The 144179-nt window shown below is 43.4% G+C and overlaps 2 protein-coding genes across 3 annotated transcripts; one reads left to right on the top strand and one right to left on the bottom strand.

Annotated features, from left to right (window-relative positions):
• Positions 1–14440: 14440 nt before the first annotated feature.
• EXD2 (exonuclease 3'-5' domain containing 2) lies at positions 14441–26336 on the bottom strand. Its single transcript, XM_059819580.1, has 9 exons — positions 26312–26336; positions 24413–24820; positions 23227–23483; positions 21939–22065; positions 20835–21160; positions 18395–18501; positions 18045–18180; positions 16936–17292; positions 14441–15769 (listed from the first exon to the last, which is right to left on the bottom strand). Exons 2-9 carry the CDS (start codon positions 24749–24751, stop codon positions 15553–15555), a joined length of 1866 nt encoding a protein of 621 aa, XP_059675563.1. The 5' UTR covers positions 24752–24820; positions 26312–26336; the 3' UTR covers positions 14441–15552.
• Positions 26337–37209: 10873 nt separating this feature from the next.
• Positions 37210–114319, top strand: DCAF5 (DDB1 and CUL4 associated factor 5). Of its 2 annotated transcripts, XM_059819492.1 has the most exons (10): positions 37210–37423; positions 48228–48371; positions 52597–52633; positions 55091–55230; positions 59615–59744; positions 78819–79032; positions 94340–94406; positions 105598–105725; positions 112266–113565; positions 113620–114319. In XM_059819492.1, exons 1-10 carry the CDS (start codon positions 37210–37212, stop codon positions 114072–114074), a joined length of 2829 nt encoding a protein of 942 aa, XP_059675475.1. In that variant the 3' UTR covers positions 114075–114319. The 2 variants fall into 2 exon arrangements, with proteins under 2 accessions (XP_059675475.1, XP_059675474.1); XM_059819491.1 differs by having other exon boundaries at positions 112266–114319.
• Positions 114320–144179: the final 29860 nt, after the last annotated feature.

The raw sequence follows: 144179 nt of genomic DNA, 5'->3' as shown, positions 1-144179 counted from the left end.
ATTTCACTATTTAAAAAATGACCCCTCATTTTCTCCCGTAATTGTCTCCAGTACCTGAATGCAAGGCTTGGCAACGAAGAGCTGTCACTGCGGGAGCACAGCAGCCAGAAAAAGGAGTGAGAAATAGGAGAAACTGCTTAAGGCACCGTGAATAGAAGTGGTACTCTTTCATTTTGTGTTGGGTTTGCGTGGCAAGGTTTTGGTAGTGGGGGGCTACAGGGGTGGCTTCTGTGAGAAGCTGCTAGAAGCTTCCCCTGTGTTTGACAGAGCCAATGCCAGCCGGATCCAGGACGGACCCACCGCTGGCCAAGGCCGAGCCCATCAGCGACAGCGGTAGCACCTCTGGGATAACAGATTTAAGAAGGGGAAAAACAATTGCGCAACGGCAGCTGGAGAAGAAAGGAGTGAGAATGAGAGAGAGAAGCAACCCTGCAGACACCAAGGTCAGGGAAGAAGGAGGGGGAGGAGGTGCTCCAGGCGCCGGAGCAGAGATTCCCCGGCAGCCCCTGGTGCAGACCATGGTGAGGCAGGCTGTGCTCATGCAGCACATGGAGGTCCACGGAGGAGCAGATATCCACCTGCAGCCCGTGGAGGACCCCACGCTGGAGCAGGTGGATGCCCGAAGGAGGCTGTGACCCCACGGGAAGCCCACGCTGGAGCAGGCTCCCGGCAGGACCTGTGGAGCCGTGGAGAGAGGAGCCCAGGCTGGAGCAGGTTTGCTGGCAGGACTTGTGACCCCGCGGGGGACCCAGGCTGGAGCAGTCTGCTCCTGAAGGACTGCACCCCTGGAAAGGACCCAGGCTGGAGCAGTTCCTGAAGGACTGCATCCGTGGGAAGGACCCACGTTGGAGAAGTTCATGTAGAACCATCTCCCGTGGGAGGGACCCCACACTGGCGCAGGGGAAGAGTGTGAGGAGGAAGGAGCGGCAGAAACAACGTGTGATGAACTGACCGCAACCCCCATTCCCCGTCCCCCTGTGCCGCTCGGGGGGAGGAGGTAGAGAAAATCGGGAGTGAAGTCAAGCCTGGGAAGAAGGGAAGGGTGGGGGGAAGGTGTTTTTAAGATTTGGGTTTATTTCTCATTATCCTACTCTGATTTTGATTGGTAATAAACTAAACTAATTTCCCCAAGTTGAGTCTGTTTTGGCGGTGATGGTGAGGGATCTCCCTGTCCTTATCTCAACCCACGAGCCTTTCATTATATTTTCTCTCCCCTGTCCAGCTGAGGAAGGGGCGTGATAGACCGGCTTTGGTGGGCACCTGGTGTCCAGCCAGGGTCAACCCACCACAGTCCTTTTTGGCACCCAACATGGCACCACCTCAGCTAGGCCCAACGCACGTTTGAATGCTTGCATGTCTGCAGAGACGCTCAGTACATCACTGCAGCGTTTTCAGATGCAGAGATACATCCTGCATACATATACGTGTGTGCACATGTGTTTCACACGCTCAGATTAGTTTCAAGTCTAACTCGACTTTGCAGCAGGCATTACTTTCTCTGGTGCTGGCTGAAGACAAGGAAAATACCTCCCACAGGAGCTAAGAGCCATCACAAGCCTGACCATTTCTGTTTGAAGGTCACAGCAAGACCAAAGAAATGTACCATCTCTAGCAAATATGTAGCTACTTATGCATGTAATCCCTCCACAAACATGTCCACTGCAAGGCACCTTTCTCCGCAGAGAGAGGATGAAAGAGCCTACGCGCAGCAATTACAATCATATTGCTTAATAGTATACTGAAGAACGCTTACAGATTATTTTAGCACAGTAAAAATTTATATAGGCAAAAAAACCCATATTAACAGGCCCAAGTTTTAAAGCCCCACATACAGCTGGGTGCAGTCTCAGCCTGCAGACAGTTACGCTACCGTACATCAGCACAATACCGCCCTTTCACGCCCCATAGCCTGGCTCTGCCTTGCTCCAAGCAGCCCTCTCAGCCAGGCAGGGTCCATCCAAGCTCCAGCACAGGGCACACTCAGGCCCCACCACTGCAGCACCTCAAACACGCGCCGGGCTCTCGCACAAAACGTTCCTGCCCCAGCTGGGCAGTAGCAGCCCCTGTACCCACGTCCCCAGGGATGGGAGGCAGCTCTTCCCTACCTGGCCCCCCCAGGGGCAGCCGAGGGCAGCAGGCACAGAGCAAGGGGGGAAGGAGGCACCAGGTTCCCTTTATCATCAGGTGCAGGGAGGAGTTTGCCAGGAGGACAGCTGTGTCTCGTAGGGCCATTTGGTCCCTGCCAAGCTCTGAAGTAGGGGTTTGCTTTGACAGGTTTCCAGCCCTCAGGGACTTCTGCAATCCCCAAAGATAATCCAGGATAAAATAGCTTTCAAATAGGTTTTATCTATTTTATTTTATTTTATTTTATTTTATTTTATTTTATTTTATTTTATTTTATTTTATTTTATTTTATCTCTTCTGTTCTCCAAACATCACATCCTCCCTCACCTCTGCAGGCTGTCATACAAGCAGCCTCATTGTATTGGGATTTGCTCTGTCCCATGATGAGTGGCTGCTCCAACCTCAGTGGTGGTGGCTGTGCCCTCCGAGCTCCAGCGCGCTCGAGGCCACTCTAGCCACCCCCCTGAAAGTCAGCTTTGAAGCCTAACTTAAAAATTCAGTTCCCATGTATAGGCTTTACAGCATCTCCCAGGCCATTTCCTTCTGTTCCAGTGTTTGCAGCGAGACCAAGATCCAGATTTAAGATGGCTTGTTGTTCCAGAGCAAAGATCCAATGTCATTAGACTCTGGTCTGAGCAGGGGTGCCAAGAGCCACATTTCATACCTCTCAGCTGGGGCAGACCGCACTGCAGCTAATTATTTTCGAGGAATGGCCTGAGATTAAGCCCTTCTAGTATTTGCAAGGAAAAACCTGCTTCTCATTCTTGGAGCATATAAATAACAATGTTTGTTGAAAAGGAAAAATGGGATGAGATGGAGAAAAAATGAAACATGGACATTTCCAGTGGATGGGAAAGGAGGTTTGCTCTGTTTCTCAGAAGCTACCCTTGCAAATTGTCATTTCTGAGGTGCTTTACAACAAACGCATCTGTAAATCAGAAAGCCAGCTGCTCTCCCCTCCTTCGCCAGCTATTCTTTTTCTTGCTAATACACTAAAGCTTGGCCTGCCGGGTATAAATTTATCAGGGCATTGTGGGGGTTTGGATTTGGGACTGAAGAGGGCATGGTTTCACTCAGTACAGAGGCAGGGGTCAGATGTGAGGGTAGAACTAAGATTTCAAAAGGTCAAAGCTTTCCTCCATGTGAGGGGTGTGGGGAAGTGGTCAAACCTGAGGCGTCAGCACCCGTGAGTCCCTCTGGTTTGGGAGCATACCTGCACCTTTCCCGTGGACATTAACTTGGTGGAAAGGAGAAGCTTAGTCAGCTGTACCCTGGGTTACATGTTTCATCTATAGGCAGACCTATCCCCATAGTTTAGTCCAGTCATCACATCCCTTGCAAAAGTTTGTTGTGAACCCTCCCAGGCCTGGCTCTTTACATATCCAAAGGGATGGAAAATGTTGCACAATGATGAATCAGAGAAGGACTGTGCATTGCTGCAATACAACACGCAAGAGCCAGCTTGAAATATCGGGCTTCGTCCCTGGCCAACCTCAGCCTCCTCAGTCTCTCTTTTCGCTGAGATCAGCCCTCAAATAGGCAAACGTTCCCTTCAAAAATATATAAATAAATAAAAAGGGTTTATTTGAAAGGATGTTGCCAGCCATGTACAGCTGCAGGCTACCTCAGGAACACAGGCAGGCCCTCGACAGCGGCCCAGGGGGCTTTGTCTCCATCACCGGGTGCTCTCCCCTCCGGCGGGGAAAGCCCAGGTCCCCAGGGTGGAGCAGGGTGAGCCTGTAGCACGGGGCAGAGGATCGCTGTGAAGGACAGGGGCAGCAGTTCTCAGCCTGGGCCAGGGTCTCTTCTCAGCAGCTCCCAGCCAGATCCTTTGCCAGGAGCGTTCCTAAACGTTTTTTGTCTGTTCCAATGGTGCTTCAGAAGATGGACCCTGCATGGTGCACCAGGAATTGCCCTGGCTTTAGCTGCCTGTCTCTGAGGCCACATCACTGCAAAGAGCCCACCAAGTAGAAAACCAGAGCTGGAGGGACAGCACGGGCAGGCTGGTGACGGCTGCCGGTCCCCCCTTACGCACGGCCAGCGACCTGCTCCAGCGTGGCTGTGTCAGCTTCTGTGCGGCTGACTTTGCTCCTCCAGACCTGGGCTGCATGCCATTTCCCCCACAGCGGCTTAAAGGATAATTTAAGTGAGTTCAAGCCTCTTGCTTGGAGCTAGGTCTTAAATTGATCTGAAAGCACCAAACGAAACCAGCTTCAGGTCTGCCCCGTGACTGAAATGAGTACAGATCTGAGTGGCCGTGATCTCACCACTGCCCTTGCAGCCTTAGCATTCACCTGACCCCGGAGGTGGCCTTTGCCAATCTGTGACCAGCTCACACAGCGATGAAGCACAAAATTACATGGGACAAATCCATCCTGTGCATTCCCCTGCAGAACAGAGGTGAGATGCTGCCAGAAGCACATGGGTTTTCTTCAGCAGGTTGTATGTGCACCAGACATGGGAGAGCAGCAAGGAAGGAGTGCAACACAACAAGGGAAGACGGACCGAGTTCCAAACAGACGGAGAAGGATGGAGGTTTGCAGAACAAGATGGAGGATGACAACCACACTTAGGAAAGGAAAAACCACAATCCTTAATGGGCAAGGAGAAGCAAACGCTCCACTTCTTCCCATCTCCCCCCTCCTGTATTCTCCTCCTTCAGGTTCTTCATAGCGCCTGAATCAAAAAAAAAGAGCTAAGAATATGCAATGTGAGAGTGCAATGAACAGCAAAGAAAGAGAAGTCTTTTCTGCTCGCTAGCAGAAAACTAGCCCTGTCATTAAATAACACAGGTTGACAGCCTTCTGTGATGCGAGGAAGTAGGAAATGAAAGGTCTGAGCCAGTAAAGCTGAGAATGACAAATGGGAATCACAATGAAAAATGTCCAATGGATCTGGAAATTAAAGTCCAACCTCCCGGAGTCTCAGAAGGAGCCGCAATGAGAGACCGCTTGCCAGAGGAGCGATTTTGGGGAATACCAGGAATTCCTCGCCCAGGTGTCCCATGCATTGCAAGGAAAAGCCAGGAGGCTGTTCCTCTCATGGGCACACTCAGCACTGCTCTGGATGCCTTGGTACAATCCTGCTGGAAAAAGAAAAGAGCACAATTGCTGGAGCGATTGAGATTAGGAGTACGGTAAGGAAGAAGAGGGAGAACAGAAGGTGGATTGCTCATACCGCAGATGAGGCAGGACAAAACTGAGGGTTGGTGAATCTGAGGTACTGTGGGAGAGGAATAAGGATGAGGGAAGATCTGGCTATTATCTGTGGTGCCATTAGCACCATATCCATCTAAAAATGAAGTTGTCTTAAATCATCTGCAGCAGAAATTATTTGTGATGGCATCAGACCATTAGGTCATTGCCCATTCATCATGAACTGGGGCTCACTCAAATTTCCGTGCATAGTAGGCCACCAGCCACTACAGTATAAATAACAAAACTTGCAGTTCGTTTTTGGCTCAGACACATTTCTTTCACTAATAAAACACTGGAACCAGTGACTTGGCACTGCTTTCCATAGACTGAACTGAGGCAGACTCTGCACATTCATCCAGGTGCCCATTTTTTGCCCCTAGACTGAGCAGAAGTCAATAAATGTGCTACAAGCCAGCGCACTGAGATTTAGAAGGGTTTGCAGGTACTTCTGATTTTGTGCCTCCGCTGATTTTGTCATTTCTTGACCTCAGCCCATGTGTCATACTTTGCTGTGGATTTATTGAACTCAGGAGTTCACAGCTTTAACAGTGAGATTCAGAAGATAGTTTATGGATGCCAGGGAGGTCAGACATGAAGAAGTGGGACAGACAGACACACCTTAAGGAAAGCACTTTCCTCCCCTCTCTGAAGACTGATCAGCTGCAGCTCTGAAAATCCTGTTCAGCAGCTTGGTCTCCTTAAAACACCCCAGTCTCACTCTATTTTTGTGTTGGTTTTTTTTTCCCCAAAAAACTATTTTGCTGCATTTGGGAACCATTTTTTCCATCACTGTGACATCGTTTCCAGCTATGCTGTGCCTGAGTTGTAACACCCTACCACCGCCCCACCTGCTGAATAGGAGCTCAGCTACTGGGGCACCATCAGCCCTTTCTAGGGATTTGAGATTTTAGAAATTACAAGAACAGACTTCCCCACAGGAGCTGTCTGAAGGAGCGGTGAGGCATTTCCTTCGTTTGTCTTGTGTGTTTTGGGTCTCCTTGATGTGAAATTAACAGGGAGCAGGAGGAAAAGGCGAAATCGTGAGGTCCGTAATGGGTGAAGTGAGAAGTGGAGGAGCTCCGTTCCCGAGGACTGCCGAGGCAGGCTGGCCTCCAGTGCCGTGGCAGCCTGCCTCCTCGGTTCAGCAGCACTCCAGTGCCCAGGTCCTCAGCAGGGTCCTTTGTACAAGCCTGCTGGGTCGCAGCCGGAGTCCAGGCTGCCAGCAGCGCATACACGCACCTACCCAGGAGCCTGAGACAAGGACACGCAGATTTAATGCCTTTTATTCTCGGAAAAAACGTAATTTACTCACTACATGTTTTCACTGCTAAAAGCAAGAGGAGCTTGTTGATACACAAACAATACTGCTATAATATACTGACAGCATTAAACCAGTGCAGCTCCCTCAGGATGGACACAGCTGCCGGATTCGAGATGTTTATAGCACTGCATGGCCAGGGGAATGTGCTATAACCACATACCAGCCCTTCACACCCCCCTTGACAGCATCAGATCAAATTTCCGTTCGACAAACAAAAAGACGATCCAAAAATCCACCCCCAATCAAAATAATAATTAACACCATGTAAGCGAGGTCTAAATTTCTGGCTATCACGACAGAGACAGATGCATCCAAAGGGTCCTCTTCAGACAGTCTGTAGTAGCTTCGAAAAGAGGTCGCTTGGTGCATCTCAGTGGGCATTAATAGGCCTAGCTAGTAAGGACCATTGACGTTTAAGTACTTCACTGCTGAAGACACAGCCATGGTGTTCCTCAAGCCTGAACAGATGATACCTGCTCATCTGTCTCCTTGCCACTATTGTCCATCTCCCCAGCTGGCTCGTCATCAAGTTACCTTACAAGGGTTTTGTTTGCACAGTGCACAGTTGTTGGGCAGGCACAGTTTCAGCAGAGGCAATAAGGACCACAAAAGCAACTTGAATTCCTTCTTTGTCCCCTCCGTGTCGAATCTGCAGAGCAGCAAGGCTAGCGCACGTGTAGAGGGAGTTTCTACTCCTCTGCCACACATTGTAATTGGGAAGTCAGGTTAAATGTCTCTGACACTGTTCCCCAACGTCTTTTTTATCACTATCACCGCAATCCACTGACAAATATAGGAAGGAGGGTAGGGAAGCCATTTTTGCCTTATCAAACCAGCACACCTAGAGCATTGAAGTCTTCGGGGTTAAAATGTGCAAAATAGCTTGTGTAGCTTACCACCAAACCTGCCCGAACACCAGCACTTCATTCCACAGATGCCCTTACTACATTTACCGTTACTCCCTGCATCTCCCATCCTTAAAAGAAACGAAGAGCCAGCTAGAGAATAGAGTACTTCAAAGATCAATCCGTCTGAAGACTTTCAGGTTCTTCCTTGTAAAACGCCCTGTTAAGTAACCGACAGTCCCTCTGCACAGGAGCCCTTCCGCCAAGCAAACTGAAGCAGTGTTGTATCAATCGGGGTTTTTCTAACCCCTCTTCAAACCCCAAATGCAGTTTGCGAATCCGTGCTGGTAGAAACACGTACAGCCACTTTAGCTAACATTTTTCAGACAGCTGACTCATTGAGAGACTACTCAGTGCCTGGTATTTACAGAGGGGAAGGTGAAACGAAATCCTGCTGACCATACAGCCCATCCCCAGCAAGGCAGTCACTGCCACATGTCTTGGTGATAGGAGACTTGCTAGAAAAATTCTGCCTAGCTTTCCTCAAACTACCACAAGAATCATCATCAGTTTTCACCCTGAAAATATGAAGTGTGAAAAACAAGCTATCTAGGGAGAGCCAAGCTCTCACTACTGACCACTAAAGTCAGAGAAATTATCTTGAACTAACTAGACTTTGGCTTCAGTCCAGCAGAGCAACTCCTACATCCCCATCCTTGCCCTCATGGATCATTTAGGGTATTTTTTTTGCAGTGTGCCTAACACACAGCACCCCATGGCTTTTGGAATCCCCTTCAAGTTGATTGCATTTTCCAGGTTTCCCCTTTCATCTTTGTTTGGGATAGAAGTATAGCCCTGTAAGGACAGAAGTGAAAAAATCCTGCTGGTTTTACTGGCATGTATTTCCCATCTTGATTCCAGCACAATTTGTTTCTTTGTACAGCAGTTCCATTTAACTTCCCAGGAAAAAAACAAAAACAAACACCAAAAATTTCTCCCAACAAACTCACAGGGATTTATAGAAAAATAAGGCTGGTGAGGTTACTGACCCATCATCTCCCCTAAGTGAAGTTCTGAGATTTTAAAAAATGAGTGCTTATTTAGCAAGAGAAAGTTTGTTTAGGTCTGGAGGTCTGCTTTTGTATTTCTTCTCAAGGGAGCAAGGATTTTTGGAAAGCTACTAAACTACTGCATTTTTCAAAAAAACCAAACACCAAAAACTCATTTGGCTCACATACCCTTTTTTGAAGCATTTAACTGGAAGAGCAAGCATGATGCTAATACACAGCGCGAGGAGCAAAGGGGAGGGAACACGTGCCAAGGTCACCTCCTCAGCAGTAGCAACGTCAAGCTTCACAGCAGTAATATAAAACCTCCCTCCGATACAAGATACCACTCACAGCTACTTTTTAAGAGCTATAAAAATCCAGAGCAGGCACACATTAATTAAAACAGTTAAGAGAGAAGTGCTGCGTGTCAGTCTTGGCAGCGGGTGACTGAAGGGCACATAGCGCATTCGGGAGCAGAATGCCCATGGACAGAGTTAGCTAAAATATTTCAGTTTTTATCACCTCCAGGTTTGTCAGTGGGCAGCACAGATGGTTTGCAGCTGGGGAGCCAGTCAGCGTGCTTGTAAGGAAGCTATGTGACCTGTGTCATGAAGCAATGCGTACCATAAGGCAGCTTTTCTTCATGACTAGCCCAGATCTTCATTGACAATTAAGTCCATAACCTTCTGTCCCAGCTAGACTAGAAAGCAGACCATGAAAATCCCCCTCCTCTTCACCACAATATTTTTCTTATTTATCTCCTTGTCCCTCAGTTCTTTGTTTCCCCTGAGCTAGAACAAACCCAGTTCTTCTGGGCTTTGCTCCTAAGCCACATTTCCATCCACACTGGTGTCCCCTGCAGAGCACAGGACTCACCTTCCAGCATGGCAGATCCCGAGCAGAAGGGACAGTGAGGAGGACAAGGACCCATCCGGGCTTCCCTCAGCTCCTTTCCCTCCATGGTCAGGGCAAGGCAGGCTGAGACGGTTGAGGTTATTACCCAAGTGCAAACCTGCTAGCTACGGCAATTTCTCTTCCTTGTCCCCTACTGCAGCCCGTCGTGAGAAATCAGCTTTTGCTATGAAACCATTGACTAGCCACAGCTGGTGGTGAAACACCTCCAACTGAAGGATGCTGGCTAGCAGGAAGTCTTTCTGGTTTTAACCGGTGATTATTCCAACTGATTGAAATAAAGATAATCCACTTCTTTAGCTCTTGCATCTATCTATCTGTACTTACTCCACCTCCCGGCTTCTTTGTCCAAAGTTGCAGCAGGGCTTCCACACTGCCTCCAATATTTCACTACACACTGGAAACCTTGAAAGCAGTGGAACAGAACTGTGGGCATGGAGCTAATGGGGCCAGAAGCCAGCGGTATCAAGAGTCCTAATGCCCATTTACAGGGCAGAGAAAAAAAAAAAAAGATACTTGGGTATTCTTGAGCATCTAATACTCAGCACTGTCTAATGTTTGTCACCTATGACTATCGTGCACAGAACATACACTTGAAGGCAGTTTTCTCCCCCTTAACCAATTTGTCAAGACACTGTCAGTCTAGTCTGGTACTTTCCAGGGCTCTGTAAGGATTTCTTAAGTTCTAATTTTACAGCTTGGACCAACTCTTTTTCTAGTGTGGGGAAAATACCTGTAAAATAGAGCTGGTCTTTCGGACATCAGCACAGTTCTTTGAGATATGCAGCTGAACATCTAGTATCACTACCCATATATCACAGGAGAAGCAGATGGGGAAAGAAGAGGATGTAATGCTTGTAAAACACGTGGAAAGCATTATCAGAATAGTAAAAATCTGACATAAAACTATACACACATACTTACAGCTCAGATGTGGGCTCTCCATAGCCCTTGCTAAACAAATAGGGATAACGATATTTTATTCACAGTGCATTGAAAGGAGGTCCCATTCTCATTTTCACAACTTGCCACCAGCAGTCAGTCTCTCTGCTTTTATTTATGGCTAGAAGTCCTGGACAGACTCAGGGCACAGTGGAAAAAGGGAAAAGCAATTGGCAGACCTCAGCTGATGCAAAGTACTGTTTGGGATTTTTCAAAGGACAATCAACTAGAAAGGGCTTGCTGGTAATCAATGTGAAACAGATACATGTCAGATCCCCACAGAGCACACTACCATGTGAAACAGCTTCTTAGAGCAGCAGTTTTTTGTGGAGGGAGTTTGGACAGGCAGTTTTTCTCTTAAGCCTGCATTTCTGACAGCTGCCTAGTACCTTCTTCTCAGACTTGTCACATTTGTGCTGGGATATATAAATGTCTTCTCTCATTTGCTCATTAACCACTGCACAATCTTCCCATTTTTTAAGCAAAGAAAGATAGAAGCCATATTTTATATCATCTGTAGCTGAAGCTGGAGTTTTTCCTGTGCAAGGAAATGGTTTCTTGTTTTCTGAAGATGACATCTCTATTTTACAGTAAAAGCCTCCATCCTCTTGTTTTCAGTTCTCTTTACTCTCCCATCTTGAAAACTGAACTTATCCAATAGCTTGCAAAGAATAATAATAAAAGAAAGATGGTTTTGCTCTGTTTCCTGGCGACCAACACTACTGAGACCCCAGGTAGTATCACGCTGGCTAATTCAAGACAGAAACAAGCACCATGATAGTTGAGTGGGAAGAGAAGATGCAGCACTAACCTTGGCGCAGAAAATCCTTACCACAGCTGTCTGCTGTTGATGGTGGAATTCACAGTGATAGAGGAGTCTGTTTTGAATATGGGAAATTATGTTCCACGCATGTTTATTTGGCTTTTTGGGTTTTTTTTTTCCCTTACTAAGCTTAACCATGTTGGCTCTCTTGCATTACCCTAGCTGTAAAAGCATTTAACAAAATTCCCTTGATGCAGGGGCTAATACAAGAGGGCACACTGTGGCTCCCTTAATAACTCACAGAGAAAGCTGAATACATCTTCTTTGCACTTACCTCGAACTGCCTCTCCCTTTCTCCAGAACAATGTACCCCTGAGGGTGGGGAAAAGCCCTTATGCCAATAACACAGCACTACACAGAAATGAGAGAAAGGACTTTAAAATGGCCCTTATTCCCAAAGAACATCAAGGGGACGACAGTTTGTGTCAGGCTGTCGGAATGAAGAAGGCAGTCGGAATGAAGAAGGCAGTATAGGTCTGGGCGACTGTGGAGGCCTGAAGGAAGGAGAAGATCAAGGAGCAGCTATGGGAACTGACCTACTGGTTCAGACTGGAGGTGCCTCTAAATCAGTACAGAACACTGTACACTGGCAAGGGCTCCTGGTGACTCCTTACTACAGAAGCTCCCTCTGCACATGCAAAAGGCCCAGTTCCTCAAAGGCATTTAGGCACAGGGCCAGGGCAATGAGGTGCTTCTCAAGGCTAACCATGTTGCCTTCACTAAAAAAAAAAAAAAACCACCACCAAAACCATGTAGTGCAGAGTTCAGATACTCCCTAGGGAGCCAGAGCAATAGAAATGCAACAGGAAGATAGTTTCCTATCCCTGCCATTAGTGAGTACCAGAGAAAAATGCAAGAAGCCCATGGGGATATGTTGTCTTCAGTCCTGCCAGTCATGGATGTGACATTTGGGACCTTTAAAGACTGTCAAAGGAGGGAAACCAACGCACTCCAAATGCCAAGTCTGTCAGCAGCATAATTAACATGTCATGTATGGTCTGCTCAGAAATGCTGCTCTTACTGCACCTCCAACTGCCAGACTATCAAAAATGCTGCTCAGCTAGTAATTCCTGCACCTTGCAATAATGTCTAAGTTAATGCAAAGCCAAGAAAAAGGCAAACTGTAGTGTTTGGGAAGACAGAAATCAGTTTGTAGCCTATGGGGAAGGCAAGCTAACCTACTACAGGGGCTGTCGGTACTCCCGCTCCAGAGGAGTGTCTCTGGAAACATGTGCCCAGTCGTATTCTTAGAAAAGCACATCCATTTCACATGGGCAAAACACCTGAAACAAAAAGGATGGAGGCGCGTTCTGCAGGGAATTCATAAACCAAGACAGGTTTGGGGACCTCAGCAGCTGGAGTGTGCTCCCCGCTAACCTGCAAGAACCAGTTTGAGGCAGGTAGCATCAAGTGCCAGGTAAAAGAGAAAATTTCTCTCCCCCATCTCTGGCAGTGTACTTTGGGCAAACTTACAAATGTAAAGTGACAAGTGATGAAAAGAAAAATCCCGTGTTGTGAAAGCCAGCCCACACAGAGAGGCATGGCAATTCTCTCCCTCTGCAGACAAAATGGATGTGCATGGTTTAGTGCAAGGGGGTCCTAGTACAGGTAAAGTACTCGGAGCAACCTAGACGAGTGCTTAGGTTGAGCAAAATCTAAGTTTTTTATTTTAAAAAAGGTAGATCTGTAGCCATCATGACTGACCAATACGACCAGGCCAACTACAGCACCTGAATCCACTGAGAGCCTCAGAACAACAATTCAAGTATACCTGAGCAAACTTGCTATTGCATTGCTTAGAAGTACAGTATTGCTGCCAGCCCGGGCTTTTCCACAGCTGATCTCTGACAGACAGATCAGGGAAGGCACTGGAAAGGAAAACTCAGAGGGTAAGGTCCAGGTGTTACTGTAAGGAATGATGAACTCACAAGGACAGGGTGAGACACAGGGAAAGAAGAGAAAAAGCAGGCATGCGAAAAAGGAAAAAAGAGCTTCAGTAGCGCTAAGTCCGGTAAAAGAGCAAATTTTTACTGAGTGTAACAATTAGCGATGAAGACATACAGGAAAGTTTTATCTATAGACTGGCAGAAAATTTAAAATTATAATCATATAAAAATAATCTATTTCTGCACAATAAATATACCGCTTCCCCACCTCTTTCAGGTTGACTTAAAATGATGCAAGTTAAGGATATCTTACAAACAACAAAAAATCTTAGCCAAGAAAATATTTATGAAGGAAGTTTTCCTTGCAAATTTCTATTTCTGAACAAGTGATTTGGAAAAAAAACCCCACAAAACTCTTCAATGATACCACTGACTCCTTAAATTTAGAGGACCTGTAGTCCAATTCTTGTCTCAACATCATTTTCTTGTCTCAACAAACAGAAAAGACAGCAGTCCTATGGTCAGCACATCAGTTCCATTAAACAAGGACAGCTTTATCAGTTCCTGCATCAGAACAAAGGGAGAAAAAACAAAGCAGAATGAAGAAGCGAGATGGGCACCTTGTACTCCTGATTGTTGAAAAGGAGTTTCTGAGCCATGCAAAGAGCCCTTGCCACCCTGATCAGATGGCACTAAAGACAGGAGATGGCACCATCTGAACACATGCTCAAAATGCTTTGGAGAGAAATAGTTATGTCCAAGCTGCTGCTGTAGACAGGAGGTTCTTGCTGAGATTACAATCAGCTGTGTGAATGAGCACAGAGACAGAACCCATTTGCCTAGATCAGGTTTTGTTAAGACCTGTCAGTGGTACAGGAAAGGAATAAAATTGCCCTTATAATGAAAATGGTCTCATTTGCAGCTCTGTGATAAGTAGTATTTATCACGGATCTTTGATTCCTTGTGCTCAGGCTGCTACTGCAGCTCCTCTGGGATGGCATTAACGTACCACTTCTCCGTGGCTCCTACTTATCTCAAACAGGCTCTGCTACAAACAGGTTTTTCACCCCTGGTCTGTGAAATTTCTTGAACTATCTGATAGGGTAAGGTTTCAGTCACGATCACAGCAGGTCCAGGATTCTGACCAAATGTTATAATAAAATATGGGTCAACTGCGCTATATGCAGTAGTGTGAAGTATGATAAGGGTTTTACTGAAACTTCTTTACAGAGACCTATAAAAGTTCAGCATAGCTTCATCATTCAGGAGAAGCACACTCATCTCATGCAATCAAAATCATGAAATGTGATTCCACAGAAAGCAGTATGTATTTTTAAAAAGTTATATTTAACCAAGGTCTAGCACCAGGCAAAAAACATGAATATTTAAGAAAGTCGGACAGCAGCACGTTTTAAAAACCAACAGTAATAATTAACACACTAGCTTATATTTTCAAAGCATTTTACAAAAACATTAATTAATTAAGCCTCACAACACCTTTGTGAGATAGGTAAGTATTATTAGTCCCATTTTAGAGACAGAGAAACAGGCATGGACAGAGTATGACCTGCTCACCACCACACACATCAAATCCAGGAACAGAACACCAGATTTTCCAGTTTTCTGCCACATGTGGTCTGACCTCTTAAAATATGCTGGTCTTAAAAGAGATGAGAGGAAACAAATTTTATTTAAAGACACCTGACCCCATTTCAGTCTGATATGAAAAGGTACCCACCATGAGCTATTCATGATAAACAAGTGGAAGTAGGATATAACATTTTTTGTAGACTGTGTGTTGCTTGAAGCTGTTTAAGAAAAGACTTGACATGGGTGCTTCCATACTGCCAGAGTCAAAGAGTGTCGCTTCTCATCAGGCACCTGCCACAAGGAAACTCATTGAGGCCTATATGCAATGCTGATACAGCTCAGAATCTGCAAAAAAAAGGTAAGGTTTCTTTGCCACTTCTAAACAAGGAATCTCTCTCTGGCAAGGAGTCTTCTCTGGGAAGAACTCATATGAGTACAACTGCACTGAAAGCAAAGACTTTTATCGGGAGACTCTCAAGGTGCAGCTAAGGGTTCAGATCTATCTGTTGGAAAACCTGGAAATGTTCATATATTGTGCTGTGTGTTAAGAGAGATGGTCTGGAGGCATCAGCTATCCTAGGGGGTAGAAAAGAACCTCTCCATAGTCACTTTGAGAAGACAAGTTCCCTTAGCATATCAGTCTTGCACTGAACTAGTGCAAAGACTAGGATTAAAAATTCCAAACCACCTGAAAATTCAAGTCAACGGCTCTAACTCTACAAAATGCCAAGTCTGGCAGATCCACTGCTGCCTGTTTGCAAACCCAGGCCCAGATGTTAGTGGAGACGTAGAAATAAAAACCGTCATTCCACCTTCAGTTACATATGTCCATTAGACACTATCTAAAGTCCAGGAAGTTAGTCTCACGACAGCTCGATCTGAAGATCCTCCCCATACTTTCGGATCAGCTTCATGTGGTTATGGTCCACTGACCATTGCTCTGGGAGGTGCTTGGGCTGCATGCTGTCCAAGAAATGCTGCCGCCAGCGTCTCTCCAACTGCATAAGGGAGCGCAGGCCTCCTTTAGCAAAACACTGCACCACCTTCAATCCATGTGGCATGTAGCTCTCATTGCAGATCCTGCCAGGACACAAGCAGAGTTTATTTTCACACAAGCCCACTGTCAGACTCCAGACCAGTCTACAATGAACAGCAAGACACTGAAGATACTTTCGCCTGTGGAGTTTAATTACAGACACATGCTAAGCTAACCAGGAGGGAGAGTTTTAAGCTTTGCTTCAATGCCAGACTGCTTTCTGGAACACAGTTACACTCGGAAGTTGGTTTCTTTGAACTGAGAAAGTGTTCTTCTTTTATAGCAATACTAAACAAAGCTCTCAAGGTCCATTACAAGCTCCTCAGGAGACAGACTGCAAATTTCTCAAGGCAAGAACCATATGACACTCCAGAGCCCTGATCCTGCCACTGAATTCTCTGCCTCGATAGGTTCTAACATTGGCACATTACAAACAACAGTGAGCATAACAAGGAGAAAATGCTGACTTCATGCAGAGACCAGATACTAGTTAAGAAAAGATATTTGGGGAGGCTTTGAGAAAGAGGAAGAGAGGAGACTTCTGACATGATTGTCTTTCAGTCTCCCTCCCTGATCTGTCCTTCAAAAGAAGTGTAAGATAGTGGAGGGGAAGATGGAGAGCAAGAACAGAAGGAGATCGATAGAAGAGAAAGGGAAAGAGGGGAAGAAACAAGAGCTGCAGTTCACAGACCACTGCTGGGTTGAGGGGAGAAGGGGGTAAACAAAAACAAGAACACAGTAAGAAATGCAGAGTGTGCTTGTCTTCTTAGAGCCTTAGGCCACAGCACAGACAGTTATCTTCTTCCTGTCCTCTCTCTAGTTAAATGTATCAAAGTACTATAAATCCAGGCTCTGCAGGCTTACACAAATGATAAAGTTACGCTTTTAGAGACTCGTTTTTCCTGTGTAGATCAACTCATAGCAGTCTCAAACTCAGACACTCCTTAATTCAACACCATTATTTTAAGGACGATACATCAACATCCCAAGGAGACTAGCAATAGGTTTTGTCTTATTTTCATTAAAAAGCTTTGGGGGGGGAGGGGGAAGTCAGCATGTGTGAGCCTCAGCTCTGCAAATCCTGCTGAATTTTCTTTTATTTTGCTGCAGTAATAGTTACCCAAGGCTCTGTGTGCAGACGACTTTTTGTTGAAGTTATGTGTCAACATAAATTACTAAAATGTTACATCTATCGATGGGCTTGTTATACCTGGTTTCCAGACCAGCTGCTTCCTGGAGCATCTCTGGCGTGACTGCCTCTGTGTTAAAGAAGTCCTTGATGCTTTGCAGAAGTTCTGCCCTTCGGGGGTCAGGCAGGCTGTCTGCATTCAGCAGGGCTCGGGCCCCCGACCGCACTTGCCTGCGCAGAGGGTCCTCCAGCAGACGCACGCCTTCCTCAGAGCCGATGGGGGCACCAAACTCCTCCGCCAGCTGCTGCTTGAGATGGTTGTCATAGTAATTGGAAATGGCATGGCAGGACGTGCAGAGTAGGAGCACATCATGGGAGTTGTGGTCCTTCATCTGGATGGGGAAGTGTCTTCGGTATTCGTGAGGAACAATGTTCTTCCTAGGGAAAACAAACCAGCCAGCTCATTACATTTGCCTGGAGCTGCTACTCCCCAGTTCCTCCTCTTCCTGGCCCACAAAGGGTCAGCTAATACTAAAAGTCCAGGAAAACAAAGATCACCAGCGTCAGGACCCTCAGTGCAGCAATAAGTTCTGCAACTTCTTTTTAATTGTACTTCTGTCCACAGGTTTTCTGCATTTCTTTTTTCTTTCCCTTGCTGTTTTGTTTTTTTTTTTAAAGTGATTCATACCGTTAAAAAAAAAAAAACCAACAAAAGCAATGCGCTATGAGAAGCATACCTCTCAGCTAAACAGCAGCAGTTGCAAAGACAAAAATATCACCCTTTGTGATCTCATGGGCTTCAGGCTCCCCTAAACCTTTCAAAAATATAGGGATTAAGTAGTGGAAGGAACAGTACAGCTATTTTCAGAAGGGGATGCCATCAAAACAGTGTGTGTTGGCATACTACTGCCCCCTGTCATTCAAAGAGCAGCACATAGAAATTCCATACACTTTGTTCTCTCCAAGGAACGATACCTCCTGCCTCTGGAAGAAGAGGGAAGGTTGGCCTGTCCAGTGTCAAACTTACCCAGACACATACGACTACAGAGCGTTCAAAGAGTGATAGCCCATCCAGGATATGAACAAGCATGATGTTTCTGTCCACTAACCAAGCTTCTGGATGCCAAACTAGATGCAGACTTCAATCCTGTTTTAAAAGATGCATTTTTCTCCTATCCCACTGAACTCACCGGATATAGGACTCTCGCTTGCCACATACAACACAGAGGTTTTCTTTGACTGTCAAATAATAATCAACTTGGGACTCAGGACGTCCTGAAGGCTCAAACCGCAGCTTCACAACAAATGGGTCTGTGCTAACTAGCTCTGAAAGGGTAAAGGCAAATAGGGAATATTCAAGACAAATTTCTATTTGAAAGCTAAAATAACAATGCTAAAACATAGGAGTCATCCTAGTGAATCCCCAACAGTATATCCAATAAGAAAGGACAAAAAAAATTCACGCCCAGTTATCTAACAAACAAGACCAAAAACCCCAAGTGTTGTATTTCAAATCCAACAGGAAAATTGGTATGCTCACCTCCAATCCCCTTGTCCAGATACCACTGAGCCTTCTTGCGATCACAAGTGCACAGGGGCTGCCCATCTGGTGCATGCAGGAAGCAGTTGTCATACAGTGGAGATTTTCTATGAAACAAGGGCAGCATTACAGCAACTATAACAGCATGCCAAAAAAACAGAGCTCTCTATAGCCGTGCGTTCCACACTGCAATTCATGCAGCTCCCTCCAAATCACAGGAGTGTCCCTAAACACACACCTAAGGCTGCTGAGCACTGCACAGGCTGCTGTTAAGGGAAGCAGAACATCTAAAAACCTACCTGGCGTTTACCAACTGACTGTAAGGTATCTTTTGCTCTCCTGCTGCCAATATAATTGTAACTCTGAATCCCAGTTTTCAAGAGATGCCATCAATGATAACAGCATTTTCAAAGAAAAAAAATTACATTAGGAAACAAAAATTGAAGTCAAGAAGGACTATGAGCTAAGAGTAAGCTAAAAGAGAGCATCAACTTACAGGCAAGGCAATTTCAAAGATCAACTGCCTAAGCCCATATTTTAATGTTTTATTAAGATGACTTTTCTAAAACTTAGTGTGAACAGCAATTACTTCATTCATCCAAGAGAAATTTTATAAAAAAGCTCTTGGAACACTGGGAACCAAAACACATGAGTCCATGGGAACAATGAAGCTGAGCTGAGGCCCTCTGAAACACAGGCACCTAACCTCAGCCAGTGGCGAAAAGTCCTGCTTGAGCCATCTCTGGTGATTTGTAGCAACGTGTGGAAGGGCTCTGTTTTGCAGAAAATGTTTCCTTACTCTGCCAACCTCCTTCAAAAAAACTGAAACGCAGAGCAGGTTGGGGTGGGGGAGCACCTGGGAGGAACTGGCCAGGGTTACAGACAAGTCACAATACTCTGTGGAAAAGTTTCCTTTCTTTCCAGCAAGATCATAAAAATAAGTACTCAGCAGAGCTCTACCATGTTGATTCACAGGCTATGTAATCTGACAAAAGGCTTTCTTCTCAGGTTCATGCGGGGAAAAACCCAACAAAACAATAATGATACAGGAGGTCTCCTTCCACTGAGCATCAGCAGTTCAGCTCAATCACCATGATAATTTGAGTACTTCCCAGCTCTAAATGAATACACATTAAAACTAAACAGGCTTAAAGAAAGGAAAAGTGGAAAAGGACTTTTGAAATCACATCTAGCCTAATTACAGACCAGAGCCGGACTGCTGGAGATACTGTAAAAAACAGTGAGTCTACAAGTCTCTCATGAAGTCAAGCATGGTTAAAAACAATAAACAAACAAACATACAAAAATGGGGAGATCTCAATTTAGCTTGGAATGCAATTTTGTTTAAATTTTAATCCTCCCATGATGTGCAGCCCTTCTCTTTTGTATGACACAAGCTCCAACTGAAAAAAAAAAATCTGAAGGGACTTGCTGTGTACAACACAATACCATTAATGACTGCTAATTAAATCAATATTATTGACTGCATTAAAATGTTTTCATTGCCAAGCCAATAAACTTGAAAGGGAAAAAACAAAATACTAAAATGACTGGTTTTCTTTCCAAATGGTAATTACAGACAATTTTAGTTCCTATATCCATGTGATTAATTCTATAAGATTGTATCCAAACAAAACTAAACATACTAGCTCTCTGCATCTTCCACTGCATTGAGCTTAAAGAGACTTCTCCAACTTGTTTTAATTTAGAAATGACTGAACTTTCATTAGCAAAAGGCTGTAAGAATTTAAGATTTGTTCCACAAAAACTGCCAGCGGGACAGGGCTGCTGAATCCAGCAACAGCTGCCCCTGCAAGGCCAAAGTAGTACCGTTCCCTCCTCTCTCTCCCTGGCCAACACAGAAGTGCAGTGCTCTGATGCTGCCACAGACTCTTCCTTCCTGTGCCCTCTGGCACCTCACCTAACCTCTCTAACCCCTCCTAACCTTAGCTTTCAGCTCTGCTCAGTACCCTGACATCCCTGTGGCCACAGTGACCAGGGGCAGCACAGTACAAACAGGACTCCACGAGGCAGACCCTGCTCACAGGACAAGCTCTATGCCGTTGCCACCTTTTCCCTGGAGGAGACAGGGCACAGCTGTTTGGGTAGTAAGTGCCACCCAGACAGCCAACTGCCTCCTGCTGGGACCCTGCTCTCCAGCTAATGCCTCCACAGGAGAAGGAAGGGCAAAAGCTGAAGACAACCCCTCAACATGCTCATGACCAGGTTGAGATAGTATAGATCCAAGTGCTGCCCCCACTTTCAATACCACTAGAGGGAAACAGGGAAAACAGGAACAGGATCTGGCTCTCATGACTGTTAGGTCTTGTGTTTCCCTTCCTAGCTCATATTAACCACTTTGTTTAATAAGTAGAGCATGAGGCATCATTCAAAGTTTGCCATCGGTGGCGCAAGGCGTAAAATGTGCTCATAGACTTACCTTGCAGAATATCCCACACCCAAAGGCTTTCGCTTCTGCCTCCGAGGATCTCTGACTTGCTGACTGCCAGAAGGCTGACCATTCACTGAAGATTTCCGATTCTTTGTTTTCTGAGGGGAGCGTCCCTCTCCACTCTTCTCCTCTCCTGTGCTGCCACTCCTTCTTCCTCTGAATGGGATATCCACCAAGCCCCGGCATTTACACAGTGCTTTTTCCCAAGCAGTGACAGAGTTTTCACCTTCAGACATAGCAGGGAGGCTGGCAAATCCCAGCAAATGGAAGAACAGGGCCACTGAGACCTGGGCATCCCTAGCAGCATAGAGAACCTGCAGAAAAACATAGATGTCAAGATACTGGCAAACAGCAAACACTCCCAAACAGTATTAGTCTGTAACACTTCGTACAGTAAAGCCAGAAGCTGGATTTATTTCCTTTTGAAGTTCCTGCAAAGTTCTGGCATTTGAGTGACACTTTCGTAACACCACCACACCCCACATTTTTATGATCAGTCAGACTTGAAATACTCATGGGTGCCCCCAGGAACCCCAAGGGACTGAAAAAAATTCAGGTCAGCCAGGCCTCAATAAAAAAAAAAAGCTCCCTTTTGACACACTGTCTACCAATATTCAGTGCGGTTATTTATCCTGTCACTCCCTCTACCGGTCACTGATTTTGTAGACATCTGCAGCATGACTGTAAAGAAAGTGAGCAATCAGGGAAATCATAATGGTCTACAAATGGTGAACAAGGTTTCCGGGGTCTCTCTCTTATATTGCACTGACTGCTATGGTTTCGAGGAAAGAAAATAATTAAAAGGTGAGGTTTTGGGTGCAGAAACGCTTCTTCAAGGGATCTTGCCTTATAGACCTTTCAGGATTAAAGGAAAACAAGGGTCAAGAATCCAGGGAGAGTAACAGAAAATTATCTTCATGGAAAAGGAGCAAAACGCAGGCACAGAATCTGAAGTTAACTTCAGACCACAGTCACACACAAGGTTTTGAGGCAAAACTCGAAGAAAGCTCAGATGTCCCTATTGTAATATCTCTTCTCTACTAAGAAGGTTGCTTTTCCTCCCAAAACACTAAGTTGAAGTGGAAGACACACCTGATCTTGTGTCAGTTCTTCCGCCTCCCAGTTGCTGCAACGCACATGAGGAGACTTGTCAAGCGGGCAGTTCAGGACTTTTTCAGCTAAAGACTTAAGGCTAAGGCAGTTGTGAAGTAGATCCTTCCTTCAGTTTAACAAAGAAAGCGAAACAAACATATTAAAAACGAAACTATACACCCATCCAAATTTGGATGGCCTCACACACCCTGAGCCCGCCAGAATACAATGCACATGATGCATGACTCCCACTCAAACAGCACACAGCTGCCTGTCAGCTTTACAGACCCTCTTCCTCCCCTCCGCTAAGATGTCCTTTTGAGATTTAGTAATTACCTAGTGCTTGCAATATGCAAAACAGGCAAGGCTGGGAGTTGGTAACATTTAAGGCTGAAATGCTTGGCTCTGAACTACCCATTTCTCAACTAAAAAGGTCTATCATAGAGTGATGGACCGCCTGCCGCAGGGCCTCACGAGGAGCATGAGAGCCAGGAATGACTCAGAGGAATCCTGGCCTCTAGAGACAATTAGTCCATCCTCATCGATAAAAAGGCACCATCAGGTCAGCAAATCCATGCCCCATATCACTAACAACACACCCAGGCATACAAATACTGTACGTGAAGAGTATTCCCAAGTAAAACATTTTATTTTAGGAAGAATGAAGGATGAGAAAATGGCATCATAATTGTAACCTTTTAATGGAAGCATTGTTATTAGAAGAGAAAATTAGAGATGGTGTATTTTAGTCATTTTTCAAGAAATCCTGTAATTCAACAGTCCCACTTACGTGCCCCTGGCACATTTACCCCATACTTCTAGACAATGTATTCAAACATCTGTTGACATGGTGATCATTCTCACTACATTACATCACTGTGCCAGGGCTTCTTGCAAGCTGAAGCATGATACCCAGAAAAGTCCATATGGGTATTGCATGAGAAGACTAACAGACACAATTAGCATATGAAATCTTCATGAAGATTAAAAACGAAAACTATATTAAAAACGATATTAAAAACGAAACTATACACCCATCCAAATTTGGATGGCCTCACACACCCTGAGCCCGCCAGAAATCTTCATGAAGATTTCATTTCCATTAAGACCCCAGAACAGAAGCATGACATGTTCTTGGGCTGCAGCTGTCAATGCCCATGCTCTAAAACCACCCTGAGAACTCCAGACCTACCTGCCTGGTCTCATTCAGCATATGCAAATTACTTTTAAAATATTTCCAACTCAAACGATGCCTCGAACAGAGCTGCCTCTGTCTTCAGACACTCACCGCTGTCTCATGGCTAAATACCGGAGATCCACGCTCCCTTTGACTGGAAGACCATAATCATGAAGTAACTTGCAAGCATCTTCCCAGCATCCTACCCCAACTTTCAACACAGCGCTATCTGCCATGATGTCCAAGAGAGTCTTTGGGATAGTCTGTCCACTGGCAACAAGCCTGGGCAACCGAACAAGAATGCAGAGGCCACTGGAAGAAGCCATCTGCAGGAGGGATACAGGATTTGCTTTTCCCTCCACAGATACCTGAAATAAAGACAAAAATCAGAGTCTGGGTTACAGTATTATTGGCAATACTGGAGCTGGAACAAATTGCAAAAGAGGCCACTGTAGACAGAAAATACCTATCAGTTTATACAGTCAAGCATCGTTACATGTCTCTAAAATTCTACTGCAAATTATGTGATCTGTTTCACAGTATTATACCACCCCCAAGCTACTCCTTGCCACACTCCTACAAGAGAAACTTTCCCCCTTTCACCCTTCCCCCTCATAGCTGAGCTGGTAGAAAAAAATCAGACACATTTCTCAATCCACATCTGCACAAAGCCACCCGCTACATAAATGTCTATGGCAAACACATTGTTTAACTGTGGCTTATACTAATGACTGTGGGGTGAATAAATTTCCAGTCAAAATAATGGTAAAGCCAGGCTTTATAAATGACTCAAAGCCTGTTTTGAGAGTTCATACAGGCAAATGTACAAGCAGAAGAGCAACTCTGCTTTCTGGTATTCCCAATGAGTTACACCTACACATCATATCAGTATTATCCTCTTTTTGGATTTACTATTCTTAAGAAATTGTTTCTTAAGTATGTAGCTGGATTTAAAATAGTGTAAACCCAAGCTACTTCTAGAAAATCACCTTTAAAGAGATATTATAGAAAACACATAATGCTATATTTAGCCATACAATTATCACTGTGTTTAGTATAGTCGATTTATCACAGGAGTTCAGTAAACAAATACAACCAGTGAATTAAAAACTTACAGTCAGCACAATTAAACATGAGAACAATCAAAATTAGCAGCTATTTCACTGCTGTCATGACAGATAATCACACAGACAGTTTCAATAGCGTTGTATCAATTTAAGCAAAGGAATCACTCCACCCTCAATGATTTCCCGTTGCAATCTGCAATCTAAAGGAGAGGTGCTTCTTGATCACTCACCCACTCACAATCAATTCCAAGCACTGGCCACTTCTCCAGCTCCTTCTTCAGCAAAGGTTCAACACGATCCCACTCCTCCTGCTCTGAAACTATCACTATGTCTGCACCAAGGGTCCTCTCTACCCAGGAAAAGGTGGGAGATCTGAAGAAGGAAAGCACCTCCTTATCCTCTGCCTTAATCAGATCCTCATCTCCCAAGTTTATAACTGCTTCCTCTTGCCGACTACTACAGCATGCTTTTCCTTTCCGACGCTGGGTTGCTTTCCACAAAACCAGGCCCCCCACTGCCACACCCAGCAGGGTCGCCAAAGTAATCGTCACTGCTGTTTGCTTGGGCATTTTTTTAATCCCCCTTTTCCCCCTTTCGCTTCACCCACTCAAAACAGCATTGTAGGATTTTATCATGGCCTGCAAAGAAAAATGAGAGAGGTGGAAATTAAAGACAACTTAATAAAATGTGTTTAGAGGTATTAAACACACCCACTGGTATCATAACAAGATTCTAGCCACAACTTGTGATCCTGACAGAAAAAGGACCAGGTCCCACTTTGACAGACTGGGGGTCAGGGGACAGACTGCTGCAGTGGTGGATTGGGCAGTAACAGGAGACTGAATGCTGCGGTTGATCAGACCACCGAAAACCTTAAAGGGAATGCACTGATTCATACTGGTGCAACTGGATGCTTCTGCAAACTCTGATATTCCAAAAATAAACTAGTCAGGGCTATTATCAACACCTTTCAGCTCAGTTTGGAATCAGATCAACCTAAATAAGGACACGATGAAATTACTGCAGAATAAGCATGTCCATTCATGCATCAGTAGAAAATAGGCATTGTCCATTACATTCAAATCCATAATGAGGTCAAATGGCTCTTCAGGCATTTTTCAATGCTCTGAAGAAGCAGCATCTATTTATAACATAGCTTTCCCTCTATCATACAAAAGCTTAGCTCCCCTCCTGTAAACTGAAATCAATCCTGCCCCTGCATCCCCACCTCCCCAACCCACCACGTTATTTTTAGAAGTCTGCCCTTACGCGCTTTTGGGCACAAGCAGAAGCTGTGGTGTCGGTGCTACCTACAGCCCTGCGCAACCCCTAACCGCCTTCAGAGGATGGGCACGGGCACCCGCCCGAACGCTGGTGAAGTGACAGGTCATTCACCCTCACTCTTAAACTGACCAAGAAGACCGAAAGCCACGAGGGCCACCTGCACGTGCGGCCTCTCCCCCCGCCCGACAGCCGCCACCTCTTTGGGAACCGGGGGATGCAGGCGCGGACCGCGGCCCCGCGATCCCAGGCAGCCCGCTTGTGCGGATGCCGCCATCCCGCCCCGGCAGGAGAAGCCGCGACGAGACAAACCGCCTCCCGCTCAGCCCCAGCGCGCTGCGCGGGGATGCCCGCGGGCTGAGGCGGCCCAGGCCGCCCGCCATGGGGAGACCCGCGGCGGGCAGCGGCCCCGGGGGCAGCCGTGCGCCTCGGGCCGAGGGGGCCGCGCGGGGGCAGGCCGGGGAGCCGGGCCGCAGCCCCCCCCCGGAGAGAGCAGAGAGCGCGCCTCTGCGCCGCCCGCAGGCCCGGCGGGACGGGGGCAGGTAGGGGCGGGGCGGGGCGCAGCGCCCCGTGGCACCCGGGCGAAGGCGCTGCCCGTTTTAGGCTTGGTCGGGGCTCTACCGGGAAGAGGCCTGGGTGCCGCCCGCGTGGGGAGCGGGCAGGCGGCAGGCGCCGAGGGCTCGGCCCAAGAGGCCGCGGGCCCACCGGCCTACGCAGCCGGGGCACCTGCCGGCGCGGCCCGCCCCCGGAATGCGCGCGGCAACCTCTCCCCTTCCCTCCCGGCCACTGCCGCGCCGCCGCCCGGCCCACAGACGCCCCGCCGGGGCGCCCACCTACCCGCCCGCTACCTGCGTCTCCGCGGAACGGTTGTCTCCGGCTGCAGGAACCCCCCGCGGAGTAGTCGCTGCGCTCACGGGGAGGCTTAGAGTGGCGGACGCTTCCTCTTTCCCGGCGGTGCGAGCGAGCAGTGGGCGCCGCCATGTTGTACGGCAGCTGCTGGCCGGGCGGCTGAAGCGGGGCGCGCGGCGGCTTTCAGTACGGTACCGGCCGGGCCGGCCCGCAGCAGCGGGACGCCTCCGGGCTGCCGTGCCCGGATCCTCCGCGGAAGCCGTGTGCTGCCATCTCGGGCCCCCTGTCGTACCCGCGAAGCGCCTGTGTGGTTGTCCCGCCGCTGCCGGGGCGGCAGCCGGGGGCTCGGGCACTGCGCTGGGGGCGGCGGCCCGAAGAGGGGCGCGGTGCTCGCAGCTCCGCGCGGGAGTTGGCGGGGTTAGGGCGGCCGCGGCTGCGTCCCCGAACAGGCGCTGGCAGCCCCGCGAGGGGGATACCACCTGGAGAAAGAATACTGTGGTATCAGATACTAATCAGAATACTGAACGGCGAGCTGCTTTCAGAAGACTTCCGAAGTCTGCCGGTTGCAGTCGGGCAGGCTTGACGAGCGAGCCGTAGCTGGGCGGCGGCAGCCACCCGCGCCCCGAAGCCGAGGGGCAAGATGAAGTCCGGCGGCTGGCAGCCGACCTGCCCGCCTGCTCGGGCGGGAGCGGGACCCGGGCGGGGCAGCCGCAGCCCTCGGCGCCGGGGAAGCGAAGCGGGAGCCGGGGAGCAGAGGCCGCAGCGAGAACGGAAGGTGAAGAACAAAGGCAGGCCGGAAAATAAAAGGCAAATCGTAGCCGTCTCCGAAGCGGCAAACGGGAGGAAAACAAAAAGGGACCGATCGAGTGGAAAGGAGTAAGAGTTTAACAGAGGAATAATTATGGCAAAGCTCATGTGTGGGGAACAAGTATGAACATCAGAAGGGTGACATCACAACACGCGGGCAGTGACTGTACAGCCAGCTGCCGTGTGCAGGGTTACCATCATCAAGTCTCGAGGCCAAGACTGTCAAAAACCATACACGTTTGCAGCCCAAATTCCATTGCAACTGAAAGGGATCTGAGCACCCAGTTTCTTCCAATTCCTTTGCATTTCACAATATTTCCCAATTTTTGTGCTGTTAGAATCCCAGCTAGTTGCATCTGTTTGAAGGAGGCCCTGAAACCACCAGAAATACCACTTTAAATCGCTCTGACAATTTGACAGTCAGCATCAAATTTCATTTTAACTTTGCCACTTGTAATGTTATGATCAGGGTATGTGGCTCTCCCCAGCAGAGACTTTGCATTTAGCAGACGGAGTGTCTGAGGAGTGTAACAAAGCAGCTAATGGCTGTCACGGGGGAAAAATCTCTATAGAAGCAGTATTTTTTCTGTCTAAGTGAATTCTCGCTTTTTTTTCCTCCCCTTTCTTTTTTAACTCAGGAACGAGGTAGGGACCAATTGATAGCAAACAAGGAGCACGGTTGATTTCCAGAAGAACGCTTCTCTCAGCAAAGGCAGCCCTCTCCCTATCAGAAATAAGATGACCAGGCCATTAAAACTTAGGCGGCTGCTTGTTCTAAGGACCTGGTCTAAGCCAGGATGGTGTGATCACGTCAGGTCTCACTGGTGGTGGGGTCACATCAGGAAAGTTTGTTTTCCATTGACTTGTGTCTGTATTTTGAACATACAAATGCTTTATACCTGAGAGTTACAGCTTCTGTATCGTAAGTCTTTCTGCAAAGACCCTCAATCTCGCTCTACAGTGAAGACATTTTTATCCATTTTTACATTTATCAACTGGGGGTTACAAAGCATTGCAATCTCCCACACTGCAGTAACTCTCATGTCTTGTCTCTGGTTCATTCTCCTCTACAGGGAAGGGCTGCATCTCCCTTACAGTCACAACCCCGGCCACAGCTTCTCCGTCCATCCCCTACAATCCGATGCAGCAGAGACAGTTGCCCAGTTGAAATGACGGTCACGGAGCAAGAGCCAGCGCTCCTCTGAAGCTCGTCACATGACTCATGATCAGGAGAAATCACACGCATGCTCAGGAGAAAAAGCTGGAGGGGTCTGGCTATAACCAAGTTCCCACAGTCAGATGGACATGTTTTCCCTCCTCTCCTCCTTTCACACCCCCCAATGTATAATACTTTGTTTTACAAGGTCTTGGTAGTCTAGCGTAAACCTGGAGTGCCACTTGGAAGGATAGTCCCACGTTTCCTGTTCAACCTGACTGACTGCTCGCTCCCTGCTCCAGCACCAGCATTTCTGTAATGACAGTGTCAGAGAATCAGGGAACTGATCCCAGCTGTAAACTAGTTCAAGGAAAAAAGTTAACATCTGGGGACACAACAGACTTATTTCAAGGCCCAAGTGACTGGAAGGAGACCCAAGAAGCCAATGTGGCAGGGCTCCAGCATCACAGAATGGTTTGAGTGGGAAGGGACCTTAAAGATCATCTAGTTTGAACGCCCCTGCCACGGGCAGGGACACCTTCCACTAGACCAGGTTGCTCAAAGCCCTGTCCATCCTGGCCTTGAACACATCCAGGGTTGGGGCATCCACAACTTCTCTGGGCAACCTGTTCCAGTGTCTCACCACCCTCATGGTGAAGAATTTCTCCCTAATATCTAATCTAAATCTACCCTCTTTCAGCTTAAAGCCATTACTCCTTGTCCTATCACTACGTGCCCTGGTAAAAAGTGCCTCTCCAGCTTTCTTTTAGGCCCCCTTCAGGCACTGGCAGGCTGCTATAAGGTGTCCCCGGAGCCTTCTCATCTCCAGGCTGAACAACCCCAACTCTCTCAGCCTGTCCTCATAGGAGAGGTGCTCCAGCCCTCTGATCATCTTCGTGGCCCTCCTCCGGACTCACTCCAACAGGTCCATGTCCTTCTTATGTTGGGGGCCCCAGAGCTGAACGCAGTACTGCAGGTGGGGTCTCATGAGAGCAGAGTAGAAGGGGAGAATCACCTCCCTCAACCTGTTGGTCACACTTTTTTTGATGCAGCCCAGGATATGGTTGGCTTTCTGGGCTGCAAGTGCGTACTGCTGACTTGCATTGAGCTTCTCGTCAACCAACACCCCCAAGTCCTCCTCAGGGCTGCTCTCAATCCATTCTCTGCCCAGCCTGTATTTGTGCTTGGGATTGCCCCGACCCACATGCAGGACCTTGCACTTGGCCTTGTTGAACTTCATGAGGTTTGCACAGGCCCACCTCTCAAACCTGTCAAGGTCCTTCTGGATGGCATCCCTTCCCTCCAGTGTGTCGACCGCACCACACAGCTTGGTGTTGTCGGCAAACTTGCTGCCCTGTTATGGCATAGGCAAGGCATTTGTAAGAGAACTCTATCAGAGCTCCAGATGAGCTCAAAATAGCAACCAAATCTGAAAAAATCTGCAAAGTTTGTTCGTAGCTGGACCCATTCGTAATAAACTGGCATTCGCCCAGAAATCTGAAATAAGCCAGTTTTTCCTTTTACAAGTTGTTTATTTTAGTTTCTAAGGTAATAGGAGTTTGAGAGAAAAACAATAAAATACCTCAGCATTTATTACACAGTGGAAGTCTCACAGAGAAGATGCTATATAATGGAACCCCCAAGTCTGGCTTTTCTACATACAATAACAGGATTATATCCTTGTCTGCATTTAGAGCCTTTATTTTGCATGGCATCACTGACATAAACAGAGTCCTGTAAGCCACAAGTCTCTTTAACAGCTTGTCTTACTACCTACATAGTCATTTATTCAATTATAAAGGTTAAATTAAAAATAAATGAAAGCAACTGATGCATGAGTGCACTCTGGCAAAAAAACAAGTTCCCAAAGCCTGATGGGGACATTGCTGAAGATGAGAAGGTAACCGAGTGAGCAAACACCAACTGCTGGCTTAGCCTTACTTATGAAAAATCTGTTGCAGCAGGTACCTGGAAGCCTTTACATGGTAAACAGCAAGATTTACTTTTCTTTCCGTCTCTGTAGCCTGATCTGAGATGTCTGCAGAGGTCTCTGTCAAAAGACTCATTTTTAGCCTGATTTCCTAAGGAAAGAAGGCTTATGCAACTACACTGTCTGGTGGTGTTTCTGCCTGCAGGTCCCCTTTCCCCCCACCCCTTTCCTTGCCAAAAAAGCATGTTTAAGCCATTGCCCAATTCCATCTAATTTGTACAAAGGTAACTTCTGTGAAATGCAAAGCCAAATCAATGAAACAGACCCTAATAAAGCTGTCACTGATAAAGTGGCAAGCGTGTGCAGACACTGCTTAATATACGTATGAGAATCCACACAGCAGTGCCACATCAGGACAAGTCCATAGGAAACCAGGCTTCACTTGTTCTGCTGATGACACAAAAAAATTATTTTTATAATCACATTAGCTCATCCTTTAACAGGGAGAAGACTAGGGTAAATGGCTCAGTGTTCAAAGGAAAATCAATGATCATGGAATATCAGGGAAGAGGCTCCAGTCAAGACTTAAATTGCTGTTAGCAGACAATGAGCAGAGAGCTGTGTGTAGTCCCCACTAGCTCATTAGTAACACTCTATTTGGCATCCCATCCCAAGCTACAGAAGAAAGCCAAACTCACATTTCAACTCCTAATGTGATTTATCTTCCTCATATCGATGCTACATATTCAAACAAGTCATTTTGAGCACAGTTTGTTTTAACAGGGCTGATACCAGGGAGGCAGTAGGACCGCTTCTTTCATAGAAAAGACCTGCTGGCCACACTATTTCTGATACAGGCCAGGATGCCATTGGCCTTCTTGGCCACCTGGGCACACTGCTGGCTCATCTTCAGCCGGCTGTCGATCAACACCTCCAGGTCCTTTTCCACCAGGCAGCTTTCCAGCCACTAGTTCCCAGGCCTGTAGCGTTGCATGGGGTTGTTGTGAAGCAAGTGCAGGACCCAGCACTTGGCCTTGTTGAACCTCATACAACAGGCCTGGGCCCATCGATCCAGCCTGTCCAGATCCCTCTGAGGAGCCTTCCTACCCTCTAGTAGATCAACACTCCGCCCAACTTGGTGTTGTCTGCAAACTTGCTGAGGGTGCACTTGATCCCCTCAACCAGATCACTGATAAAGATATTAAATAGAACTGGCCCCAGTACTGAGCCCTGGGGAACATCGCTTGTGACGGGCCACCAACTGGATTTAACTCCATTTAATTCACCACGACCCTTTGGGCCCGGCCATCCAGCCAGTTTTTTACCCAGTGAAGAGTGTGCCTGTCCAAGCCATGAGCAGCCAGTTTCTCCAGGAGAATGCTGTGGGAAATGGTGTTAAAGGCTTTACTAAAGTCTAGGTAGTCTGCCCAGAATTACCCCGATTCTACTGCCTCACTTCTGCAAAAAGTGGTACCAGTTTGATTCAAGGAATTAAGTGAGCAGAAAGCTAGCACATCAAAAAAGAGACTTTTCTTCTGGTTTAACGTCTTGAACTAGCTCACCATAGAGCCAGATCTCAGTGAAACTACATCCTAAGCCAAAAGATGAATCAGCAGTAACTCACTGCAGGGATCTGCCAGAGTTTGCAGGTTTTGCAAAGAATCTGAAAAAACTGCTCTCAGAGGTGTGAGCTGCCAGATTGATCCCATGAGGATGAGTTGTATTAACATTCATCATCATCAACATATTTCTTCATTAACTGCCAACTCTTTCATTGCTTATGTAGGTATAGAAAGGAATTTCACAATTCTGTTTCTTGAAGAGCTGCTTAATTTACCCCAGTGGTTCAGTTCCAGAAGGCACACTAAGTTGGCCTCACAGCTCATGGCTGCTGAGAAGGTGACATCCCCCATCTCCCAAAACTCCACTTCCAGCTGGGCACTTCTGACTAGCCTGCGCTGATTTTGGCACCTTTGGGACACTTCCATGAGCCAAATGAACTCAGTAAAACCGCAGACAAGTACGTCCAATGAGTAGCACCATCAGCACCAAGAAAGGGACAGAACACAGCCATGAAAAAGAAAGCCACCTTTCAGTGGCCACTAGTCATTAGATTGGCTCAGCTGCATGTTAAAGCTACATCTTCAGCTGAACAATGCTTGTTCTTCCCCCCTTTCTGGGCTGTGAAATTAGTAAGCAAAAGGAGAAAAGCCCAGAAGCCATCTACTTTCCACTAGAGGGAATAAATTCCACAAGCAATATTATTTTTGAAAAATGATATGGCTAAAATATGACATAGTCGTCTTGGTTTACCCACCTTTTGTTTCTATTTCCCCTCAAAAATAAAAAAAATGGTATAAATAAACAAATGAATAAAAGCCTTGACTCAGCCCCACTTTCCTCTCTAATAACTGCGCTCTCTATTTCACTTCCAGACTCACTCCATAGACATCTAACTATCTGTGTCCGAACTTCTCTGATTCCACTCTGGATTAACCAAAGCCATTCAAAGGTTCAAAGCTCAAAAAAAATGTATTTAAACCCCATCCTCTCTGACCTGACACAATCAACCATGCTTCACTTAAAATCTTTCCTTTTACCTGTTTAAGCCTTCCTTCCAAGTGTTCTTTGACAGACTCTCACAGAGCTGTATCATTGGTCTTTCCTTTTGTTATCTCAGCTGAAATACAAATACAACTAACATCTCCCTGCAGATGGTTTACAGATCTGCTCCTTTCCCCAGAGCTATCTCCCTCTATTCAAACTCAAATCATAGCCTTTTCCTCTCTTCTAGGGATGACTAGCAGGAAGTTAAAGCTCAGTAGAGCTAGAACATGGCTCTTTTTCTTCCCTGAAAGGCCTCATATTATCTTCTTTGTACGTATCTGTGGATAACATCACTAGTCTACCTACCACTCAAGTTTGTATGTCAACTGTCAGCTCTGACTGAAACCTCTTCGTAGATCTGACCAGCCAGGATACATGTAAATTTTAGACTTTTATATGGCATCTCTAAGACAAAGTCCTTTGATTCATCCATGCAACTAAGACCCTTGTTTATATCTCTTGCTTCCATACCTAGACTGCCCCAATACCTCTCCCTCCAGCATTAACCAACGTAGCTCATAACATAACAGCCATTAACTGCTCTAAATGCCATGATCTGACAATACAGTCAAGCTGACTGTAGGCCTCCTATTAATGATCAAATACGCTGCAGCCTTCAAATGAAAACCACTAATGCAATTTAACTCATTCTGTCAATTCAAATTTGTTCAGAAAAAATGTTGAAGGGATAATTTTGTACCAGCAGACATTAAAACCAGATCAGGTATTGTCAGTCCTTCCAGAGGCAGAACAAAAACTCTGTAGCATGGGCAGAAGCTAATATGAGAGCGATGTGACACCATGGCCTGATCCAGATCAATTTAGTACTGCTGGGAAACTGGGCTGTGCACAGCCCTAGAATTAGCAACTCTGAAACCACAACCCAAGATTGTTTACGTAGATCACTACTCTGACCACATCACTTCTCTGTTTGAAGCACTCTGCTAGTTCCCTCTTCTGTATTGCATCAAACATTATTTACTCATCTTCATTTCCAAAAGCATCTACAGAAAGTCACTGCCCTGTTCATTATCTCCCATTTCTTTTCCAGTCAACTTCTCCTCTCTATTGCCCACTTGTAGAAATTCCAATCAAAACATATTTTTGTGCTTTATTTCATGCTGCTTTTGAGGCATGGAGGAGACTCTAAACATCCTACAGAATTAAGCTGCTCAAGCAGTGCGTACAAACAGACCCTGACTTACTTACTCTGCCCATTGAGTCTGGCCAGGCTCAATCCACTGTGGTCTGTAACATTCAAACAGTCTCAGTACAGCACCCTGCATGCTAAGCTAACATGTACAACAGAACAGTAACTTGATGAAGTTCAAACTGTTTGGCTCAGTACTGTCCATACCTCAATTCTATTCCGAGCTGTGGAAGGTTCTTATTAAAGTAGAAAAAGATACTTCATTGATGTTACTTCAGCATGACTCAGGCCAATAGTGGATGGGAAGAGATTACAGCACTCTGGCATTATTAACATAGCAACATGTTATTTTTTTCAAAGGCAAATGTTACCTGTATAGGTCATGATAATTTCCTTACGTGTTATATATTTTCAAAATTAATTCAAACAAAGGAATCAGTGAGTGAAAAGAATGCTTACCAACTTTTTTTTTTTTAACCTATCTGGTCACGTCAGAGAATATTGCATTTAGCAGAAAAGGTTGTCAGTCTTCTATTATTTTTCTTTCAAATTCTGACAACATATTATCTTCTTTCTGACTCGTTACAAATGTGATTTAAAAAACCCTCAGTTAAATCTTTCTTGCAAATCCTGGCACTGGGTTTTTAGGAAATAATTTTATTTCTATTTGTCCATGTAAGTACACAGCTTTCTTACAGACTGGGTCCAGAACATGGAGAAAAAGCACCAAAGATCTTATTGTGTTGCATTTCAAATGGAAGGCTCCTACACCTATTTATTTCAATACAGAAACCAAACATATCTGACCTGAACAATACTTCAGGGAAGAGGCAAAAATGAACCATGTAACAAAAGTGACAGCCGCAGTGTTCAAGGCCAGGTTGGATGAAGCTTTGAGCAACCTGAGGTATCCCTGCCCATGGCAGGGGTGTTGGAACTAGGTGATCTTTAAGGTCCCTTCCAAACGAAACCGTTTTATGATTCTATGATTCCGTAACGTATTTCTGGAAGGCTCTCAGACCATATGGTGATGTGAGCTGTATGAAAATTATAGAGAAGAGAATGGAATACAAACCGATGGAGTCAGTTTAGAGTCTATAGGCAGAAAAACATACTGCCACTTACCTATGTTGGGAATTCAGAAGCAAGTAACAGTTTGAGACGTAATTGTAGTGGTGCAGAATTTCATGGCTGCAAGCAAAAGAGCTATAAAATATGATTTATACCAGTGCAATTCACCTGTGTCTGAAGCTAAGGCAATAAACACAAATCATGATGGACAGGGTCTTTGCCTCTCTATACTGAGGCTTGCTAGACATGTTACATGGCAATAGCTGGCCATCAACAACCGTAACTAGTAAAAAATCTTCATATAGCTCAGATGCAGAAGAGATTAAGTGTTCTTGGTTTTCACTACAATATTAATATTGTTAATTATCATTCTAACAGAAAACAGTTAACAGACTGTGTCTCAATATTCCTCTCAAATTATTATTATACCTTCAATTAAGTTCTGATATTTTTACCTACTGAAAACAGATATGGAAAAAAGTTACATACAAAGCTGAAATGTAAGCAGTGTTCTTACTTTTTTTTTTATATTTTCTTACATTCTTTTTATTCTGATTAGAAGCAAAAAGTTTGTTATTTTCTTTTGTTGTATGTTAAAAGTAAGGCAATAGTGTTGCCAACTAAGCATGGTTTATAGGATTTCATGTTCTTTCTATAATCTTAGCCAAGAAGAATCCCAAAGCACTTAACTGACTTTCTATAATGAAACAATTTCAATTTCTAATGAAAAGCTGTCACTGGAACATGGCAGCAGTCTAACGGCACCCAGTAATGTTGCCACACCACAGTGGCAAAAATCAAGAAAATCAGGAAGGATTTTTTTTGTTTGCTTGTTTTAAAGTTTGGAGACTCCTAATTCCCATCAGCTGCCGTTCCACACAGAGAAGGCCAGGACTGTCAGGCTAATTCCTCACCTTCTGAAAACTGCATCTTCTGCAGGTACTGGTGCAGTTCACCTGCGCCCGTGGGTAAATACAGACCTTGGAGCTTCAAGCCGCAGGTCTGGGACCACTCACCTTGTGCACAGGGACTACGTGGTCAGGCACTACGAGGTGGGACTGGGGGCTACACGCTGCGCCTCACAGCCGTTATTCTTCACGTGACACTCCTGTGTCTTACACGGCGTCAGGCATCACACGTGAAGGGCAGAGTCCTGTGAAAGACAGAAGGTATTTTTTGCCGCAAACACACAGGTTAGGGTGTGGTAAAATGGTGAAAGACAACACAGATCAGTTCCACCTGTTCAGCTGGCTGCCTTTTGGCGTTTTGTTGATACTGAAGGGCAAGAGAGGAAAATTAATCTGTTATGTCCGATAGCCATCATCTTCATCTGCAGTCCAACAGGCTGCAGAGAGGTCTACTCACTTGAGAAGGGGCAAGCCTCCTATTTTCAGTGTTGCTTGGGTAGGAGCAGGAGAGAGCAAGCAGTAAAACCTCAGAGTGCCCCATAAAAACTGTCTTCAAAAAAAAAAAATCAACAAAATTCTAAAGACATCGTCTTTGGAAATCGCACCAAAATCACTCAGCATTTACGGAGGACGAGCCCCACCGCAAACGGTACGCACTTGGGGAGGTTTTTTTGCTCGCGCCCCTCCCCTGAGTTGTCCGCAGGACCCCGCGGGGCACCCCTCGCACCCCACGGCGGGCCGGCCCTGGCTCCGGAGAGGTCCCCTCCTGGTCACCTCAGTCGGGGACGACGCCCGCTCGCGGCAGCACCTGCCCGCCCGCCCGCCCGCCGCCCCCTCCGGGCCGGCCGCGGGGCCGCTGGCGGCGGCAAGCCCCTCAGGCGGGCCGGGCCGCCCCTCCGCCAGCGCAACGCGGCCGCGAGCGGCAGCGGCGGGAAACGTCCTCCTGCAGGTCCTCGGAGTTGCGAATGTATCTGTCCCCCCCCCCCCGCGCCGTTACAGGAGCGAGTTAAAAAGCGACGGCGGCGCGACGTTAGAGCCGGGCCGGCAGCGGCGGGGAGGCGCGGGCTGCAGCTGAGGATCAGCTGCTGAGGGGAGCGGGGAGGAGCCAGCGGGATCAGGAAGCGGCGGAGTGTCTAACACCTCTCTGCCATGGCTGGCTAAAGAAAAATCATCATAACCATAACAAGGGGGGAAGCGGGGGAGGGGAGGCGGCGGCGGGGGAAGGGGCGGCGGGGGAAGGAGCGGCGGGGAGCGGCGCAGGCGGCAGCATGAAGAGGAGAGGCGGCCGGGGGGGCAGCATGCGGTCGGTGGTGGGGTTCCTGTCCCAGCGGGGCTTGGAGGGGGACCCCCTGCTCACCCAGGACTTCCAGCGGAGACGCCTGCGGGGCTGCAGGAACCTCTACAAGAAGGACCTCCTGGGCCACTTCGGCTGTGTCAATGCCATTGAATTCTCCAACAATGGAGGCCAGTGGCTGGTCTCAGGTAAAACGAACGCTCCCCGTCCCTCGCCCCCTCCCGCCACCCCCTCCCCAGAAAGCATCTTCCTCCTCCTCCTCCTCCTCGGCCGCCTCCCCCGCGGCCCGGGGGGAGGGGAGCCGCGGCGGCGCTCAGAGTCGTTTCTCAAACCCACCGGTGCCCGGGAATAATGTTTCCCAAGTAGAGATCTAAAATGGTTGACAGGTTTTAAATTCTACTATTATTGGGGGGGGGGAGGGGGAGCCCTGGACAAAGTTTTTACGTGAGTGTTTCCAGGGCGCGGGGGGTGGAAGCTGGGGGTGCCCCTTTATTTGCTGGCTCGCGTGTTTTGCCCCTTAAAAGGGGATTTTATTATTTTGGGGGGACGACGACCCAGGGGAAACAATCCCGCGGCGTGCATTGTGGGCGCCGGGTGACATTTGTCAGCGCCGTGCCCCGGGCCGGCGCCCCAGGGGACGGGCGGGGGTCAGCGGTGGCAGCCGGGGGGCGGGCGGCGGGGTGGCTGCGGTCCCGCTCGGTGTCGGGCGGGGAACCGGATCGGTGTAATTTAGGGACCGGTCACTTTGGGACCACCCCCCCCCCCCCCCCCATCTTCTTTTGGGGGAGGGGAGTAGGGTTTTGTTTTGTTCTTTCTTCCTCCCCTTGCAGGGCGCGTTGGGGAGAGGGGAGTATTTTCGTGGTGGTGTTTTTTGGGTTCGAGCCCCCGCGCGCCCCCCCCCCCCCCCCCCGTTGCCTGCCCGGGGCTGAGGGAGCCATGGGGGTGGGGGGATGCTGTCAGGTAGGAGGGAGGCGAGGGCTTGACATCAGCTGCGACACCGAGGACGGGGAAAGGCTCTGCACCCCCTTCCCCCCGTCGGGAGGGGCTGCGGGGCTCGGCGGCCGGCGGCTCGCCTACCCCCACCCCAGCAGCGCTTGGCGCAGGTGCCTCTTCCTCCTTCCCCGCCTCCGGGCTCCGAGGGGCGGCGGGGGAAGGAGGCAACTTCAGGCCGGGGCCTGGCCGGGCGCTACAGGCCGCGCTCTCCTCGGGCGGCTCTTAGTGACAGGCCGGGCAATCGAGGGCCTATCCCGCCCGCGGCGGGGCACGGCGCGGCGCCCCGAGGGCTCGGGCCTTGAGGGGTCGCGGCGCTCCAAGCCCGCCGAGCCGGGGGACCCCGAGCCTCGCTGCGAGGGGGCAGAGCCCTTCGGGGCGGCGGGGAGGGGGCTGCCAGCCCAGCAGGGGCTGCCGCGCCGCCCCGGGGACGGCCAGGCCGCTGAGCGCCGTGTCCGTTGCAGGCCGCGGGGGGGGGGGGCGTCGTGTCCCGGCCGCCCCACGCCCTCGGGGGAAGCGGGCTGGAGGGAACGGCCCCCCCTTCCCCTGACCCCCCGTGGGCTGGGGTTGCCGGCAGCTCCCTCCCCCGGGGCCGGGCTGCAGCGGGGAGGGCCGGTTCCCTGTCGTGTGGGGCAACGGCGCTCGGGGGGATTGCAGAGCTCCTTGGCTTAAGGCCGTGGCAGCTTTGTTGAGTGGTCTCTCCGCTTGCAGGAGGGTAATGACCTGGTTACCAGCCAAGAGGTGGATGAGGGGCGAGAGGGTCTCGATTTTGCCTGGCCACCCTCTGGTGGGCTGTAAGTAGCGACAGGGGCTACTGAGGAAGGTGATGCGGGCATGGCTGAGTGGGCTGCTTATTGCCTTGCCGTGGTGTCTGGGCAGATGCAGGCTCCATCACACAAAGTTACCAGTAATAACTCCAGAAATAACATGGGGATTCAATAAAAAAGTTCAGTTACCTTTGAGCAGGGGTGGAATAAAAACATTTTAGAGTGTTTTTCCATAAGAGTGGAAGCTGATACACTGAGACCTTCCTAAATTTAACCTCCTTACCTGAAGAAACTTAAAAGCGTAAGTCCAATGATTTCTGGAATAAGTGTCCATGAAGGATCTTAGTGTTACTTTCAGGGATTCTTTTATCTATATACACATGCAACTTGTGAGATAGGCATCCATGTGTCTTGTAAATATACATACATATATGTTTATACATGCACATATATATGTGTGTGTGTGTTGGAAGGGAATGCTGATTCATCTGTTCTAAAGTTCCTAGATGTGCTAGAGTTGGCATGCTAGTTTGTACTGGTCCTTCTCCAGTAGTTAAGTAGAGCTATGTATTTCTACTTATAAAGTGCTACAGAAAGCTCAAGCACATCTGTTGTTGCTTTCCCCCCCCCCCCCCATAATAAGTGATGGAAACACCATGAATATTTTCTGTTCTTTTTGCTCAAGAAAGCCTCAGGAGACACTTAAGGTCTTGTCCTATCATCGACATACTTACCTATGTTGACATCCATTCTTTAGGCAGAAGCATAAAAAGTTGAGGTCTGGAAGGGACTCTTAAGAATTAGTTTTGTCCAAACTGCCTGAGTCAAGGTAGGTGCAGTGAGAGAATGGAGGCAGATTTCCCATCAAGTGGACATCTGAAGAAGCACAAATAAAAGGAACACTTTCAAACTATGTCCAGTTTTCAATTTCCTAACATCTCATAAAGCTACAGAATGTTTAAAGGGGGTAAGCTTTTCCTCTGTATGTAGGAGATAAATGGTAATAGAGTTCTACCCTCCTAAATCTCATGAAATGACTAGGAAGCAAGTAAAAAAAGGCAGGGATGGGAAGAGGATGCTTAAGTTACATGTGTTAGCAGTGCACAAATTTGGGATAATTAAGAACAGACTACCTTAAGTCTGACCTTGTATTGATGCCCTGAGAAAATGAAGAGCTCTAATTACTTAATTATTATTTAATTATTTAATAAATTTAATAAAAATTTAATTATTAACTTTTAACAAAGTTTTATGTTATCTGTGACCATAAGATCTAGAATGGTTTATGTGACATAGCAACAGCAGGCAGGTGCTTTGTTCTTCAGTCAAGAATAAGAAATTAAAAGGTGAAAGATTTATGGATACTCTGTTAAATTTCATGCCATTATAAGCCCAGACTTCATTAAAATTACACTTAAAATACCCCTTTTTTTAAGGTCATACTTAATCTTAAAACTCTGAGAGATAGCAAAAGCAGGAGAAAACAGTAAGAAGGAGAGCTCAGATGAAAGATAAAGGAAGGGTATAAACTGCCTCTAATCTGAAGTTTTCTAGAAGAGTTGCTTCAGAAGACTTCCAAATGCAGATAAAGCCTTAGAATAGATGGCATGTGGGTCTCTCCTTCCTCAAAATAGTAAGTGTGCTGAGGTAAGGATGAGATGTTAGATGCTTCCATCTGCGCTTATAGCAGCCAAGAGAGTTAACGGGGATATTGGAGTGTGTGAAAAGGGAAAGCGCAAGCAGTCTTTTCAGTTGTTCAGTTTTAAGTAATATGTATATTCTTGACCTAGACAAGTCTGCTTCAGCTAATGGACTTGTTAACAACTTAGACCTTGTTAGAGCTGTTTTAAGTACAGCTATACTGATGCCATTTAAATGCTAGCCTGCATTCAAATTAGTGCTGTTCTCATCAGTATTGGCTGGAATGCTTTTTTTGGGTATGTGTCCCACATATTTTTTTTTATGTATCTCCCAGAAGCAAGTCTGTAAGGCTAACGATTACTGTTTCAGTAAACGTTTCAAACTGCTTAAACAGGGTTTACATTACAGTTCCAGATAGTTTTCCTGTTAGGATTTTGGACAGAACTTCAGTGTAGACAAGCCTCAGCAGGCCTTTTGAAAGCATGTTTGAAACTTTTTGGTATCTTAACTTCTTTAAATCTTGTATTGGAGATTACGCATTTAATAGTAATTAATTTTGTTCCTAACCATGTTTTCAAAGTTGAGGTCAACAAGTTGGGTTGGGGGCCAGTTTGTAGGCTTTTGCTGTGCCTGTGTGGAACTCAACAGCGTCACTTTAGAGAGGGGGAGAAAGACAGGGAGAGACACTAATGTTTTGGCAGGAGTGCTAGAAGAAGGGACAGGCATAAGGACCAGAATTAAAGGAAATTGAGAGAAATGAAAGGAGGAGGTGGATACCCAGGAGAAGATGCAATGTGACAAGTAGAAAAGACCTATCTGTAGAATGACACAAGGGAAGAGGAAAGCTTAACATAGAAGAAATATACGTATAAGTGGGCTGAAATTAGTTAAAACTAGCTGTTGGATGGAGTTGAAAGATTTCATTGGACAAAATGTGTCTTTGCAACATTTTATATACTAGATGGTGGTATTTTTCTGTTAACAGTTTGAGAAACACATGACTGTCCATGCACGGAAATTAAGTTCACCATGCAATGATATGCAACTGACTTCTTCCCTCAGATATGCCAAGCATCTCCTTCTGCAATTTAACTTCTTAAAAATCATCTCTACTTAGCCTGTGTGATAGGCTTGCTTTCTCCCATCCTCAAGTTTGGTGGATATGTTTTCCTATTTGTTTATCTGACTGTCATTTTGCATGCCTGCTATCTCTTAAAAACATGAGTATCTTTATCAGAACCTCCCACTTTTTTTTCCCCTACTTTAAACTGCACTTTCAAGATAACTTCTGGGAAGTACTGTAATCTGAGGCTTACTTAATCCATGCATATGTTCTTTTTCTCTGAGCTTCTTTTTCCCTCACCAGATAATGCAAAAATTAATAGCTCATCGTAAATTTGTAGGGATGCAAGAAAGTACTGGAAATTCATCTGTCATTTGGTTGCTGTGTAAATCTGAAGGAGCACGAGCCTAAACCAGGGGGATGAGGTGACTTTAGCAAAGGTAGTGGAATATTACTTCTGAATTAAGGGGATTGTATATCAAGTATGTTTTAAAGAGGGGTAGTCTTGATCTTAGTCTCTTTGTATCAAGCAGAATTCTGCACGAGGAGGGATCTTAGGTCCAGTTACTACGTGATGTTTTCATTAACGTCTGAGAAATTACAAAATTTAAAGGTGATACCTGGAAAGGCAGCAATAATTTCAGAGGGCAGGAGTTGAATTTAAAGTTAAATAAGCGACGTTACCTAGAAAAAAATGTTAGGTGGTTTGATAGGGACAAATGCAGACTACAGCACGTGAATAAAAATGGTTGACTCTACAAATACACTATGGAGACTAGACCATAGTCATGTAGAATAGGATCCAAATGTGATAGTAGATCACAGCATAAATATCATCAGACGTGATAAAGCATGTGAAGTAATCCTGCTTTATTTGGTGCTGTTGGGGCCTTGGAGCGCTGTGCTTAATTTTGGGCACTCTACTTTGATAAAGATGTGGCCGAACTAGAGAAAGTTCAGAAGAGGGCAAGAAGAATGATCAGAGGTCTAGAAAAATGAGAGACTGAAAGAAAGGGGTCCACTTAGTCTACAGAAAGAAAAGCTGAATAGAGATGCAAGTCTTAAGCTGCATAAAAGTGTTTTTGATTATTATTTCGTAAAGTTGTAAACTCTTCTTTGTCCACTGGGAATAGAAAATCTTAGTCTCTTTGTATCAAGCGGAATTAAGAAATGGTCTTAAATTCTAGGAAGAAAGATTTTAGGATGCTGTTTGATCTTGCACTTCTTCGTTTACTTATTTCTCCTCTCTGTTGTTTGTAACGTGTCACTTTCATCGCTTAAAGTCATAAGCTGGTATGATGGAAGCATCTGAACAGGGAGGCAGAGATTTTTTTGTCTGATAGTTGATTTTTCTGACAGGTCAACTTCTTTAACCTACTCGCCCTCTGGCTGCATCACCACTGAATTCAATGGGAGGGAAAATAGCAGGAGCACATGGCAAGGGGGAGTGGGATTATATGTAACGTCAAACTGCACCTTCGGGCTAGATATTAGGATAATCTGCCTAATGGCAAGGATAATGAAGCACTGAAATAGGCAGCCTAAGGAGGGTGTGATATCTACTTCAGTGGTGGTTTTTTAAGAACAAACTAGACACACATCTACTGGGAATAATTCTGGCGCAGTCTGGCCTTTTGCCCATGGCCGGGGTCAACTAAGTGATCAACTTCTTGAAATACCATCCGATCCCATTTTCTGTGATTCGTGCAACTTCTTGAGTAGATACAAGCAATAAGATTAATCTTTTATGTTATGATCTAGAAGTGTTACCCACTTGCCATGTAGGTTCTTCAGTGACTGGACCTGGTATATAGTAGACAAAGAGGAGTAGCGGTCTTGAGCTTTGTCCACAATCAGCAAGGTTAATGCACTTTAAAACTGCAGTTTTTAAGTCCTAACTGGTGTGATTTTGAAGCCCTTCTGTTAGCACACAAGAGCTCAAGTGTGTTTCATGAGCTATGCAGATACTGTTTAGACTAGATTTGCTTTTGGCAAGGTTATGTTCTGGCCCCCTTTGAACCATTTTAGGACTAATAAGAACAGTCCTGGACTACAGGTAGACCACTGTTACTGTGAGGCAGACTCCTCTTCCAATTTAATTGTGTATAAATTTAGTGATTACCTATCTAGAAGGTAATCAGATCAGGGAACTTTTTTTGGGAAGAACTAGTCTAAAAGCAGAGCAAAACTACAATGCTTTGGGTTAGGAACAGTGGAGGTAGTGTTTGTGCTGAAATACATGCCATGCCAAGTCATTTGGGACCTGTTCAGTTACCTAGAATAGGCATATTCTACCTATAGTGTTTGTCTGTGCTACTTTTCTTTAAAAAAAAAAAAAAATTAAACCCCAAAAACGAACACCAAGCCAAAACAAAAGGAAGAATTTTTTGGAGGGAGCCCTTCTTTCCACACCCCACACCCCCCAAGTCTTGGGGTGTGCAGCATGCACAAACCATTCTGAAGCAGGCAAACTGTGAAGAAGACAAGGCACTTTTAATTCTTCTGGGAGGTCCACTTTGGGTCAACAGGAACTAGAAGGTTGTCAAGGGTAAACATAAAGGGTTTGTCTACTTAAGAATCTATTTCAGGATAACTATCCCAAGTTTTGAAATGCAAGCTTTCTTTTTTAGGTATGTTCTGTTACGTATCTTCTGGGTGGAATTCCTTAGTCCCGCGTGTGTCTCTCATCAACATTAGTCAGAAGGCCCAAAGCATTAACAAAGTATTCCAGTGACTTGAGGCAGGAGAAGAAACGTGTGTTTATATATTTTTCATTCATGTGTGCTTGTAAAAAAAAAAAAAAATTGGACTACTGCTCTTCTCTACATCAAGAGTAATATGGGAAGGTGATAAAATTTCCAGCCTCTCTGACCACAAATACTTCTTTGGTCTGGCTTCTCTTCCTATCTGACTTTGATTTTGAACGTAGAAGCAGGTTTGACCCGTAATGAACGCTGAAGTACCTGACTAATTACGTCTTTTAAAATGTGGTTCCTTTCTGAAAAGTAACTGTAGAATGGCATTGTATGGTTCTTAGCTGGGTCACACGAACTTTTACTTTTGAAATTGTCAGTCAGGCAGCCCTAAACAGAATCAGCAAAATAAGATGGAACTGAAGCTATTTCCACTTTGTGGATGTCAAACTTATTACTTCTTGCACCATGAACTTAAAAATTACAAATTTCAGACTTTATGTGGGTCTTCAATTTCTAGAAAATCCGCATGTGGAGCCTTGGTGGCTAAGGTATTTTCATATGAGGCCGTATATCTAGGTTTCCCAGTTGTGTAGTAAACCTGTTGCTGTTGGTATATGCTCTGCGTCATGTCAAGAACATACCCTTGCCATACACAATTATTCTCTTGGGGAGCATTGTGGAGTTATTGCAAGTTTGTGCAGTGGGTCCAGTGCTTTTTAAAAAGTGTTGAGTGGCTTCTGCTTCACATGTTGTAGAATTGGTGTATGCGCACAATAAATCCACCAGAAATTGAAAGCATCTTAATTAACCTGTGTTCACTGGTCAACTGTACAGAACGAATGCTATAGGCCTGGAGTTTACTAGAATTCTCAGACTTCTAACTTATGTTGCATAATGTGCATACACTTTGTATGTTTGATGAATCATGGTTCCTTTCTACAGACTGTAAAAGCTCTATATATTTACATTTTCTTTGCTGTCTCCCTCTATACCTGTCCATACATGTGTGCCTCCCTCCTTTCTTCTCTCTTATTCTCACTCCTAAGAGTCAGGTTTTGGTAGTGGAGATTGCATTTGCTGTTTTGCACCTCTGCTGGTTTCAGTCACATAAGACTTGCCTTTTCTTGGGTATATTTGCCGTTGACTTAACACTTCTTGCTCTGTTGTATGAGGATGTGGAAACTGGTAGAATGTCTTTCTGCCACAAATCCTTTTCTGTGACTGGTGGAACTGGCCTTAAGTCAGAAGTATTTCTGAAATAGCTGAGTTGGCGTTGGAAGGGCACACACTTCCAACCCAGTTAACCTTATCATTTTATTAAATTTTTCTCTCTCAGTGGGGTATGGGAGGAATAAACGTGAGGCATGAAAAAGGGGGTGTAGAAGTTCTCAAAGACAAGTATGCGCAAGACAATACATAGATGGAGAAAGGGCAGAATTGCATGAGTGTGGGGAGCATTTAAAAGCTCCTCAACTGTGGAATACGTGCCACCACAAAGGCAAACATAGTTCTCAGACTGCTGTGGTGTTGGATACTATTTTCAATAGTGGGGCCCTTTGTACCAAAGTCTCATGGAGATCTAGGTGTCTGGGAAGAGAGACACATTTGGATTTAGTAGGAAGAGTTGTTTCTAAGCTGGAGGCAGAGGAAACAGGCACTTTAGGCACTTTTTTATAGGAACTTTAAAAAAAAAAAGAAGGTAGTGGCAACTTTTAACACTGTCAAAGATTTTTCTGCAAAGGTTGCAGGTTGTCCCTTACCATACTCTGTGTGTGCTGGAAACCACAGTAGTGTTTGTTATCTTTGGATATCTTTATTATTTTTGCTCGTATCTGGACTAGGTGGCTAGCTGAAGTGAATAGGAGTTTGCTGTTAAAGTGAGGCACCTAGACGGCTGTGCTATCAGGTAGAAGGATGTATAGACTTACTGCAGTGGTTTTGCAAATCAGTTTGCTGTGGTAACAATTAACAACAATACATTATTATGTTTTGCCCTGAAATGTCTTTTACAGAAGTCTTGAAAGACAATAAACGTAGTCTGATAGAAGCAATGTTGGTGTTCACCAGCCTTAAATGTTGCTTGAATTGTTTGCCAGGTAGTGATAACATAAAGACCTGGCTGTTGGCAGCTTTGGAAAGTAACCACTTCAAGTGTGACAATCACTTCTTGATTTAAGCGTGACTAATGTGGTCATACGTTTCAGCAGTCATGTATTTCTATGCCTCCTTATTACTAGCTCATCTGCAATCACTAGGCTGCAAATACAACTTTCTCTCCTATTTCTAGACAGAAAGGAATCTAAGCTCCCATCAGTTCAGTTGACCATAAATTACTGTGAGTTTTTCTGGACCCATCACATTTGACTCTTATTCCCAGTAGTTATCAAATGCATCACAAGTCTTTTTATCATGTATTACTTGTTTGCTCTCTAAAGTACAAAATCAGGAGGAGGAATACACAATAAATTTCATGGAGCATGGGTAAGCATAACATGCAGCTGTACTGTCTATCAAAGTGATTGTCATAAAATCTGTTAGGGGACTTAAAGGCTGAGAGACTGTTAACTTAAAGGATGTTTGACATAACTCAGTTCCACGGGAAAACTTCTTAATAGCATCATATGATGTGAAAAGTTTTAAGAAATCTGATTAACAGTAGCCATGAATTCTATTTATGCATTTACCTCTTCTTGAAGTAAACTGCAGACCAGTTAATTGCAGTTTCCTTTTGTCTCTGTTTCATGCCTTTTTCCTTTTGGTTAGCAGATCAGAAGGTGCTGAGTTTATGCTTTTGATTGTGCAAAGGGTTTTGATTGTGTAAAATGTTTTAACTGAAATCAGCATGTTTCTAGTGGCAGTTTTGACGCCATTCTCTTTCATTTGTTACTACAGATACCAAGAATATTTTGAGTCTGACTTGAAGAAGCTTTATTCAGATTTTTACAGGCATCCAAAATTGATGTTGAGAGTGCTGTCCAATACAATAGTATCTTGAATTTTTCTCTCTTACTAATAAACAATAGTTTAATGCAATTAAAGCATAAACAGTGTCTAATATTTGTTTTACATCTGACTGTTTACCAGACAGAGAAGGAGGCACTTAAATATATTTGTACATAGATCTTCGAACTGAGAACTGCACCTAGGCAAGCAATTAGAATTACAACAAGCTGTAAAGCAAGGGAGAGTCAGTTATTCTCTTTGTCAGGAGTTCACCTCAGAAATGTCTGTGTTAACCTTTACAGATGTAGAAGCATGACATAACTGTGCATGCTGAAGACTTCTGAATGCTTCAGTAAAGTCTTATGGCCACATGTCAGTCCTGTAGCCAACCTATGCTATGAAAGCTTTGCAAAGACTGCTAGAGGAGATACAGTTGTCAGTGAAAGAGGGGGAAAAAGTTCCTTCTTCATGAATAACATAAGCGATGCTGGCAACAAGGAGTTAGTATAGAAGCATTTTGCCAACATACATATGTTAATTTGGCATGTAATTCATCTACAGCTTGCTACAGAATTTTACATACCAGTAAAATTCTGAGTCTTCAGGTTGCTATAGGTTGTCACTATGGGTTGGCAGAATGGCAGCTGTTTAATCCAAACTTTTCCTGCCAAACTTTTCCTCTGTTTTCATTAATGTTAATTGAATACCTGACTGCATGGCATCTTAATGTAAATGCGTGTCTATGTATCCAAACCCTTGCGAGGTATACAATTTTTTATACTAATTAGGGTTTCAGCAAAGCCTTTTATGAATAACTGCAGAGTTTAATAACTTGTCTGTCATCAATTTACATGTGGCTCTGGCAATAACACATTTCCTTTCTTTCTTGTAGGAGGCGATGACCGCCGGGTCTTACTTTGGCATATGGAAGAAGCCATCCACTCAAGAGTCAAACCAGTTCAGCTGAAAGGGGAGCATCACTCGAATATCTTCTGCCTAGCTTTCAACAGTGGCAATACGAAAGTGTTCTCTGGAGGTGAGGAAGGAAGAGTACCCTGATTTCACAAGAGTTTGCATTGTGAATGCCTTAGAGTAGAAGTCATGTGCAAGATCCTGCCCCACGTGAAAGGTCTTTTCCATAGTCCGCTAAGGATCTGAAAGGTGTCCTTAATCATCAGCTGAAGGTTCTTTGGGAACAGGGAATTCTTCAGCTAGCACAACACTTTCAATTCTGTCATGCTGCTTCTTTTCCCAAACCTTGGTATAAGTGCATCGTGTCTCGAGCTGTCATCAGAATCCTAGGTCCAGTCTGCCCCTGCTTGTGCTACAGACTGTGGAACATGGTCTTTGTTACTCCCTCTTAGCTGTACTGAGAGCAGACCCTGCATCCTCTCTGGCATTCAACCCTGATGCTTGAAAATTTCTGCTGCTACTAGCTGATTTTAATGCACCCTTACATGGCTAATGAGGGGCTATTGCCATCTATTGGTGGATCACTTTTTCTCAGACGTCATTTCAGTCCTCCCTCGATAAGTGTCTGCCTTTTAGAACTGTTGGCACATTGGGCTCTAATTGGCCTTCATATTCTTCATATTTTTTAATAGAAATCCACTTTTTAACATAAAGTTTAATTCAGTCTTAAAACTAATATAAGGGAAGTGAACATGTACTTGTTCTGGGGTAATAATCCCTGGAATTTAGGGTCATTTCACCACTTAATTTTTTAAAGTGTTGAGGTAGGGAGGAAAATTGAATTGAGAAGAAAAAGGCACAAGACTGTCAAAATGCAGTGTCATTTTCCGCTGTACTTCATTTCCTCTATCTGCCATGATAATCGAATGGGCAGGAATTTGTATCTTCCATCAGTATGTCCATTAACGTACAGCTAGACTTATTTTAGGATATTACAAGACCACTTGGTCAGAGCCCTTCATTACCTTTTTGAACCAAGATTTGTGAACTGCAAATCAATGCTATAAATTTTATTCTAAGCGCGTGTGAATGGTGGAAGCTTCCCATCCTTCAATGCTGTGTTAAATCTATAACAACCCTTAGAAAAAAAGGCATGACAATGTTTAAGATGGTGTCAAGTTTTAAGGATGAAATGATTCAGATAGACTTCTCAGGTGGAGAAACCCCCCAAAATGTCAAATAGTGATGCCTGTTTTCTGATTTTGGGGACTGCTGTTTGTTTTATGAGAAGGACAGCAGTCCACACTGTCTTCAAATGAATGTATCTGCATGAGTGATTCCAATGAAATTTTGGGCTGGAGTCTGTTTTATTTTAGTTTGAATTCAGGCAAATGGAACCTTACATGAATATTCAAGGAATGAACTGTGCCAGATCTTGCTGGAGCAGCTGTAATGGTATTTTCTCATTTCCAGCTCAACCCTCTGTCCATTGGGCGCTGCTATCAGAGGCTACTGTTTTCAGGAAGGACAGCAGAGTGATTTGACTGTACCTTGCCACTGCAGTTAACACCTGCAGTTAAAGATTTGCATCATTGATTATGGTGGATTTTTGCTAAGATGCCAGGTTAGATGAGCTGTGACAGCTGATGCACAGAGAAACTGGCCGTTCTCATCTCTTTTTCCTCCTCCAGTTTGCATAAACACACTGTGCCTCTGCCAGAAATTTTTTCCATTGGAGGAGTCAGGAACTCTTTCAGCTGCTCCACCAAGATTCACAGAGCTCATCTGCAAGGGCTGTGAGTCTGACTCTTGGATCCCTTGTAAAGAGTCATTTTGCTGCATGGCCTAGATGTACCATCTGTTTTATCTCTGTCGGTAAAATGGGGCTAACTATATTTATTCGTTCAACAGTGTTCTGGGAGATTCCTAAAAGGTCTGAAAGAATTGTGGGGCCTAAGATCTATTGGTCATCATTCCCCCCAATACTGAAGTTTTATGCAAATCATGGAAGTCAGAATACTTTAAAAAAACCCCTAAAAATTAGAGTATGGAAACTAGCACAAGGTGCACAGAACTCAATTCATTCTGTAAATAAAGCTGCCAATGACTAATGACTTAGGATCTGATGACCTTTCCCTAAAGCAGCTCTTGATAGCAGAGGAGAAAGGATTTTCCACTTCAGTACAACTTGAACTGCATCCAAGGAATTTCAAAGGTCTTTGCTTTGAAGGAGCACATGTGTAATGTGCACCACATGTAGCCATTAGAAAAATGGAAGGCAGGAACTGAGTGGGCAGTGTTTTCCATGTAATCTCTGGAGAAAAAACTGTCTCAAGATACCAAAGAAGTTCCCATCCCTGAAGAATACTGTTGCCTCTGTCCACACACACTGAGAGTACAGGAGCGTTTGAAATGGAAGATCCCCTCTTAGTAAACTGCATGGACTTTTTCTTGCGTTTGATGTTAGGTATATGAAAAGCTGAAATAAACCTACAGGGAACTGAATTTATTTCTATAGAGGTCTGATGTGACAGGTAGGGGGTTTAGGCCACCTTAACTGTGCTCATCTGTATGTGCTCTGCAGTATTTCATCCTCACAGGTATAATTGAAGGGAATGGCAGATGCTTCTTGTCTTTCTGATCCTTGTAACTGCAGTTACCAAAACAAGAGAGACTATAAATGGGAGAGTTGCATATACAATTACAACCCAGTTATCCTCAATGAACTTTCCTGTGTTAAAAGTAAAACGCTGTAAGTGGGAACCCTACTGGGCTGAACAGAAGCGATGTTTTCTGCAGGGAAGGATCCTTACCAGAAGCAACCAAGCAGTTTGTGGTTAGATTTTTGTCACCACCTTCTCCCCCCCCCCCCCCCCCCCCCCCCAAAACAGAGAGAGGCAGTGGTTATTCTAAACACCCCCTCCTTTCATTCTTTGTTTCCCATTTTGGAGCTTGTGATGGAAGGGAAGGTTGATCCCATGATGACTGGAGGCCTGAAGCCAGGCATCTAGAATGATTCTTGTGTTCATACTGCATGAAGAGTGAGGAGCAGGAGTGTCTGCTGGGGAAACTTTGTCACTGGAGGAACTAGGCTACATTTTTCACTGGTGTGAAATACATAAGCACTAGAGTAGTTTTACTAGGTATAAACTGTGCCTGTAACATATAATGGGCAGTTTCCATTGCAATTAATGATCAAAGGACACTTACATGTAAGTGACTTGTTTATTGTACCATGGAAAAGATGAGCTACTGCAGTAATCTAAGGCTGGCACGATTTAACTAGGAGCCTGTGCAAAGAGCAAGTGGATGTAGAAAAATCTCATACCTCATTAGTCAAAGAGAAACTTTCTCATATTTCTTCTGTTCGGACAGAATACAAATTGAAATGTGTATGGGATAAATGAAAACTGACTTAAGAATCATAACATGAAATCTTGTTATTTATGAACCTCTGGCTTTGGTGTACATTGGGAAAGCTTCACAACTTGATATCACAGCTACAAAGACATACTGAGCATAAAAATATGACTTTGTGGGCTTTCTGGTTTTTTTCTTCTGAATTAAATATAAATATGTGTCTCCTTAAATATTTCTAAAGAGGAGGTGCCACATTAGGTAAATTAATATTCAGTGCAGAGACTAAAAAAATATTCTGTTGCTATAGCTTGAAAAACACTGCATGAGCCAGTGGAATTACTTTGTAGCTGTGACCCTCTTAGTCTGCATGCATGTGGTTAGTTTCCATTGTATTCAATGGCTGTGATCAAAGAAAAGTGACATGATTGTCTGGTTACTTGGTTTGGTTTTTGTTAATACAAAAGAAATTACACTGGCTGTCACGTTCGTGCCTTCTCAATGGTTGCAAAACCCTGAACGCTGACAGTGTGAACTGGTGGCATTTGAGCTGGAAGCCCAGTGCATTTTGCTTATGGCATCTCTTTTCACCTTCCATAATCTTTTTATGGAGCATCCTCTAAGCAGGAAGAAAGGTGTATTCACATGAGAGTTAAAGGTATTCTGCTGCTTCTTATAATATTCTTCTCTTTACTGCAAATGTCCCAAAACTCAAGCTCAAACTGAACAATGATCAGTTAAGTGGAATTATTTGTTGAGCAGTAGCAGATGGAGTGGATTGGTGCATTTGATCGTGACTGGAAATGTCACATGGAACCTTTCACATAACTGAGCAGAGGGCTGACCACTGGACAACTGAACTGGTCTTCTCTCTGCTTTTGTTTTGTTTTCGAAATAGAAAATTTAAAAAAAAAATGTTTTTTACTTTTTTCACTATAATGCTTTTTAACCACTGGAACGTGATGTTAAGTGTTTATATTTTGTCTTTATAGGCAATGATGAGCAAGTTATACTCCATGATGTTGAAAGGTAAATACAGAGTTTGTGTTTCCACTACTTCAAGAGCTCCCTTAATGTCAAGTCATTGGAGGCACTTTTTGTTTTAAATTAATGGTCTGGGAGAAGAGCACAGTGTTTTAATCCCGAAACATGCTTTTTATTTATCTACATTCATATCTGGAATGAAGTATTCCCCATCATCCCATTTTTTTTCAGCACTTGGGTTCTGCATCGTTTTGACCTTGGGAAAGAGAATGGATATTAAATACATATGCTCTCCTGCAGGCAGCATAGTAGGTTCTGAGTAGATTCAGAGCCAGATTGTTCTGGCATGTATACAAGTATTGTGGCACATACAGGCTTTCTGTTTTGTTTTTCAAAACACTCACCTGACTCGTATTTAAGATAGCTACTGCTTGGCTTACCTGACCACCTTTTAAAACTTTGGCTGCAGCTGCCTGATTCTCCACACTAATGTGAAGCATATTTATTTTGATACTTTTTGCTAAAATGGCAAAGCAGTTGGGAATTAGGCTTTGTTGTGCTTCATCAAGATTAGGCTGTTAGTCAAAATATAATTCATACAGTAGTGGTAATGTATAAGATTGGAATTCTCTAGATACCATGTCTCTTGAGCTTACTGCTTATGAAGTAGAAAAACTATAAAGTTAAAATTTTGGTCTGTGCTAATAACTTATACAGATTTAAGCGATGACTGTTTAAATAACATGAACTCAAGAAAATCAAGTATAAAGAAAAAGCAGGAAGACATATATGTAAGAACAGAGAAATATAAAACCTTAAATCCTTTTGAGTTGCCTGAATCCTGGTTAACATAATTTGGACTTATTTCTTGCTAGGTTTGTCCAAAGCCTTTTGGCATTGAACTGATAAGTGTATATCTGCCTTCCATCATACCTTATATCTACTTCTTGTATAAACCTTACATGAGAGCTGGGCAAAAGTAACTTTGTCTTACTCTTCTGATGCTTTCTCAGGAATATGATGTTGTTTGGTGGTTGGGGTTTGGGGGTTTTTTTTGTTTGTTTGGTTTGACTTTGGGGGATTTGGGGATTTTTTTTGGGGGGTGTGTGTTTTTCATGTGTTTTTTTGTGTGTTTTTTGTTTGGTTTGGGGGGTGGTTTGTTTTGGGGAGGGTGTTTTGTTCGATGTTTTGGTTTTGTTGTTGTTGGTTTTTTAATTAAATGTGGAAATCTCAAAATTTTAGATGCTGGTGTTTATTGTGTTCTGACTCTTCAAGCTTCTGCAAGATCTTTGTCCTTGACAATTGTCTATATAACACCTTTTCTCTGCTATGTCTTGTTTAGATGTTTTAACAAGTCTTTTTGATATGTATGTATTTTTAATGTGCTTTTGTTATCAGGGGGTTTTTTTTAGGTATGCTAAGCCCAGTGGTAATGCATACAGAATTCATTCCTCTAAGGCTATTTGTGTGAAGTTCGAAAGAAACCTTACTAGTCTGACATACTGAATTCTGACTGATTTCTACAGAAAGTTACTCTGTCTCCCTGAATGATAACACTTGGGCTATCAACTGCTTTTTCATACTTTTAAATGGCTTTTTCTGTTACTGCATTTTTGGCCTTTCCATTAATGGTCCATGGGACAGAGTTAGTAGATCTGTCACTAAGAACATCAATTGCCATGTGAGCAAAACACTGATTTTATGTGGGATCTCTTTGGTGGTGTTTCCATGAGGTATGGCGATTGTATACAAAGTGTATTCTCTAAAGAAATAAAGGGGGTTTGCCAAAGAAATAAAACAAGCCCAGAATCTTCTTAGTATTTCAGCTTTTGGCCTCTCCATGCCACTATTTCCTCCTTTTTAAATGATCTAAAAAGTCGGGAAAAGAATAGAGAATGGGCTTTTTCTTTTTTATAGGTGTGGAATGGCTGAAATCTAGGTACTTTTGGGGGACTTACTTTTATTTTGTTCTTTTTTGCTGCTTTTTCTACACGGGAAAAAATATAGGTCTGGTCTGGCCTGGAGAACCAAGAAAACTTACTAAAAATCCAGCTGGGAAGTTGCTGTTCTGTGAGCTTCAGCTGAGCTTTTGGATGATACAGAAGCCTGTATTAAAGAATGAACTTCTGTCTTTTTACTACTTGATGTGAAAAGGAAAACAATTTAGTCCACAGGTCCCAAGACCTCTTTCCCTTTCCCATTACTTCCTCCCAAGCTTAATCTAATACAACATGATTTCCGTAGCATCTTGCAGTTTCGCAAGTTTTTAATGTGTGGGTTTTCATCTGAGGGTTGTTGTTTTTCCTTATAGCATGACATCTTGGTCACTCTATGTGGGCTTTTCGTTTGTTTTTTACTCTAATTAAACATAAGGGTCGTCTTAATGAAGTTACATAAACCTTGTCACTAAGTATTACTAGGTAGATAAAGCTGTAAATAGTTTGCTTTTTAAAACAACAGCAAAAGAAGGAAGAATGATAATATTGTGTGTCTTTTTTCCAGCACTGAGACCTTGGATGTGTTTGCCCATGAAGATGCCGTGTACGGTCTTTCAGTGAGCCCAGTAAATGACAACATCTTTGCCAGTTCATCAGATGATGGCCGGGTTCTTATTTGGGACATCCGAGAGTCTTCCCATGGAGGTGAGATCTCTAGATGGAAAAGATCACTGATTTTAGGAAGAATTTGGGCAAGGCAGGGAAGGGAGGAGTTATGTTTACTGGGGACAATGAGACAGGGAGTGTTAGAGAAGGGTAAAAGTGAGGTATAATTCTTGTGGCTGGTGGTAGGCAAGCCCTGGTCTTGACAGTTCAGTGTTACTGTCTTAAATGACTTCATAAAGTACCAGCATATAGTGCAGGCTAGCACAGAACTTGGTATGAATAGGTTTTAACTTGAGTAAAGAAGCAGTGGAGGACATGTTTCTTCAATAAAAACATCTTGCTGAACTTGAAATCAATTAGGAATGTGGATTTTTTTTGTTTTTGTCTATAGCCTGGGATAAAATAATTTTGGACCTTTAGAAAGCTGTTACTTTGATTTGAATAATTTTCCAAAGCTATTTATATACTTCCCTATGACACTGAGAATTGTTCTTAAGCATAATGTTTTCTGGTTTATGGAAACTTAGAGCCCTTATGTGATAACAGGGAAGTTGAATTATTACTTCAATCTTTGTTTTCTAAAACAGAACTGAATACTGTTGATTTATGTAACAAACCTGCAGCTTCTCAAAACACTGCAATCTGTGTTTTTACAGCTGCAGTTTTAAGTCTGAAGAATCTCAGTTTAGAACTGTAGTTACATAAATTTGGAGAGGAATACTTCAGTATTTGAATTTCAGTGTATGAATACTTACGTAATACTTCTTCAGTAAATGAAGTTGTGAGTTTACCCCATCCTAAAGAACACAAAGCTGAGAATTTAAAACTGAGCAATCTGCAGGAGTACAGAATTTGGTTCCCTTCCTTCATACCTAAAATAAACTTTCATCTTTTTTTTGTAAGCTGATTAAATGCAATTGTCTCAACTCACAGTTTCTACTGGTCTTACAGGAAGTTGTTTATGGCCCTGAAATCCAGTTTATATATTTTGTGGCACTTCGTACACATTTGTTGTTGGATCAAAGTTGCTGTTTAACTGAATTAGCTTTTTTAATACCTAGTGAATTTGATAACTTTCTAGTCTGTGATTCTGTCCCTTTTTGACTTTGAAATGAAAGCTGAAACAAGGCATACTTTATGGTCTTATAGGAGTCTTTTAGAGCTACTAGTATCATGAGGGCTTTATTGAACGTGAATAGCCAGAATTAGGTCTTTCTTGATAAGCCCCACCAGAATACTTGGAGTAGATTGCTTGCTGGTGCCCTCCCTACCCCAGGCATATTGCCGTTGTATTAATAAAAATTAAATATACTAATACTGCATTCAGTTTTCAGTAGTCTGATTCCTACTGTGAATTCTGATTCTCTTGTGTAATTGTGATACCCCTTATCTCTTTCCCATCTGGTAATTTTATTAAAACATTCTGAAAAACAATGCACACACTCAGTATATGTATATCACAGATTTTAATAAAAATATCTATAATGTTTCTTCTCTGTCTTTGGGGAACTCATTAATAACCTCCCGCTTGCTCAGAAGTCCCTTACTAGCACAGTGAACTGTTGTCTTCCCTTCAGCCAGTTTCTTACTCCATGCAACTCCCTTTGCTAATCCCAACTGCCTGTAGCTAAACTTGATACTATACCACATGTGAATTTAGTCTTTATTAGATCTACCACTTTCCCCTGTATAAAAGGTCAGTTACTTTATCAAAGAAAGAGATCAAATTAGTCTGATGTGACTAATTTTTCTTTGGTAAATCCAAGTGTCACTTCATCCCTATTCTTCTGTTTTCATAATATCCAAGTGATGAGACCAGACACTGATTATGGCTTCCAAATTGGAAATGGTGAAATGCTCCCTTACTGCCTTCTCCTGAACTCTACACCATAAAGATCTGTCTCTGTTAGGAGAACTACCTGTTGGTGACAGTGGATGTCAACAGTCGGTGGGACTGGATGCTTAAGTGCATCTGTATGAAGCTGCTCAGTATCGTAAACTAATGTCCAATCTGATCTGAGTTTCTGAAATTGTATGAAATGAAGTTTGTCCTCCTTTGTTGTAGTTAAACCTTGCTATTGCTTTTACTGTTGCTGAGGCTTTGAATGAGAAGGCTGCACCAGTGAAAATGAAGTGTTGGCTGTAGTACATTTGGTGCTTTTTTGGAGTAGTGTCTTAGGTTCTCTGAATTTTAAATAAAGGGCTTTTGCGTGCTTTTATAGGAGTCCTGAGTCAGCATTTGTGTGTGAGCCCTGCCAATGTTTACTACAATGTAATCCTTGTCACTGGGGTAATCCCCTTGTCTGCAATGGTATTGTTATGGGAATAGGCGCTATGCCTGCCAGCATTAAGTATAGTTAAGTTACCCTGAGTGGCCAGCTCATTAAAATCTTGCAAATAACCTCCTAGTTTAAAATAGTGCATTAAAAGAAGCTGGAAAAGAAGTTTCGTTTCCCTTCTGTTTCTCCCTGTCTTTCACTGCTGAGTGATTTATTCAGTAATTTTTATAAACCCGCTTTTAATTTTTGTTAGAGATGGTGTTGAGCTTCTCCCTTGAGAAACATTTTCATACTCCAATGTGTAAGAGCTACAATTGTGAATAAGCATAAAGAACAATAACAAAGTAATCCCCCTACTTTTCATTAAAGTGACTTAGTGCTTCATTAGTTTAGCTCCTGTAATCTCTCTTTAATTTGACAGGCTGAAAGGCAACTTTTGATATCTTAGAACAAAACTGTGGTGCCAGGTTATTTCTAATAAAGGGGTGAAGGAAAACACCAGTAATTAGTGACAATGATTTGACTAAACAAATGTACGCAAATTAAAAGTTTATTTTAAAAAACCCTCCCCTTTATTTGGCAATCTGATGTTGTTTGTCTCTCCACTCAGCTAATGCAGGCCATTGCTTCTCAGTGGGGGCTGCCATTTTAATAACACAGTGTTTTGTGTCCCAGCAGGGATCTGATTTGATGATGCAAATGTAGAAGGTCAGTTTTGGTGTTAAACCTTATTTGGAGCTGCTGGCAGACCAACAGCAATCTCTAAAGCCTTAGGGCAGGCTGGCAGAAGAAAAGTTTGCTCCTGTTCTTCCCTTTACCTCTGCCTCCTATGACAATCAATAGCACCAGGGAGCTTCAGCCATGGTCAGAGACCTTTGTTTTGATCGCTGCTAAATGAACACTAAAAATGAAAGTCCTTGTATCTAAAAGCTTATAATAGAGCATAAGAGGAGGATACAGATGGGGCAGGACAAGTAAACATTAATTCTGTCTCAGTTGCTTCATGGGCAGTAGTTTCAGAAGGTATTGGGAATTTGGGAGGGTTATCTGTTTAATGGTGTTTTATACATCTTAATGAGGGATACGAGGAAAGAAAATGAAGTACCTTTGGAGGTGCTTGTGGGGCTAACTAAATGTGCTGGCACACAGTGGCTCAAATAAGGGCAGTAAGAGTCTCCCAAGCATGTGAGCGACACAGTGGTTGCAGCAAAGCAAAGAGCGAATGGAAAAGTCTGGCATAATCCCTGGCTCAAAATAGGCATTGATTCTTGTTTCTTAGTTGAGTGGAAGAGTGGCAGCATGCCACAAAAGATACACACAACAAAGAGAATTAGACTGTGCCTAAAGCCATAAAGCTAGCAGAAAGATACAGAGAAGGATGATAGAGTCGAGGCTTTTTCCCACTCTTCATGGAGGCAGCATTTTGATGGAATGAATAGGGCAGAATAGCAGGCCAAACACAGTCTTGTTACGCTAATCGAGAGGGAGAGAGTCTGGATGAGCATGTTTTTAACTCTGTGTGTGAACAGCAAAAGCTAACTGTAAACATTTTTATCCAAGCGGAACACCCTTCTTGTCTGCTTGTACAGCACTTAAGAGGTGGCAGGCTTCTTTTTCCCAGGATTGGCAGCTTGCTTTGAGCTGAGTTCCATACAAACTTATTTCACTTTTTGTAATATTATTTTCCCATATAAGCGATTGCTGCTACATTTACAGTTTGGGTGGTCATCAATGGCTGTGGAAGATTCCAGGTATATATTGCTAGGCAACTTTCAGAAGCGCCCCCACCCCATGTGTAGTCCTTGTTAGATGACCATTTGGTCATGAACAATAAGAAGATTCAAATACTTGATCTTTAAGTGGCTAGTTTTAAACTCCAATAACCTTCCGTAAGCAAAATGGAGTCTTGAAATCCAGTATGTGTCCTTTTCCATATTTAGACAAAGTTAATATACACGTGGGTGGATTTTAAAACCTCAGGTTTTATATTGCTTTGGATGTGTCAGCTTGAGAAATGGTTTGAACATGTCTCTATATCTTCAGATCTTGTTCAGCTGTTTCCGTATTAAGCTGCCAAACTCACTGCATCTAACAGTTGCATGCATTGTTTGTTCTTATGTCTGAAATACCAACTTTTTCAACAGAGCCCTTCTGCTTGGCACACTACCCATCAGCCTTTCACAGTGTGATGTTTAATCCAGTAGAACCCAGATTACTGGCTACTGCCAACTCTAAGGAAGGTGTGGGACTCTGGGATATTCGTAAACCTCAGAGGTAAGATCTGTCTGTCCTTGTCTTATGCCGTGCTGTTTCTTTCCCTTGAGAGGTGATGGGATGCCGCTCTCTCTTTTTTTTTTTTTTTAAGGTCAGAACATACCATGGTAAGAAAAGATGCAGAACAAAGTTAACAGCAATGTTAATAATGCTGAATTAAATTATTTTGCATAATTAACATTCTTTTTTATATATATGATCTAATTTGATTTAAAATGGGGCTAGGTCTTCAATGTTAAGGTAAGTGATTTTTTTTTTTTTTTTTTTTTTTTTTTTTTTTGGAAGCCTGCCTGGCCTCACCACTGCAGATTAGCTCGGATTGTTGTGTCAAGTTCGCATCATTATATTTAGCCCTGGCTTGCTAATACTGTAAGAGGCTGTGGTGGGCACTGCCTGGTTTACAGTTTGTTTTTTCCACCCAGCTCAGTTTTCCATAGCTGACTAGAGATTGTGGTCAAGGCTTTTTTTTTTTACTCAATGCTTAAGAGTTCTGTATGACTTTCTAGACACCTAGATAATCAGTTTGGCTGTATAATGTGCTTCCAGATTTGCATAGGATTTTAAACAAATGAAAATAAGAGAGTAAGTTTGCAGTATGAAGTGTGGTTCGACTGGGTTCTGAAGTGGACTGATACCAGAGTTTTGCATGCATGAGAGATTAAGCTTCTGTTGAAGTCTCTCTCAATCTTCCAGATCTTGAAAATAATTTCCCTTTTTTATCATAATAATCAGAAAAATAATTTGAGCACCTCAAGTAAATGTTTCTCCCTTCTCCCCCCCAACTTTTATGTTTACATGTTTCCAGTTACAAGTGTAAGTGTAGAAAGGGTAATTTCAAAAAAGTGAAAAGAGAGGAAAACAGGTGGTACTTGTTTTACAGCGCAGTAGCCTCAGCTATTTAAAATCTTCCGTAGCGCACGCTTAACTCTCCTCTCCCCTTATTGGTGAATTTCTTGGAATATCTAGAAGTGCATATTACTAAAAACTCTTCTTGGGTTTGTTTTTTCTCTCCGTATAGTACAATCTCATATGAAGTTAATTGTAACTGGCTTAAAAAAATTCTAAAATGTTTAGACATCCATTACAATAGCAACCAAATTATGGTTTCAGGAGGGTTTGTTATTCTTAAATTGTAAACAGTACTGGTTTGAATGGATTTTTTTTTTTATTTTTAAGCTTGAATCAGAATTTGCGTGCTGATGCTGGTGGCTCTAGAGCTCGCTCACATTTGTAGAGTTTGCCAGAGCCCTTGTTGGCAGGTGTTGTACAGTCTGCTATTAAATTTAGGTTTGATAAAATTTAACTGGAAGGGAGTTAGGAAGTTGCCTAAGCTATCTTCTCTTATCCTTGTCAAACTCTTTATGTCTAGGTCTTAGTTTGATGTTAGAAGGTTACTTACTAACTTCAGCATTTACTGGATAGAGGGAGAGAAATAACAAGACTTCAGCGTTATTTTGCTCGTACAAAACATGTTTCTTGGGGTTTTTTTCCACAAAATTTCTGTAATTTTAACTTCAGTTCATGCCTGTTTTTTTCCTTGTGAACTAATATGGACAAAGTTGGTTACCCCTTGCCAAGCCAGCTGGCCTCATACTAGTTTTGCAGGATTCTTTGTTTTTCAGCTTCTACCTCAATTCTTTGACCTAAGAACTTTTGCAGGTTGAGTTGGTCTTGTTTTTGAAAGAGTTACACCAAAACATTTCTCTCTTCAGATGTTTATTCTCAGAGTGTGAATATGAAAGGAATGATGTTGGTAGAGTGGTATAGCTTATCTCAATAGAAATTCTATATGGCTGCAAAATTTAAATGAAGTCTTTCACTTGGGTAGCAAAGTGAAATGGAATCACCGCTGGAAAGATTGTACAAAGCTAACAGGAATAGAGAGAGGAAGAAAGTATCACTAAGGATACAAGCATTGACCCTGATAAATGCAGGAGCAGATTACTTGAGTGAGGAAGTCTCCTCTTACAAATTTTAACAGCTGCTTTTTAATAGCAGAAATAGTACCTTTTTCTTATTTTTAGCTATTCTCATTAAGACTTTGATCTCCAAAAGTTTCTCAGCTTATATCTAAAAGTGTTGATGATCTATTTCTCGGGTGGTAGCAGATATCAAGTCATGGAAACTCAGATCTCCAGTCTAGATGCTGTCCTGCCTTCTTCTTCGGTCTTAACCACAAGGCAATGTGCTTTCTGTGAGCTTGTTGAGGGCTACTGTGCATGTATGGGATAATAGTCTGTGCTGACACATGTAAGGACACACAGTTTTAGCTGTATTGTGGCATTGTTCTTTCTAATGCCAAATATAAAATAGCTGTAACAGAATTTAATTGGTAATGCTTCTTGGCAAGTAATTTGTATTTCTCCAGGTTTAGTACCAGTGTGAAAGACTTAATAACCTTTGACAAATCTGAATTCTACAGTGTTTTTTGAGTGATGAAAGGGCAGGGGAAAGGGTGCCTTATGTTGTAACCTCTGGGTCGTCTTGAAGGCTTTGCATAAATTAAATTGGTGGAAGGTTGTACGCCTACATCTGATGGACAAGAGCTACCCTTTTCTGGTCCTAATCTGATCAAAGTAAATCTTTCCAATTAAAAAGCTAAATGGTGATGGTTAAACATCATACCTTGCAACTACAGTGCTGAAATTCCAAGGTCAGCAGGTCACACCACTTTTTCAATGCATAGGGGAACATGTGCAACACCCTTATTGTACAGCTGGACATACACTGCTTATACCATGCAGCTGTTGCCTTAAGGACTGAACTTAAAGCATTTGCAACCTACTATGTGTGGTGCATTGTGTAAAATCGGCACATGCTTCCTGCCTGCAGCCCGCTCCTCCCAGAGAACTCAGAAACAGGAAAGTGAATAGTAAGAGACAGGCTGTTCCTCACAGAGGAGTGCTGTTGACTGATATTTAGAGCCTCAGACTTAGGCAGAGCAAGCTTTAACTTAAATGAATGCAGGTGATAAGTCTACTTTCAGCTGCCATTTTTCTGGGACAGCCCTCAGCTTTCCTCCTTTGCTTGATCAGAGATGTGCCCAAAACATGGTGAGAAGGGTATGCTTGGCTGAAGGAAAGAAAACTGCCTAAAGCACTCTGCTGCCACTGCAGCTTGTTCCCAGGAAACTCTAAGGGAAGAGGACTCTTCAGAGTGAGCTGTGTCCTGCTAGCGGGCCGCCAAAGTCAGAGTCCCTCATATTTAAATAAATTAGACTGGATTTTTAATCTTTAATAAAGTAACAGAGTATTTGCCAAAACTCCCACTGGTCTCTGCAGATCTAGTTTCCTAATCTAGAAATATGGAACTTGATTTTTAACATGTTTGGGGCCAATTCACTTTGTCTTATGAGGAAACAATTTTATTAATTTGTAGATCTGTTAAGATACAATCCTCACTCCAGTGAGGTAGTGGAAGCCAGAATTTAGATTTTCATCTGTGGGTTTTAGTTTGTTACAGTCTCTTCTGGGGAAAATACACTGTGAACTTAATTATCAGGGAAAAAAAGAGTTTTTTGTTAAGGATGAAGTAATCCATATAATGCTGTAAGTACTTGTGATAGACTTTACATAGAACTGAAGTTGGTATATGAGGGAGTTTGTGAGTATTTTCCATGTTCTTATTAATAATAAAGGACAGAAAGTGTAGTTTCAGGTAAGATGTGTGCCAAAAGTGTTTTGGCTGATGAATTTTATAGGCAGAATGGGTTAAACTGCCCTGAAATTCTCAATAATCTAGGGGTAAACAGGAAGCTGCCTGTGTTACTTGCATGCCAGAACACTAGCACAGCAAAGAAGGGCTACAGCATCAGCTGCTTTTCTCATTGTCAAGAAGGTCTGCTAATGGTGGAAATCCTTGCTTCTCTACAGGTTTGTAGCTCTCTTTTTATACTGTCAGTATCCAAGAAAATGTAACACTGCCTGAGGTGTAGGAAGGACGAGGGAATAGAGGTTTTTGGGGGACACGATGTGGAAGTATTAACTTGCTGGGATTGTTGGATAGCACAATATATAACTATAGTATAAAATTGTTAGATCTGTCTATTCCTTCCCTAACCTACCTTTTTATTTCCATTGCTGCGCATGAAGTTCACTTGTAAGGGACTTTGTTTTATGCTGTAAGCTGTCAAGGGAATTCCTCCTTTCCTTTAGTATTCAGTAATCCTTCATAATACTGTGGCCATCATGGGAGTTTTTCAGTCCTATCGTTCCAACTGTGGTGCTAGCAGAAATTACTAGATCAGGCAAACTTTAGCTGTTTTGTCACCATGTGTGATAGTGGGGTTTTGATTAGGGTTGAATGGGTAGAAAGGAGGGGAAGAAGTGTAGATACTTTTAGACGTTTGCTGTGGATTGCCAAAATAGTCACTTCCAGTGGGTTAAGCAGGGCTGCAGCACTCCTCCAATACGGGAAAGGTGAAATGGTTATATGTAATTAATAATTTGCTGCTAGTATAACACTTCATGTAAAACTCATTTACCCCAGCTACTGTCCTGTTCTCTGTCAGTTCTCAGACGGAAGCAGAGTTAAATTGATGCAGCCACTACTTGGTTTGCTTCACAACTGGAGACTCTTCTGCAGAATCCTGCTGCTGCCCCCCTGCAAAATCCAGAAAGCAAATGAAAAGCCTGGAAGTTTGAAGACTAGCTGTTTGTGGCCAGTAGCAGTACTGTAGCTAGCAATACCTTCACATAACATGTTACGGCCAGCAGCACTGGTGCAGTAATACTCTTTACAGATACAGGTGAGGTTTGATAAGCCCACAGGATTCACCTGGCCTTCACTCATTTGAAGGGGATCAGGCTTAATGCTGAGTTTCTGGTTTTAATCAGCAGAGGCTCCTCAGGTGAGGTATAGTTTTTCTTTAACTTTGTTGAGCTTGATGATGCACTGTCAGAAAAGGGGTGGTTTGCTGTTAACTTCTAAACTTGTATGGCAGTCAGTGGAATATGGCTAATTGTACAGTTTTAAACTAATAGCTCTAAATTTTCAAAGTCTTGAATGGAGTAGTAATATCCTAGCAGGCTAGAGAATTCAGATATAGATTCCACTGCTTGTCAGAAACAAATGAGCTTCATCTAATTATTTATCCAGAAAATCTGAGGATTTTTGCATCGGAGTATTTTTCTCCAAAATACACGGCTCTTCTCCAATTGGGTTATAGGAGAATTTGTCTTCTAGCTTGCTGTTACATGCCTCCAGCCAGGAGGATTGGATTTATCCACTTCTTTAGTCAGGCAGCACTAAACGCCTCTACAAATTAAAAAATGAATTATTTTAGGGTTAGAAGAAAAGTCCTGATTATGAGTAGATTTTATTCATATACTGTGAAATTGGTTAACTTTCTGATGGGAAGCTGGGAGTGCTTTATGCTTGGCTACTGCAGTGAAGAACATAACTGAAAAGCCAACATTTCTTGGCATGCATGGGGAAACTTGGAGACAAATGCACGGCTCTGAATTGTGAAAAGTTTAGCTCACTTCAAATAGTCATAATTTGATTAGTCTTGCTGACTGAGTCAGGATACAGAGGCTGATTCATTTTGCTTTTTCCCAAAGTTCATTCACAGCTTGATAGCTCTTCTGTCTCAAATTTAGTGCAGCAATTGAGATTCTCCCTTTCTCCCCCAGTATACTAATAAGATCTGAATTTGGTGGGCTGGCTCCTCAAAAATAGCACATGAAGCACTGTTAAAATAGAGCTAATATAAGTCCAGCATGGTTACAAGTTGACTAGCAATTCTGCAAATCTTATTTTTCTATTTTTAGAACGTGTGAGTATTGCCATTTTTTCAGGTGGACGTTAAACTGAAACCAGCTGTGTTTTTTCTTTTTTAAAAACAGTGCATTGAAAAGCTTAAATGTGGTCTTGATTAATGAGGCTGTTGTAAGGCACTCAGACCACTAGATGGGGTCTGGAAGCTGTGGCATTTTAAAGAAAATCTAAAAAGGCTTAAACTGTTTACAATAAAATATGCATTGCAAATATGTACTGTTACAGAATTGCTGGGGGCAACTCAGCAAGTTAGTTTACATATATATTTCAAGCAGCAACTATGTAACTCTAGCTATTTTTAGGTACTCATATTCTCCCTTCCCTTTTCCGTGCAGCCCCATGCCTATCTCCTCCTTTTTACTGAAATCAAAAGGTTGCTTTTTTTCCCTAAGAAAGTATGATAATTACCTCCTTAATTCTTTCTTTTCCTATGTTCCCCCCCCCCACACACACTTACATCAACTAATCTGGAAGTTTTTGAGATCAAAATGATTCTTGGCCTGGCCTATTAATGACCATCACATACTTCTAAACTGGTTTTCATACTGCAAAAAGGCTGTTCACAGAAGTGTTTTCTGCTTGTGATAGTAGTGTTGAGCCTGTGCTTTTTCCACGGTGGGATCCATTTCTGCGTCCAGTTCAAGGGTTAAAATGCTAGGTCTTGGGTCAGTATCAGAAATATGTATCTCAGGGTATTTTTGTGAGCCTGTGAGGGCTTATTGAAAAGCTCCCAGGCCCTCATTCCTGTTATGTCCATTTGCAATAATTCTGTGGTTGACCTGTTTTTTGAGCCGACTCACCATGCTCAGAAGTTAGAAAACTAACCTGGAAAAGCTTTGTAGCTTTCTTATGGCCTAGCAAGTTGAACTAGGTTCAAGGAGGGCCCAGTGAATAGCATAGATGATGGAGAAGAGAGAGGAAGGCCTGTAAGGCTGAGAACAGGAGATAGACAAGCAAGACCTTCCTCATTTGATGAGCAGTGAACTATTAGATATGTTCAGCTGTTTGTGGCATTACTGTTTTACTTGCTTCAGGGTTTTTTGCTACACTAACCTTCCCCTTTTTTGTCTCATCAGCATGTTCCTTACAAGCATTCCTGGTGGCTTTTTACAAAGTAGAAGAGGTGAAACATAACCAAAGTTGGGGGTGATTTACCTTCCAAGGCTGTCTGTTTCATGAGAATAAACTATAAGCAGAGAGTGTTTCTTATTGACACTTGACGTTTTATGTTCTTGCAGTACAACATAGTGTTCCAGGACACTGGTCTTGAGTGTTGAGTTCTGGGAACACTCCTGTCCCCAGAACTCAAGTACTGGATTCAAGCTCTAAGTGAGGTAGAAATGCTGACATGCGATAGACCTTTTTAAAATTCTTCTGAAAGTTCAGGAGGCCTGTGCTGTGTGTATAGTTACAAGTCAATGTACTCGACAAGTCCAATGAGTTAAAAAAAATCCTTGACCACCAGGGCAAACCTGGAATCCCTTGGTGACTGTAAACTTTATGGCATATTTTAAAAGCTATCTTGATCATACAAGTCATAATAAGCCCAAGTTAAAAGGCTGTCAATTTCACTGTTTTCCATCAATGCTTTACAGACAAAACCAAAGAGGAACATTAATTCAGCTTTGATCTATTTCTTTGTCTTGCTGAGGAGTAATTGCAGTTCAGAGCCTTTTTAAGCAAACTTTTTTAGCTCACATTAATTAATATTTGTGTCTCAAAAAACACCAGTTAAGAAGGCTCTCTTAATGGACTTCAAACTAATGTCAAATTTGCCTCCTGCACTGAGAATTCAGAGGAAGCAAACTCCCAAGCTGTGGATAAGGAATGCCTGCTGTTAGATATCAGTGAGTCACCTAGTGATTAGCTCATTAAATAGTAAGCAAAATACAGAGATGGAAATTTCTTCCCTGTAATAGACTAATTAGATTCAGGGGGATCTTGAGGGAGGACTCTTCTTGGCACATTTATGAATGTAGGGGTATGTTGATCTTGCCAATGTGTGGAGGACTTTGAAGGATTTGGCTGTACTGTGTTGCTAGTCTTCAACTGACGGTGCATTCTCTAAAGTCTTTGTCTTGAACAGAGCTTTTTCTGCCAAGTGCTAATTACTAGGTGTTCAGCCTTAGTCATTGTGCTGCAAGAAAACGTAGTCCAACTCTTAAAACAATGTACTGAATGCATAACTTCTGGTCCAAATCTGTTGGAAATCACACGTACCCAGTACTTCTGAAAATCTAGTTCTTGGCTCCTGATTGCTTTGCCTTATCATTTCACTTGTTTCATTTAGTTCACAGCCTTTTAAAGACCTGGTAACTATTACCTTCTTGTTTCTGGATCAGTGTGATGGTCTCTGATGGCAAGAGGAAAACAATGTGTGTACTACATGACTTCTTTCTACGGAGGGGTATGGAATATCTCTGTACTCATGATAATCTAAGGACCTAGAAGTCTTGCAGGTGGTTTATGTTAGACTGACATCTGACATGTAGTTGGAAAAGCTAGGTTTCAGGTTTACAAGTCCTTTGTCAATTTTAAAATAGAAGTGGTAGCTGCCAGAACTACAGGCAATTTGAGAACAGTTCTTCAGAGTTTAGTTAGATGCATGTCAAATAGACCATCTTTGCAAGAGAGGGCTAAGTATTACCTCTGAATAGAGGCGTGGTTTATTTTGTTGGTGTTCTTTTGTTGATGGGTGGGAGCGCAAGGGAAAGGGAGGAAAGGGAGATGATGAGTATTTGCACCTCTGGCTGTACCACAGGTGATATTTATTTATAGCCTGTTGCATAGAGAAGACTTCAAAAAACCTGTGTGGTGGTGTGGAAGGTATTCTAAGGTCATAAAACCAGCATCGTAACTGAGTCCAAGACCATAGATTTAGGTCTCCTACGGCTGCCAATTTTAATTTGCAGGCTCATACCTTCAAGGTATTTGTTCCTTAAAGATCGTACCAGAAGAATGGAGACAGCAGTTATTTTCTGAGAAATTCTCATGCACATGCTGAGTTTTATCCTTTCTAGCTTATCTTCCTGAGCTCACTCTAAAAAATAGTTGTTGCCTAGTTTTACCTGTGTGTTACCAAGATGACTGGTATGTTAGCTGAAATACGGAGCTTCTGGAAGTGCAAGTGTGAGATCCAGTATTGTTGATGATTTTGTTGCAGGGGATATTAATCTGGGGCGTAACCAGAGGGTTTGCTTCTGACAATGAGTTTAGTGAGGTTCAGGGCTCTTTAGAGGCTAGAACCAGTGGATGGGGAATTTTCTGAAAGTAGCATCTTTGGTTGTAATTGGTTTTTCCTTACAGATTTTTAATAAGAAGTTACTTGATGGCTACAGGAGTGGGATGGCAGGAATAGTATGTGGAGATTTAAGTTTTTCTTCAAATGTTTTGCATTTCAACCCTGCATGTAAAGGAAAGAAGCCTGTTATTCTGATCACTTCTAATGCATGTGCTTTGGGATTGCCAAAGCCCCTGCAGATGGAGGAGTCATCTACATCATAGAGTGAGCAACTACCTGTCTAAAGTTATTTCAGCACAATATAAATGTGCTGCATGTTTCTGTTCGGAGACCTTTGTCAGTCCTGCTCTGAGCAGAGCACTGTATTAATGAGTGCAGGAAAAATGTGTGTATCTTGGCAACCACTTTTTCATTGTCCAGCTTATCAGTTATTTCTTTCCCCTCCCAGTTGAACCATTTGTTGTGAATTTTGACTGACTTTATGCTGCGTAAAGTAATTTATTCAGCTAGGTTACAGTATAACAAATTTTAAGTGTTACTTAGGCACTCACCAGTATGGGTCAACCACACCACCTCAAATAGTTCAAATAACTATTTGTCTTCTCTCACAGTTCAGGAAGTACAACTCATCCCACACATGTACCATCCTCATCTGTTTTGCTTCTGTACTACTGAGGCAGCTCAACTGATCTGTGTCTCGACCTAGAATTTGAAGCTCTCCTGACCAGGTTCAATTTGGCATATTTGCCCCAAATAACACAGAACTTAAACTTAGATTTTATTTTTTTTTCCCCATTTTTGTTTTCCATTATTTCTTAAACGTTCCTTTTAATTTCATAGAAGGTGAGCTGATTGTTGCTTAATTTTATGGGGATTGAATTATTCTTTTCTGGAAATCTTTGGGATGTGTTGAAGGAACTTTTGAGTGGTAACAGCATCTGGGGGAGTGGTATTTTTGGGATGTTTTTTGGCTTTGTTTTCTTGATTGTAACCATAAAAAATCCCCAATCTGTATGCCACAAGTTTAGCCAAAATCAAATTACTTCTTTACCTTAGATATTTCTAACACTAGTCTCCTCTGCCTTTCTAGTAGGGGGCCACTAATAAAGGGAGTACTTGCAAATGAGCCTTTTTGTCTTTGGGCAAAGAGAGATGGTGACAATCATTAAGGCTTTAGTCATGCTGATGGCTTAAGTGGTATTTCTGCTGGAAGTCCTTTTTTGTGGTTGCCACTTTCAGCCAGTTGATGCTTTTTTTTTTCTTTTTTTCTTTTTTTTTTTCCCCTTTTAAAGACAGAAGTGCTGCGCTAAAGTTGCAAAAGATGTAAATCAGTGAATTTATTGCTAGATATTTTTTACTCTGAAGCAAGTGATCTTTTCTGTTGCTAGTGTGAGCACCAACTAATAAATAGTCTAGAAATACTTAAGTAAGTGTGCAAGTCTGCCAAATACTGCCTGGTGTTCAAGTGTGTGAAGCAGGTGCCGTAGTCTCTTTTTCCCCACCTTTATGTCTTGTCTTACTGCAGAATTAACTAGGACGGTACCGTAGGAAGGGCCCTCTCACTTCTGTTTTAGATGTACACATTCCTTATCTCATTTGCAGTCCTGCTTTATGCCTGACCTTGTCAGCCCCTCTTGGGATAGAGGGTTTAGCTTAGCTTTTTCTATGTTTAGGCTGGTATCCTTCCTGTGGTAGAGTGTATTCAGGTTAGTCCACTGATGTGCATACTGAAGATCTTTGAAGGTTTTTTTTCAGTAATAGAATGAAAGATTTTTTACTTCCTCTAGCATCTCCAGATTTGTTGATCTGACACACAACTGAGGTTCAAATTGTGTAACAAAAATGTGTATGATTAGTAGTTCAGCTTTTAATTCTTTGTTGTTCTCAGATTGGGCTATGGTGACTCTTCTTCTGTTCAGCTTTTCCTGTCTTGTTTTAGTAGTTTTCTCAAATCTTCATTTGTTAAAATCACACTATCCATTGCAGGTAGTTAGCCCTCCATCATATGCATGGGGATTTGAAGATTAAACTTTTTTTCACACCTACCAGCATCCCCACACTAGCCCTGGTTTGGTTCTGGCCAGGCACTTTAAGCTAGGTACTGTCCCATTGCTCTGTGGGATCCAGCTTCCTCCCAGAAGCAGTGGTGGTATTCAAGTTTATAGTTTTCAAGAATATAAGTAGCTTCATGCAGTAAACAAGAAGTCAGGAAACCTGGTTTTGTTTCACAGTGTTGGGCAGGTCTGTTGATTGACCTCTCTTGCCCTCAGTTTTTCCTGTATCAAGGAATGGGAATACTGCCTACTTCAAAAGCCTCGTTATGCTTAATCTTTTTGTTAGCTTTGAAATTCTCTAACACACAGGTCTTCCTACAGCAAGAATTTAAAGTGCGAAGTATTGTCCTTGCAACAGAAATTTAAAAAGTATAAAATAGTCACCTGTCATTCAAAAGAGACTCTGATTTAATGGGTTTTTGTAGCCTACTTTCTTAAGGAAATAAGTCTGTGATCATATAAATCTTGCCCTAATCACCTTTATGCCTCATTTCAATGAGGAGGGAATTAAAATGAGGAAAGGAATTAAAAGAGATACCATTTTTTGTTTAAAAAAAGAAAATAAAATTAAAAAAAAAATATTGGTGACTGAATACAAGGGAGAGATCCTCTTAGTTTATTTTCTGGGAGAACATCTGAAATGTTAGTTCAACCCTATTCTAAGACAAGGGAATTAGTCTTTGAAACATCACTCCATGGGAAACTGTGGTGGAACCAACTTGATGAGACCAAAGTTGTGTGTGCAGTTGCATTCAGTTAGCTTTACATGATAATTTCTATTTATCTTGTACCTCTTAGAGGCAAAAGCTTTACTGATTCAAGACTGGACTGTGCTTCTGCAGGAGCATCTTGGATCTTGCCACTTTTCCTGTCAAAAGAAAGGCCTACTTTGTTGTTGCTGCTCTTCAATTTCGTTAATTAAAAATTCATGCAGCTTTGCTAGAGAAAAGAAGGGGGTGTATATATATTATTGGATGACGAAACAAATCTGTGGCTGATGTTACTCAGCTTTCCTAATGCAATACAAGAATCGCAGCACAGAAATGTGTGTAGGAAAAAAATACTTGGTAGGACTGCAGTATTGATACGTGACTGCTTTTGCATAGACACTGAGGTGTGAAAATGGATTTACTCTTCAGGACGAGTGACCAACTTTTACGCTCAGATTATTTTTCTAAGGTAACATTCTCTGGTATCTGTTGTCTTTGTGTTATACTTCGGTGTGTGCTTTGTTTTGGAAACAGCTCCTGTTCCTTCATTTGGCCTAAGGGTCATCTTCCCATGCCATGTCTGTCTGTATTTGCATCTTCTCTGTCTGGTTATCTGATGGAACCTACTCCTTTGTGTTTTGCTGGATTCAGCTGAGCAGTGTTCTCTCTCACAGTCTGTACTCCATCCTACAAGGTACTATTTCTGAACAGGCTGAATAATAGACTCTGACTGTAGAATTTAGGGATTAGAAAAGGAGGAAAATGGTCAGGTGATTTAGCTAGCTTGCTTGTGGTTATTGGACAGTTGCTCTTGACTTTGTATTCTCTACTTTCTTTTCTTTTTTTTAATCTGGCTAAATGTTTCTTTTCCTGCAAAACTATTTTACTGTCTACTAGATCTCATTTGTTACCTACATTACGGTAACACCTGGATGATTCAAGCAGAGAGTGAGAATAGGACACTCTTGTGCCTGCTGACTCTCAGATCTGTAGTGAAGGCAAGCTTAGGACAGTGAGAATGTTTGGGAACAGGTCTGTAATAAGACCAAAACAAACCTTGGATAGAGCTGGAGGAGGATGTGAAACATTCAAACAAATAGGGTTTTTCTTGTTTGTTGTTGTCATTTGCTACTGTTTAATCACTGTAATGGCAGAGGTAAGCCTTAAGTCCTAAAAGGATAAAAGTCATACAGATAAAGGGGAGAGTTTAGTATACTTTATGCCTCTGCTCTTTCATCTTTCTCAAAATACTGAAATTCTGTAGTTTCTTTTTCCTGTGAATGAAGGAAAGCGTAATACTTTCTGGAGAACTGCCTGAGATCACTGGTGAAGCAACATCAGCATTCAGTGATTCAGTTAGGTCATAAGGGCCAAACCACGCAAGGCTTTGTTGTTATGAGGTCTGGCTGCTCTGGGTATTGAAATCTGGTGATGTTTGACATTCTTAAGGCTCCAGATTCTGAAGTCAGTTACCAGATAAGAATCTTTCTTATTAAAAAAGTTAATAAATTATTGCCCACCTGGTTTGGAGGGAAAGGTGAAGCTTCTGCTCACCTTAGAGTTTATTAACGATGGGGGATTCCTTTTTATACTAATTTACATGTTCCTGACCCTAACAGTAAAGAGCAGAAGGAATGACACGTTCTTGAACATGCAGAATCTTCACCCTAAATTCCCTACTTTTCCTGTCGTGGTAGGTGCAGTTGATTTTACTTGTATGTTCTTTTTGAAGGAAAGCAAAGGTGTTTAGTTTTGCAAACAATACGCAGCCTTTATTTTATTTGGTTATTCTTTAAAGTCCAAGCAAATACCCCTTACTTCCTGTTAAGGATTCTAGGGAATGTAGAGTAGAATTTCTTGAAGAGAGTTCTTGTGAAGGTAGTGAGATAATCAGAAACAGTGATGACAGAATTTAGAAAAATTATCATGTTAATGAGAAATAATAAAATTCTGAGTATGGCTTATGTACCTTTTTAATCTTAAGACACTGATGGACTTCCTTCACGTTTTTTAACACTTCTGAATACATATAGTGAAACTCCATACACTTTGACACGCCATATCTGCTTTTCAAAGAAACTATCTTGAGATTTCTGAGACTTGTAATCTACTTTAAAAAAAAAAAAGTATGCATGTTAATTGATCTTGTGCTTGCTTTTCTGTTATTGGTTAATTTGGCTCTTTCTAAGTGTTCGCTACAGACTAAATAAGAATTGTGTGTGGTTTTACACACACAGAGTAACTTTCTTCCAAATAAAGAAAAAAAATAAAAAAACCTTTCTGAAGTTTTCCAGGCCAAGATTCTGTTTGCCAAGTTTCATTCCAATTCTTTTTGCACAGTTAGAAGTTCCTCAATTTTGCGGTTACAGAAATGCTGACAAACACAGTTGTATGCAATGGTGTGTATTAGTTACGAGCATTCAATTCATTTTTTCCTTTTAAGGTCATTCTTTCATTAAGTTAGTTTCACACACTGCTGTTTATGATATCAACACTTTCTCCCTTCCTTCCTTCCTTCTCCCTCTTAACTGACACTCATTTCCCAAGGATAGTGTCTGTACTGCAGTTCATTGTCAGATTTGTAGCTTATCAAGAGAGGCTATTCAATGCTTTTATTTAACGGTTCTATTTAATGCTGTCATGCATGCTGCTTTTATTTTATTTCAGCCAAGACACTGATCTTCTCTCCGTTTTAATGGCCACTGTCTATTGCCAAGCTAGCTTTTGAATAGCCTGGGTTAAGCTTATGTTACCACTCAGGCAGTCAACTTTTCAATAAAGGATGAAACAACTTCTTTGTTTAGAAAAGGGGAGAGAGGAGGAGAGGGAAATGCTTGTTTCAGGTGTAGACTTTTCCTGCAAATTCTGAGTGCAGTGAGACTACTTCTTCCCTCACCCCACTAGCTGCCAGTAGAAACAGATTTATTTACATTAGTGGTGCTACTCTTGGATTGAAAGCCTTCCATTGTTTGGCTGAGCTGGTGTTTAGTTAACACTTGAGTGCTGCCTGTGTGCAGCATATCCAACTACGGAAATGACCATATTGCACATAACTGTCCATTCTCTCCCTCCTCAGCCTTCCTCCAGCTCCAGTATGTGTGTTTGGATTGTAATGTTCCATCTGTGGACTAAATATTCCTCTTAATCATGCAAGATGACTTTTTTAAAAACTCAGAAGTGCACGTGTCTCTCCCTATATTGCCTCAAGAGCTGGTAGGCAACATCAGCATTCCACTGCTGGCTGAGCCAAATTTGGTAGCAGACTAAATCCCAGAGTAGTCTGGGTCTGGATTTATAAAGATAATGCCTCTGGCAGAAAGGGCACCCATCTGGTTCAGAGGTGCCCTTTTAGGATTGTCTTCAGATTTCTCACTAGCTGTCAGGGTCTGCGTCTTCGAGAGGAGAGCATTGCTTTTAGTCTGATGCATCAGTAAACTTTTTAGTAACTGCAAGAAGGTATTGCCTCTGAAATTCCTTCGCTGGAGCATGCAATAAGGAGCAGGCAGAAGTGGCAGTTCTAACATGAGCAACATATCCAAGCATGTCTACACTACCCCACATAATCCTGTGTAAAAAAAATCCAAAAGTAGCATTGACTAAAGGTACAGAGCAGCACCATGATGCAACCGGGAAAGTGGAGGTAGTCATCTAAACACTGAACATGCTTAAACACAGCTTTTCCCTTTCTCTTCACGCCCCACCCCGAAAAAAGAAAAAGAGCAAAAGCTCTGGTTCTGATTAGTTTGAAGATCTTTAGACCTTCTTGATTCAGACATCCTCTTTAGTACTAATGAGTATTAGTACTGGTCTAATACTATAAAAAAATAACATAACTTCCCCCAGCTTCTTTCTTGGAGATGGCTGACTGCTTTTTTCCTGCGATTTTGGTGGAGATGGAATACTCTAGAAGACATCTTGGGTGATTATTACTTTTTTCCTAAAGCCAGCATGATTGTTCTATAATCAACTGAATTTTGTAATGGAAGATACGGAAGTGTTGGGGTTCCTCAGTTCTAAATACTGCTACCATGTGCACTGCCTGCAGTAGGAGGCAGAGGAAGAGAGATTTCTCAAATGCTTTATGTCCTCTATTTGTGAGCTAGGCTCCTAGCTTTTTGGCCAAGATGGAGCCATGAGCTGCACTCCCTCCATACCACCCCCATCATATTTCTGACTGTATCTTTCAGATGTTCTCTCGTAGCAGGAGAGAGAGAGCAAACATTTCTCCTCTGGATCAGGAAATGGATGTTTTGGGGGGGTTTGGTGTCAGTTTGTCTCTCTTTATTCCCACCTAACTACCTGCTGCCTCTTTTCATAATTTGTTAAAGGAAAACACTGTGCAGTTTAATTTAACAAACCCTTTCAAAGAGGCAGAGGACACAGCAGGGTGGGGAAAACAGAAAACAACTGTCTTGTGATTAGTGCAGTAAAATGCTGCACTTGGAGCTATAGAGTCTGATTTTTTGGGGGCAGAATTGAGGTAAGTGGGGAAAGTCATCGGCATGTCGCTCTCATGTATGAGTGGCAAATTGCTGTTTTAGCATTTCCTTCTCTATCAGCCAAACTTAGCCCACTGGCTTTTTTATTAGTGTGGGGTTTGGGGTTTTTGGTGGGGTTTTTTTTTTGGTGTGGTTTTTTTTTTGTTTGTTTGTTTTTTGTTTTTTCTTTTTCCTTTGAGCCGAATGTTCAAGGAGCCACAGCACAAACTGTATTTCCATTACACGTGTGGCTGAATTGTGTGGAGTGAGGGTATGAGGTAGGCAAAGCTGTGGATCTTTTAAGGCATCTTAACTATGCAGCTCCTTAATTCTAGACTTATGTGTGTATATGATCATAATTTCTGAAGTTCTAGCCTTTCTTACTTCATCTAATTTATGAAGTAAAATATTCTTTTAGAGCTTTGTTACACTAAAGTTACTGAAACACAATACAGAATTCAACTCCAAGAGGGGTTTTCTTTGATAGCTTTGACTCCTATAGGAGCTTAATGAAAACATCTGTAAGCAGAATGGAAGCTAGTTTAATATTACATTAATATTACTATAAAATATAATCTCAAACTACTTCAGGCAGGGCATAATAATAGTAACCATGGAAACTTTGCTTGAAGATTTGAAAGGATGGGGCATCCGGTAGGCTTGCTCACTTGTAGGCAGGAGAGAATTCTGGGTTGCGGTTTAGGTTGAGGAGGAGAACTGATAATGAGGAGAGGGGCTTAGTCTTGGTGCAGCGGTGGCTGCACCTTAACATTAAGTCTGATTTGGTGCATGTATGTTATGGTGTTCTTATCCATGGTGGAGAACTTGTATATTTTTATAGAAAAATTGACCTTTCTTAGCCAAAAAAATCTGGGTTTATTTCTTCTGCAGGTTTTTTGGGGTTGAGGTTTTGGTTGTTTTTTGTTTGTGTGTGTGTGTTTGTTTGTTTGTTTAATTTTTGTGGTGTGTTTTTTTTTTTCTTTTAAGGAAGTGGAAACTTCCATAGAAAAAAATTTTGGCTTATGCAAACCTGTCAGGAGAAGGGGGGCGGGGAAGTCACGTGGGGTTTTTTTGTTTCGTTTTTTAATGCCTGACTGAGTATTTTGAGCTATTTTATCCATCTTGATGAACAGAAGCTAGGGCTGATGAGGGGGATCCTAAATCCTTGTCTCTAAGCCTACAGTTTCTAGTATTAAATTTTCTCATGTTTTTATTAAAAACCATAAACGCTATTAAAAGAAGCTCAGCAGCTTTTCCTAGGAGGAGGAGAATGCACACACATGTGAGAGAGCAGGACTCTTGATGCTGATACAGGCGTTCAAAAGTTTTGGGCCCAGCTGAAGCTCTTACTAGTTGGCTTTGAAAATGTGACTTCTGGTTCCTTTGTGGCACCCTGGCTTTGACTGTTCAGTTCACAAAGTGCATGTGTGTGAGAGCCGTGTATTTCTAGTGCGTTCATTATGTGGAGTCTTCTATTTTGTTTTTGGTTTCGTTTAACTCTGGCTTAGGAACAATAGTTTTTTAACTATACAGTATCTCATGTAATGATGCGTGCTTCAACCTGCACGGAATGTGGCTTCCCATCCATGTGGAGTGACTCATTTTTCACAAATATTGGGCAGAGGGCTACTTCAGAAAGTATAATGCATTAAAATCTATGAATAAACTTCCCTCTAGAATCTGCAAATTCTGTGCTGGCATGCCTTGTCTGGTCCAAAAGGTGCACAAAAGTCACAGCTCTTAACAAGCTTTCATGGGGATTGCTCAAAAACTGTTAAGAAAAGGTCGAGCTCTGGTACTGTTTAAGGAGGCTTCAGTGATCACTGAACAAAAAAGGGATAAAATGTCTTCCTTCTTTGTCTCTCTTTCCATACACACAATCATTTCAAGTACAGGGATTGAATTAAGTCTTTGGAAAAACCAGAAAGCCTGTACAGTGCAAGTTGAATTTCAGGTATGCTTTGATTATCTTTAGGTTCCTGGATGGAACAAATTCCATATTCTGTTACTGTTTTAAAGAGAGAGCCTGGAAACTTGTGACCTATTGTTTTTGTCTTGTATATGTCAATAAGAACTGAAACAAATACTTCAGCTCTGATCATACAGCCTTATAGGGAACAAGGAAACTAGCTAATTCAACCATGTGAGAGTTTTAGGTAATAGTGTCATGTGGTAGCGTAATTGTCTTGCCTACTTGGCAATATTTTTAGATGAAGCAAGTTTGAGATTAGCTAAGTGATTTATTTTAGCATTTCTTGTGATAACTTGTTAGAAAGATGGCCTTTTATTTAAGACAGCTGGAACTGATTGTAGAGTTGAAACATCCTCTGATGCCCTGTAGAAGTGTAAATAGAAGCAGAAGTGAGATAATGGTCAGAGTATCTACAATTGGAGAAAATGCCATCCTGTGCCAGAGCAGAGGGGAAAAAAAAAGTTTGGGCTGGCTGGATTCAGGCACCAGCTGAACAAAGACAGCTGAGTTCTGGTAGGGTTAGTCTCAAATGCAGACATCCCAGAAGTACAAGAACAGCCTTTTTAAGGCTAAGGCTACTCTGTGAGACTTTGCTCCTATGCATGAAATCTTCAACTTTACTCTTCTGAAGACTTTATAATTTTAGCATTTTGATAGTTTGTCATGCAGGTTTGAATCAAGTTTGTTCAGGAATTGATGCCTTGAAGTAGAAATTAAGTAAGATTATAGTTTTCTGGGCTTGCTTGTTTGAAATTACTCAGTAAGGTTAGAGAGTGTTCTGTCTTTAAGTAGTTCAGTTCATATGTGCCGCCCATCTCACTTGTTTCCTCTCTTCTCCCAGTTCGCTGCTCCGCTATGGTGGAAACCTCTCCCTTCAGAGTGCCATGAGTGTCCGGTTCAACAGCAATGGAACCCAGCTGCTGGCACTGCGTCGGCGCCTTCCCCCAGTCCTCTATGACATCCACTGCCGTCTGCCTGTCTTCCAGTTTGACAACCAAGGGTACTTCAACTCATGTACTATGAAGAGCTGCTGTTTTGCAGGTGATCGTGATCAGGTAATAAGCAAGCAATGCTGTCCTGAATCTCCAGAGTTTCCATGAGTGTTTGAAAACACCTCTGTGAGGGGTGTTTTTTCTGATTTAGGAGATAAAACAGGAGGCAGGACACGTGTCAGAACTGTTTTGCCACGTAGGCTCTCAGAGAAGAAAAACATATACCAAAGCACATGATACATTTTACCTCTTGTTTGATGTGATCTAATACTTACTTGGAAGGTGATATTCACAAAAAAAATATTTGCAGAGGCTTTTTAGGTCCAGTTAATATGATTTTGGAACCATGAGTAGACAATATTTTCTACATATGATAAGGAAGCATCTTCCTTTCATTTCAGTATTGCTACTGAGTGCAGTGGAGGCAATCCCACAAAATATAAATATTGTGGATTTGTGGAGTTATTGATTCTTATTTCAAATTATAATGTTTCTCCTTTAATACTGTACTACTGGATCAGATCATAGGTCTTTATAGTTCAGTGTTCTATAAGTGGTGAGGGCGGGTGGTGAGGAAGGAATAGTTTGTTACTTCACTGAAGCAGGACTCTCCCTACCACTAATCACAAAGAAATAGGTCACACATAAAGTGACTAAGAGCAGTTTGTATGATTCTAGAGCTGGATATTGTATTTAGACAGCTGTATTTAATAACCCTAATACTGTTTAAAGACAAAAAATGTATTTTAAAGCCATGATAGTATAGAACTAAGATCTGAAAATTTCTTTGCTGCCATCAGTAAAATTCCTGCAGTCAGAATTTGGTCATTAATTCTAGTGCTGCTGCTGCAGGAGGCAGAGTTGAGCTTCTTTCAGATTGCAAGTAGGACATAGATTTACGTCACTGAACTTGAATAGTGTTTCTGAGTTTTACATAGTTTTTGGCAGAAGGAGTGTGAAAATGCAGTAATGAAACCATCTTAAAAAAATAGAGTGGTTTGCTACAAAGAATGGGCAAGCACATGTATTGTTAAAGAAGAAAACTGCTGATGATTTGTGGTCCATTATTTAGTCAGCCTAAAGATGACACTCTCCTATCCTCTGGAAGTCAGAGCAGACCTATGTACACTCTGATGTACAGTTTAGCTTCTCCTCTGTTACTGAAGATCTAGATAAAAGCCTTAGTGTCTGTTGTTGTGCTTTCTAAGCCGTTTTCTTACGGGAATTGTGTTATTTTAATGTGAAGAACATGGTTGTTCTGTATCAGGTTGATGCAGTACTTCAGAAGCCTGCATTTTTTTAAAAACTTTATATTCTTTTGGCTTGATGGACTTTCTGTTCAGGTAAGTAGCAGCACATAATGCTACTAACCAGCAGGAAATCAGAGCAAAAGACATTTATATTCCCTTATAAATGCTATAAGAAGGTAATAGGGAAGGTGAAGTTTAATATGGAATATTAGAGAGATGTAGAATTTGACATTTAGATACCTGCTTGTACCCATCCTCTAAGTGGAAGGAAAAAAGGTAATGAAGTTGCAGAAAATGCCAACATGTTGTCCAACTGCGTATGTCTGAAACTGTCCAGTAATGCTCAAATTCAGCTGACTTAAGATTGTCAACACTATGGGTAGTCCTTAGGGACTGCCTTTTACAGAGAACCCAATTCCAGTTCCAGGTGTATCTAGAAAAGAAGGTTAGAGTTGGAACCTACTGTAAGATAACAAGATGAATAAAAAAAATTACAATGTTTTTTTGGGTTTTGCCGTTCTGTACAACTAGTATGCTTTTGCTTTTTGGTGAGTTTTGTGAATATGAAATAGTACATGCAAGACTCCCCTGCAAATCAGAATTCACCAAAAAAAGAATGTTTCCAATGTAATCTGGTTCCAGCCCCAACTCCCATTTAATATTGCTGTCCTTTGCCTTAATGAAGAACATCTTTCATTCGAGATCCATGCAAAGTGAGCTTCATAGAATTCCTTGCTTGTAATTCCTTGTAGGATCAAAACTTTGTGTGGGCTAAGGCTCATTTGAAGGGATCTAAGGATAAGAAAGTGTTCAAATTATGAGTGGCACTTGTGGTAGGAAGGCTTCTTCAGAAATTTTCCCTCATTGCACCTCTGATTTTCTCTGTCTTCGATTTTTCTTTTCATCTTTATTAAACTGATGACTCAATCTTTTTTTCTCTTTTAAGCTGTCTTAAATAGTTAGGTTTTCATACAGAGCCTAGTAATTTTAAAATTTGACTATCCTGTGTTCAAAAACAATTATGTGTTGTCTGCACAGTTAGTTCATTTGTTAAAGTTGCATTTTGATTCTATATTTTAACCCTAACAAGAAAGGGATATCCTTAACTCATCAGTGCTTAGAATGCAGTTGCATTGGAAAAAAAGTCAACCGCTGAAAGCGGGAGGCCTTTCTTATCCAGCAGAGGTGATGCAAGACCTTTCACTGATTCAACTTCCTAACCTGACAGAAACATTTACTTCTTTTTCTGGGTTAATGACTTACATTGACACTCAGAGGGCTCTGGCAAGCGTTTGAATGCAATATAAGGAAGGGATTAGAGGGTGGGTGAGAGATGGCCTTTCAGCGCTGTGAGACTCAGCTCCTCACAGAACTGCAGCCTTTGCCAATCTTTCTATGAAGTTTGTACATGGAAAATGGTTTACTCACAGGAAGTTTTCCTGTAAATCGTGACCATCAGGGTTTAAAAACCGGCAACTGTTAGTATCTTAGTACTTGCCTTTGGAAGTTTGCTGTAGCACAGCAGTGAAAATCTACAGAGAAGGTAAATAACACCATGTTCCATATGGAGCTGTTGGATTCTAGTATGGAAAAAATGAACAGATTCTGAGCTGCAAGCACACAACTTAAGAGTTCTCTTAGAGATCATCCTTATATTTTAAGAAATTAAATACTTAAGTTCCCATAATGATCAGATGTGTTATTCTTCCTTTGGCAAGGTGTGTGTGTTAAATTAATACACAAATAAAACACAGACTACTAGTTGGGGAACAGTTTGATTGGTTTGTCTGTTGATGGCAGTTAGGCTCTGTATGGTAATCTTTTCTCAGTATTGTCTTTTTAGTGCCCACAGGTTGTGGCAGGTACTCAAAAGGACTTGGATCCTGAACTTCTGACTTGTCACTCTAGAGGGGAGCCTGCTACCAGCAGGTGTGCAGTGATGTGGATACCAGCTTGTTTTATTGGAGCATCTGTGATGCAAGTAGATAGAAACCTCTTAACAAAGAATGAAATACCGTTAATGCTTTAAGGAACAAAACTCAGAAAGATTCACCTGTTAACCCCAATGATTTTTTTTTTCTTTTTAGTTTAAAAGAACACATTCTGAAGTGCTTAGATGGTTTTGAGTTGTTGCAGGTATTTTGGGTGTGTGGGTTGTAGCACAAGCTAAGTGACAGGGATCTTGGAGGATGAACAGCTTTGCTTCTTTTTGTGTCCTTGGAAACTGTTGTTTTCCTCTGAAAGCATTATTGCTCTCGTCCTTGTGAACCTGATTTGACAATCAGTGAACAATATATGCAAGCATTTTTCCTAGAAATGCCACAGTCAGACTCTCTACAACTACCTTAAAGGGGGTTGTAGAGAGGTGGGTGCTGGTCTCTTCTCCCAGGTCACAAGTGATAGGACAAGAGTTGCACCGGGAAGGTTTAGATTGGATATTAGGAAAAACTTCTTCACCGAAAGGGTGGTCAGACATTGGAACAGGCTACCCAGGGAGGTGGTTGAGTCACCATCCCTGGAGGTTTTTAAAAGACTTGTGGATGAGGCGCTTAGGGACATGGTTTAATGGTGGACTTGGCAGTGTTAGGTTTACGGTTGGACTTGATGATCTTAAGGGTCTTTTCCAACCTAAACGATTCTATGATTCTTGTTTATGTTTATTACAACTACCAAAGCTTGAGAAGCAGTGTTTAGCTGGTGTTTTATTTGCACCCATTTATAATTGCCTTCATTTGCTCCCCTTGGAACTCTCTCTTTTGTCCATGTCATGAGTGTATTGGCCTCATTCGCATGACACCAATTTTTCTTTTCCTTGTAGCAGAGCTCTGATGTTGGTAGATAAATGCATTCGAATTGAGGTGCTGGAGCGTGTCCAGAGAAGGGCGACAAAGCTGGTGAGGGGTCTGGAGCACAAGTCTTTTGAGGAGCGGCTGAGGGAACTGGGGTTGTTCAGCCTGGAGAAGAGGAGGCTGAGGGGATACCTCATGACTCTCTACAGTTACCTGAAAGGAGGTTGCAGAGAGGTGGGTGTTGGCCTCTTCTCCCAAGTGACGAGTGACAGAACAAGAGGAAATGGCCTCAAGTTGTGCCAAGGGAGGTTCAGGCTGGATATTAGGAAAAATTTCTTTACTGAGAGAGTGGTGAGACACTGGAAAAGGCTGCCCAGGGAAGTGGTGGAGTCACCCTCACTGGAGGTGTTCAAGGAACGTGTGGATGAGGCATTGTGGGACATGGTTTAGTGGGCATGGTGGTGTTAGTTGATGGTTGGACTTGATGATCTTACAGGTCTTTTCCAACCTTTGTGATTCTGTGAAATTGCATGCCATTTGCGTTACCCAGGAGCTCACTTGAGTCATACAGCTGTGGAAGGGAGGAAGGATGAGATAGGCTAGATGGATTAAGCATGACTCTCAGCTGCCCACTCCCTCTGTTGGCTATAGAGATTTATGCGAGAGCATGATTTATCCATCCTCCTGGTACAGGCATCCAGGCCCAGAATCTTAAAGGCAGTTTATTTATGCACCTAACTCCCACTGACTTTACCCTAGTGTGCACAAGTGTTTGTTTACATACAAATTACAGAATGTGTGAGTATCTCAAGTTGTGTCAGAGTACTGGGGGAGTTTCCATTCTTCTTGTCAGCAGTAGAAGTTGGGAAATGTTGTTTAAATACTAAGGATTTTTAGTTGCTATGATATGGAAAGTATCTTCCTGGATCTGAAGACACAGAAAGTATTGAAGGGCTTCACGTACCCAAATGAATTTTTAAGTGTAGGAGCCTCAGAGGCCATGGTGATGGGCAGCAGCAAAAAAAGACCCACAAAAACCCCACAAAACACAACCCCCCCTCCAAACTAAAATAGACCAAAAGCTTTTCTTGCTCAAGAATTGTTGCCTGTTTAACAACGATGAATGCTATCAGCTCATTCCTTTTTTTTCACTGCACAGATAATGTGAGGCTCTATAATGCTTGTAGCTGTAAAATCAACTGCCTATTGCCTGCTTTAAAGAAGACGGGGTTGGGGAGAAATAACTTGTACCCTGTGAATCAAACAAAAAGTGTCTTGACTCTGGCATGCCCTCAGACATTACATCACCACTGAGCCTTTTCTGTTGACATTACACTGGTATAGGAGAGTTTCAGGAATGCACCGCTCACGGTACTGCAGACTCCTCCAACTCCCTATAAAGTTACAGCCTTCATTATGTTGAAGTCTGTGTGCTAAATAGCCCTGGTTAGGGACAACCCAGTTTTTAGCAGGACAGAATTATTACATGAATGTAATCCTTCCAAGAACAGGATTCGCTGTATAGGTGCCAGGGGTCTTATGTGGTTGTGCATTGCCTTTGTAAAGAAATAGAATTTTTTTCTATGTTCTGCTTTGTGGCATGTAACTTAAAGGCCATTTATCTTAGGAAGTAGTACTTACCAATGTCTAGCTTTAAAAACTAAAAAGAAGAAAGGGTGTTACTCTTTAGAAGACTATATTGTGAGTTTCCTGTGCACAGACGACTTCTGTATGAATAGTAGCTTATGGTGGTCAGCATTTCTTAATATATGAAAACCACTCAGTGTGCAAATATGTTGCTGTGCTTGGATAAAAAGAAAATCAGTGTCTTACTCTGTCTTAAATTGGCTTCTTCCAAGAAGTACTGATGAAGTTGTACTTTGTTTTTTACTTTATCTAAATGGCAGTTTAAATCCCAGCTATATGCATAACATTACACACATACAAAATACATACGTAAGTAATTTATCTGGCTATGAAATGATTTATTTATTTCGTCCCCATTGCTTTTGGTAATTGACATGGAAGGGTCATACTGAAAATGTCTCTTCAGAATCAGGGTCTTGACAGAAGGGGCTAGGAGTTTTCTTTAACCCCTCTTATTCTGATCACCTCTTCCCCCATTCCCTGGGGCATCCTGCCAGCTCCATTTCCTGTCTCCCTTCTCTTCTGCATTCCGGTAAGCCCTTGGGGGAGGTTTTTAGACCTCTGGACAGTAATGCATTACCCAAAGGGACCCATACTGAAGCAAAATTCTGGTGGAGTGGAACCCTGACTCAGGAGACTTTAAGGTTTGCAGGCTTCGTGTACCTCATAGTGCATCACAGGAGATCTGCAGTTTAGTAGCATCCTGGGAAGAGAACAAGAGAGTGAGCAGGAATGCACTGCTAAAAATGACACACAATGGGTGCTGTACTGACAGTGTTTCTTGTTGAGCTGTTAAAACTAGACCTTGTCTAGATACTGAAAAAGTGACTGAATTATGGAGGATTTTGACTAATAGAATATTTGATTTAACGTGTATTTGAAAAAGTAAAGTAACAGATGGCTGAAAAAGACAAAAGAGAGCAATTGGGGTACATGCCGTTTCAGACGTGTACAGAAGAGTTGTCTTCATACATTCAGATAAACTTGCTGTTGCTTTCTTTGGAACGTAATAGGAATATTTTCCCTGCCATAGAAATCCACAATAAGGGTTTCTAAGTTGCTTTTGTTCATGAATAAAATTATTGTTATGGCCTTTCTGCATGGCAAAAAGGCAGCTGGAAAAATGTTGATGGATTGTTCCTGATGATGCTTCTGTAAGCATTTAAAACTGCCCCACACAGGGTTGGCTCCTTTATAAGATTAGGGATTTAGAGAGTAGGAATACAAATTTTGGCTTTGAATTTTAAGTACTAGAAGCAATTTGTGTTTCCTCAGTCTGCTGTGTCAGAGCTTTTCTTTTTCCAGTTTATGAGATAGGCATGCTTCTTACTGAGGAACAAAGTTTCTGTTGTAAAAAGTCTTTGGATGTACCTGCTTGATTCTCAGGCCGAGATGGAAACTTTTAAGCTCTTTTTTGTGCTAGTTTCAACCTTCCTGAAAAACAGTCTCAAACAGTACAGGTTGCAAGCTGCTGTCCTGGCTAGTTCGAAAAAAGACAGCTGTTTTCCAAGCAAATGTGTTTCTTAATATCACAATGTTGTGACCCCTAGTGGTAGATTACTCCTTAAATTTGTTAAATATTGCACAGAAGATCTGATTTGTGCCCCAGAATTTATTACAAAGCAGAAGATAAAGGAATGTATAGGTATCCTTTCTTGTAGGTAAATGATTTTCTTAACCATAAGTTTTCCAAAACACATTTCAGAAATAGCTTTCCCAATTGTCTCTTCTTACTTTAAGTTTTGTCATTGACAGACAGCTACAAGAGGTTAATAGCCTGCACAGGTGACTGTTCTTTACATCTTCCCGACCCTACACCCTGGTTAACTGGTTTGGGGAGAGGAAGTTCTTAGTTGGTAACAGTGAGAGCTTCTAAAAGGGGAAGAGGCAGCCACTCTGACTGGGGTTGCAGTCTGAGGGTACAAACGAGGCGGTATGCCATTGAGAGGGAAGGTCCTGTACTTTAACTTGGGCTGTACTGGCACCCACCTGAACCCTATAGAAGCTGGTTGATATACATAAATTAGAAGAAATATATTGAATGAATGATCACAATTTGTATGGGATTTTACTCTTCTAGCTACTGAACCAGACCAATGCTGTGTCACAAGCGCTGGTGTTGGCACAATGGATGTAGGTGGGAACATACCTACAGAGGAGGTCAGCAGATGATCATTAGAGCAGCTTTTGAAGCTGTACTCAGTGGGAACTCTATACTAAAAGCCTAAAGGTAACAGCCTGACAGAAAGATCAGGAATCGCAAAGAGATGGAAATACTTCACTGTTGCTTATTTCTTAATTGTTTAAGGAAAGGAAAGGAGTGCTCTGCTCTGTAGGAGATCCTGGTTTTTTTCTTTTATTCCTCTAGTATTGCGCATCTCAAACAAACTGTATTATCTTGCTGATTCCTTGTTTGTTTGCTTCTTGTTGCTTTTTGAATAGGAAAAAGTCTTTTCCTCCTCCATAGATGTGTCCTTACCTTGTTTCTCCTCTGGTTAGTGGGTAGTCTAACAATAGAAAGATGATTTGAAAGCAAATCTGTGTTTTTTCTACCGGCAGGAAATGCAGACTTAACACTAAATTCTGACCAAATGGTGAATTAAGTATCAGTCATTTTTTTAAAAATGGAGGAAATAGCAGGGGAAGTCTCATTTCTAACGAGGATGTGTGTTCTGTCAAACATTTTTAATGCAAAATATGTATTGTATAGCAAGACCTCTGTTCATGGTTGCCATATTTTATATACATACAAGCACACGCACAAATATATATGTGTATATGAAGTGATCTTTCTTAGTTTTTGCTTTTATTTATTTATAGCTTGCTTTCTTATCCCCTTTGAAATAGTTCCCTGAGAAGCAGATCGTGGTGATATCATTGGGATTTTGTCGGGCTCAAGGATGAGTTCCCATTTGGGTTTCCTGATGTTTAGTAGGGGGGGTGTAATTATGGTACTGCTTTGCTCTCAGTGGCTACTTACAGGGTCTCTCTTTCTCCTCTGTGTGGCTGCCTGTTTGTAAGAGAGTATTTCTAGGCAGTCTGTAATTCTGGAACCTCAGGTCCTCTATCAACTTTGAAATTGGCCATTAGGCTTAAAAGCTCTTGGAGATGGAGAGATGCCACAAAGAATAAAATAGCATAAGCCCTGTTTCCTTAGGAAACCTTTCTTCCTTGGAAAAATACACAGTTTTTATATTCTTTGTGTAAATGGATTCCTTCTCCAAAGTGCTGATTGCTATGAATTTCAATCTCTTTTGGACAAATAATCAACGTTTTTCAGACTTCAGTGATGCTTCATGTCAAACTGTGGTTTCCTCAGTGCGTATCCCACCACAGAGATGTGCAAGGCAGCTCTTCTCATATGCTCAAGAGGAGTTAAGAGTTCAGCCTAGCAGACTGCCAACAATCCAGATGCTTTATCTGTTGCAATGGGAAAAAAAGCAAAAGCTTACACCCCACCCATGAGTTATATTATGTTACAGGCAATATATGGAGGGACTGTACAACCTGCCTCTTAAAGGAGCTGTGCAAAGCACCAGCCGAACTGTTTCAAATTTGGATGCCTCTGTGCTTCTTCCCCAGCATGTGGATTTTGCATTACTTCAAGAAGCTAAGGGACAGCTCACTAAAAGCCCAAGAAAAACTGTCTACTCTGATCTTTTCTGCCCCAGGTTTCATTGGCCCCTCTGAGGAAAGGACAGACATGCTCAAGTGAGTGGGAATTGAGATTTAAGAAGTTTAGTCTCTTTCAGAGCTGACTTGTTAGTAAAGCTGTAAGCAGCAGCAGCATGGAATTTGAGTCTCTCTAACAAACATTTTCCTGTTAGTAACGTAGTAGTAATCACTTTTCAGATGGTTATCATCTATGTACTGTTACCCATGGTCTCATTCATCCATTTATAATTATATGGTGATGGTGTTTTTCGGTTTGTGCTTTTGAGACAAATTCTCCTACATTTTTCCTGTTCTCCCCTACATTAGTAGGGTCATTCAAAAGACTTGCTGATACTTCTAGAAAAATGATCCATGTCTGCTGGTCCCTTGTCTACGGCCAAAAGCTTAAAAATGTCTCTGATATAGGTCATAAGTAAGAGGAAATTTTATGGAAACAGGAAATGTGGATGTGGGAAACTGTAAAATAAGGTTTGATTTAGATACAATTTTATTGAAATACTCCATATTCAGTAGCACCTGAGGAAATGTAGTTTGTGGGATTTTGAAAGCTTTCAAACAGGCAGTGGTAAGAACAAAAATAAATTCCCCAGAGTGGTAGTACTCTGCAAAATGCAATACTAATGCTACTGTTATGAGACTATAGCAGCAACAGATTAGATCTCCATTTATTTATATCAACTGCTGTAATTTCCTTGGGGAGAGAGAAAATGAGAAGAGTTACAGTGGAATGAGTGGGGAGCGCTAGTCCAAAGTAATTCTGCCAGATTCCTGATGATAGTTCATTTGAAGCATTTTATGCGTACTTGAAGCTCAGACTGAATTTGTGTTTTCTCCAGCAGCAGACTCCAACCACGCCTGAGAGTTTCTTCCTTCTAAGGCAAACTTCTGAATCAGCAGCTTGTAGTCATCTGGAAGCCTTTTCCTGTCATTGTTGCTAACAGCTAGACATAGAAGCTGATTCTTCCCTTCTAAAAAAACTCCAATATTAATTATTAGCAACTGTTTTTCTGTCTAATCTCATGTTCACATGAATATTGTGAATGTTGATTTCCGAAATCCTGGTCAGATACAGCAGCAAAAATGCAGACAATTAAACAGGTGGTTTTAATACTGGTCTCTCCCCCAGACATCTGAGCATCTGAGCTCCTTGCACAGTGTCTGGTCTGATTCAGAATTCAGCACTGCAGTGGTTCTTGAGGTTATGTTCTGCTTGGAGTTTGTCTTTTGAGCGGGGGACGGCAGGAGGAGGGAGAGTGCACGTTGTCTTAGCCATTTACTTGTCTCTGTGAATGCACAATTTTTTGCCTCTCACTGGCTTCCCTCTGTGGTTTGATTATCTGGGCTTTTGTTCTTAAAGTGAGAGAGTAGAAGGTACTCTGCTGGGAATTACATTTTACACATCCAAAAATCCTTGGCCACAATTAAAGTGGAGTCTATGCATATGCAGCATGACATTCTTTCATCTACCCTACCCCAACTCCTTCTTTTTCTTTCCCTTCCGTTCCTTCCTTTTAAAAAGTGTGCTCCATTCCCTCAGGATTTCAGCCTTGTTAACTAGGGCTTGGTGCATTTCATAGCAATTATTTCTTTGAATTTTCTAGGAGTATGGACTGACTTTTGCATTTTCTCAGTCCTTGTTCTTTAGCTGTCAACTAGTGTGGAAAACTATTGGCTTATCGTTGTACTAATAATGAATACATCAAAGAAGAATTTTCACAGATAATCATGTAAATGTCCTAGTAACATCAGTCCAGCTGTGCTCTACAGAGGCCTTGGGTTCCCATTGTCTTGTGCAGAGAGTACTAATTGGAATTGAGTTTCTTTTTCAAATGTCATGAAAGAGGCGTGTTTCTGGCTTCAGCAGCTTGGGTGTCTGCTCTTGAAGCGTCAGCTGGCACATCTTTCTTGCAATAGCTGCAGTCATGAAGTTGTGCTTCTGTCAGTCTTTGGTCTCTTTCTGAAAAGCCACGTTCTACTTCTCAGACCCCTATCACCTGGTCTTACAGAAAAGGACAAAAGGAATACATTTTGGGGATTCAATTCTCTATTGTGAGAACAGCAGAAAAACATGCACCCCAGAGGTATCCTAACAGGGAAAGAGAGTGGAAAACAATGCTGGACGCTACAGTGGCGGCAGTGGAATGGCAGAGATACCAAATAGTTGGATATTTTGTGGAATATGATCTATTTCTGATAATTAATGGCAGAGCTAACTATTGAAATAAAATTTAAACTTATATAAAAAGTTTGCAACTTACAGCCCATTGGTTAAAACATCAAACTTGTGTAGACAACTTTATCGGTTAATGTTTTCAGCACTTACTGCTGGCTGTCTCAGTTGCAAGATTAAACCCATAAGCACTTCTTCAGAACAGCTCAGATCCTGAGCTGAGCTTTAGTCTGTGACTAGACATAAATTGCAATGCAGATGCTTTATTCATTCCTACTTATTTTCTTTTAATTCACTCCAGAGTACTTTGGCCAAGTGTATTTGATTGGTGCAAATGTCTTTAGAAAACAGTAATGAAGCGAAGGACTTCATGGTGCTTTTAAGCAGGTAGGAACTATCTCAATTGGAGGTAGTGGGATTGAATATCTCCACCACTGGAGATATTCAAAAGCCATCTGGACATGGTCCTGGGCAGTCGGCTCTAGGTGACCCTGCTTGAGCAGGGTGGTTGGACCAGATGACCTCTGGAGGTCCCTTCTAGCCTCAGCCATTCTATGATTCTGTGAACTACTTTAAGATACTTTACTAATTTCTTTCTTTAAATTCCCCAAATTGTGACCACCTGAATTTATGCAAGTCCATGTGCTGAACTGCAGCTTATGCTTCTGTCTGTGTGGCATAAGTTTTGTCTTTCCTGTTGGAGTTTTCATGAAGCTGTGATGTGTGATGAAGTGTAAAGGTTTCAGGTGGGCATTTTCCTGACACTGCCTACCTCTTCCCCCTTCCCTCCTTCCCACCCCCCAACCCAAAAACCAACCCCAATCCACCAAGACAATTATTTCCCTTTTTACTTTGGTAATCTTTGAAAAAACTTAATCAAAAAGAGAGCTCTGGAGGTCATCTGACTTAAGCTGCTTCTCAGAGCAGAGCATCTTCAACGTCAGATCAGGTTGCTCAGGGAATTGTCCAGGTAAATTTCAGATTTGCAAGGGTGGAGATTCCACAGCCTTTCTGGGGCTGAATTGCAGTGTTTGTTATGCTCCTCTTGAACATGTTGTTCCTTTGTGCTCAGCTGGAATTTCCCTTGTTGTGACTTGTGACTGTTGCTTCCTGAGCATCCACTGCATGCCCTTGAGAAGAGTCTGATCCCAGCTGCTCTGTATTCCTCAGACAGTGGGAGACTGTTGAAGTCCATTCTGTCCCTTCACTTTCTCTTCTGGCTAAATAAGGCCAATTCTCTTAGCTTTTCTTCACAGGTCATGTGCCTTCAGCCCCAGCGGCCCTCCTCCACTCTCTGTCCAATTCATTAGTGTCACTCTCTTGTATCAGGGAACCCAAACCGGACACAACACTCCAGGTGTGGCCTTAAAAGTGCCAGTTAAGGGGAATAATGGCTTGTCTTGACCTCCTGGTTGCACTCTTGATAGTGCAGTCAAATTGCCATTGTTCCACATCGCTGCAAGGACACTCTAAATTTTGCTATCTCCAAAGCAAGACAGAGTATACTTGGATCGGTGGTCTTTGCAGGTAGTATATTCTTGTTCGCTGGGAAATGATACACCAGATTTCCTAGACAATTGGCCATTGAGTCTTACAGGATACACAGTGTGTTCCTCTGCAAATCAGTTTGGAAGCTGATTTGAAAAGTTTCACAGACACTTCGTTCCCTGCACATACGTAACGTGTTTTTTCTGTGTTGTGTGCCTGGTGCAGAATATCTGGAATACGTCACTTTGGGGCCTGTCATTGTTGGTAGGTTTGTTTGATATATGACATAAAGTGCTAAATGACTCTCATAGTGAAGATTTGTTAGAACTTGGGTTTGTGTTTTTTTTTTTTTAAAAAAAGGGCATTATGGTCATAAATTCAAGATACTGAGCTTTCTAGCTGTTTTAGAAGTCTCCATTTTCCCCCACATGTCCTAGGCAAACCAGTTGCTGCTTCAACCACACATTTGGTAGTAAATACTAACAACTGGCAACATTTTTATAACTTTAAACAAGACTTTTTTTTTGCCATGTAGCATTTCTTGTGTAACAAAACATATTAGAGGTGCTTTCTTTGTGATTGCTGGGATTGCCTAGATGAGCCCTAATCTGTGTAGTTTTGGCACAGTGGCTCAGCCTGCTGTGAGCTAACATTTATGAGCAGTCAAATGAAAGGGAAGCACATATTCCTGGCACCATCAGGTCAATTTGGCAGAGGTAGGCTGCCTAAGTGCCTGAACACGTTGGCTTGTAGAAATAACTTTCTGGTTTGGAAAGGATGGGTCTATGAGTGATGCAGAACTAGTGTGCACAAGTTTTTAAAGGAACTTTTGTTTGATCGGTGCTTCTTATCTGTCAGAAAATGAGCAGAATTGCATTCATAAGTGCTTACTCACATCCTAAATCCTTAAAAATAAGAGAAAAAAGAATGGTTGAATTATGAAACTAGGAAACCAGAGGAGGGATTTTAGTGGTTGGTTATTACATTTTTGTGGCTGGAAACATCTGAACACTGCACGAACGTAATTAGCATTGCAAACAGAACGTATGCAAATTTATAGCAGTTTTCTCCATGTTAGTATATATTTTTTGTTTATTTGCTTCTCAGTCCTGTGTTATTCCAGGACTTGTCTCCTCACTGCTTGATGTTACTTTGCCTGATGAGTTTATGTACCCCTGGAGAATGAAAGACAGAAACCAGTTACATTTGAGCCAAACAAAACAGAATTTTTCTCCTCTCAAAGGTTAGAAAAGGGACAAACTTGCTCCATTTCTTTCTTTTTCTCCCTTCTCTCTACCCTACTAATAATAACATTAAAATGAAAAACCCAACTTCTCGACTAAATTGATTAAGCAGAAGTCTTAAGTCAGCTGAGGGCTAGAGATTTACATTGTCTACACCAGTATAACTGAAATTGGAATCTGCCCTTGGTTCCACTACACATCATCTCATCTCTAATTTGGGAGAGAAATAAATGACAGGGAGTACGGTTTATTGGAGAAGAGATATTTGGAGACAAGGCACAGTTTGTGGCCTCTCGTAGCTGAGAAGTGTAAGCTTTTTACCATGTCAAATGTCACCTGTCATTCCAGTGCGTGTTTGTAGTACATTAAGCTACTTCAAATTGCATATTGCCTAAACTTCTGTACGATAAAGAGATTGCTTATAGTTCATGCACTGTTGAAAAAGGGCAGTGTTCGATCTCTTCAGAGTAACTATAACCAGGAAAAAAATGAACAGCATGATAAATGTTTTTGGTTTTGTTTTCGTTTTTTTAAACCGCTTGAGACTTGCCGACAGTGAATGTTTAGCTTTGGTTTTGTTCAGTGTTCAAGATGTGATTCAGTGACTCATTTTTTATGATCTTAGTAGACTGATGAGCCAGACATGTTGTGCTTGTGCGTAATGGACATGCTAGCTCTCTTCTTAGGTATGTGTTTGATGGAGTTTTCCTTGGTAGTTCAGGAGATGAGAAAAAAGCATGAAAGACTTCAACATTAAAAAAAGACCAGAGTTGCATGCTGCAAGATGTGAAAGTTTGATCTAGACATGATTGTATTAAAGCCAACCGAAGTCCATAGCCTTATTTAGCAAAGAAAACATACACTTTAGGCAGTAGGCATTAGATACATGAAGGACGCTTTTGAATTTTAGTCCATTTCTATGCATGCAACATTTTTGTGCTGGTACCTCACCCCCCATTTAAGGGTAAGTTGATCAGCGAGGTGCAAGGCATGATACAAATTATCTTTTTTTCCTCATTTTTGGTTTGGAGAAACAAGAGCAACAATAACATAACATAATTCAGGTGATACTTTGTGGTAAACTGCTTTTATTTTTATTCCTAACAGTACATTCTTTCGGGCTCTGATGACTTCAATTTGTATATGTGGAGGATTCCTCCAGATCCAGAAGCAGGTAAGTTTTGTTGTTTTGCAATTTGCGGGAGTGGGGGGCGGGTGTCTGACAAATACTAGTTTGATTTTTTTTAAAAACTGGTGTTCTCACTCAGCCTCTGAATCTAGAATAATTCTGATGAAAGATGGATGGGGAGAGTTTACAAATGCCTAATCCAGTCTCTGATAACAATGGCCAATGCCATTTGAATCTTTTATTATACTGATTTTATTTCTCTTCTATTCTCATATAATGATAATTTAAATCTTCTAGATGAGCTGATGAAGGGAAAGAGCTGTGGCTGTAGCAGGGTGTATCTTTCCTCCCTCTTGCCTACCAACTCTGCTGCTTCTAAGCTGATCTGACTTCAGTGTAGAATTTAGCATCTGTTACTAAGAAATTTCATCTCGTAACGAAGCTTGCAGCATAAAATAGTGCTGGGTTCACAGGCTGCTCCTTACAGCTCCAGTGCATTGGCCTCTCTTCCCCTCTTTCATCTTACACCAAAAACCCTTCCACTGATTTCTGATGCAAAGCTTTTCTATTTTCTGGGTGGAGGAGCCCTATCAGCTGGTGGAAATGACCACTTTTGACTCATTTCTCACCCTTTCCCATGCTGGGGCAGATAAGCTAGGCAAATAGCACTAGCTCAACTCTGTGTGAAAGTATAGGAGAGGGGTGTTAAAGAAAAGCAGCTATGTGTGTGTTATGTAACAGTAGAGTTGTAGATGCCACAGCTGGTCAGTGCCTAATTTGATATCATCTAGTATTGTGTAGGGTTTGGCAATACAACACTCTAAGCCATACAATGTCAGCGTATCTCTTCTGTTGAAACAAATAGCTGTGCTCTTTTAGAAGGGTGTTGAATCTTGATTGAAAGACTCAAGACTTTAGGAAATGTACTACCGTTTCTATTTCTAATGGCTCTGACAGTTTAAACTGTACATTTTAGTGGTGGTAAATACAACTGAGTGCTATCCTGTGGTCTCAGGTGCTTTAGCAATAGTGAGAGCAAATTACAAGCTGTGTTAGAGGTAAAATGAAAATATTTTGTTTCATTTTCAAAGGCTGTGTAATCATAGCTGAGAGGATGACTAGCTTCTAAAAGGTTTGGTTAATAGCAGGGTTTTGAGGAAAATGCCATTCAAGTTTTGGATTGTTTATTTAACCAAGATTTGATGTTGCAGTCCGGAAGTCCTGAAGATGGTCGTGCTAAATATACCAGTATGTTGACCTTCTATCTTTGTATAGGGTTTATAGAGACTTCTCCCTGCTTTTCTTTAAATTTGTATGATTTCCTTTTACATTTGACACTGTTTTACAACTACTTACAGAATTTCCTCTGAGTTAAAACAAAGGTACATACATTTAAATTAGTTCTTTATCTGTAAGTTTTTATGTGTGCACTGTAGAATTACATTTTATGCATGTTACTATACTAGTCCTGACTCCATTTGTAAATTCTGGATTTTGGATTTTGTGTTTATCTGTCTGATACTTTTTTTACGGGCAGCTGCAGATGACAAACTTTTTATGTGGGACCTTTGCACAAAGACTGTTAGCTAGAATTACCACAAAACAATGTCATAGGTGTTTTGGTCAGCTTTCTTATTTCTGGTTCTTGTAACTTAAGGAAGGGTGTCAGTAAACTTGCAACATTTCAGTTACAAAATTAATTACTTAATGTCAATTGCCCTCAGTGGTTGCTTAATGGGATCAGAAGATCTTGTATTAGGAACATGTATGTATGTCTTAGGCTCTTGTAACTTGAGTAGTTCTCTTATTGAAACATTTTCGGGAAACTCAGGAGCTTTGTTTTGTTACACCTAAAGATTTGGCCTCTGTGGCAAATAACTCATTGGCCATCCAAATCCCCTGTGATAGGCTTATTGAAGCTCTTTTCTTTGTTCAGCTCTTCTTGAAGGGTTGTGCCTGTTTTGGATGTGATGAAACATCCTTTCTTAAATCTCATCCTGTGGTTCAGAATAATTGTTCAGCTAGAGAGGTTGCTGTGCTTCCTTCTTGGAGAAAGAGTCTTGCTGTAGGGGTGTGGAGACCTTGGAAAGCTTCTGCTTCAATGGAAAACTCCTTGTTCTCATGTTCTAGCTTAAAATAGGAGTGTCTTTGGGTCTGTGATCTGAGGGGGTGGAATGTGGTCTTTCATTTAAAATATTGTACAAACTAGACAGGATGATGTAATGTCCTGTGCTCTTGGTTGGTATTTTAAATAAAAATATCTCTCTAACAGATTTCTACCTTCCGGTTGAATTCAGACATTGTGTTGCTATAAATATTTATGATACAACTCCCTTTAACTATATCAGCTATTTGTAAATAGCAACTTCTCTGCAAGCGTAAATCTTTTTACAGAGCTGCATCCTTAACAACAATGCTGAAATAGATTATTTTGCTTAAGTACAGGTGCAGCAAGTACTAGCTATCTAATGGTTAGAAACATTACTACACAAAAGATGAAGAAAAGTGGGAAGGAACACACCAATCAGACAATTGCAAACATATTTCAAGTTGGAGGAATGCGGTTACCTGTGTTGGTATTTTGCCAGGTAAATGGAACAAATTCTGCTGGTTTTTTGCAAATAATCATAATTTAGAGGTGTCCTCCCAGTAGGTTGCATTGAGTCATTCCCCATCAGCTGGAAACTCTGCCAGTGATTTTATTCGGTCCAATTATTAGATGCTATTTACTTTGGGTGGGGAGGTCTGTGAAAAAAGGTATTTCCTAAATTGGTTAATAAGCTATTCTGTTGAAGAGTTTTATTGACTGTCTCCTTCCACAGTCTTAGATTATTCTGAATAAGCCAGGATTTCCTATGCCAGAAGGCTGGTTGCTTTTTTACAACCTTTTGTCCTTTCTTGGAGGTGGAATAGTTTGCCCATTTTTCCACTTTATTCTCCATCCAAGTACTACCCAGCTTTCCACTGTGCTTCAGAAGTAATTGCCGATTGTTTGGTGAATTTGTTAGCCAATTTCCTCTTTAAAGTATATACCCCAGTTTTCTTCAGAGGCAGAGTTTCTAGCAAAATTAATACATTAGTTTGGCAGAAGAAAAGCAGTCGTGACTTTCCACAGCTTGTACTTGACTCCAAGGCAAGCTGGAAGTGAGAAGAGACATCGGCCCTACATGACATGCCCAGCAAGACTGTTAACATACAAGCACTTCAGGCAGTATTTAAATCTAACTCCTATAAACATGGTCTCTTAGCTGGTAAAGAATCCCTGTTCAAGACAGAACCTGACCTGTCTTGTGGGGTAATAGAGGGCTTAGTAGACCAAATGTTTTGCAAAATGGAATTTACATTCCTCACCCGCTACTCTGAATCATCTTTGCAACTCAGAGCTTGTCTCTTGCTTTTGAAATACTGCTCAAAGATGCTATATGAGAGATGCGATATTTATTTGTGATTGAAAAGACAGTTGGGGATCCTTCAGTTTACGTGAGCAGGCTGTCACCAGACTTCTGAAAAACTTCACTAAATCAGAACAGCAAACTGCATTTCAAAACCACTTTTTAATTCTGTCTTTGTAACTGTTAGCAAGAAAGGGCCTGTCATTGTGGTCCAGTTACTAAATTAATTGCACCAATTTTCAGCAGAACTGATGCAATTTTTCTTCCCTTTTTTTCTCCTCGTTGGTCATTGTAAATGCAGACACCTCTTCAGGCTTGAAGAATTCAGCAACAGATCTTTTCACAACATTTGAGCAGGGTTATCTCATTGGAGACAGCTTGTGGTTTAAGTTCTCAAAGCTCCAGGCTGATAAGTGAAGATGAATAATAGATGATTAAGTGTTTCTTAATGTCTTTAGCTATTTTTGAGATTTTTATATATGGGCACACATGCATATGTACATACCAGTTAGGGGTGGGGAGCCATCTGGCCCACTGGGGAGCATGCTCTGGAAGGCTTGTATTTTTTAAAAAAACTGATTTTTCTGAGGCGTGGTCTTGGGATCTAAACTGTTTTACTTTTAGGACTGTAGTTTGTCTCTTCCTTCAGGTCAGTGTTGACTATAGTGTGCTATAGAACAGTTGTTTGATGATCACAGCGAGTAAGTGGTGGGGCAGTATAGAAGAGGTTCTTGTATTCAGTGGAATTTAGATGGGTTTCCATGTCATGTGGATTGTAATACCAGAAACCTGTGGAAATGTCCTGGCTAGATGGCATCTATCAGACAGCAAGGCAGTGCTGGGTGCTTTGTAGTGCTGTAGCTAAGTGGAAGAAGATTCAGCATCCATGAGTGTTTCTCTCATTGGCCTTAGCATGTTTAATATCTAATTTAGCACTAGAAAGCTGAAGATAATACTGAGTGCTGGGAGAGGCTGGAGAAGCCTTAGTCCCCAGCAACTAGCCATCTGATTGTATGAAAGCTTCTTCCACTTTAATGTATTGAACATGTTTGCAGCTACCAGTACAAAATAAATGAACAGGCAAGGGGTTTTCACACCTCCATTTAAAAAAAAAAAAAAAACAGCTATTGGTTGTGTGATAATTTCACTTACTTTATTCCCTTTATGTTCAGAAAGCATAGCTGTTGATCGTAATTTGCATTGTTCCAATAACATTGTAAAAACCATTGCAACCTATGCAGTTAAATACACTGAAAGAGCAATCTCTCTCAGACCAGGAGAGGGGATGGAGTGGAAAGGGTGTGCCAAAGTTTCTTTCTATAGTAATTTTGTCTTAGCTTTCATATTGTTGTTCAGCTCTACTGGTGATAACAAGAGTGGGAGGGTTGGTATAGATAAGGTGTAGAGAGATACGGCAGATATTTAGCAGCAACAAAAGGGAGAAAATATACATCCAAAAATAGCCACTATTACAGCTTTCTGCATATTCTTTAGATGTTTAAATGTGAGTTTTTTTATTTGGCTTTTGGAACCCCTGCAGAGGTACAAGACCACCACAGGGCTAGGTCTAGGCGTAGGCTAGGCATAGTGGGTGACTTCCTGGAAGAGCAGGTTGCCTGAGGCAGGTGCTGTTGCCAGCCCACTGCTCCCTGTGCTTACACTAAAGCTCTGCAAGGCCACGCTGATCCTTTCACCTGGCCTGGGAGGTGGAGGATGGATTTAAAGGTGACAAAGGAAGCAGTCTGCATGTGGAGTTGGAGCTGCTTTCTTATGGGGAGAACACTCCCTTTCGCTTTCTCTTGTAGCAGAAGTCTACTGGTGCCTCCTCCAAACTGTCTCCTCTTACCATGCCATGAGGAGAGAGGATCTTGGCCAGCCCTTGCTGTTCTCGCCTCATATTTGATGTGACCAAAGTCAGTTTGGCCTGTGCTGCTGAGAAACCTTGAAGTTGCTCTGGCTGCCGCCAGAGCTGGAGTCAGATTCCTTATCCCACTAGAAGGGATGCTGCAGGGCCCTGTGCTCTCAGAGCAAGAGTGCTTGTGTTTAAATTAGCTTCTCTACAGACAGTTCTCTGAGGAGCAAAGCCATCTGCTGGCATGCATTGTACAAAGCAAATGTGAGTGACCAGAGAGAGACTTCTTAAGGAGTCTAAACATAATCTGCTGCACTGAAGGCACAGGCCCTATACGCTATGCATATTTGCTTGCATTGTGTGCATATGCTTTCCAAACTGTGGTATTTCTCTTCCGTTAGTGCCTCATGACCTCATAGGATTCAAATGCAGGGCAGTGGCCTATGGTCTAAATGTGTCCTGGATTATTATTAACGAAAATCAATTTAGTTTGAAATGAGCTTTCTACTGTAGTGCCAAGTACTACGGTGGAATGGTATGCTGTGGCACACTGGCAGCAGTTGCCAGTATCTGGTTCTTCTCAGGAGTTTTCAGCACTTTCAGTAATTCACAAGGCTTGTATGAAGTTATGCTTTAGTCTGTGGAACGTCTTTCTACCTTATATGAACAACCAGCGGGACTTCTTTTTCAGTGTCCTAGATAGAAAGGACTTCTTAATGAGGTCATGTAATTCCTCTGTTACAGAGCCAGTGGAGGATTGTTCCTTACCCCAGCAAGCTCTCTGGCGCTTTAACATTTTTTTTTAAATGTTTGGAACAACACAGCTTCCATTAATTTAGAGATTGTTCTACATTCTTACAGGATTTCTGCACTGGGGCATTTTTCCTAACAATCTATCGCTTCCTTTTTTTCCTTATCCTTCAAATAATTCATTCTTCTGGTTTTTTTTAAACACTGCTGTGTTGAGGAACTTGTGCATGGGAAGTCAGATTGCTGTCCAAATATCTCACTCTCCTTCATTATGATTTACTAATGGTTTTTAAAATGTGTTGGTATGTACCATCCAGTATGTTCTCAATATGTGAAATGTCAACTCATTTGCATAAATATTTACAAAACTGCATAATTAACAAGAATTTCATTAGCATAATATTTAAAACATTAAAATAATAAAACAAACCAAGAAGTAATCACTTTGGCAACTTAGTAGACATCTACTACTTCAAAGCATTGTATTATTCCTTCCTTCTGTCTGTATCAGAGCCTGTAAATATGCCTTGTGTTGCCATGGTATTCTTGTGAAACATGTGTAGGGGAAATCTGTGTACACTTCAGATTTAGCCTTTTATAAGTTATTTATTCCAGCTGCTCAGACATCGTAGTAGGATATTATTTAAAGAATTTTTTGAGACTTTGTATTGTCTTTTGTATTATTCCCCTTTGGAGCACTTTATTTGCAGGGTATAGAGGAAGAGGGATTTTCTTGACATTTCACTTTGTGTCAAATAAAAGCAGACCAAAAAAACATCAACCAGCACAGCTAGAACACTAAACCATTACTCAGAACTGTCTTTAAGCATAGCAATTTTTGGAAAGTATTGCAAAACCAGCTAGTATATCTCCATCCCTTCCCTCCAGTAGTTAGAGGTTAGAAACTTAAAATTGGCATAATCAGCCTCTGAAGACTTTAAGACTTTTTTTTTATATTGTGAGTAACATATACGTAAGCTAATGGCTTCTATATAAACACTGCTTATGCATGTTGCAACTGCCTAAGAATATAAAAACTGCCATGCTAAAACAGTTGCAGGACCTGTGCATGCCACTAAATTCAAAGGCAAACAAACAACACCCCCATCCCCTAAAAAAAAAACCCCAAACCTCAAAAGCAAAATTTGAGTGTTGTTGGGATAGCAGAGGTCAATTCTGCTGAAACAATACAAATAAAAATACCAGTTCAAGTGAAGACAGCAAAAAGAAATAGAAATTATTACATGCAAAAAAGGAAGATTGGCCTCAGGAATTTGAGGAGTTTATGGCCAACCTTCACTTAATGTACAGATGCGGGTTTTTTTTGCCAGCACACATAAGCAAACTTAACTCACACTGTGAGATGGCTAGAAGCTGTATGGCTGCAGCTAAGCCTCTGCTGAGAGACCAGGGGGATTCCAGACAAGTCTGGACAGAGGCATATGTCTGCCACGCAGATATTCATGTAACTTGATACCAACTTTGCTGGGCTACTATAAAATGAAGGGACCGCTGTCAGGATAAGGATGTAGAAGGCTCTGCATTAAGCACTTACTTAAAGATATCGCTTAAGCACATAGGAGTAGACTAAAATTGCATCAGGCAAGGGGTTGTCCAAAAATGAGGTTCTGCAGCAGTCTATAATATTTGACACAAAGATTATCAGAGTATTGCTGGAGTCAATACTTTTTGGTTTAAATGCTTAAAACCTCTCATACGACTGGAAAAAGCTGACTGCTAATATTTGTAATTGCAGTAATCTGCTCCTAGGGGACTTTTCCTGTAATTGGGCAGTGAGTTGTTTTAAGGGGCTTTGTAGGGAAGTTCACCTTCGCTCTAAGAGGAGTGAGGTATGTTCTAGTGCTATGCTTCCTCTGATTTTACTGTTAACAACTTAAAAGGAATTCAGGGAACTTCAATATTAAAGCAGAAACCTTTGGAGTTCCTTCATAGAATCACAGAATGGTTTGTGTTGGAAGGGACCTTTGAAGATCATCTAGTCCAATCCCCCCTGCCAAGGGCAGGGACATCTTTCACTCGATCAGGTTGCTCAAAGCTCCATCCAATCTGACCTTGAACACTTCCAAGATGGGGCATCCACAGCTTCTCTGGACAACCTGTTCCAGTGTCTCACCACCCACATTGTAAATAATTTCTTCCTTATATCTAGTATAAATCTATGCTCCTTCAGCTTAAAACTGTTGCCCCTTCTCCTGTCACTACAGGCACTGTCACTACTGTAAAAAGTCTGTCCCCATCTTTCTTATAAGCCCCCTTTATTGAATAGCTGCAATCAGGTGTCCCCAGACCCTTCTTTTCTCCAGGCTGAACAACCCCAACTCTCTCAGCTTTTCCTCATAGGAGAGGTGTTCCATCCCTCTGATCATTTTTGTGGCCCTCCTCTGGACCCGCTCGAGCATGTCCATGTCTGTCTTGTGCTGGGGACCCCAAAGCTGGACACAGTACTCCAGGTGGGGTCTCAACAGGGCAGAGTAGAGGGGGAGAATCACCTCCTTCAACCTGCTGGCAGCACTGCTTTTTATGCAGCCCCGGATACAGTTGGCTTTCTGGGCTTCAGACACTGCTGAATTTGACTACAGCCTAGGGAGAGCTGTGTTCCAGACATGGCATGGTGTGTACTTTTCATCCAGTGCTCTTAGTGTATTGATAAACATTTAAAGTTTAATGCCAGAAGACAGTTCTGGCATTAAATAACTGTTTTCACTGTTTTACTAGGAAAATAACCATGGGTTAATTCACACTGTTGACAGACCACAAAAGGCCAATGACTCACTTGGAAATGCAGCCCAAAATATTGGTGCCCTAAATTTGTATTTCATCTCCATTATATTTCTTTCTTTATTCATTGTTTCTCTAACTTCTGACTCTTTTGTAAATGTTTCGTAGGGCATATTTCTTGTTTTGTACTGTATTCAGGCAGCTAGAGTCCATGGATAGTTAAAACTTGTTTTAGGCATTACTTACAGACTTGGAAACATTTCCTAAGCAAATTTTCTCTTCATTCCCGAGGCCCTCTTTCCTGGAACATTTGTCTACTAGGTCAAGATAAATGTGTTGAGAACTGGACTTGATTGTAACTGTCTACCATTGGCTTGATAGATGCAATTGGATTGACAACTGTGATTTGGCTGGAAGGAATGCTGTGGGAGTAAGGCAACTTGCCATCAGCCATAAATGTGGTCATGAATGTCTAGCAGGGTGAGCAGAATGAAAGGACGTGAGGAATCTCATAAAATGGAAAAGAAAATCAGAAGAGCCCAATTTGGCATTTAATGAACTTGCTCTCCAATCAGTTACTTTTCAGTCAACTTTGTCTGCTCTGGTGAAATCTTGCGCCAATGGCTGAAGGCAGAACTGATCTCTGAACCTTTACAGAAAAATACAAGTGTACCCAAATAAGAGAACTGTTCTAGATAGCTCAGTCTCAGTGCAGTTTCAGTGAACATATTTAGAAGTTAACTAGAGTGATAGTCTCCCTTTCAAGTTTTCTTAATTTTAAACGAGCCTTCATTCTATATACAAAGTCTTTAAAATGGCCATGCATTTTGGTCCTTGGAGTTATTCACCATCTCTTTTCCCTTCTTCAGGCACATTATCTTTCTATCCCACAGTGCCATGAGACTGCAGTTTGGTCTGCAAAAACTGATTTATGCAAACAGAATGCTTTCCAGAAGCTGTTAAAAAGATCTGTCTATGGATTTTTAGGAGTTGTATGACTCCTCATTTCTAAATCCTTATCATGGTTTGTACAACATGTACACATCAGTCTGGTCTTCAGAGTGTAGTTCTAGTAAGTAGAAGGGATAGAATACTTTTTCTAAGAGGAGAGGGGCTGAACACAAGCTCACTAGTTGCAGTTCTTCATCATTTATGAAACCTAACAAATGGAAGGTGATAGAGGAATGCCTTTTTTTGCCTTTTTTTTTTTTTTTTTCCTTGACCCTTCTATCTTGCTACTCTTCAGTTTTGATGCAAGTTTTTCTTTAGGAAATGTGCATTGCAGGAGAACTCTTGACTCTCTGCTTTAGAAGACAGGTTGTTCAACATTGGGCTTAGGGCTTAAACCAGCAGCTATTTCAGCTGAAAGAGTTCCTGTTGAGTACAAAGGAGGATAGCAAACATCTTCAGCAAGAACATAAAGTTTACTTGTTTATTGTTAAGATGACTATAAGTAGCACAAAAGCTAATGAAATTACTTTAACTTTCTGTAAGGTGTGCTTACGACCTTTGAAGTTTTAAATAGCAAGATTGTTTTCCTCTGAAGTGGTTTTCAGTTTTTACTTCCCCTCGTTTAAAAGTTTTGGGTTTTATCACTGAAGATGTTAATCGTAGCATGTTGATTGACACTTGTTTATTCAGATACACAAGTGTGCTTTCTAAGAAATTTATGGTTTTAATTGTGTGAATCGATGAATATAAAAAATTACTGTGTGACACTTTCTTGCTTTGGTGTGTAGGCCTAATAAGAGTCAATGATCAAGCAGAAAAGTTGTCTGGCTTCTGGTTTGAGTTTTACCATTAGCACAAAAGCATTCCACTTCAGCTAATTCCCTGCCTTGTGACAAAGAATGATATAACCCACTGGTCAGATGTGGTATTTCAGGTCCCTTTCTAAGCTTGATTCACAGAAATACAAGTTGTTACAGATCCTGGTCTAGGGAAGGCTATACTAAGTCCAGCTGTAATGTAGTAACTCAGGTTAGTAGCCTTGAAGATTACCTCCTTTAGATACCTACCCATCAGACTAGAGTCAGCTGTGACAGTAATGAATTGCTGATTTAAAAAAATAAATAAATAAAAGAGAATATAATTATTAAAGAAAGTCAACCTCTTTATTTGTCTCTGCTTCAAATTTACAAACTATGAGTAGTGTCATGCCTTAGGCGCTATGGTTTCACTGGTGACTTCATTAAGTATGTATGTTGTTCTTATTCACATACTTGTCATATTAGGTCAAAAACCTTAATTGTTTGTTTAGGTAGTTGAACTAAAGCTAGCTTCCAAGTCCTAATTTCCAGGAAGGATGCTTTTCATCAAACTTGCAGCTTTTCATAGGGGCATTGCTCATAAAATTGGAATTTTGCAGCCAACGCAGGCTTTAAAATATGGCAAAAGAAAGCTGAAGCACATTGTCAAATATAATATGACTTTAAATGATTATGAATGAAAGCAATATGAAGATTTAATTATTCATTTCAGTGTGTGCTTGTTTTTTCCCTAGGTGGTATTGGCAGGGTCGTCAATGGTGCTTTTATGGTATTGAAAGGTCATCGGTCAATTGTAAACCAAGTCCGGTTTAATCCTCACACTTACATGATCTGTTCTTCTGGCGTTGAAAAGATTATAAAGGTAAGATTAATTACCAGAAAATGTGTTCTTCCAGTATTTCAGGAAGAAATGCTTTGTTTTGCTCAGCATCGTTCTTTTCCACACCCATCCTGTCTTTTCATCTTACTCTTTTGTAAAGTGGTATGTCTCATTTGCTGGCTAAACTGATGCAAATTTTTAATTGGGCATTTCCACTTTAAACTCCGTTTCAATTTTGAAGGTTTTAGAGATATGGGATAAGATCAGAATTTCCTGAATTTGTACCTTGAAAAAGGAATTTTTTTCCAGTTTCATTCTGTACATACCTGAAGTATCATGCAAACAGTCCTTCTCTGGAGAGTTTGGTCACAGATGTAACATGTGATCTCCTAAGACTTCTGATACTTTGGGCTAAAATTTAATAAAAATCGCTCTAAAGAGTATCGTTGAGCCTTAGCCTAGCCTGACCTAGCTGAATTTGGCCCAAATACTGCCTTAGGAGCCCTTCTATAATTTTTTTACACACTTCTGCACTGAATCAATTCAACATACCTTTCTGTGGCTTCCAGAGGAAACAGGACTCTTAATACCTTCCACAGTATGTATTTTCTGAATCCTCTAACAATGTACAGTATTTTTAAGAAGCTTGTGCCTTTTTATGTGGAATGTAAAGAGATAACAAACTTTGTTAGGTTTTGAAACTTTCTGTCCTTAAGGAAAGACAGTCAATATTGTGGGAGCAAGGCAGAAACTTCTTTGTCATTTCTAATATCAGAGGTTGAGGGTGAGGAGGCAGATGATTATGCTATACTAGTGCATTTTGCATTCTGCTGCCATAGAAATTTTGCCATAATTTACATCTATCAACAAGATGGAAGAAACCAGAAAAATTTAATTTTTAAGTAGGCTAATGAGAACTGATGCTGCTTCTGACTATTTGTTGAATGACTTCACAAAAGTCTTACCTGCATGTAGCTATCAATGAGGTCATTTGAGTATTAGTAAATGTGTTATTGAGCTACAAGTTGACTGAATGAACTTGTCTTGCAAAGGAATGTTTTAGCGTTTTGCAAGTGACAGACCAGACTAGCCCAAAACCCTGGGACCATGGCCCAATGCCCAGCTGCATCACTTGCATTACAGCTTCTATCAGCATTTGGGTTCTGATTGTAGTTAAGGTTTCCTTCTCTTCTGTCTCCCACTAGTACTTTAGTGTGCTTTTCTACTTTCTTCTTCATCTGTGTCCCTCTGACAGGTTTGATCACAAATCTATCAAATACAGGCTTTGAACAAAAGTGCATTGAACAATCTTAGCAGCTCACAGATTTTTTTCAACTTCCAAGCAGTCAAACTGCCACTGTTTTACAACAGTTTTGCCAGAGGCATTTTTTTTGCTTTGGGAACTTGATTCACGCAGCCTGAATTCTCCCTTTTGGATTTTAGATCTGCTGACCCTTCACCCTGTGAATCCTTCCTGCATGAGTGTGCTTAGACTGTTGGATTAGCATTGGTATAAACATGCCCTGTGTTGCTTTTGTGTACTTCTGCTAGGGTTTTGGCAGGGTTTTTTTTGCCTAGTGATTAAAAGGTTAGTTCGATTAAGGCTCCAGTCACAGGTTGTGTAACTCTTTCAAAGACACCTCTGCTTGAGTGCTTCCTTAGAAGAGAATGCCTGTTGTGTCGCAGTATGTGCAATAGAACTCGTGTAGCTGCTTGGAAGGAACTGAATTCCCCAAACATTGCAAGCTAGAAACAAATTAAGGGGAAGGTGTTTGATGTATTAAGTTTATTAGCGAGCCAGAACTTCTTACCCTTTTGTCATTTTGTCTCAGCTTGTAATGTGCCTTGTGTGGGGATCAGGTTGTTTTAAGGCTCATATCTTGTCTGATCAGCATGACTTCAGTCTTTAAAGGTACTGTCTTAGTGAACAGTGGTTTGCAGGTGACCATACAATGGTGGTTTCTTCTTCATTCCAGCTACTTCTACAGATATGCTGGAGGCTAGTAACTGCCACTAGCAGAAGGGCAAAACAGGAAAAACACCACCAGCAGTTCTGAGGGGCTATTTACTGCATGAAAACCAGCTGGGAACCCAAGTCCTTCCCTTGCATGGCTATCTTTCTTTCCCCCATATAAATGCTTGATGTGCTTGCTCAGAGAAGTTGAGATGACATGAGCAAGAGCCATAAATAAAAGTTGTAGTTAGGTTTTTTGTTTTCTTGTTTTGTTGGGGGTTTTTTGTTTTTTTTTTTTTAGTCAGTTCTGTAAGAAGTGTCCTTCCTTTTACTGTCCTTCAGGTGTCTTCTAAAAATCTTTCTGGAATTAAATCACAGAAGATAACTCCACTGTGGTTGGCTGGTATTCCATTCCCTCAATTGTAGAAAGTCTGTGATGAATTAAAAATATGGATGCAAGTAGTTGTTTGTCTAAGCTCTTAATTTTTAGACTAGCTGGCCTAAATTTAGTACTTCTAGAAGTGAGGATCTGATAGCACCAGCATCAAGGCGTGATACAGACAAGCCATTCAGTAATTCCATGTACTTCTGCCAACACACTTGCTATTTTAATGCTGATTGTAGATGAGATACAAATTCATCTCAGGCCTAGCCCTGCTGAAATGAATAGTATTCACAAGAATGATTTTGACCTTCATGGTTATGGTTTTTTTGCTTTAATTTTATTTTGTTGTAAAGCACATGCAAGAATATAATTCAGTAGCTCGGTGGTTTAGGGCTTGATTTCTGCTAGGACTGAGAACACAACGGATAAGATGGGGGATGTGTGTGAATATTCAGCTGAGGAGTTTTCAGAAACCTACAGTAAGACTCAACAAGCTCATTAATAAAGGATACTAGAAGTGTTGACTCCAGACAACATTGGACACATCAACCCAGATGAATTGCTCATTGCCCTCCATTTCAGAAACCTGAACCTCAGTAAAATTGTATGGAAAAGCACAGCTGTGAACTAAAATTATCATTTGCAGCAAGCATTTGCCACAAGGGCTAAAGCAATATAAAATAGAAAAATACCACTTTCCCCCTCAGTTGTGTGAGGCATTGGGATGTGCTCCCAGGAAAATGAACTGCATTGCAGGAGAAGTAAATGAGGCATTCCTTCTGAAGTGTGGGGCTTAGAGCAGGGCCACAGAGAATTATGCAGTTAGAAGACAGTTCCAGAAAAGATAGAATAGATAAAGTGCGTAAGGATTTTCAGAAAAAAATACTGTTTTGTATTGGAAATGGGAATACTGTGTAACTGAGCACAACTGTTGTAGGTCCCATTTGTTTAAAAATCATCAGTATAGCAAAGATACCAAGGTCTATTTGCCCATGTTGCTATGGTGACAGATTAATGTCATTGTGGCTAGCTGCCTCTGCCTAATCAGATAATCTAATATAGCTGGTTTTAATTATTCTCACGCTACGGGAATAACTACTTTTTTGTTTTAATATTTGGGGGTTTTCCACCATGGAATACAAGCAATTCAAAGATGTTCTCTGAAGCATCTCTGAAGTAGAGAACCAGTTTTGTGCTCCCCTTTTCTGTTATTGTTCCTATTTTTATATCCATACTTGGGGCATCAGTGAGTAATATTCAGCTCCTTAGTCCTCTGACAGAGAAAGAACTTCTTGATAGACTGACTGTTGCTTCAGTGGAACAATTTGCCAACTTATTTTCTCCAATTTGTTCACATTCTTCCTTGACATGGCATCAGTGAGAGAATGAGAAGAAGGCAAAGGCATTCCATTTACAAAGAAGCCCATTTCAGATGGACCAGTTGCTGCCAGTTTAAAGACTTCCCAGTTCTGCCAAGGATAGATTCTTAGTCTGATTTCTTTCTGGGACTCTGGCAGGCCTTCACATTCCCTCATAGCAAAATGTCTAAAAAGTAGGAATATCAATCTCCAGGGATATCTGATCTTGTACAAACAGGTATTCATCCTGAATTCTCTTGACTTCTCTTTATTTACTCCTTCTCTGTGAACAAATCTTGTCTTGGAAGGGAAAAGCCTCACTGTAGACTCTTTGTAGCTTTCTTTTCAATATTTAACACTGCTGTATTTTCTCTGATGCTTGCAGAGTGAGCAGAAAGATCTGGTAACACTAACAAGGATGTGGAATCTCTCTGTGCACACTTTATGTACCTTTTTATAGATGACTTTTCATTATAAAACAGACCTTTCCCAGAGATACTTCAGAGCAGACTACCTCTCCTCCATTTATATTGGTTCCTACAGAATCTATTTTATTATTCTCTTGCTTAAAAGAAAAAGTTTTATAGAATCTAGTGATCGATCTAACGCTGCTAAGACTATTTGAGAAAGGGGCATGCCAGCCTGCTTGTCCAGGCAAACAGTATGAAGCATTTACAAGAAGGTGTATGCTTCTTAAATACAAAAAAGATCTGACCTACTTGCTGAAATGCACAGTAATGGGACAAAGAGGGGAAAAGATCTGACAAATTGTGAGAGAAGGTACTGAACATGTGCTAATTAAATCATCAAGAAGGCAACAACTCATAGTCCTTTGAGCAAGTCCTCTATTTTTCTATTCAAAAACTTGGTGTATTCCCAAATCAACAATCTCTCTCATGCATCCACTGAGAGAAGACTCTTCCCTACATTGTCTTTAGAAAGTGGAACATGGAAAATAGAGGATGAAGAAAGATTCTTTCTGTTCTCTTGAATAAATCAAAAAGGTGAAGTATGGTCGATGGAAGTCTATACGTAGTGGGCTTAGGTTGGGTTTTGTTATTTTTATCCAAAGCTGATGTTTGCCCCTTGAGCTATGTGTCTAGCAAGTGCAGTGCTTGAACCAAGCAATGGAGACTGTCTTCATTCCGGTTTCAAGTATTATATTAATGAACTGTACTGGAAGAGAACTTGCTTAAGTACTACAAATAATAAAAATAGCAATTGAGTACAAATAGTGAATACACCTTGATATTGATGCATGTTCCTAGGAACAGGCTAATGTAATGCAACGTAAAATTCCTTTGCCTTTGCTCTGAAAGGCAGCTTGATGACTGCCATACAGAAAAAGGTGTATCTGCAGCCCACTTTAATTTTGGAATGGAGTCTCTTTTATCCACATAGCCAGATCATATGTGGAAGCTCTGTTAACCATAAATTGCAGAGGATGCAAAGTAAAGGCATTCAGGTTTGGGAGAATTCCAGAATAAGGTTACCTGTACATCTTAAATTTGGCTGTGCTGAACAAGTAGCTGCAAGATAATTTATTTCATTTTACTTCCAATATTAAAGGTGTAAGGTCTTACTGCACACTGTTGAAAACCTCTATGAATACAGAATTACTGGCATTCTCGTGGGCTTTTTTTATAGTGCTTGTCATGGTAGTATCAGATTATGTTGCATGTGTTAACTACACATCTGTGAGGTGAGTGCTGATTATCCCATTTACACAGGCAAAACATTCTTTTTCTACTTGGAACAAAACTTCACTAATTTCTATTGGGAAAAGAGTTAGATGTTTTTCCCAAAGTCTATCCCAAAAGGCCAACCTGGTATAGACAGCTGGCATAGAATTTTTTTTCCTTGAGCTTGTTAGCTTGGTAAAACCAGAGCATGACTGAAATCAGATATTTTATAAGCAGAACTTTAAGGCAGGTTCTGCTTACAGTAAGTGCTGTGCATCATGTTAGCCATCAATCTAGAATAAAGTGATAGTAGTTGTCCAATGAGTGCCTTAATCATATTGCCCACGAATCTGTGAGTAAAACTGAGAAAGGTGAGGAAATCCAACTATTATGTTTGCTATGGATTACCAGTTTCTTAGGGATATTGGTGGATCTTCTTTGGGGCTTTTTTGTTTTTTTTTCCCCCTCCACACCAGGATAACTGAGGGAAGGCTAGGTGGGCAGCACAATCAAGGCTGTTGCTATTGCTGAAATCATTTCACTTTGCAATGTTACTACCTCTCTCCAGTTGAAAAGTAGCTTTCAGTAAAACTCTTCTCCTTCACTTTTCCCCACTAACTAAAACTGCTGCTGTGTCTTGAGAGGATGTTGGATGCTTTCTTTCCTTCGTGACTGTTCCCTAAAGCGAGTAGTGCAGCTCTGCTTTTCACCTCCATACATCCAGCTCCCTGCCTGCTAAGCAGGGACTATGAAGCTGGATGAAATGTTACTGTACATCACTGGCATAAGCAACTCTAGTTTCCTGGGAAACAAGTGCCTTCATTAGTGCTAAGACTGTATTGTAGGCAACAAACTATTCTTACCGTTAGTGAGTAAGCATCCCCTATTACATAAAAATAGAGCCCTGCAATTTGGGAGAAATTATTGCACGATGAAATATTGAAATGACGGATAATCTGCAGTGTGAGAGCTTTTAAGTTGTGGATGGGTGAAGTAAAAGCAGGGAAAAACACATTTGTAAAGGGGAGGAAAAAAACCTCACATCTCTGGAATACTGGTAAGTATGGGTCTGAGGGGTAAAGATTAACAAAAATAATCTGCAACTTGCAATTGTTCTGGGTGTTTGCGCTACTGTTCCATTTCAAATGCTTATAATAGTTTATGAATGCAAAGACATATGTATTTTTTCTATTTCTGTTACAGATCTGGAGTCCTTACAAGCAGCCTGACTGCACAGGGGATCTGGATGGTAGAATTGAGGATGACTCGCGTTGCCTCTACACTCATGAAGAGTACATCAGTCTTGTGTTGAACAGTGGTAGTGGTTTGTCCCATGATTATGCCAACCAGTCAGTCCAGGAAGATCCACGGATGATGGCGTTTTTTGACTCCCTGGTGCGCCGGGAGATCGAGGGCTGGAGTTCTGACTCGGACAGTGACCTCAGTGAGAGTACAATCCTGCAGCTCCATGCAGGAGTAAGTGAACGCTCAGCTTACAGTGAGTCGGAGTCCTCCGCCTCTTTGCATCACTCCCCACCGCATGTGGCTGAAGAGTCTGATGAAACTGCCTATAACCTAAGGGCCTTAAGATCAGCTGAATCCCCCTCAGCCAGAGAAGACGTGGCTTCCCGTCAGCAGAGGCTCTCTGCACTGAGAAAGTATCAGGATAAACGGCTCCTGGCCCTTTCCAATGAGTCTGACTCTGATGACAATACCTGTGAGGCAGAACTGGATACAGACCTTTTCCCACGGCCGCGGTCCCCGAGTCCTGAGGAGAACGAATCCAGCAGTTCCAGCAGCAGCAGCAGTACGGAAGAAGAAGAGGAACTGAATGAACGACGCACATCTATGAGACAACGCAATGCTCTGAGGCGCCGACAGAAGGCGCAAAAGGAGGAAAGGACTAGCACTAACACGGAGAATGTGACCCCCTACATAGGTGAGGACATCTATGATTACCCCCAGATCAAAGTAGATGATCTATCTTCTTCTCCAGCTTCTTCACCAGAAAGGAGTTCAGCCAACAAAGAAGTTCTCAAAGAAAGGACGTCTCCTTGTTCAGACAGTGAGTCAGTGGAGAGAAAGATTTACAAAGCTTACAAATGGCTTCATTATTCTTACATATCATATTCAGCTAATAAAGATGGTGACTCCTCCAGAGGAGATGGAGAGAATGATGAAGGGAAACCAGGAACTAGTGGAAGGCACAATACAGCACACTCGCTACATAAGGAGGATGCTAGGAACTTGAGTTCGGTAGTTCCTCAAGGTTCCCCAGCTTTTGCTACTGAAAGCCACAACAAAGAAACTTTAAAAGACTCTGACTTGATAGAAAATTCTAGTAATGGTCAAGCTTATGAATGTGACAATCAGCGGCGGATGGAGGGTCAAGAAAACACATCTGAAGACACTAGCAGTGGAGGTATAGAGCATTCTTTTGAGACTAAAAAGCTCAATGGAAAAGCTCACTGCAAAGGGCTAAATAGTTGTACTGAAGAACCTTGCATTCAGACAGCAGGACTTGTGGAACACAAAAATAGTCAGAACTGTCAACCAGCATCAAGCCATCACTCACTGGTCCCTCCATTCTCTACTGTTGCCATCTGTAGCATGTCGGGTCACTGCTCCAGAAACCAGACTGATGACAGTGAGGAGAGGAGCCTCGACACCTCATGTGTTAACCACAATAACGGCCACTTGCATCTTCGCCCTTCATGCTTCAACAATGGACAGAGTTTTGGAGAGCAGGAGACTGTGACACAAGGACTACAGGTGCATTCAAATGCTGATAATGGCAACCTTGTACAGATGGGTGTGACCTTGCACAAAGACTGCTGCCTGTCTGAAATGGACTCCAACAGCTACAATGTGAGCACAAGAGAGGATACTGCTGACTTGCATCCTATGGGCAGTGAGAGCACTCAATCTCTCGGAGGACTGAAAAGACACAGGGCGGAGTTGGAAGATGCAGATTCAGAGAGTTCATCCTTTGAAAAGAAGTTAAAAACATGATAAATGCAAATGTCTGTCGTAGTGTGCACTCTCTCAAAAAAAAAAAAGGAAAAAGAAAGTATTAAAGGCACATAGAGCTTGGGTCTAAAACATTGCGTTTGATTCTCCATTCCATTTTTCAGTGGGTCTGTTTTAGATTGCCAATGGTTCATGCTGTATAAAAATCCAACTTATTCCTTAATGAGACTGAGTCTAGTGTACCCATACAAGGTTCTGTTTAAAGTAAATCCTTATTAAGACGGTTGACTGAATTATTCTTGTGTGAACATGTGTCGTTTGTTCAGCCAGCCAACCAGGATAACTGCTTTAAGTTTTAATTGTTCTTCTAAGAAGGAATTTTTCGATTCTGACACTTATACATTACAGGCTGAAGAATGATTGAATTAGATCACACTGGTGGTAGCTTGGGATGTGTTTCCTGTTGAGAAAAACAGGGAAGAAACCTTTCTGGGCCCTTTATTCTGCTTCAGAAACGAAAGAAATGCAGCCATTAGGGAGGATATTTTCAGAACTGACTGGTATCTTTAGAGATGATACTTCATAAAGCACTTGCTTCTGATACAGTTCAGTGACATTATTTTTATGCCAACGGTAAAGCTATAGGAAGTGAGCCTCTTTTGAAAATCAACTTTAGGCTGTTCCCATGGTGACAGTCAATTTTGTGAGTTTTTTAAGGAAAAGAACTGAATAACACTGTCATCACTATAGTAAAATGTGATTGTTTGGCAAGAGGAAGATACTATGCTGTAGGCCGCACTCTAACCAAGGGCTATGAAAAATCGGGCATTGAAACATGCCTTTCTGTGAGCCTAACACACAGAGATTCATTATTATTATTATTAGGAATATGGCTCTGAGTGTTGGGATGTATCTTGACTGTACCCTCCCCTTCCCCAGCGTGCTTACTTTTGGGAGGCAGTAGGCCAAAGAGAAAATGGCGGAAGGATGGATAATGTAACTGATGCATGTTAACAGCAACACTTGGTAAAGTCTGAAAACTGCTTTTTTAGCAGTTTTTATTTGGCCCAAAGCTCAAAATAGGTTGGCATTGGAGATCAGGGTTGGTTTTCAACCACTGTGCGGCAAACATTTAAAACTGCAGATGGGTGGATGGATTCAACAGAGTTGTTGTGTATGGGAGAGCTTCAGAGAAACGTCCCCACGTGTGAGGATGCTGGGACTCCAAGTCTGGCAATCAGAACTTGAGCAAGAGCATAGCTCTGGCTGCCGGCTGCCATGAACTGGCATACTGTTCTGGTGAACAGAGTCCTTTCTTGCCTGGGCTCTGTTTTTAATGGAGTATCTAGTGAGTTCTCTCAGTTCTGGCATGCTGGAATTGGCGGAATTGCACTTGCTTCTCTAGCAACGAGGTAAGAGGAGTCAGTGTGTGAATGGAAAAGAAACCACCTATAAAGGACACGAAAAGTATGTGTTTGTGACTTGCACTGCTGACAACAGAAGAAGAGGCTTCTTTTGACCCCAGTAATTGTCACAGGCTTTCAAGCCCAGTACTGAGGAAGGGCTAGATTATTTTAAGGAGTGGGAGATTCTTTCAGTATGACTCCAGCAGTACACTGCTGTAGAGCACTGGTCTCAGAATAATTACTTCATGTGCACAGCTACCTGGTACCTGGGGAAAGAAGGAAGATGCCCTGTTAAAACATGAAAGTAAAGGAGCACTTCAGAAGGGATGCTGGGAGGGAAAGGTATGGGAGGGAGAGTGAAGAACACGAGCTGAAAAATTTTCTTAACAGCTACTGGGTGCCATAGGCTGTCTGCCCACGTTTGGTCAGCTTTGCTAAGTGAGAACTTGGAATAAGCGTATGATGTAGAATTCAAGAAGCATGTAAGACCACTGAAAGGGAAAGGGATGTTTTCAAACAAGTGACAGTGGCAATAAGAACAAGCTGATACATTATTATCTTATTGAAAAAATTGTTCTGTACTGATTATATTTTAGATCTCTGCGGTCATGATCACTACAGAAGTATTCTCCTTGGTTGTATAAACACCTTATTGTAAATTCTGTTTTTTAGCCAAAATCTTGAGGTTGCTGAGTCAAAACTTTTTTTATGTTTTAAAAGTTCTTTACATTACATTGGAAAATTTTCTCAACTGTCACTTCTGCCCTCCTCTGAAGAATGCTCAGATTGCTGGTGAATGAGCATCTCCACTCTCCTTTGACATGGTCCTCTTTTCTCAGTGTTTTCTCAAATGTCTTGTGGTCTCACTTTCTGGTTCTTTTGTTTGTTTTCAAAAGCAGAATAAAAGCTCACGAGTTTGGTGCTAACGCTCCTCTACAGGCTCTGGGCATAAAGGTTTGCTGTGGTTTTCCCGAAGACAGCCTCCCATGCTGTCTGCATGCTTGTTATTTCCTCCTCCAAGCAGGAGGAGGAAGGTGATCTTAACCTTTTGTTCACAGGGAATTTCAGTGCACACAAGAACCGTAGCTTCCCAATCAGTGGGTTCACCTTCTCACATAAATAAACGTTATCAGCGCTAGGCAGCTGCATTATCTGGAAAAGACCAAAAAAAGAGCAAGCAAGCAGCAGCATGTCTGCTGCAGGTAGCCAGCAATGTAAAGAGCTGCTTTTTGTAGGTTGTTTTTGCTTTGTCATTGATCCCATGCATCTGCTCTCTCCCCGCTACGCTGGGTTGCTAACTGTGCCATGTGCCGGCAGTTTCCTGGGCTGCTAGATCTGAGTCTTGCTGTATGCTTGGGATTGTCACTCCCCGTTTCTGGGGAGAGTAAGCTGTTTGGTGGAGAATCTTACAAGTTCATCTGCGGAGATTTCACCTTTCCTAATAGTCTGTGCCATGTACTTAGAAACAAAAAGGTTGTGTAAATACTGAACGACCTTGTTAGTTAGCCACTATTTACTTATGATGCAACTCGTTATGGCAGGAACTTTGCTAGGCCAGGTTGTACAGTTCATCTCCAGAAAACCTTATCAGTGGCAAAGAAAAACTCTCCCTTACATCTCTTCATAACACTTTGGACAGAGAAAGATTGATCTTTAAAGAAATCCTTTTTGCTATTCCTATAGACTCACAAGCTATGTATTTGCTTATTTCAGCTTTCTCGGTTTAAAGCATTAATGCCAAACCAACCTGGTTGGCATCTTAACAGCAAAAGACAAAGCTGACTTTTCTGAAGCGGGAGTGGCTCTCTCTCGCAGGCAAAGCACATGCAGAAAGATAGAGCGGCCTCAAGAAGGGAGGAGCACAGGGTTTTGACCATGGCTGTACCAGTCGATTGCAGTATGTTCTGAAATCCAGCCTGTCTCAGCTGGAGTAATAATTGAGAAGGACAACTTATTTCAGAATCTTTTCTTCTCAAAAAATTGCAGTGGATTTTTTTCCCTAAGTGTCATGAGAGAACCAATCTCTCAGTGATTGAAACCTGGTCCTAATCTCTGTTTATAAGCCATGTCACTTGGTAGCTGGAAAATCACTCTTCCTGAAATGAAATTTCAAGGAAATAAATGCAGTTAGGTCTGCTTCTGAGGTCTTGTACTTCCCTGCATTGTCACATCCTAGTGAACAGATAGAGGTCTCTTGCTCGCTGCAGCCATCAGAAGCTGATGTGGTTTGATACTGCTACGGTCTTTGGGTGCTTTCATTTGCACTTATAATTTATTGTGCTGTTTGTGGACAAGAGCAAGACAGGATTTTTTTTATTTCTTCATTGAGTTAAAATGCTCTGTGTTAGTGAGGTTTTCTCTCTTTTTACAAGCAGTACGATGGAGAGGGGTACCCTTTACACCTGATGCTTTCCCTCATGTTCACCCACTTGGATTCTCTGAATGTCTTTGCCAGACCTGGGAAGCTCAGTGCTCTGCTGCAGAGTCCGCAGAGTACCAGAGAGTAATGCAAATAGTGGCAACAACTGAATTACTATGTGCATATGCACATAGTTCTTGATGAATTCTTGAATAAACTAATTGTAGACATACATAATTTATAAAACACACCAGTGCACTCCTGCAGCTGTGTCGGGGTGCACTAATTAGCCCAGCTAATACTATACCAGTATGAACAAGAGCTCTGTTTCAAACACCTACTGAGAAAATGGCAATTCTTTAGGGGAAAAAAAACTCACGCCAAAAACTCCCAACAAAAAAACCCACTGGTTATGGCAGGTGCTGGGTTTGCCAAAGTTTTCTTCAGTGGTCGTGCAGGTCAAAAGCAGTGAAATCTCAGATGCTGGTATGTTGTGTTGTCACAGGAAATAAGCAATCCGAATTTGGTGTTTGTACCCTGCCTCATTCAAGTCAACTTGGGTCTCCTGCCTTTCACTTGAGTATCCTAAGCATCCACCTATTGCATTATTCAGGAGTGGGCTTTGTTCTTCTTTTGTCTGAAATGCAGCAGGGAAAGGAAGTGGAAACATTTCTTCAAATACTGGAGCAGGGCCTTGAGCCCAGCTCTGTGGGTTTGTAGTTTGCTGAGAAAATGCTAGAGGATTCTTCCTCCCTTCTCCACCTCATGTGATCTTCGGTACAGAGAGCAAGAGGGAGGTGCTGACCCAGCCTTGTATGCATACTGTGGTCATGAACATAGGAGAATTGTCCTTTCCAAACTGGGCAGAGTGTGTATGATTTTTTTTTTTATTGTTTTCCTGTAGACACATAATACCAACCTCCTAAATGAGTGCCCAAGCCACTGAGCTGTTTGTTCTGGGATATGGCTGGCAGGCTCAGCTTTCCTGTCTCATGAATATTTTTCTGTTCAGTTTCAGTCTCGCGTATCGGCCATCACCTACGCAGCGCTGGAGCTGCTGCACAGATGTAGGTTGGCATTGTTGCTGCGTTTAGAGCCGATCGGAGTTGCCCCTCTGCTGAAGCTGACCTTTGCACATTGGCTGTTTGGAATTAGGTGGTGCAAATGAGTAAAACCATTTTGTATGTTCCTATAAATAGCAAAAACTGCTTGAATTTGAACTTTTGATGGGGCACCAGGTCCTTCACAGCCAGACGATGCCTCTGGGTATACGCCTAGCACTTTCGTGATCGGATACTATGGGAGTTGCTCATTTCTAAGTAGAATCTCCCCCTGGGACCGCATTACTATGAGCCAGTGGTCTGCAGCGTTTTACTTCACAAACCATGGCTGCTTATAGCAGCATTAAGAGCTGAAACCACTAGCTCCTACATACTTACAGGGTTTGCATTCTGGTCACTTCGAAATGGTCAAACCATATGCTCTTTGGGAAAGTCTTGTGTCTAAGTGTCCTGCTTCCAGAACAAATACCAGAAGGGTCAAGTTCTGCTCTTCTGAAACAAAACTTGCTTCAAGGAAATCCTGATACATCTTTTTAAAGTGCTTTGGCTTTAGCTTAGCATTTAAGGTTAAATACTCATGAGATACATTTTGAACTCTTTAAAACGTGGATGTACGGCAGAAAGAGAAACAGCATGAGCTTCGGAACTGAATTCTGTCAGGGAAGGGGAAAGGAGTTGAAATGTATTTAAAAACAAGCAAACAAAAAAAACCTCCGTACCCTAAATACCAATTAGGTTCTGAATAAAAGTTCATCACCTGCTTCTAAATCTGGCTCCTAAAAGCCTACGCCGTATGTCAACAGACATGGCTTATCACACTAGAGCTTGGACAGCTGAAGATTCCTGATCCGTAGCAGCCGAGAAGCCGCAGCTGAGCCTCACAGCACACTATGAATGGGCCAACCACGGGTGTGTTACCCAGCGGGGATCGTTTCTTCTGTCTGCAGCCTGCAGGGAACGAAACAAATGGTTGTTAGCAGCAAGGTTGCCCCTGACTCTGACCGGCTGATTCTGTCTCTTTTTTTGTACAGCTGTCTGGTTTAGCTTCATATCACCTGGGACTTGCTGAAGAAAGATCCCTACAGGAAAGCACTTTGTTTTCAGTTCATGTTTGCCTTTGGACCTTGGAGGGAAGGTCTGGGGCTGTGTTTCAGGGTGATCTTTATGCAGCCTATTAAAATGAGGAAAGAAAATTAAAGCATCCTTGCAGTAGGAACAGAGAACTCCAAGGCAGGAGGCTCCTCTAACTCGCTCTTCCCCTTCCTGAGGTTTCTACATCTCCTGGAGGCGCCCTGTACATTTTTCTTCCCTCTGGGATCTAGGGAGACTTGCAGTGTTGGGTGCCTAGAAGGCAAAAATGAAACTGTCCCCAGTTCAGGGTGTCGTAATACTTTGCTTCAGTGACTTTTCCAGTGTATTACAGCCCGATCTGGCATTTCCTGGCTTGGATTATATCCTCGAATACAATTTTCTCCAAAGCATGAGAGAAGTCTGCTTCCCTATCTAAGCTTTGGAGGGAGAGAAAGGAAAGATGATCTAGGCTTTAAGGGTCTTGGGACGAAAGGAAGTATGTGCTTCGAGCTGTTTATAAGCCATCTTTAAAGTCTCGGTATTACCAAGGTTTGCCTTTCACAGGTGCTGACTCTGCCGTGCGATGCACTTACCTGCACGCAGGGACAAGAGCAGCAGTCCTGTATTTCCTTTTAATTTGGCATGAGAACTGAGAATTGGTTCAGTGTGTCCTATGGGGCAGATCTTTAGTCTTTCCATAAAGAAGCTTTTTTTTAGCTTGTACATGTTTCTGATGATGTGGAAGACTTATTTTTAAGCTGGGAAAGTCTGTAGCAATGTTTTGAATTCCTAAATGGCTGACTGACTAGGATAACCTATCAGAGGAACAGTGGAAGCAATTACAGCCTTAGATGGAGATTTTTATTCACTTACGCTTACTTTTAAAGTCAAAACTTTTGCAGCTTGTCACCCAACACAAGGGGCCTTTACCTTTCATCTCCTGTGTATTTGGCCAGGAAGGGTGTACTTTCTCATTCCCTCCACTAATGATACAGATGCAAAAGATACAGATCTTTTGTGGCCCAACTTCCCAGCAGTTAATGAACGTGTTGGGACAGTAGCTCACCTTGCTAGAGACGCACAAATTGCAGCAGACAGCGGGAGTAATGGCTCATTAATCACTTTGCTATGCTCTTAAGTTTAAAATCTGCACAAACATCGGAAGGTTTCAGAGTGACACATCTTAAGGTCTCCTGCTGCCAGGCCTGAAATACCTTTGATGTTTCTACAGTTTTATGCTGTAGTTTCCAAAGTCAGTGTTTGTTTCCAGCCCAAGGGCAAGTCTACTTTAGTCTTACTCTTGCCAGATGAAAATTATTACAGAACTTAAAGTCAGTGTATTGCTTAGCTGATTACATTTGTGAAGTTTAAACCAAACTAAATCCTCAGCTGATCATACTATGCAAGAATTATACTGCTTAAAAGAAAGGATTTCATCTGGTTACAGCTGGTCAAAAAACATTTTAAACTGCAAACTCTGAGTAAGGAGGAGGCTGATGGTTTCATGGGCAGCTGAGATCTGCTAGTGTGAAACCGCTGCAGAGGGGACACGTCTTCTCCGGGAGGGAGGCACACAGTCCTGCACTGCTGGGCTTCCCGTGGGGACCGGTTCAACTCCTGAAGCTGCTGGAAAGCTGACGGGTTTCTCCAGGGTTAGCTTGCTTGTTCACTTGCAAGGAATACCCCAGAAGGAGCAGCAGGAGTGTTTGGTGACAGCCGGGCTGGAAGTGGGGTGCTCTGCCTCCCGCCATGGGTGGGAAGTGGGGAGGCTCTCCCACGAAAGAGTTGCCCTATGGAGGAGTGATTCCCTGGGGAGGGAGGGGAGTCACTAGGACTCCGTTTCCCTCCTTCACTGATGCCACTCGGTGTGGCACCCCTGCTTTTGCTTTCAGGATGTGAAAACCCCACCTCACTGCTGCCGGTAGCAGGCCATAATGCAGCTGCCAGGATAGCTCCTTTCCCTCCAGCCCTGGCTCGAAACAGTTTTAGGACATTTTCCTAGAAAGTCCAAAAGCCACACCAAGAGAGCTGGGTGCTGGTGGTTTGCAAATGAGCTTGGGTTCAGGGGCAGTAAATGCAGTAATAAAATACATATTTATAATTAGCAAGCAGTGAAAAGGGGAAGTTCATTGCAATAAATACGAATTAGAAATGAGGAAATGTGAGCAAGTAATGAGAGACACAAAGGTTCTAAGGAAAGAAAAAAAAGGAATAAAGGGCAAGAAGGAGTGTTCAATTAAATCTAGATCAGAAGGAACCTGTTGTTTGCCCAGGATTAGCTGAAAGTGTGGTTTGTCTGGAGTAACTCAGGGTGGGCAGCAGTGCGCAGCATGCGTGCAGGATCCCTAGGTGGGATGCCCCCACCCCAGGAGAGCAGGTAAGCAACTGCTGCTCTTGCTGGGTATCTTCAAATCGCCAGGAGCAGATAATTTGCACTTGAGAGTTTTCAGCTAGGCACACAGAGAGGTCTCTGAACTGCTAATATAGCGGGGCTTTTTATTAATAAGACTGGGAGCTTAGGGGAGCTCTGAGGGACTGGGAAGCAGCTGTGGAAACGGGATGACCTAATTCCATTCCCGTCAGCTTGCTTTCAGCACCAGCAGAACGATGGAAGGCTTGATATGGGACAAGAGCTAAAAAAGAAGCAAGCAAATATCATCATGTCTAATTAATAGTGCAAACTGATAGGGAATGGCATAGAAAAAGGACTGTGTTGAGCTAAGCATATTTTATGAGCCTTCAGGTTCGGCTGATAAATGTAGAAGTTGCAATAATGCTTGGGCTCCTGGAGAGGTGTTTTCAGTGTTGAAAGGTCCAAGCGTTGTCTACTAAACAGGAACAATGTGCGTTCAGCATGTTCAGCGTTGGCTCAGTGATAGGTTTCCAACGTTATCCCCAAGCAGGGAATCATTAGAGACACTTTCATTTGGCAGCAGGGCCTGAAATGGGTTCTGATATCTTTGTTACTGATGTCTTTATTAATATATTTATTAATAATTGGGCAACACACACAAATGTAACTATGTCCTTTGCAGCCTGTATTACAAGCAGGAAAGGTACGCAGTGAGGACGGGGCTCTTAGCCTGTCATGCCCAGCAGCCTGCCCTGGATCAGCCTCTCTTGCCTGGGGCACTCCAGACCGTCTCAGCACCTGTGGGTCCATATGAGAACTGAGCAAAAGACACGGACATGTCTATGTAGCACTTAGACATAGACGTTGAATGACCCAAGAGCATCACCTGAGAAAATGGTACTGGGGCAGTGAACCAGTGGTGAATGCCCAGGGGTGCCATCATCAGCCAGGCTCAGCTTTGCAAAGGTTTGGTCTCAGTCCTGACCTTCAAGTGACGGCCACCGCCACATGTACATCCCATGATATCTCACAAGGTTGCCCAGGTGGCTCCTTTGGCCATCGCCCTCCTGGCCAGGCTGGGTTTCAGGTCATTGCCGGGGCGCGAGGCTGGATGCTGAGAGCAGGGTGGAGGGGCTGACTGCGCTTGAGGCATTGGGCCGGGGGTTGCATCGCTGCTGAGCCCCCCGGGACCATACCTAATGTGAGGGAACTGAACGCAGCACAGCCTTCAGCCCTCCAGAGAAAAGGCAAAAGTGGAAAAAACGTCCTACGTATTCAACTGACTCAGGTTGTTTTCATTTGCCTGTATGTGTTTATATTCTATAAAAATGTATAGCTATACATTTACACACACACACGCCAATCTGTTTAAACACACTTGCTGTGGCAGCATCGATTAAACCCCGAAACCGCTGCCTGCTTACAGCGACGAGAGCAGAGCCATCCTCACGCGCTGAACTGAAGCGTATGGAAAAGCTTTACTACTGCGCTTGCAGACTGTCTTGCAGGGCGCAGGATCCCCTATCTATTACATCCTAGATGTGATAGAAGGATCCAGTATTTGGAAGCCTTGGCCTGTTAAAGATTAAATAGCTGATTTGTACAACACAGCAGTGAGACTTGAGGCAGGTCGATTGGGAGTAGACTTGTGTTGGGTCAGGCAGGACCGATGAAGGAAAAATAGGGCTGATGCTGGCAAAGGAAAGCGTCTTTGATGCTGAAGAACCTGGATGTTGCCTGTTACCAGGGTCGAAATCAGTGCTCATTTAGGCCAAACCTGGGCCTATTTCTCAAGAAAAAGCATAGCTGTTAGCCAAAAAAATAAATCACAAGGCTTTTTCTCTTTGCGCTCACCTGCCACTTGTGCTGGCTTCTTAACAGCTTCTGTGAGAGGAAAGGTCTAAGTCCCGAGATGGCCCCGGCTGCTGGGAGCTGGCTATGGGAACACTATGCTTTGCTTCACCCCATCTTCTGACTCTGGGGGGAAAGGTGGACCCGCCTCGCCGTGCAGACAGGCCACAGGTATCTCCTCCCCTCAGCAAAGCGGTGCGGGGCTGGGGATGAGCTGGTGTGGGAAGCTAGCAAGTAAGACGGGACATAAAACGTGGATCTCATGTCATGGCTGGAACAAGCATGGGAAAGGGAAACAGACCTGGGGGACTTAGGTATGGGAGGGACACAGCCAGAAAAGCAGGGATTTGTATGGTTGAAGGGTATAAAACAGGCAACTTGATGTTACATTTCCCTAACATATTTTAGGAAAATTAAATGAAACCAGACTCCAAGCAGTTTCAATGATTCGTGCGTTTAATTGCCGTTCTGTTGATCACCTTGGCTGCTGCAGCAGAAGTCAAACCCAGGCGTTTCTCACAGAGAGAAAAGTTTGCCTGCAGCGCTGTGGCCAGGTGGCTATGTGATGCTGACTCTTCTGCATCTTCTGTGGCTGTACCACAGAGACATTAGCAGTACAGATGGTAGTCCCTTTAAATCTTGTATTAAACAGCCCAATTTCCTGCTAAAGTTAATGGTGCGATGCGTAATGCTCTGCGGAGGTGAGCCTTCACCTGCCTGATGTACTGGAGAGGGAAGCAGAGAGAGGAACTCCTGAAAAAGCATTTCAAATGCCATTTCAGGTAACGAGGCTGCATGCATACATCAGAAGCTACATTCAGCTCACATGAGCCACTCCTGAGGTACTGCAGCTGGCTGGTCCAGTCGCCTGCTTTTAGGTGGATGTAAAAGCCATGTTTGCTTTGCACGCTAAGACAAAAGCCCCTTTCAGCCCATTTCCTTACTAAGGCAGGTTGCGATTCTTCTCTTTTGCAGTTTCTTTCCACTGTCCCCCCGCCCCTTGTGCTGCTCAGCCCGTGCTCTGCTGAGCGGGCAGCCGGAGCCAGCCGTGCCGGCAGCACCCTGCCAGGTGGCCACAGGAGTTCCACCGGTGCTAAATGACGACCAGATGAGGAGATGGGAAAGAGACAGATAGATAATAGTGCAAATTTGATTGTAACATCATTGAGTCCTGTCTCTGAGGGGCCCCTCGGAGCACTGCGCTGAGGCCATGCCATTTCTTGTTACTCCAATCTCGTAACTGGTGTTTTCAAATCTATGAAGGCAGACAGCTCTCTGGAGAATAACGCATGGGGTGTCCAGTTCTCTATGGTGACAGACTGAGGAAAGACGGGATATAGAGATATTTTGACTACAGAATCTCTTCTGTGTTATACTTGCACAGTAGTATTCAAACTCTTTGAGACATAGTAAACTAATTCACTAAACAGTCGTGGTGATATTCACCACGTTTATTATACACTTTGTTATCGGTTCATCTCCAAAAAGTAGCAGCTTGAGGATCTTTCTCCAAAAACTTGGATTTTGTTTAAGGTGGTACTTGACTACCTTCAACAAACTGAACTGATTCAAGTTCTCTTCTCATGAAAAGTATGATGGGGTAGCTGATGTAATAAGTCAGAGAATTCATCATTGAATAAACAGAGGAGGAGGCTGAATTAGCATTAGTGAGAGATCTATGAATGTTCCTGGAGAAATTTTATTACTTTGAACTCAAAGAGCTGACTCGGGGGCCTGGCGGCTTCTCCTTAACTCAGTAACATTTCCCAGTGGAGCGCTCCACGATGAATAATAACTCAGTTGTTCTTCTTTTCTTAAATAAATCTAATTATTTTTTTTTTCCATGCAGAAAATGGAATCAAATTATAGCCATCACTCATTCATCCTTTTATAACTCAGGTAATATTAACAAGACAATGTCCTGCTGGTGAAGAAGCAGGGCCAGCAGAAAGACTGGCCCTGGGCAGTTGGTAGAATCAGAATCACAGAATCACTAAGGTTGGAAAAGACCTGTAAGATCATCAAGTCCAACCATCAACCCAACACCACCATGCCCATTAAACCATGTCCCACAATGCCTCCTCCACACATTCCTTGAACACCTCCAGTGATGGTGACTCCACCACCCCCCTGGGCAGCTTATTCCAGTGTCTCACCACTCTCTCAGTAAAGAAATTTTTCCTAATATCCATCCTAAACCTCCCCTGGCACAACTTGAGGCCATTTCTTCTTGTCCTGTCGCTAGTCACTTGGGAGAAGAGACCAACACCCACCCACCAGATGGAAGTATCTGATCAAATTACTCAGCTTCCCAAAGAAACCATTTTTCGATGATGATGATAATTACCTGCTCCTTGCCTTGTTCTGTCCAGGTTGTTCCTAGCCATAAAGAATCACAGTGGTGGAGCAATCCTGGACAGGGGGCTATGGCTGGTGCTGAGCACGAGGGTGCCACCAAGGCAGTGGGCTGGGATAACCCATCAAAGTAAGTACTTGGTAATCTCATACGTATCTTGGATTCCTCTATAGGGCTTAAAGCATGTCACCACATGCATCTTGAATTATATATGAATAGCTGATTGGACATAGCATATCTGTGTAACCACAGTGTTATACATCCGCCTAAGAGCTGTCGGCTCCGCCAGATGGAAAACGTTTGCTCCCGCACAGCCCATCTGCGGTCTGTGTCTTCCTCCTGTGTCAGACATCCCAGTTACTGCCAAACTGGTGTGGCCTCCATCCCAGCAGAGGAGCTGGCCCTGCTGTAGGAAGAGGAAAAGCTCAGGTATGAGCATCCCACAGGGGAGAAAGGGCTCCTGTCCCTCCCTCTTTCCCTGCCCAGCCTCCCCCCCGTGTTTAGTAATATGCTGGCCCTGGGTGCAGGCGGCACTCCCAGAGCAGCAGGGAGCTGCAGTACGGTGGGTCCTGGACCACTGCGGTCACAGGTAGCTGGGGAGGATGGCTCCTGGCTCTCTCCATCGCAGGGGCCTGGCTGGAGCCTGCTGAGGGACAGCCACTTGCTCTTCTACGCAGCTCCGGTAGTTAAAGGGTGGAGAGATGCGGGCCACCGGTGAGGCAGATCGGTGGCAGGATGGGTAGAGCCAGCGTGTGCCACGCCAGCCCACGTGCAATGCTGGGTGAATGGTGTCAGTCCTCTCCTTTCCTTGGGCAGGCGGGCAGTGGACGGGGGCTTTCGTCCCCCGACAGCTGCATCGGCGTTTGGGCAGGTGCTGGCCCGTGTGTAGGCAGCCCCCTTCACCCCAGGCATGCTGCAGCCTGCATCGCACGGTGCCGTCCGCCGCAGCCAACTGAGGGGTGGAGGGCTCTGCACTCAGATTGGAGCACACAGACTTTCTTGAGAAATAAAACATCGCCGGCCAGAGGTTAAGCCTGGGGACTTTAAAAGTGGGTTTGTGGTGAAGCAAGGCAGGGGTGGCCCTCGTCCCACGGAGGTGGACCCTGGGCACAGAACATGGGCACGGTCCAAGCCCCTCTCCTCACCTGTCTGCAGTGGATGCAGTCAAGAATAGAGGTCAAAAAACCAGCAAATAGAGATCTCCTCTACTTTCATTCCTTGTGAAAAGCTGCTAGCAGGTCCGTAAAGTGTACGTGTGGGACCAGGGCTGCCCAACCTACCTGCGGGGCCAGTGCCCTCTGCCATGCAGACATGCCCAGCTCCACGCAGGGTCAGGTAGGGCATGCCGCAGCAGACGGGCTCAGCACCCCCTTCCCAAGCAGGGGGCTCTTCTTTCGTAGTCCCCAGCCCCCTGGAACTGACCTAGTCTGACCCGAGCTCTCTGTTTATTTCAAGTTTTATAGCTTTAGAAAGATTCCTATCTGATGATCTAGACCTACTTACACCCCACTGCTGTGTAGTAAAATTCCACAAGCGCTAAGCAATATTTCAAACTTGCTGTCTGAGTTCAGCAGCTCTTCACCGTTGTGAGAGCAGATCTCTCAAAAACTCTCAAATATTTGTCTTTTGCATCGTGTCCAGAAAATTAGATGATCTGGACTTTTTTGGACTAGAGAATTGTGAAAGCCACTGCCCGTTTCCTCTTCTCCACATGGGGCTAAACCCTCTACCCCTGTCCCTGGCAGCTCTGGAAAGGCTTAGTGATGGTGATGATGGCAAAGTGTTGAGGATTGGTGAGTGAGGACATGCAGCAGGGAAACCAGTTAAAGGTACCTCTGTAGATCTGCTAAGAAAGAGGAGGGAATGGGGCTCTGGGGCTTTCAGTAGTCAGCTCCTACAGTTGTCCCCACCTCTGACTGGTTTTGCAGGTACTTTGGTGCCTCACCTCAGCCTCTGCTGGACAAATGTCTACAGTGCTGGGTTAAGAAGGATCTTCCTTTCTGTACAAGGGGAAAGAATGAAAAGCCAGGGACTGGTAACCTTGTAGGAAGATTGAAAACAACATAGGTCATGGTAGCTTGAGCTTCCGTGTTCGTGAGATTCAGGAAACCTCACAAAAAGCCAAGACTGACTTAAGGTACGTGACAGTCTCATGTCTGCCTGACCACACGGTTCTCTGCTTCCCTCTGAACCGCCTTGCTGGGGCTGCTGCCAGAGGAGACAGACCTCAGGCTTCGATCAGCGTGGCAATTCCCCTGTCCCTTCTGCTAATTGTTTCCCACAACCATCCCACCTCCCCGGCTGTCAGCCTTATCAAAGAGGACAAGCTGGACAGGCTGCAAGGGCAGAGCACCCATTCCCTGGCTGCTCGTCCTCCCCCACCTCTGCCATCGCGGCTCCTCGGTGAGCTGACGTGAATGAAGTCTGAACTCCAGCCGCTTCCTAGCTAAAGGGAAAATGTCTTTCTCCACAGCCAGCTCTGACATCTCTTGTCAGCAGCAATTTCAAGTTCACCAGATAACAGCGAAAACTAAAACCACGCCTGAACTGCAGCCCTGTTTCACAGGGTCTGATGCAGGGGTGAGTCCCTGGGGACGGACCTGTGGCTGGAGGAGGGCAGCGTGTGGCCCCGTGGGACGGCTCCGGCAGCATCCCTGCAGGGGGGCAGGCAGCCACGTCCCCTGCGCTGCCTGTGCCCTGGCCGTGGGCGAGTTGCCAGCCAGTTCCTCAGTCTCCCTCTGCGGAAAGGGAGCAAGGAAACCACAGAGGCTTTCTGCGACCTGTGCCTGAAAGCTCTCTCCCTATCTGACGTTGCCTCCTAATAGGATTTGGCTGGTTGATACTGGCTAGTGTGCATGGGGTGAGAGCATTTTTAAATGGGTGTTGAAAACTCTTTTGTGGAGAATTTCCAGCCTGCTTATTGCTCCAGGTGGGAGAAGCCTGGAAGAAAGCCACATGCGTGCAACAGTCTAGACATGTTTGATTTCTTTTTGGAATTAAAGAACAGAAGTCCCATAATACCCTTTTTTTCCCAGCATTTGTACAAGTAGCCAATATAAACAATTCTCTCACTGCCCTGAAATTTGGAGTTGCTTACAGGATAAAGCAGTGACCTACTGAACCTCTGGGAAGAGTAATATTAGCCTCTGTCTGGTCTGCTGCCTTCTTGGCTTGGGTCTGGCGACTGCAGCCCAGCTGCCCCGAGGACCAGCACAGGCGCTGTGGTGCGGCGTGTCTCCAGGGTGCTTGTGGAGCTGCTGCTCCCATAAAAGGAGAGGAGATGCACAACGAGATCGCTAAGTCGAGGACCCCCCCTGCATTTAGGCACCTAACAAACCAGCTGCTTCTCAGATGCAGCAGGTTCCGCAGCTCTGCTTCAGTCCACCTGGAGGACTAACCTACCGAGGACCAATCCTGGGATCTGCGACTGGCATTAGATCCCATGAAAGTGTTGACCACGGAGAACATTTTTCCACCACACCCAAGAGCTGCCGCTCAGGATGACTTCAAAGCGCCTACAGACACATGTTCATGACAGCAAGCCTCCAGGCTGACTCGCAGGCAGATGACTGCTACTTAATCAGAGATCACTTCTGAGGTCACTAGTGCCCTCGCCATAAACTGGCTCTCACCCAGGAGTCATGGAGTTTCTTGTCACCAAATGAAATATTAGGGTAAGTGTCAGGGAGGCCAGATAAGTAATGCACTTGCACTCAAGTGAGGATGGGGGCTGCTGGTTCCTCTCATGTTTGTGGTCCTGCTCCTTCAGGCTTCCCTAAGCCTTCTTGCCACCGTATCGTTGCCTGGAGTACTCCTGCTGTCACTTCTCCATCTTGTTTTATGCAATTGGATTTTCTTTTCTGGGTTTTCTATGCCTTCAACTTTGGTTCTGCCTGCATACTCAACCATGGTTGGAATTGCAGCAAAAAGGCACCCAACAAAGAACAACACAGAGCAGCTGCCCGTATATCCTGCTTGGCTTTGAGTGCAGTGGGGGGAGATGACAGCTGCCCAGGTTGTACTCCTGAGCATGGAAATGGCCCACAAAAGGCCAAAACCATGTTCAGTGAAAAGATACCTGCTCAGGAGTCAGCCTCCCTGACAGCCCAGGGAGCAAGGCTAGATGCCAGTAGGTTTGTGATGCAATTAGGAGACTTATTTTTGATGGACAATTGTAGCAGCCAAGAATGGAGAGTCCATAACTTCCCTATAGCGGTAGGATGAATGTGGGGGACGTAAGGAACCGCTAAATGGGATGAAGGGATTGTTGCCTTTCAGCGAAGCTCTTGTCCTTGCCTCTTAGGACTTCAAGATAAAGAACAGGATCTAATCAGGACTTAGAGAAGCAGCCAGGCTGATAACACGTTTCAAGGCTTTCAAGCCCTCTGGATTCATTTTGGTCTAATCCCTGTGTAGTTAATTTTACTTCCCAAAGCCCTTTTGCAGACTCTGTCACAGGCTCTGTTCTTACTCGTGTCCCACCTCAGGTGTCTGTGGTGCTGGTGGGTAACCTTGCAAGGGTGCTGCATCCCACCGCAAGAGCCTGTGTCCATCAACTCCCATGTGGTCCATGGGCTCACGAAGGCAACTTGGGGCCCCCTGACCCAAAGGTGCAAACCCAATATGAGCAGTTACTGCTGTTATCATGGCTGAAAATTCCTCGGGCATCTCTCATTGAACTTCATTTCCTGCCTCGCTCTGGCAAAGCTCCCCGTTTCCATGGCAACGATTTATTCCTTTAAATAGTTCTTATTAAAGAACAATATCATGGGTCTTTCTCTGTTGTTGGTTTAATCAAAAATAACCTACTCTTCTCCTGGCATCGGTCTTGGCTGAAGCAGTTGGAGTTGGACACTAGCCTCCAACCTCTCCAATCCGCCCTCGCTCCCACCCGGAGACAACCCTCCTGCCTCTCTCCACTCGGTGTAACCCCCGAGGCCTGTCCTTGGCCCTTCCTGACTCATCCTATGGAGAAACCTCACGCAGGCGGGTCTGGAAGGAAAAGGCAGAGAGGAGGAAAGGAGGAACCGGCCGAGCTCTCACAGGACAGCACCACACACCCCGACGTCCGTCCAGCACTGGAAGAGGAGCCTGACGCCCTCTGCGGCTCTGCCCTTGAGCTTTCCTTGCTGGGAGCAGAGAGGCTTCTGAGAAATAGGAAGCCTCGTGAGAACAGCATGGCCTGTGATGATACAGTCTATAGTGCATCACTCATCGTTGCAGCCGGGATGTTCAAATAAGCTGCCAAAAGGGAGCCGTTCCCACCCTCCCCAGTCCTCGCTTTCCAAAACAGCTTTTTTTTTTCTATGAGTGGAGGAAGGACTTCTAACCTGAAAACTGGAAACAAAACAAAAAAGAAAGAGATTAAAAGGCTGAACTGCATATTTGGTATATTTTAAAGTGTCTACTTTATTGCATAGAAGTCTGAACAGGCAGCCTGGTCTCCATACAACAGGGACCATTCAGTGTTTCTTGGGACACTTACTTCTTGCTTTGCATGAAGAGGGAGACAGAGCGTCTGGTTTCTCTGCTTCACTTTAAATGCCAATGCTTATTTTGTTAATACATTTACATTCCAATTTTCCTCACACATAGTGGAAAAGGAACACTTTGGGGTTCTTCTAGATACAAGCACATTAGCTTGGTTGCTTTTCAGGCAGCAGTAGCAGACATGTGCTGAGAGCCTGGAGTTTAACCATCAGCGAGGAGAGCAGACTTTGGGGAAAGTGAATTCCCATCTATGAAACAAATTTCTGATTCACTGCAGAAATTTTCTGACTAGCTGCATTAACTGCAGCCAAACACTGGCTTAGGCTGGGAGAGGGACAAAAATCTATCTACAGAAAATAAGAGCATATGATACAGCCTCCCAAATGCTTTTTGCTCAGGCGCATGAAACAGCATCCCAGATATGCCAGGCCGCTAATCCAGAAGGGCGGGTACCAGGTACATTTCCTTCTGCAATACTCAGGCTGAGAAATCTTTTAAAGCGGTTGCAGCACCTTTCAAATGAGCAGTGAAACTCATCCTTATAAGGTGGAAAAGCTCCATGTTCTGCTCTTAGAAGACTGGAATGCGAGCACGGCAAGGATTGCTTCACATGAGCCCCTTATCTGAGAGATTGGCGATAAAACTGAAGAAGTTCACGTGACACAAGAAGAATTTTGCCCTTATCTAAAGGAAGCCACAGATGTGCAAGTCAGAGGTACAACACGCAGGATGAGTTATGAGGAGGAAATGATGTAAAGGGGCCAGACGGTTTGGAAATCTGCCTGCTTGCTCAAGTGTGTCCTGCTTCGGAGGATTGTATTGACATCAATGCAACATCAATTTTAGAAACACTTGACTGGAAACTTGAATCTGCCAACTGTAGGGCAAAGTGACAAAATCCAAAGTCTTTAGGGACCCTCAAATTGTGCCAGCCCTAGTTTGGACCTCTCTTTGACATTGAATTGGGAGAAAGCGAGGGAGGATTTTGACATAACCCTTTCAAGCTGTCACTTGTCACACAAGCCGTTTCCCTCAGGTAATTTTTCCTGAAAGTAGCAGCCTCTATGCCTCTTAAAATACAGTGGGGGAAGATGCTCTGATATCAAAACGATTCATTTGCCTTTTACCAGACATCCACAAAGTTTGCCCGGAAGAGACTTTTCAATCATTTAAACCTTGTTTTAAGATGACTTCTGTCCTTTACGAGCAAAAAGGAATATGCTACCTCATGGTATAAAACATAGGCACACCAAGTGTTAAATTCCAGCTATGTCCTCTGTACCCTTTTCAAAGCCTGGCTAGAAACTTCTTGCACAGTTGCAAGAAGCCTGTGTGGTCCTCAGCTTCTCTCAGCACGTCACTTCAGACAGTGTCTCTCCGTGTGCTCCCTGGTTAATCTCCCCATCAAAACCCTCCTGCTTCCATCCCTCATGCCGCTGCTTCTGCGTATTTTACCTCTTTACTGTGGTGTGGGGCAAGGGCAGTGGGCAGCCCCGTCTGCCACCAGCCCCTTTCCCTGCTCCATCTGCCACCAGTCCCGCACCAGCGGGAGATGTTGTCCACCACTTGGGCATTCAGGAGAGACACCCAGGTCCTACTTATGACGTTGAGGGCAAGAAACTTCTTTTCGAAGAGAGCAGAGGTTTTCCACATAGTCGTAAGTTTCCATGGAGGAGTCAGGACTTGATTCCTAATACCAGACAGACCCAAACAAGTTTCCCATTGGGAGCACATGACCTGATGGCCCCAATATGTCCTTCCTCCTTTCCTTTCTCTCCCAGTGAAACCGAAGGGCTGCGAGGGAAGGACCACAAGCTCACTTGGTCTCTGGGCAGCACAGACCCAGCACACTTTCTGCTTGGCCAAGAGCTCTCCAAGACAAAACCCAGGTACCACGCGAAGAGGTCACCAGCAGTATTTTAGTTGTGGTGCTATGAGGCTATGCTATGGCAGAGACTGTCTTTCAGACATGTTTTTTAATCAAAAGACCTTGTCCTTCAGGAGGAGCTCAGAGCCTGTTTTTTAAAGAACAGCCCTGGGTTATTTTTATCAAAGACAATGTGGCCACTAGAAGTAGCATAATGGGGCTCAGCATGACTTGCTTTTTTCCAGAACAATGGCCTTTGTTCTGGTGGAGGTGAGGACAGTTTGGGCTCTTACCAGTTGGCATTTTTATATAAACCAGGGGAAAAAATAAAACAGAACGTGACTCCTTAGCTGGGCAGAGCTGTAGTGGCTTCTGCATTGCTCGTGTGACTAAAATGTGGTAAAAACACAATCCAGTCTCTAAAGCCAGCAGATGATGAATAAGAAAGAGTTAGTGGAATCATGCTTCTTTGGCCTGAGTAACCTGATCAAAACTGGCCCTGCTCTGACCGGCGATTAGACCAGCTGTCCTCTGGGGGTCCTTTCCAACCTGAATTGTCGGATGGTACTCGAGAATGACAGACTCCTACTGGTCTGCAGAAAAATTTGCCCTGAACTTTCACAGGCATTAACACAGAATGAGATTCAAGCTCCTAATGCCTTTTTACATTACAAACCTGGGAGTTGATGTGGTTTTCTGATTTTGTTTTTAAGCAAACCATGTGGAACGAGCAAACCTGGGGCCTCCCCTGGTGCAGAGCTCCCCGCCAGCCAACCTTACCAGCCCTGCGGCTCAGCCAGTTCCTCCCACCCGGCGGCCCTGAGGGCATCATCCTGCAGTGGCAGCTCTTTCCAAGCCTCCCCATTGGAGCTGGAAGGAGAAAGAGACGTATCTGTAGCTAGTGACTAAAATGCGAGACCTGAATTTTTCTCAGCAGGGCCAAGTGTTGAGCTGCTTCTGCTCTTCCAGGGGAGGTGGAAGGCAGATACTGGCCCTGTTCCTTCTTCAGGGCATCCATCCCAGGCTTATCTGAAAATAGAGACCCACATTGGTTCCAGGTTGGTCTGAATGTCATCTTGTGCCTAATAAAAGGGGAGGGTGCAAATGTGAGAGGGTACTAGCACATGCAGCGTGGGGCTGTACTCAGGGGATACCACGGTCCGTGCCTTGAAACATCCGCATCCGCAGTGGCCACGGAGAGCTGGGGGGTCTCTGGGCTGATTGTGTGGGCAGAGTATGGAGGGAAACAGATCTGCTGTCAGGAGGGATGAGTTTGCTGCCAGGGGGTTGGTTCTCCTGCCGAACCAGGCTGGAGAACAGTGGCAGGAATTGTTCAGCCGTTCGCACCCACCTCTAATTTTCTCCCACCAACGCTCTGGCAAAGCTGAGGTCTATTGATGTTTAAGAAGCTCTTGGAGCTGGTTTCTTCTCTCAGGGTGTTCTAGATGTATGCAATACGCTGTGACTGTGCTCCCAGAAACCTGTTGGATGAGCTGCATTTTGTAAATATAAATGCTAAGTCACAGATAAATTAACAAAGCAGATAAGCAGGTACAAGAGAAAATGCTACTGTAAATCCAAGGTGTGCCTCTTCTGTAGCTTTATTTGGGAATCTGGAAGACGCCAGCACTCAGTCCTGTTCAAAGTAATGGTAGTTTTGCTATTGGGCACACACAATTTGGACTGGGCCCAGACCCTCTTTCTCCCTCTCTCTTTTTTTTAATTGCTCTTTCCATAATTACCACTATTGTTGTGTATAGTTTTTTTTTCCCTTGTGAAACTTTTCATTACTTGAGTGCAAAAGTTATGATGCAAATGGGAGTCACTCCCAGAGAGTGCCCAAGGGCTGGGGTGCAACTGCGCTGAGACAGGTCGTGCTGCAAAATAAGAAGGGTCAGGGGACTTGTTCCAGACCAGCTGGCATCGGTGAGGATGTTGTGCCATCACTGCGCTGCCGAAGAAGTGCAAGTGCCGTCAGCCTTGGTCATGCCCCAGAAGAACCAGCATAGTTGGGCTGGGACTTGTCTCTCTTCTGTGGTGGTCGTACAGGAGGGGTTGGGCTTTCTCTCCCTGCAGCTATTTGAAAGGTCTGGGCAAACAAGGAAACTGGCCCTGGAGAGGAAACTCAGCAATTGCACGGTGCTGACAAATGTCCAGAGACAACAAACCGCAAACACAGGGAGAAAACAGGGAGCCTTGTGCCCTCCGCTTCGGTTTTCGCTTGTAGGGATCTCAGGTGTCAGGCACAAAGAGACCAGACGTCTGTAGGCAACCCCATGACATTTACATTTTATTTTTAGCTAAAGCAATGTAACTTGTGGCTAATTTGCTGGTTTAAGAAAACAGAATCAGAGAGGGGTGAGGTTATTTACGTGCTTCAGAGAGACCCATGCAGCCTGTTCCAGCAGCTATACAGCCCCAGCCTAAGCCCCTGGGCGGAGGGGACGTGCATGTAGATGTCACCACACTGGACGCTGCCCTCGGCTCTAGTAACTATTAGCAGACACTATCTGAGCATGTTATAAAGTGATATTCCAACAACCTTAAACTCATATGTTTTCCCCTTTCCTCTCACTCAAGTCAAGCAATGGTGCTAAACTGAACTCAGCACAAGGGATACCTGGGTACCTTTCAAAATCCAAAATGGAGCCTTGCTTGATTCAAGTGATAGAGAAGTATTTATATTTTTTTTCTACCATGTCAAATGTGTACTTTTTGCATTGCCTGTCATTCAAAAAATGGCGACTTAGGAATCCAGGGGGATGGAGGGGGATGTTTGCTTACTTTCTTGCCTTAGCAGAAAATCAGCCTTGAATAAAGAGCCTGGAAACATGATTAATCCCAAAGCTGAATATTTCAGAAATTATGAGTATGTGGAAAAGAGTCTATGCACAGATCTATGATGGAAATTGTTTCCCAGTTTTGTCTGCTAAGAATCACAGGGCACTCCAAAGTGGTGGTGTCAGGACAGAACTTAACCAGAACTTCCCAGCAAAAATGCTTCATCAACCGAGTTTGTATTTGTGTAGTGCTAGGGCTGAATTGGGCACTGCCTTGGCAGAGGTTTGCAAACGGATAATTTGCATGTAAGTTCCCTTATGTTCATAGTCAAATATTCACACCTTTTTTTTTTCGATTTCCATTATTCTTCAGAGTACCAGGTATTTGAGGTACTTTAGGTGCACTTGGATTTGAAGGAAACTGAGAGAGGGGTTAAAATATGCTTCATCGGCTGTGGGTGGAAGTCTATCAGCAAAGAACTAGAATTGTTTCTCTGAGAGCATATTTCTGGCTCTGGACCTGAGATGGCCATGAGCATTAGGAAACACAGAACTGTGCATATTAGTAGTTGTAATGATTTGCAGTAGAAAATAATATATTTCACTGTATTTCGCAAACAAATATTGTCAACTCATTTTACACAATTGGCAGCCCTCTTAATTTTTTCACATTTTCCCCTGCAGAAACTACTTACCGTTCAAAAAGGAACTAACTGCCTTTATAAACAGACAGGCAGACTATGCCACAAGGGTTTTTCTTTTATGTGGGTGTTGCTATAGAGAAAGACAGATTATAATCTAGGACTGTCACCCGTGGGGTATCTCGGGAACCATCTAAGTTCATCTTTGAGAGTGGAGGACCTGGAACGGGACCTCATAAGAAATAATCAGGATATTTCACAAAATCTCAGTATCTTGGCATTTCCAGTTCCTCTCTGACAGACTCCAGCACTGTGAACAGTGTCCCAGAGATGCTGGGTGTCAGAGGGGTGTTTGGAAGAACGGTATGGTGCCACAAACTCAGCCCCGGAGCTGCTCAGTCTTACAGTAAGACCAGGTCACTTTCTTTTTCTTCCCAGGCTTCTATTTTCATCACTACTTTTTAAAATCCTGGCTGATGCCATACCTGCCTGATGCTCTTTTTAGCTCAACCTTACGACGGAGGGTAGAGAGTGCCTGCGGCTCTTTACCACAACAGCACAAGGAACCTTTCCGAGGCTTGTGCTTTGTTAGCTCAGCTTCTCCAGCCATAACCGTTCAGGTACAATATACATAACCTGCATGATGATAACTGCAAGAGAAAAATCGTTGATGCTCCCAGGGTCTGTGCACTGCCATCAACCATGGGAGACTTTCTGCTGGCCCTGTCTATAACTCTGTTTCCAAATAGCCACAAGCTCAGTTATCACAGGAATTACTGCAGTAAAAATACCCTGTGAGATGAGGTCATTTTTTTTAAAAGCTAGAGATGAGTGATTAGGAGAAAGAGGCCAGCACACCAACCTTGTGGCTTATTCTTGTCATCTCTCTTTTCCCCAGATGGGGATGTCCTCCCTTCTTGTCCAATGACTTTGAGACAGTGGTGCCTGCTGGGGGTCAGGCTGCACATTGCCAAAACGCTGAGATGGGGGAGGAGACCATGGTAACAAGCATCTGGCTGGAGAACTGACCTCAACTGAGTGGAAAAATGCTGTGGTCAGGCATAAGGATGCACAACAGCCACAGGGCCACTTCTGTAGGTGAAGCTGGCTCTCTTCTTCCAAAGGTCAGGCAGCAGTTGTCACCATGAGACTGAGGGAAAACAAGGCCTTTTGCTCTGCCTCTCTGTCTTTGTAAGGTTTGTTCATCTGGAAGATATGACTCCCATGAGGTAGAACATTGCTGTTTGGGGGTGGGGAGACAACATTGGGGATATGCTTCGGAGAGCCTGAGCTTTGTACCTGTAGCCTTTCCCAGACACTTTTCATGGAGATGGATTCCAACTTGTCCCTGCAAATGGAAAAAAAGCAGATGTTTGCCATCCAGTGTGTTTTGGGCCAAGGCTTGGGTAGGACAGACGAGATGAGGCCAGTGTTTCGGTGACAGAGGAGCTGTGCTAGGCATGTGCCAAGGCTGCAACAACCTCTTCCCAAGGCCCTCTCTTGCCCAGGGTGAGGGGGGAGTGGGTCCTACTGCATCAGCCCCAAGGCCAGAACCCTTCTGCCTGTGATGGGGCTCCCACCACACCCCCAAAGCTGCCAAGCTCTCCTACAGCACTGCTCTCACTAAATACATAGGGTCAGAGACCTGCTGCTCTGGGTCTCTGGCACACAAGCAATAGAAACCCGAGGTGCAGCAGTTCTTATGCTTAAAAAACTCCATTTCATAGCTATGGCAGCATGAATGACTGTGAGTTTGCTGATGGCCGTGGCAGGGTTGTTCTCCCTCTCGAATGCCCATGTGCTCTATGCTTCCCAGAGCCTGTTGCCCCCACAGGCTGCCTCTCAGACAGTTGAAAGTGCAAGTGCTGAAACCCTGACCACTTCTGCCCTGTGAAGAGGATGGGGTAGGGATGTTTGGGGTATTTTTGGCCAGGAATAGCAATGGTGAGTTTGCTGTTGGCCATAACACAAGAGAAAACCCCATTTTCCTTTATATTAACAAGTGGCTCTCCGTTTTCAGCAGCTGAAGACCCGGGGGAACTGTAAGGGCAGCTTTCACTTTCCAGAGACGAAAGCACCACTGCTTTCCGCCTGTGTGCTGGAGGGCAATATAAAGCAGCGCGCCTTTACCTAGGCAGTTATTTAAACAGCTCAGATGTCTCGAGCAGTCAGCCCACCCCCAATCTCCCCACTCGGTATTTCTTCTTCTTGCCCTGGCTTGCGTTTGGCCCTCCATTTCTCAGCTTTCGTCCTAACAGCCTCTTGCTCCAGCTGGGGAGAGAGCCTGGCAGGGGCCACAGAGGAGCGGAGCACTGCAGGAGGGAGGGAGGGTTAGAGGAGGCACCCCGGGGAGCCGGCACTAAGCAGGCGGTGCAGGCCTGGGACCCCCAAGCCAGCGGGACGGCATCACCCCTGCTGCTGCTCCGTCGCCGCCGCACTCCATACAAGGCTGGAAGGTTTCCACCTTTCCTTCCCTGCCGCAGCGCTGCGGGGGGGCGAGCCGGCTGCCTTACCCTAGATGGCTACGAAAACCTTCGGGCTCCCAGACAGGCACCCTGGGCCAGGCACAGCCCCGGGCAGGGGAAACCCGGGGTGGGGTGGGTAGCATGGCCCACCAGGATGACCAGGGCCATTCGGCTCTTGTCCCAGTACCAGGTGCCAGCCACAGCTGGAGCCGGGGAGAGAATAAGTGGGTAACAGCGAGCCCAGTCTACAAGCACTGCGGTGATCCAGCTTGTGTGCATCGCTTATGCAGGGGGACCCAATCAGGTCACCGACTGTGCTCGGCTGGACAGCAATTGCACTAAACCCCTATCTGAAGCTTCAAATTATGTTGTGTAAAAGCCTATGGTTTTATTCCCAGGATTCCCTCATGGAAGCACTTCTGTCCTTCCCATGGCAGGAGGAACACTGTAGGGAAGACCTCCGCTTGATGCCTGACCTGCCAAAAAGAAGTAAAAGCAGCATTTTCTAGATTTCTTGCTCTTCTTCTAAAGGTCAGGAAAGGAACAGGTATCCACAGGGGTTAATTGGTTGGTCCAACAAAAGACATGAGAGAGTAATGTCTTGACAGGTGGACTTCAGGCTTAATGTGAGGTCTGCTCCACCGCTTCATATTATTTATTATTCCTCAGCCCCTTCATCTCCCTCTCTGCTATTGAGCAAATAGCTGAGCCCTTCTCAGGGAAAAAAAAATATTAAAAAGCAGAATGTATAAATGGAGAGCAGGATGCCCTGGGAGGAGCTTTTAGGGATGGGAGAGGACCTACTTATAGGACAAACTCTCTAAACAGCGAAAGTGACTTCTCAGCCCCTGGCCCTGACCGCTGGGCTACAGCCACAGAGAGCACAGGTGAGGCATGCATACAGTCAGTAGCCCAGCCTGAATGTGGTGGTGGCCAGGCCGCCCCGAGAGCCTCCCTCCCTCAGCCTGGAAGTGCCACTGCCTGTGTTTGTCACATCCCTCTTTACTTGCTGTGTTTCAAAACTAGTTTTATGGTAGGCTTGAAGGGAAGGCATGAGCAGGTAGTCACGGCTTAGAAAAACCAACAGAGGCAAAGCACTACAGGGAAGCCCACTGCTGGTTTGGAGCCTCCCCTTATGAGCAAAATCACAGCTGTAAATTATGTGAGAAGATGGCACAGAGGGGGAAGTCCTACTAGAGAAGAGATTAAAGGGGACAGCAGGTTACCTAGTTTGCTTGCTGAGTGGGTGCCCCTGCTGCGTGCTGTTGGTGCTGCCCACCAGCACTTCCTCACTTGTTGTGCATCTTCTCCCTACTTCATTTTACAACACTGGACATATTGCTCCAGAAGTGTTATTTTCCTGACAGTGGAGCTACTGCAAATATAAGGGCATGAGGTTTGCTGCTGCTTCCTGAATAAGAAGCTTTCTGATGTGGGAGGCAACTTTGCACCGTGCAATTTGATTTGAGGTAGTTGTGCACAGTTGCTCCCACTGTACAGAGAAGAAACAGCAAGGGGAATGAGCCAGTTAGAAGAAAAGTATAATGAACAGAAGATGATTTTCTGTCCAGTAGCATGTGTAACCCATAGCTGCTGCTTGCTCCACAAGCAGTTTTTGCTTGGGGAACACAAAAGCTTAACCTGCTCTGCGGAGGCAGGCAGGCTGCTGACCACCCAGGTGCTCCCTGCACCAGCACCAGCCAGAGAAGTGGGATGAAGGAGCTTCTTCAAGCAAAGCCCTTCGTTGTCCCTCCTCGTACGACGGACAACTTTAGGCGCCAGCAGTGTACTTTGGGAAGGCAAGTTAATGGAGCGCTGGCTTTAGGCTCAGCATATGGGTCCTGCTCCACTTCTGAGACAAGTCTGAATTTAGATCACAGCCTCACTGACCCAGCATCGCGTTCCCCACTCGCTGCTGGGCCACTATGCACCGAGAAAAAGCTGGCGTGCCTGGAAGGCTGTTGGTGTGTTTTCCAGCTGTACCAACTATTTTTCTGAAAGAAATGAGCTCTTCCTCCACACTGCACTGTGCTAAGCTCTGCCATGTCTGCTGCCGGTGGAAGTGGGTGGCTTGGCATGGTACAGAAGACACCAAAAACCTGCAGCTCAGCTGTTTCTGCCTGATCTCCCACTGCTTTGGAGCAGTAGGTGATATTACAAGAGCCTCGGTTAGCGTCCTGAAGATCACAACTAACAGGTAAGAATTAACCCACCCCCTTCCCCTTAATTTTAAGAGCACTCATGCCCTGTTGGTGCATTAATGATGAGGGTAGGCCTCCCTTCAGTCATATGGATCTGCATTTTCTTAGCCTTTTATGAACTATCTGTCATCATGGCCTCATACCCAAGCATGGGTTGTGAACATAGCTTGCAGTCTGATGTCACTGTGACCCATCTCACTACTGAAATAACAATTGATGCTAAAAGCATGAGGAGCTGGAGAGGCCATGAGAGGTGCATTTGAAAGTCAAAACCAGGAGTGAAGCATCTCCTCTCAGCATTTGGAGTACTGATGGTGAATTTTGCTGGTGTCTGTTAACACAAAAGAGAACTGCCACTTCCTTTATGAGAGAGCCGCAAGTGGATTTAAAGCAGTTTTTGTCCATGTAAGTGTACATAAATGTGTGGCTGTATTTTTTTCCCACAGCCCCTTTCAGTCACCTCTCTCAGCTGAGTCAAGTTCCTGCTGTAGTTCTGCTGCAATGTGCTTTACACGTGGGCATCTGATGGGACTGTCTAGGTCAGGTTCCATATGCCTGATTTTACATTTTTACATCCCTGCAGCTGTAAATGCTTTTCTTCCATCGTTAGTCTTTTTACAACCATGTCATGTTGCTTCATGGTATTGTCTTACCCTCTGAAGCTGACTGTGTCGCAGGGCTATTGAAACAGAGCTGGAGGGGATCCCAAAAGGTGACACAGGGTTTATCCTCCAGGCTCATGGTGGGATCAGTTGTCCTTGAAGTTTAGCCTTTCTTATAGCTGTCCTACTTGTTCTTTAAAGCCTCCAGCAGTGGAGATTCAGCAGCTTTCTTTGGTGGCCTACTCAAGTGCTTTGCTATCCTGACCTTTCGCAGATTCTCCAGAGACTATGGCAAATGGTTCGCTGTCTTCCGCTTTGCAGTAAACTTTTACATATTTGAGGTCTGCTACTGTGTCTTACTTCAGTTTTTTCTTCTCTAGACTAAACAAGCCTGGTTCTTTCAGTCTCCCCTCAAAGGTCAGGTTTTCTAGACCTCTGAGCCTTCTTGTTACTTCTCCTTTGGACTCTCTCCAACTGATGTGTATCTTTCTTAAAAACTGGCACCCAGAGCCAGACAGAGCACTCCATCCACAGCCTTACAAATGCTGAGAGGAACAGAAGGTTCCGTTCTCATGTCCTACAAATGACACTGCTGCATATGTGCGCTTCGGGGCATGGATTTCCTGGGAAAGGCCTGAGAGAGCTGCAGCTCTGGAGTTACGTTGGCCCCTTCATAGCACACGTACCTTGCCATGCTGCTGCAACTGCACGGCATTCCCTGGCGGCTGACAGTACAGCCTGCTTCAGAGCTGTTGATATCTGTTCTTCTGTGTTTGCTCTGCATATATAACTAACATACCCTCAAAAGCAATGCAATGCAAAGCTACACTATCTCACACCATGAACTCCTCCACCTAGAATCAAAGACTGCAGCAGCCGCCTGGCCTGCTTGTATCGGATTCTGCATTCTATCAGATTTCTACCATCCATCACCCTCCATGGTTCCCCCTGTGGGATCATCCCTGGCCCGCATCATGCAGGGAGCAAAAATTGTGAGCAAATGAACTTCATGCATGATCGGGTCTTACACCCGCTCTCTGCAGCTGCTGCATAAGCAGCCTGTTGGGGATGGAGGGGCCGCGTGACCAGAGCACTGATCTCTCTTGTAATCCGTTCCTGAGGCATTATCCTTGGCAGGCTCAGTGTACACTGGAGCAGACCCATGGCTGCTTCGCATACCCTGCAGATCCCCCCTAGGGATTCTTCTCTTGTGCAAAACTGCACCATGGACAGATGGACGGAGCCTGGAGTCTCCAGACAGCTACAGACCACTGAGACAGCACGTGAAAGCTTGGTCAAGCATCCCTAAAGTGCTTTACTCTAAACATACCTGAGTGTAGTGGTGTTTTTGGTCGGGCATGGATTGCCGACACACTATTGCAACCTACTGTTGCATGCCCTAACTGTACTAGCTGTAACTGTAACGAACCCAGCGTGACCCAGAGCAGTGATAGATGGCATAGCAATGACCGTTGCTGCTCTGGCCAAGATTAGGCTTGCAGGTTAGTGGCAGAGCCACGCGGGAAGGAAGCTGGTGCAGCGTGCTGCTGCTGAAGTATGATGAGGAAGCTGCCCTCCTCAGAAGAAATGTTTGTTGGCTCGCTCTTGGGAAAAGTCATTCCAAGCTGTGGCCAGAAAGGGGTT

The sequence above is a fragment of the Gavia stellata genome, chromosome 7 (assembly GCF_030936135.1).
Source record: "Gavia stellata isolate bGavSte3 chromosome 7, bGavSte3.hap2, whole genome shotgun sequence".
Classification (NCBI taxonomy): Eukaryota; Metazoa; Chordata; class Aves; order Gaviiformes; family Gaviidae; genus Gavia; species Gavia stellata.
Note: the sequence above shows the minus strand (reverse complement) of the source record. Positions and strands in the feature narration are given on the sequence as shown.

Coding starts and splice junctions, on each gene's coding strand:
- DCAF5 (XM_059819491.1), top strand. CDS start 37,210: ATGAAGAGGAGAGGCGGCCGGGGGGGCAGCATGCGGTCGGTGGTGGGG. Junction 59,745..78,818: donor GATATTCGTAAACCTCAGAG/GTAAGATCTGTC, acceptor CTCTTCTCCCAG/TTCGCTGCTCCGCTATGGTG. Junction 79,033..94,339: donor TTGCAGGTGATCGTGATCAG/GTAATAAGCAAG, acceptor TATTCCTAACAG/TACATTCTTTCGGGCTCTGA.
- EXD2 (XM_059819580.1), bottom strand. CDS start 24,751: ATGCCCAAGCAAACAGCAGTGACGATTACTTTGGCGACCCTGCTGGGT. Junction 21,161..21,938: donor AAGAACTGACACAAGATCAG/GTGTGTCTTCCA, acceptor GTTTTTCTGCAG/GTTCTCTATGCTGCTAGGGA. Junction 17,293..18,044: donor AAGCGAGAGTCCTATATCCG/GTGAGTTCAGTG, acceptor TGTTTTCCCTAG/GAAGAACATTGTTCCTCACG.